Source organism: Saccopteryx bilineata, chromosome 5 (genome assembly GCF_036850765.1).
Source record: "Saccopteryx bilineata isolate mSacBil1 chromosome 5, mSacBil1_pri_phased_curated, whole genome shotgun sequence".
NCBI classification, from domain to species: domain Eukaryota; kingdom Metazoa; phylum Chordata; class Mammalia; order Chiroptera; family Emballonuridae; genus Saccopteryx; species Saccopteryx bilineata.
In genome coordinates, this window is record NC_089494.1 from 8,166,818 (window position 1) to 8,310,996 (window position 144,179).

Here is a 144,179-nt window from a genome sequence, read left to right on the forward strand (position 1 = left end):
AGAACCACTGAGGTTCAGTGACCCAAGGGCGAGAAGTCCCCTCCACCGAGGGACAGGAATTCACGGGTGCGGTGGTGTCCCTGATCACCTACCTGCAACCTCTAATTAATTTTTTCCTCTGCTCAGTGATCCAAGACAAATATTCTCCCCTGGAAAGTCATAAAGAAGAGGTGTACAAACTGCCCAGCACTCAGCCAAGCTGTGAACCAGGTAATTATGACAAGACACAAACTTTGTTTTCTGGTCACTAAGAGGAGAAGTAGACAGAAAATCGGAAGGAGACCATAGCGCCGGGGATGGAATACCAGAGGAATGTGGCGGCGGGGGGAGGGGTAGATGAGTGTTACTCTGAATAGATTCCAAAGTGACTCACTCTGTTCGGAACCCAAAGGTGTTAGCAGGAGGCGGCAGAGAGAGACTCTGTGCCCAGGAACCTGGAGGGTGGACTGAGAGTCTAAGTGTGAACTATGAGTTTCCACAGGAGACTGTCAGAGGGAAGCTGTGAAGGGCTGGGAACTATGGGCACAAGGTCAGCATCATAGAGGAGACCCTTGATGATGGCAGGAGGGACTGATTTAAAGGGGGGAGGTGTTATTTAAGAGTGGAAATGTCCAAGGAGAAAGGCAGTCATATAGCAAGAAGAGAGGAAGTGGTCGAGGTACAGGGAGGGGGATGTGGGCACTTTGAGGGAGAAAGGAAGGCGAAGGGGAGGTGTTAGACGTCAGGAAGGGCTAAAGAACAATAAGACAATATTATTAAGAGCCCACTTGATTGAACATTTATTCTGGCAGTGCTCACAGCTGCCTTGGGGGGGGGGGTAATGTCACTTATGTGCCCATTATGCAGATAAGAAAACTGAAATCTAGAGAGACTGTGTATGTGGTTGGCCTGAGGTCACACAAGCAAGGATGAACCCAGCCATTCTGAACCCAGAGCCTGTGTTTTTTCCCCCTTTTTAAATGGAGGTAAAATTCACATAACATAAAATTAACCATTTAAAAGTATATACAACATTGTGCAACCATAACCTCTATCTAATTCCAAAACAGTTCGATCCCCTCTGACAACTTTCCCTTGAACTTCAGGCGACAGAGGTCACGGAAGTGTGGATGTATGCGCGCTGCTGTCTTTATCTAAACCTCAGTGATGTTCACAACACTAGGGATTAAGTCGATCTCCTTCCTGTCGCCTTCAAGGCCAAGGCCATAGGGCCCCTCCTGTTTCTCGAGCCTCTGTTCTCTCCTTCCAAGTCTGAGCCACGCTGGCTTCACTCACTTACTCAAACTGCCCTTGCCCATGCTCTGCCCTCTAGCTGGGTCTGTTCCCCTTCTCCTCAGCCCTTCCAGGATCCGGCTACCTCCTGCGTACGTGACGCTTCCTCCAGAAAGCTGTTTTCTGTTTCTTGGATAGGACTGGTTCCTCTGTCTGTCTGTCTGTCTGTAGGTCCCCGGTTGTGGGACAGCATTCACCCTTTACTGTGACAATGTGGTCAGATTGGGCCGTCCCTGGTAGACTGTCATTTCCAGGCAGGGACCATGTCTGTCTTGTTCTTGCTGTGTCCTCTGACCTGAGTACGGTGTCTGGCACCTAATGAGAGCTCAGTTAACATGTGTCAGGAAGTGGAAGTACTCAGAATTCTGTGCTCAAGTTCTGGCAAACATCACATTACTGATGTATGTCTATGGAAGGCTGTACAAAATAGCTCTAAAAATGACATCTATGTACACATGAAATAAGCTACCTTTGTGGAAAAGAACCTAAGTTATGAATAAACACAAAATTCAGCCAAGGCTGTTACCAGTTAGTGAGTGAGAAGGGCAGGTAAAGGGAAAGAGAAATCCGAACGGTAGCATTCAAGGTAAGACGGAGCACACCTGAGATGTGAAGAGAGACAGACACAAATCCAGAGCCAGGAGGTAGGCAAGACACGGGGGCTCAGCCCCAGAGAGAGCCTCCCAGGTGACGTGGGGGAGGGGCTGGGGAGGGTGCCGCCCGGCTCTTTGGGGGGGGGGGCAGATGAAGCTTCTTCACGAAGGATCCTTTATTCTAGGGACAGAGCCATTCCGATACGAACACCTAACGCAGTCTTATGCTGTGGGTCTGATGGATACGCAGAAGTCAGTTTCATCTTGTTACTCCAAAATACGTGAAGAAGGCCAGCAAGCCAGGCCAGCATGTGACCAAGAACCCGAAAGAATTGGTAAGGCCTGCTAAGGGAGTCTGTCATGAGAGGACACTGTGTGTGTCACAGTGGAGGTGACAGGAGGTGGCCTGGGGAGCAGAGGGTGGGTGCAGGAGTGGGAGACCCTGGTGCTTGGTGCAGGGAGCTTCTACACCAAGTGGGCGGAAACTGACAAGTACTGTGAGACCTGGCGGGGGGTAGGGGGGGTGGGGGTACTTAAGAGGAGATGCACAGAACGGGCAGCAGCAGGGGTAAGGAGACAAAGACACCTCAGTGCTGGAGAGAGGAAATGCAGAGATCAGGAGAATGAAGAGGTGGGCGCCACAGGAAAGAGAAGCAGGGCAGACAGATGGGGACAAAGAGAGTAACAGTCAGAGATGGAGAGCAGGACCAGCCAAGCTGGCCCTGTGGTTACCTGTCCTTACCCAATCTCTGGGAGGGGGGGCTGATGCACCAGTGACCTGCCGGCCACAGGATTCCGCGGGGAGGCTGGGACCTTCTGGGGCAGGGACGCTCCTGCTTAGAAGTTCTGCAAGCCTCTGGGTGTTTCCTGGAGTCCCTTTATCACGGAGTTTCCTGTGGGCTCTCCGGCCCCACGTTGAGGCCCTCGGGGGTTTTGTTCCTTTGTGCAGTGATCGGCAGAGAATCCAGTGCGGAGGGAGCACCTCGGGAAGCCCAGCGTCCGGCACCTCACCATGGGCGGGGCGAGGAGGGTGGGCGCCGCCAGCCCGGGGCTGCAGAGCGCCAGGCGTTTGAATCCAGAGCTCCTGTTTCTTCATTCGTTTTTCTTTGAATGTGCTCCACAGCCAACGGGCCTGGGAAGAGTGGGAGGCGAGGCCCTCTTCATTGCGCATGTGTGTCCATAGATTGACATTAGAGCGGAAACAAGATAGCACGCTTTTAGTGGTATAACAAAAAAAAAAAATAAGTATTTGGCCTTTGTCTCTAGTTCCTGGCATAGAGCTCCCCAAATCCTTAGAATTTCCCGAGTGATAATAGTGATTTAAAAAAGCCAATCATGTGGGCCCTGGCTGGTTGGCTCAGTGGTGGAGCGTTGGTCTGGTATGTGGAAGTCCCAGGTTCGATTCCTGGTCAGGGCACACAGGAGAAGCACCCATCTGCTTCTCCACCCTTCCCCCTCTTCTTTCTCTTTCTCTCTCTCTCTCTCTCTCTCTCTCTCTCTCTCTCTCTTTTTCTCCCACAGTCAAGGCTGCATTGGAGCAAAGTTGGCCCAGGCACTGAGGACAGCTCCATGGCCTCCACCTCAGGTGCTAGAATGGTTCCTGCTGCAAAGGAGCAATGCCCCAGATGGGCAGAACATCGCCCCCTGGTGGGTATGCCCGGTGGATCTCGGTCTGGCACATGTGGGAGTCTGTCTGCCTGCCTCCCCGCTTCTGGCTTTGAAAAATACAAAAGGAAAAAAGCCCCACAAAACAAACAAACAAACAAAACCCAATCATGTGAATTAAAAAATAAATAAAATGAAAACCAACTACCATGTGATTAGAGGATTAAGACTTTCAACTCCAACCCTTGAGGTCTAGAAAGATAAGAGAGGTGAAAGATTAAGTTCAGTGACCAATGGCTAATGATTTAATCAACCGTGCTTACATACTAAAGCCTCGATAAAAACTCCGAAACCATGGGGCTCGGGAGCTTCTGAGTTGGTGAATACACTGACGTGCTGGGAGGGTGGTAAGCTGGAGGGGGCATAGGAGGTCTGTCCCCCCCCCCCCACAATGCATCTCTTTCCTTTGGTTGTTCCTGAACTGTATGTGTGTGTGTGTGTGTGTGTGTGTGTGTGTGTGTGTGTTCTCTCTCTTTTTAATGGATTTTACAGAGAGAGGAAGGGAGAGAGTTAGAGAGACAGAAACATTGATCTGTTTCTATATGTGCCCTGACTGGGGATTGAACCCACAACCTTTGCATACTGGGTGGATACTCCAACCAACCGAGCTATCTGACCAGGGCCTGAGTTGTATTCTTTATAATAAAACTATAATCATAAGTAGAGCATGTTCCTCAATTCTGTGAGTCTTTCTAGCAAATTACTGAACCTAAGCGAAGGCACCCTGGGAATCCCGAATTTGTAGTTTGCTGGGTAGAGAGGTAGGTAGTTTGGGGAACTCATTTGTGGCTAGTCTCTCAAGTGGGGTCAGTCTTGGGTGGCTAAACCCTTGACCTGTGCGGTCTGTTATTGTGTGATGTCCTTTGGTGCTGGCTCCTTGGGCACCCACTAGGATCTCTAGGGCAGCGGTCGGCAAACCATGGCTCACGAGCCACACGTGGCTCTTTGGCTCCTTGAGTGTGGCTCTTCCACAAAATGCCACATGTGGGCATGCAGGTACGAGTGGGGATGTGGGTTGGTCAGGTGACGGGAGACGCGCAGCAGGGTACACAGCGTGGGGGAGGCACGCGCGATCATGCACGAGTTGAGAGAGCATGTGGCTCGCTAGCCGAGGTTTGCCGACCACTGCCCCAGGGAAAGAAGCAGAAGGTATTCTGTGGTTCCCAACCTCTCTGGACCTTGTTTTCCCCACCTGAAAAATGGAGAATGTGAAAGGTGAGTCTGTGATTACCTTGGAAAGGAGAGGGGAGGGGGGAGGAGGGAAGGGAGGGAGGAAGGTGAAGGGGGAAAGGGAGGAGGGAAGGGGAAAGGAAAGGGGGAAAGAAGAAGGGGGAAGGGGAGGAAGGAAAGGGAAAGAGGAGCCACACACTCACTCAACTCGTGCATGAATTGCGCCCGCCTCCCCCGTGTACCTGCGCGCCCGCACGTGGTATTTTATGGAAGAGCCACACTCAAGGGGCCAAAGAGCCGCGTGGCTCGCCAGCCGTGGTTTGCCCACCACTGCCTTAAGCCAACAAAGCAAACAAAAAGAAGTGAAAAGGGAGAGGGCAACCTTTAAACAGTAAACCTAAATGAAAAATATAACTTTATCAGGAGTCAAAGGATTGAAAGTAGAATACGCTACAAGCCAGAGCTTCGAGGACGAAACATTGTGCTTGGTCTGCGATGGAATTCCTTTGTTTTCCTAGATGACTGCAGTCTCAGAAAGTTCATTTTCTGCCAGGCTCCCTGAACATTTTACCCATTCAGGTGACCATCCTTTTTCAGTCATAACATCAGTGAAGGGAGACAGAGCCTCAGACACATTTGTTTCTGAATCATCCCCAAGTAATTTCATCAATTGTAATAAGAAACTCCTTTTGACTAAATCTACCATGGGAGAGAAATTGCATTTAACCCTTAAAGCTCTTCTGTTCCATAGGTCAGCATGGCATTCCAGGCCTCTAGAATGAGCTGAGGAGTCATGTTCAACAGCCCTTTAAGGCCATGAGACATTTTCCTTCTTGCAGAGCATCATTAACTTGGAGAACAGACATTGGTCTCTTCAGGAAGGGTTAGGAAATGTATCAACCTTGGTTTTTATGGGGTCCATTTGTTTCAGTTTCCATCAACAAGCTGAGTAGTTAATGAGGATTGATGCCTTTTGCTTGAATTAACATTTTGAATGAGGAATCCTTGCTATGTGCAGTCACAATGATGCATTCATGTGTCTCAGACATGATTTTAAGCACTTTGCATTCATAAATTTATTTATTCTTCAAAATGATCTATTGCAATAATGAAATTTCATTATTGAATGGTGACGTGGGGTGTTGAAGACTCAACTTTGGAGCCAGCTAGACCCAATCATTTCTGAGTTTGGGGTACTTCCCTAGATGGTGTGGTGTATTCTCTGAACCAGTTACCACTGTATGGTACTCTTTTTCTTTCTTTCTTTCTTTTTTTTGTATTTTTGTATTTTTCCAAAGTTAGAAGCAGGAAGGCAGAGAGACAGACTCCCCACATGTGCCTAACCGGGATCCACCCGGCATGCCCACCAGGGGGCGATGCTCTGCCCATCTGGGGTGTCGCTCTGTTGCAACCAGAGCCATTCTAGCTCCTGAGGCGGAGGCCATGGAGCCGTCCTCAGCATCTGGGCCACCTTTGCTCCAATGGAACCTCAGCTGCAGGAGGGGAAGAGATAGATAGAGAAAAAGGAGAGGGGGAGGGGTGGAAAAGCAGATGGGCGCCTCTCCTGTGTGCCCTGACTGGGAATCGAACCCAGGATTTCCATATGCCGGGCTGACGCTCTACCACTGAGCCAACCGGCCAGGGCCAGTACTCTTTTTCTTGTAACCAATATATTTTGGGTCTGAGAACAGGTGAAGCAAAGCTAAAAGATCTGGCTGGTAAAGAAATGTTGCACCTCTTCACATTCAGACAGTTTATTACTTACATAGACAACAAAAGCAAGAAGAGCAAAGGCATCAGCTTCCCACGTCCTCTGTCCATTGGACTGTACCCAAGCCAAGGGGATATGAATGACATAGGGGGTGATATGACTAATGGGGCACATCCATGCTGCAACCAAGCAGTTGTATGGCCTACACGTGTGCCCTAAAGAAAGAATCAGAAGGCCTCACACCCCATCAGAACTTGGAGCACAAGGAATGTCATGAGAACATCTGGGAAATAAGGCGATGAGTGGGAAATGGCTTTGTAATGGCTCCTCGAAAGCCTCTCATGCTCTCGTGTCTTGGAAAAATCATGGGGCATTCTGCCAAGACTTAAATCGGATCAGCTGCATGTGAGTCTGGCCTCTGTGGGCCACGTGGAGACATGCAAGGTCACCAGGATGCCAGACAGAGCCATTCCCCAACCAAGATTGCCAGAGGTCTTTGTGCCCAAGTGAGAAACGCCTCCATCTTGTACCAATTATGGTTCTAATGCTATGAATTAAAAATTGGACATGATATGCATCTACTCTGTGCTTCCTGATGCCACGGGCAAGAGGCAAGAATGTATTCAGAACAGTAATCAGTAACCAAATATATATCAATAGATAACAGTAGTTTTCTATAACAAGAAATAATCAATAAAAACTATAGTGGGAAAACGGATTTTTTCACAATAATAAGAAAAAGTATAAAATATCTGACAGTAAATAAAAAAGAAATGAGTAAGTTCTAAATGAGGAAGAGGAAAGAAAGCTTTACTTAAGAACATAATAAATAATTCAAATAAATGGAAGCACATGATGTTATTATTTATTTATTTATTTATTTATTGTATTTTTCTGAAGTTGGAAACGGGGAGGCAGTCAGACAGACTCCCGCATGCGCCCGACCAGGATCCATCGGCACACCCACCAGGGGGCGATGCTCTGCCCATCTGGGGCATCACTCTGTTGCAACCAGGGCCATTCTAGCGCCTGAGGCAGAGGCCACAGAGCCATCCTCAGCACCAGGGCCAACTTTGCTCCAATGGATCCTCGGCTGTGGGAGGGGAAGAGAGAGACAGAGAGGAAGGAGAGGGGGAGGGGTGGAGAAGCAGATGGGCGCTTCTCCTGTGTGCCCTGGCCGCGAATCGAACCCAGGACTCCTGCACGCCAGGCTGATGCTCTACCACTGAGCCAACCGGCCAGGGCCCATAATGTTATCTTTTATAGGACAGCCAATATTTTCTATTGTAAATTTCACTCCAAATTATTCAATAAGAGAACTCAACAAGGCAATTTTAAATTTTATTTAGAAAAATAAATGAGCAGAAATGGTGACATAAATGTTTCACAAAAGAAGTGTGATGTGGGAGAGAGACAAGATGGCGCTGGAGTAGGCGGACGCACCAGCATCTACCTCCCAGAACCAATGTGGATTACAAACTAATTTTATGAACTATCAGCTGGAAAAACCAACTTTGGACTAAACTAAAAGGACTCTTCAACCCAGGAATGCTGAAGAAGCCACCCAGAGACTGGTAGGAAAAGCGGAAACGCGGAGAGGGCTGCCCAGCTTCTCGGAGCGAAGGGCAGCAGGGAGAGACTCGTGTGGCGGGAAGTGAGTTTAGCAGAGGGGGAAGGGTCCTGAGCCCCAGGAACAAAGCCCCAGCCTGCAGCCCCAGACCCCAGAAGAGGCGTAAGGACAGTATTTAGCTGGAAACAAGTCAGGATACTGTTTGTGAGAGAGTCTGATTTCTCAGACCCAGGATCCTTCTTAAAGGGACCACGCAGAACATCTCTCTCACAAACTCTCACCCGGGGCTCCTGGGGACGGAGAGAGGAGAAAACCACAGTAACAGGAAGAGAGTGCAATCTAGGAGGCATAGGGAGAAACATTTTGAGAGATAGCCCTAACCCTAACCCCTGGGATGAGGCACTCCCCAAAGCTGAAGTGAATATTTCCCCCGGAAACAGCAATACCAGCAAAGGGACGCAGGAGAGCAGGCAAACAAGCTCCCCCGCAGCATTCAGAGCAGAGTCGCATAGAAGGAGGGAGCTTTCGGGTCTACAGTAGTGAGTCTTAGGGTCCGAGCTGCAACGCCCCCACCCACGCGGCTGAGGGCGCACCGGAGAGTGGGCGGCAGCGGGAGACAAAAGCACAGTTCTGCTGGCAGGGGCGGAAGCCGGCTGGCCACCAGTGGGCTCAGGTGTGAGCTCAATCTTGCCCGGCTAGGGAGAAGGGGGCGTGCAAAAGCGACCAAGCTCAGCTGCTGGCAGCCTGTAATCCAGCCTCCGGGAGAAGGGCGGGAAACCCAGAAAGGGTAGAAACCAGCCCCGGGGCAAGGGCAGAGGAGCACATCCCTGCCCCGCCCATGCAACCCAGGCTTGCGGTCTGACTTGGTAGCCGGCTCCTCCCGCGAGGGTGGAGCCAAAAGCCCAGAAGAGGCAGAGTTGCGCTACGAAGCTGAGCTTGGGCACACAGCCCTGCCTGGCGGTAGAGCCAAGGCTAGCAGCTGTTCCTTGAGTGGGATCATCCTGCAAAGGCAGGGCGAAAGCTCGGAAACAGGCGGAGACCCGCAGCTGAGCAAAGGTGCTCGCCAGTGCCCTCAGGACCGAGCATAACGTCACACACGGGGGCGGGGCAAAGGCCAAAGCCACCAACCCTTGTGCACCCGAGCACGTGATCACAGCCACTCTCGTGAAGAGAAAATGCGGAGGTAGAGAAATACAACACAAATAAACCAAGAGAAATCCCCAGAAAAGGACCTAAGTGAATCAGATATAACCAAATTACCAGATGCAGAGTTTAAAATAATGATTGTTAGGATGCTCAAAGATATTAGAACCACCATAGATGGCCACTACGAAAACCTAAATAAAGAGATAACAAATATAAAAAAGGACATTGAAATAATAAAAAAGAATCAGACAGAAATGACAAATACAATATCTGAAATAAAGAATACAATGGAAGGAATTAAAAGCAGGATGGATGAAGCAGAGAATCGAATCAGTGAGTTAGAGGACACAATAAATAAAGGTACAGAAGCAGAGCGGAAAAAAGAAAAGAGACTCCAAAAGTCTGAGGAAACTCTAAGAGAGCTCTGTGACAACATGAAGAGAAATAATATCCGCATCATAGGGGTTCCTGAAGAAGAAGAGAAAGAACAAGGGATAGAGACTTTGTTCAAACATATTATAACGGAAAACTTCCCCCAATTAAGGCAGGAAAACATTTCACATGTTCAGGAAGCACAGAGAACTCCATTAAGGAGAAACCCAAAGAAACCAACACCAAGACACATCATAATTAAATTACCAAAGCTAAATGATAAAGAGAAAATATTAAAAGCTGCTAGAGTAAAAAAGACTATCACCTACAAAGGAGCCCCCATAAGGATGACTTCTGACTTCTCAACAGAAACACTTGAGGCCAGAAGGGAATGGCAAGAAATATTCAAAGTAATGCAGAAGAAGAACCTACAACCAAGACTACTTTATCCAGCAAGGCTATCATTTAAAATTGAAGGAGAAATAAAAAGCTTTACAGACAAAAAAAAACTCAAGGATTTCACTGCAACCAAACCAAGGCTGCAAGAAATGCTAAGGGACCTGTGGTAAACAGATCAAAGGAAAAAAAGAATATAGCAAAAGAGAAAAACAGTTTTAAAGAAAAAAAATGGCAATAAACAATTACATATCAGTAATAACCTTAAATGTTAATGGATTAAATGATCCGCTCAAGAGACATAGGGTAGCTGCATGGATAAGAAAACAGGACCCATACATATGCTGTCTACAAGAGACACACCTTAAATCAAAAGATGTACACAGACTGAAGATAAAAGTATGGAAAAAATATTTCACGCAAATGGAAATGAAAAAAAAGCTGGGGTAGCAATACTTATATCAGACAAAATGGACTTTAGAACAAAGACCATAGTTAGAGATAAAAAAGGTCACTACATAATGATAAAGGGAGCAATCCAAAAGGAAGATATAACCATTATAAATATCTACGCACCTAATATAGGAGCACCTAAATATATAAAGCAGACTTTGATAGACTTAAAGGGCGAGATCAACAGCAATACTATAATAGTAGGAGATTTCAATACCCCATTAACATCATTAGATAGATCCTCAAGAAAGAAAATTAACAAAGAAACAGCAGACTTAAAGGACATATTAGATGAACTTGATTTAATAGATATCTTCAGAACCTTTCACCCTAAAACAGCAGAATATACATTCTTTTCAAGCGCTCATGGTACATTCTCTAGAATAGACCACATATTAGGGCACAAAAGCGGGCTCAACAAATTTAAGAAGATTGAAATCATATCGAGCACTTTCTCTGATCACAATGGCATTAAACTAGAAATCAACCACAATAGAAAAATTGAAAAACATTCAAACACTTGGAAACTAAATAGCATGTTATTAAACAATGAATGGGTTAACATTGAGATCAAAGAAGAAATTAAAAAATTCCTAGAAACAAATGATAATGAGCATACATCAACTCAAAATTTATGGGACACAGCAAAAGCAGTCCTGAGAGGGAAGTTTATAGCATTACAGGCATACCTCAAGAAGCTAGAAAAAGCTCAAATAAACAACATAACCCTGCATCTAAAAGAACTAGAAAAAGAACAACAAGTAAAGCCCAGAGCTAGTAGAAGGAAGGAAATAATAAAGATCAGAGCAGAAATAAATGACATAGAGGCTAAAGAAACAATACAGAGGATCAATGAAACCAGGAGCTGGTTCTTTGAAAAGGTAAACAAGATCGATGAACCTTTAACAAGACTCACCAAGAAAAAAAGAGAGAGGACTCAAATAAATAAAATTAAAAACGAGAGTGGAGAAATAACAACTGACACAACAGAAATACAAAATATTGTAAGAAAATACTATGAAGAACTGTACGCCAAAAAACTAGACAACCTAGATGAAATGGACAAATTCCTTGAATCATATAATCTTCCAAAAATCAATCTGGAGGAATCAGAAAACCTAAACAGACCAATTACAACAAATGAGATTGAAACAGCTATAAAAAAACTCCCAAAAAAGAAAAGTCCTGGGCCTGATGGCTTCACAAGTGAATTCTATCAAATATTCAAAGAAGAACTAACTCCTATCCTTCTCAAGCTATTTCAAAAAATTCAAGAGGAAGGAAGACTTCCAAACTCCTTTTTTGAGACAAGCATAATTCTGATTCCAAAACCAGGCAAAGACAACACAAAGAAAGAAAATTATAGGCCAATATCCCTGATGAACTTAGATGCAAAAATCCTCAATAAAATATTAGCAAACCGGATCCAGCAATATATGGAAAAAATCATACACCATGATCAAGTAGGATTTATTCTTGGGAGGCAAGGCTGGTACAATATTCGCAAATCAATCAATGTGATTCATCACATAAACAAAAGAAAGGAGAAAAACCACATGATAATTTCAATAGATGCAGAAAAAGCATTTGATAAAGTCCAGCACCCATTCATGATCAAAACTCTCAGCAAAGTGGGAATACAGGGAACATACCTAAACATGATAAAGGCCATCTATGACAAACCCACAGCCAACATCATACTCAATGGGCAAAAATTAAAAGCAATCCCCTTAAGATCAGGAACAAGGCAGGGGTGCCCCCTTTCACCACTCTTATTCAACATAGTTCTGGAAGTCCTCGCCACAGCAATCAGACAAGAAAAAGAAATAAAAGGCATCCAAATTGGAAAAGAAGAAGTAAAACTATCATTATTTGCAGATGACATGATATTGTATATAGAAAACCCTAAAGTCTCAGTCAAAAAACTACTAGACTTGATAAAAGAATTTGGCAAGGTGGCAGGATATAAAATCAATACTCAGAAATCAGAGGCATTTTTATACACTAATAATGAACTGTCAGAAAGAGAAATCAGGGAATCAATCCCCTTTACCATTGCAACCAAAAAAATAAAGTACCTAGGAATAAATCTAACCAAGGAGATTAAAGACTTGTACTTGGAAAATTATAAAACATTGATAAAAGAAATCAGGGAAGATACGAATAAGTGGAGGCATATACCGTGCTCATGGTTAGGAAGAATAAACATTATTAAAATGTCTATATTACCCAAAGCAATTTATAAATTCAATGCAATACCAATGAAAATACCAATGACTTACTTCAAAGATATAGAACACATATTCCAAAAATTTATATGGAACCAAAAAAGAACACGAATAGCCTCAGCAATCCTGAAAAGGAAGAAAAAAGCGGGAGGTATCACACTTCCAGATATCAAGTTATATTATAAGGCCATTGTACTCAAAACAGCATGGTACTGGCATAAGAACAGGCACATAGATCAATGGAACAGAACAGAGAACTCAGAATTAAACCCACAGCTCTATGGACAACTGATATTTGACAAAGGAGGTAAGACAATACAATGGAGTAAAGACAGCCTCTTCAACAAATGGTGTTGGGAAAACTGGACAGCTACCTGCAAAAAAATGAAACTAGACCACCAACTTACACCACTGACAAAAATAAACTCAAAATGGATAAAAGACTTGAATGTAAGCCGTGAAACCATAAGCATCTTAGAAGAAAACATAGGCAGTAAGCTCTCTGACATCTCTCGCAGCAACATATTTGCTGATTTGTCTCCACAGGCAAGTGAAATAAAAGACAGGATAAACAAATGGGACTTTATCAAACTAAAAAGCTTCTGCACGGCTAAAGAACAACAAGAACAGAATAAAAAGACAAACTACACAATGGGAGAATATATTTGACATAGCATCTGATAAGGGGCTAATAACTAAAATTTATAAAGAACTTGTAAAACTTAATACCAGGAAGACAAACAATCCAATCCAAAAATGGGCAAAAGAAATGAATAGACACTTCTCCAAAGAGGACACACAGATGGCCAATAGGCATATGAAAACATGTTCAACATCACTAATCATTAGAGCAATGCAAATTAAAACCACAATGAGATATCACCTCACACCAGTCAGAATGGCGCTCATCAATAAAACAACACAGAATAAGTGCTGGCGAGGATGTGGAGAAAAGGGAACCCTCCTGCACTGCTGGTGGGAATGCAGACTGGTGCAGCCACTGTGGAAAACAGTATGGAGATTCCTCAAGAAATTAAAAATCGAACTGCCTTTTGACCCAGCTATACCACTGTTAGGAATATACCCCAAGAACACCATAGCACTGTATGAAAAGAAGAAATGCACCCCCATGTTTATGGCAGCATTGTTCACAATAGCAAAGATTTGGAAACAGCCCAAGTGTCCATCAGAGGACGAGTGGCTTAAAAAGCTTTGGTATATATATACTATGGAATACTACTCAGCCATAAGAAATGATGATATAGGATCTTTTACAACAACATGGATGGGCCTTGATAACATTATACTGAGTGAAAGAAGTAAATCAGAGAAAAACTAAGAACTATATGTTTCCATACATAGGTGGGTCATAAAGATGAGACTCAGAGACATGAACAACAGTGTTGGGGTTACAGGGTGGGGGGAGGAGAGGGAGGGTGTTGGGGAGGGGAGGGGCACAAAGATCATGGCTTTTCATCATTTGCCATATTCCCCCCTTAATCTACAGATTGCAAATATTTACTTATGGTGTTTCCACTATAAAGACTGCTGTCTTAGGGACAAATGCTGATAAACTATTTCAGCAGTTCCTCCTTCTTCAAAGACTTATAAGTAAACATAGAGCTCCATGTTTCATAGGACATACTCAAGCTCACTCCATGCTCCCTGGAGCTTTAGCACAAGGGAATGCCCCCCCCCCTTTTTGTGTTTTTTTTTTTTTTTAGTATTTTTTCTTTTATTTATTTATTTTTTGTATATTTCTGAGGATGGGGATGGGGAGGCAGTCGGACGGACTCCTGCATGCGCCTGACTGGGGTCCACCTGGCATGCCTACCGGAGGAAATGCTCTGCCCTGTTGCTCTGTTACAACCGGAGCCATTCTAGCGACTGGGGCGGGGGCCATGGGGCCATCCTTAGTGCCCGGGGTGGATTTGCTCCGGTGGAGCCTTGGCTGCGGGCGGGAGGAGGGGGGCCTGGAGGAAGGAGAGGGGAGGGAGTGGAGAGGTAGATGGGCGCTTCTCCTGTGTGCTCTGGCCGGGAATCGAACCCGGGAATCCTGCACACCAGGCCAATGACTCCAACGGGTCTACCATATCATGCTTTTTACTTAAAAAAAAAAAAAAATTTACATTTCTTTTGAATGCTGATGAACAGGAGACACCAAATCTTTTTCGCCTGCAAACTACTACCTTCTTTATTAGATCTAGCTAATAACACTGTTCTGTCTTTTTTCCAAATAGCTCCAGATATATGGAAAAGATTTATATAGGCGGATGGGGATCCTCAAACCCCTCAGCGAGATCTTCTGAGAATGGCTCTTAAGATACCTAGAGGCAGAAAAAGCCCAATAGAGATCAGGGGGAACTACCAGCTTTTAGGATACACCCTTAAAGGCTCCAACACCCCAAAGGGGTCTCATAGGATGCCATCTGGGTCCTGCTTCAATAGTGGAAAGGAAGGTCATTGAGCTAAAGCCTGCCAGGCTTACACGCCTCTGCTGTGAGGAAACAGGGACACTGGAAGGTGGGCTTCCCCCTCGCTCCTCTAAGGGAGGGTTCAGTCTCTTCCAGCCCTGCTCCAGCCACCTATGACCTAACTTTGCCCAGAAAGCTGGGGTTTGCCACTGAAGGCTGAAGGTGCCCAGGGCCGTCGGCCCCATCTACGACACTGTGGACGAGCCTAGGGTATTTCTTCCAAGAAGCAGGTAAACTGATCTCATTTGCACAAGGGCCACTTAACTATGTCTTGCCTGAATAGTCAGGTTTTTTATTCTTCCCTCAAAGATCTCTGTTGTGGGTGTTGATAGTCCTATTTTCTGCTGCTTTGTTTAATATATAGTGTTTCCTTTATCCCTCCTACCTCAATGCTCCACTCATATTTCAGGCTGGGACCTACTCTTAATTTAGAGCTCTCTTTCCTCCTTTTGCCAACTTGTATTATGAATTTACCTTTGCCACCAAGCTTAGTGTATCCCAAGGTTCTCTTTACCAGGCCACAGCCACAGAACTCCAGGGAAAAGCAACCTGGTCTCAACTCTCCAGGCAGAGGAGAACAGGAGCTCCATATCCACGCATGCTGCAAATGGCTTTTTCCAGTCTACCTGAATCATTACCAGCTAGAAGCAGTGGTCATTGGGACTTGGACATGAGCTGCAAAGTATAAAATGGTGACAACAATTCCAGTGCCATGCGGACTTTTCCTGTGGGGAACTTTCCTGGACTCCTGCTCCCTGTGACAGCTCCTAACAGACTGAACTGTGGTTGGGTTGCATTTTTCAGGGATTTGGTATGGTGATGGGGTCAACTTGGACTTGGGGAACATGTTAAGGACACTACTCATTTATGGATTCTTGCTGTATTCGCCAAGAGTTTGCTTAAAGGCTCTTAATCACTGTAAAAAAAAAAATAGAGGACTGGATGAAGAAGATGGGGCACATATACACCATGGTATATTATTCAGCTAGGAGAAATGGTGACATCGGATCACTTATAGCGGAATGGTGGAGTCTTGGTAGCATTGTGCGGGGTGAAATAATCGAATCAGAAAAAAACAGGAACTGCAGGATTCCATACATTGGTGGGACATAAAAGCGAGACTAAGAGGCATGAACAGGAGTGTGGTGGCTATGGGGGGTGGGGGGAGGGAAGGAGGGAGAGGGGGAGGGGGAGGGGTACAGAGAGAACTGGATGGAGGGTGGCGGAGGACGATCTCTCTTCGGGTGATGGGTATGCAACATAACTAAATGACAAGATAACCTGGAAATGTTTTCTTTGAATGTATGTACCCTGATTTATTGATGTCACCCCATTAAAATAAAAATTTATTTATAAAAAAAAAAAAAAAAAAAAAGAAGTGTGATGTGATGTTGTTTCCACAGCAACAGGAAGAAAGGTTGGGGGGACCACAGGCACTTTCCCCTGTACTGCTTGGGGCTCTGAAGGGGCCGGCAGAAATGGACAACATCACAGAACAAAGGGCGTGGGCCGAGCACGGTGTCTGTTGATTTCCTGGATTGCAAAAATACTTTTGAAATTACTCTCAAACTTGGCCTCTAGTTGAAGTCCCAGCATGATGAATTTATGGGCCTGAAAAAGCCAAGACAAAAACAATAATAGTTTTGCCAATGAGCTTAGACTCCCCAAAGTTTCAGATAACCCAGCTCTTCACTGTAGGCTGCCCCGAATGTCACGTGAGACTTTATCCAGTTAAGAATAGCTTATGTTCCCTGATAGCTCGATCATTTCTCTTAATTTGAAAGACAGAGAAGCAAACCTAGTACTACTATATTGCAGCCTAACTCTTCATCAGAAATCGACTGATTGATTTAATTTGACAAAATTCAATTTATTCGCGCAGAACGTATTACTTATAACAATAGGATAATATGGTAATGTCGACAGCAAATTCGAGGTGCCTTCCTTTCCCTTCATTCTTACCCCTTGAGACAGTCCTTGTTAACTCTCTGATGCAGCATTTAGGGAATTTGGCTGTGAAGAAATCCACTATTTTGAAATCTGAGAAATTTGATTTGGCATCTTCCTTTAGAGAAAGGATACCCTAGTTGCCTTTAAAAAGCACTTATGTTTCCTGTGGAAGGGACTAGGTCTGCAGTCTACTGTTCTCTGTGGGAGAAAATCACCTATCTGGCGGTGAGCAGACCCTGAGGTCCTAAAGCAATGTTGGCAATGACCCCTCTGGTTCGTCGTTTTTCCTCTCAGTAAACCAGGGGGCTTTTAGAATCCTCTCGGGATTTTTCCTTGTGCGGGCTTGCCGGATGATGAGGAATTTCCCTGTTACAAGACCGTGAAAGGCAAAGTGACTTAAAGGAAAGACAAAGGAATGCCGGGGCAGCCACGTACCTTGTACAATATCCTGTGGTTCTGAAAGATGAGGCGCATGTCGCTCACAAACCTCTTCACCTTGGGGTACGACTTCCTACTCAACTTGACCTTGATTCTGTTCAACCACATGCACTTGTTCAGGCCTCGAAGTGCCTCTTTATTCTGTGGACGGAAGTGTCAAAGGGTAGGCTATTAGCATGGCTGCAAGTCTACTTTCTGCAGACTCTCACTGCTATGGGCTGGGTGTTTATGTCCCATCCCCAAAACTCATTTACTGAAATCTGGACTCCCCATATTCAGTGTGATGGTCTTAAAAGGTCATGAGGGTGGAGCGCTTGTCAATGGGATTAGTGCCTAATTTATTTTATTTTATTTTTTCATTTTTCCGAAGCTGGAAACGGGGAGAGACAGTCAGACAGACTCCTGCATGCGCCCGACCGGGATCCACCCGGCATGCCCACCAGGGAACGATGCTCTGCCCATCTGGGGCGTCGCTCTGTTGCATCCAGAGCCATTCTAGCACCTGAGGCAGAGACCACAGAGCCATCCTCAGTGCCCGGGCCATCTTTGCTCCAATGGAGCCTTGGCTCCGGGAGGGGAAGAGAGAGACAGAGAGGAAGGAGAGGGGGAGGGGTAGAGACGCAGATGGGCGCTTCTCCTGTGTGCCCTGGCCGGGAATCGAACCTGGGACTCCTGCACACCAGGCCGACGCCCTACCGCTGAGCCAACCGGCCAGGGCGGGATTAGTGCCTTATTAAAGGGGACCCCATGGAGCTCTCTTCTCGATCCCACCATGTGAGAACACAACATGAAGTTGGCAGTCTGCAGCCTGAAGACGGCTCTTGCCAGAATCTAATTATAGTGACACCCAGACCTGGGAATTCCAGTTTCCAGAAACCGAGTTCTGTTGAAACCACCCAGTCTGTGGTACTTTGTCATCGCAGCCTAAGCTGCTAAGGGCTGACTGAGCTGACTGGGACATCCATCAACAAGGCAATGACAACGGCAGCGCGTCCCCATTGCACACACATCGCAAATTTGACAAATGCCAGTTCTGGGCTTCGTTGCTGTTACTTACATAATGTGGTTTTGAGGCAAAGAAGAGGCTCTTTGAACAGCGGTAGACCTTCAAGAGGAGGAACTCACATTTCTGCAAAAGACAGCGGAGATCTTAAGTGAAAAGCAGCTTGGAGAGACCAGGAACTCTTACGCACGTGGAGGCAGAACGCACAACTGCCGAGCCTGCGGACTCTGAAACAAGCGCGGGAGGAGGACTTCCTCTGGAATACGGATCTCGGTGTGAGGTCCTGGGGTCAGAGCGCCGTGAGGGCCGGCAGCTTGCCTGGGCTCCATTCCTTCAGCCCCTGCACGGCTGGGCTGCTTCTCTCAACGGGACAGGAAGGGGGGGGGGCTGTAGTCTCCCATGGCAACTCACCAGCTGCTCCTCAGGCAGCATCGGCCTCTCCAGGACCTCCGATTCCCGGTGACGTGGTGGAGTTCCTGGGAATCTTTCCTGAACAGCCTTCATCTGGCAGAAGATGCAGTGCCATGGGTTCCTGAGAGGCAGGACATACGTGAGCAGGGCGAGCTCTCTGGGAAGCCGCCCTCCTTCCTACAGCTGTTTTGTTTTGTTTTTTTTAAAGATTTTATTTATTCATTTATAGAGAGGAGAGAGACAGAGAGAAAAGGGGGGGGGGGAGGAGCGGGAAGCATCAATTCCCATATGTGCCTTGACTGGGCAAGCCCAGGGCTTTGAACCAGCAACCTCAGCATTCCAAGACAATGCTTTATTCACTGCACCCCCACAGGTCAGGCTCCTACAGCTGTTGAAGTCCTGTGTGCAAGCAGGACTACGGTTTTCCACATGAGGTCAGCTTCTCTCTTTGAGGCCCCTCCACATGAGAATCTTGTTTAGGCTCAATTGCCAAAGACACCCATCCCTTAAGTCAGGGGTCCCCAAACTACGGCCCGCGGGCCGCATGCAGCCCCCTGAGACCATTTATCTGGCCCCCACCGCACTTCTGGAAGGGGCACCTCTTTCATTGGTGGTCAGTGAGAGGAGCACATTGACCATCTCATTAGCCAAAAGCAGGCCCATATTTCCCATTGAAATACTGGTCAGTTTGTTGATTTAAATTTACTTGTTATTTATTTTAAATATTGTATTTGTTCCCATTTTGGTTTTTTTTACTTTAAAATAAGGTATGTGCAATGTGCATAGGGATTTTTTCATAGTTTTTTTTTATAGTCTGGCCCTCCAATGGTCTGAGGGACAGTGAACTGGCCCCCTGTGTAAAAAGTTTGGGGACCCCTGCTAAGTCGTGGTGGCAGGGCTGACAGTCTGTTGAGTTAGGTGCCACGACGGGTGACGGACTCGCCTTCACCTCAAACCATAGGGTTCCCATCTGAGCCCGTAGGAGTGTGGTGCGGAGCCCTGTCTGCCACGGTCCAGTACTGGCAATCAGTGCCAAGACTCCGCACTGCAGTCTTGGGCCTTGATGAACGCCAGGCTGCAGGAAAAGTCAGATCAGTTCTCAGTCTCTCAACTTAGCTGAATAAGCAGAGGTCACACCACCATAGGGCTCCTCTCCCCTGGCAGTGCCATATCTCTACCTAGAATCTGTGCTTGCAGAGAAGTCTTGCGAAGGAAATCTATCAGCAGAGTGCCAGATGTTCTATTTGCCCCTGGAATCCTCTCTACCGGCTTTCCATAACCAAGTGGCTATGATGATTATCTTAGAGATGTTATTTAGCCTGTCTCCTGGACCACCCAGTGCTTTCTCAAGAGGCCTATTACAAATTAAGATGCACCAACTGTCAGTTATAGAAACAGTTGTGAGGATGTAAAGTACGGCATAGGAAATATAGTAAAAAACATTGTAATAATTGTGTATGGTGTCAGATGGGTACTAGACTTGTTGAGGGCATCATTAGGTAAGTTATATAAATGCCTAATTACTATGTATGCCTGAAACTAATATAATGTCAAATGTCAATGGTAATTGGAAAAAAAAAAGAAGCCCATTACAAAGTGCCCACAATGCAGGGATGGGGACTATTTGTGGGTTCAACAAAAAAGTAGATCTGTTCTCTGCCTCTGTAGACTAGCTGCCTAGAGAGGTTTACACTGAATCTCTGGGGTGGGACCACTCCCCAGGAGCAACCTGAGAGCAGGTGGGTTATGTTAGAACCCTCCCCTTATGGAGGGCAATGCTCTGTCCTCAAGGACACACACCTATTCCTGGTAGACATCCTCTGCCCACACTACCACTTACAGATACCTTATCAATGTCTGTGTTAGCCTATGCACCGCCACCTCTGACCTAGGATACATTTCACAGCAAAGTGGACTCAGCCTCAGAATCCACAAGTCTTATCATGGACCCTGTCCCTCAGGGTCAGCTGATTTGACAGAACTGCAGGAAAGGCCATTTGAAGACTCATCACAGCCCCAGCGTGGCCAGCTTTGTGATGTTCCCAAGGCAGGCGGTATACGCTTTCAACTAGCAGCTGATGTATGATGTCATCACCCTCTCAAAGTGCGTGGGTTGGGAAACCACGCGGGGGAGATGGTGGTGACCCCTCTTTCTATTACACTTCACAACCACTTGAGGAGTTTTGGCTTCCCATGAATCTACCGCTGCCAGCACGGTTAAATAGCTCAGGATCGTATTTCTGGATCCTGATATCTAAGGACCCTGTTCCCTCGGCATCAGGACACACACCAGCAGAGACACACTTCGCAGGCTGAGTGTGCAGGGTGGGAAGAGCTGGACCGCAAGGAGGAAGGGCAAGCACCGGCCGGGTCTCACCAACCTGTCGGGGTCAATGTGCTGGATGTGGCATTTCTCATGGAAGGACCTTGGACAGGAGTCACAGCAGAACAGCTTTCCTCTTTGACGGCACACCTCACACTGGTTTGAGTTCTGTGGCTAGAAGGGGAGATGACGTAGACATCACTGGGACCAGTGAGACTCCGGGACGTAGACGTGTTGGCACTCTAGGACACACGGACTTTGTTTGCTCCAGGGTGACACCTGCAAATTTCTCTCCTCAGAATATGAAGAAACAACACTGAGCAGAGATTTCAGAAGAAGGCATCTGGTCTGCCATGAACTTCAAGAGGAAGTGGCTGTATTGGATCAGGAAAGTTTTCTGTCCCGGTGAAGACAGAGATTCAGCTAGCAACCAAAAAGGATGAGTTAAAGTTAACCTGAGAAATTTATTATTCCACTTGAAAAGTCTGGCTCAGGATTACAGGTGTCTTATCTGGCTGTCTGTATTGCAGCACCTAAATTAACTGATCAAGGAGTGATTTACTGAGGTGATAGAATAAACTTCGGAGATATCACTGCATCCCATTTTTTTCAACCGTAAATTTCTCATAAGCTGAAGGAATTCCTGGACTATGGATTCTGTGCCTGGTGGGCCCCTGGACCTGTGACAGTATCTCGGTTGGGAAGACCATGGCACAGATGACCAGGTGAATGTCAGGGAGGTCAGAGCTCTTCAGCTCTGGGAGCCAGGGGAAGATGCCCCATGACTCAGCACGGCATGTGAGGTGCAGAGACACCACCTCTGAATGACCAGGGTGTGTGATAACAGCGACCCCTGGGTCCCTGGATGACCCTCTGCTTTATTCTACATAGGGGAGATAGAGAAGCCCACAAGATTGATGGATGCTGGGTCTCCCACCAATCTTAATACGTATGTGGGACCGTCAGCCAGATTTAATTTCATTTATGAAGTCAAAAATTTGACAGTGTTTGCATCTAAGTATTGCGAAATGAAAAAAAACCCCACTTGTTAAAAAAAAGAAAAACACACGTTAAAAATGATAGACTTTATAAAGCAAAATAAGAATTGGTCAAGAACTGAGTTCATTGGCGGGTGAGGAAAATCATATGTTTTTCTTTTTTTCTTGTGATGATCTGTGTGGCAAGAGCACGTGAATCTCTACATATTAATATTTCTGTGTCTGAGGGTCAGGTGTCTGTGATGGAGAAATGTCTAGAAGAATTTGGCCCTTCTGGGACCACCTGAGCTGAAAAAGAGAAGTCTGAGGAGAACTGTGCGGTGGGGAAATGCTTTACGCAGTGGGTGGGTAACAGCTCTACACATAGATGAAACTATCCTGTCCACACCGTGGGTTAGAAGGAGGAATCATATCCTCTTGTGACGACCTAGGTATAAAATAACGCACACCCTTGGGGGCTGACCCCCCCAGTGCGGGGTGGCTGAGACGCTGGCAGGTAGTGTGGAAGTGGGGAGGTGACAGGGAGTGCCATTCCACTTCTTCCTTCTAGAAAAACTATGCTTTTGTTTTGCGACACTTCACTTGGGTTTTTCCCCCAAACACCCTGCCTCTTTCTTTGGAGCTTCCTCACTTAGAAGGGTGGAATTTGCTTGGGGCTCGGTCCTACATCCCCTCTTCTTTTAACCACTCCCATGACCACGCCTACCAGATTTGTCCTTAGACTTAAAACCCGTGCTCTGGTCCCCTTCAGAACGCCTAAACATCCAGCCCTCTTTCCATCCTCTCCAGTTAGATGTCTTTCATCAAGTCTCAAATCCGCCTTGTCCCCAACCACATTTCTTGTCTTCCTGTCTTGAATCTGCCCCCCCTCTTTAGCTCCCTATCTCACCAAGCATCCTGTTATTCACCCAGGAACTTGGAAATGAACATAGATTCTGCCCTTTCCCCGCTCAGAACTTCAATTTGTCGCCAGGGTTGCAGATTCCAATTTTTAAATCTCTCATCTCATTCTCCGTGCTTCTGTGAGGTCCTCTGCTACAAGGATGTAGAGGTTCTAACTGTGAAACCATAGAGTTAGCCAAAGAAAAGTAGCCTGCCTCTAGGGTTACAAATCGTAAAAGTCAGACTGTCTTCTCCGGGTTCAGTGAGCTTAGATGAATTGGATTGAACCTCAGTTGGTAAATTCTCTCCATTTATAGATTAAACATAAGAAGAAGAGCCACAGCCTGACCAGCCTGACCAGCCTGACCAGGCACAGCAGATAGAGCATTGGCCTGGGGTGCAGAGGACCCAGGTTTGAAACCCCGAGGTCACCGGCTTGAGCATGGGCTCACTAGCTTGAGCGTGCAGTTGCTAGCTTGAGGATGGGATCATAGACATGACTCCATGGTCGCTGGCTTGAACCCAAAGGTCACTGGCTTGAAGACCAAGGTTGTTGGAGTGAGCCCAAGGTCGCTGGCTTGAGCAAGAGGTTACTCATTCTGCTGTAGCCCCCCAGTCAAGGCACGTGTCAGAAAGCAATCAATGAACAGCTAAGGAGCTACAACAAAGAATTGACGCTTCTCATCTCTCTCCCTTCCTGTCTGTCTGCCCCTATCTGTCCCTCTCTCTGACTCTCTCTCTCTCTCTCTCTCTCTCTGTCAAAAAAAAAAAAGAAAAGAAGAAGAAGAAGAGCCACAAAAGTAGCCCCTATGAGGAAATTCTAAGCTGCCAGATGTCTTTGCACACGTTTTCCCTTTCAACAGGAAGATTTGTGAAATGACTTGCTAGCAACATCCTTGGGCACATCCCCACATGGGCCTGGCTTATCCTGACATGGGGCCATGTAACTGTCCCTTCATTTTGTCATTACAGATGAAACTCCTGGATGCTGACCACTCCTTCCAGGCGGCTAGGTCAAGGTTTCTGAGCCTTGGGTGTCACTGGAATGACTTACCTTCCTTCCAGTCTGGAACAAGGCTGCCTCAGCTTTTACCTCCAGCCTGGGGAAAGGGGCCATAGACCAACCCCCCAATGTGATCCAAGGCATAATGCCCTGAGAGGGTGTGATGTCACTGCCTGCCTCTCTGAGTGACCTACATCCCCCACCCATACCATTACTATTCACTCATGTTAGCCACTGAAGTTGGCATGGGCTACAGGGGCTCCATAAAGGCCCCACATGCCCTGAATACAGTTCTCTGCAGGATTCATGGCAGGACCCACGCCTTGAACTTAACCAGCTTGGCCTGGCTTGTTCCTTCTGTCCAGTGCGTGAAACCATTTTAGCTCTGCCCGCACCATGGAGTAGATGTTTGGATCTTCCTTCCCTTCCCTCTGCCTTCTTTAAAATGCTGCTGTCCTCACCCTTAATCCACAGGCCAGCTGTGCCCATTCCACTTCATGCCCATCTCTAGAGACCCCAGTGATCTAGATCTCTGGTCCTACTCTGCTGGGGAAACGGGAAGGTTTCCACTGAACAATGGAGAGGGTGCTTTCACACTGAGACACCCAGCTCCAGTCTGTCTACCAGACACGGGTGAGGTGTCTGCTGCTCTCTGCTCATCACACACAGTGACGTGTTCCCATTGAGTGCGAGCACGCTTCAGGGAAAGGCAGCAATGACACAGAAAATGTACCCAGGGGAAAGCCTGGATTACTCTGGGGTTGCCGGTGTGAGTTAGTACTTACATATGGGTCAATAAAGTCATCACTGTCAGTCTTTGGTATTGTCTATAGGAAACAGAGAAAGATTGAATGACAGTATTGAATATGTTTTCAATAACCACACATTGGAGCAGACTTTTTACGTAAAGGATGCATGCCACAGCCCTCCCTGTACTTCACATCCGCTGTTATGGGTCTATATATCTGACCGGAGAATAAGAACAACATTAAGTTGTGTGTCAGTGATCGTTTGGCCAATGCAAGTTCCGTCGCCTGGCTCTCAGACCGAAGGCGGCCGTTGTGAAGCCGTGCACGCAGGGCGCCTGGCCTTGGTTTTCATGGTCGGAGTTGGAGCTGCAATGACAGGCTCAGCTGGAGGACTCATCACCCACTGCCCTCAGTTAGCACAGGACCCAGAGTCCTGGGTGCCATGCAGATGTCCCGCAGACCCCATGGCCTTCTGCAGCTTCCCTGGGGCACAGCCCTAAAGATAAAATGGACACAAGGTCTGCACCTCTTCTTCCTGAAGAACACCTCTTCACTTCCTCCTGAACCCCAAGAGCTGTTGTTGACCTTGGGTCTCTGTCAAATGACTTGGCCTCGTCTAGTCTGGAACAATGACTACGTCAGCTTTCACCTTCAGCCCGGGGCAGAGAGCGACTGCCACCAACTGCCACCCAAGGGATCCAAGGTGTAATGACTGGGAGGCAGCCATGAGACTGCCTCCTCTCTGGGTGCCCTGGATCTCCCCGCCCCCACCCATGAGTTAGTCTCCCATGTCAGACAACAAGGTTGAAATAATCCCCTAAGGTCAGCGCTATCTCTCTGTCTATTGTAAAGGATTATTCTCCCCTCGATGTTTAATGTTTTAATGCTTAAAGAAGTCCTGGCCTCACACACTGTCATGTTTGAAAGCAGCAAGTGCAAAAGACACTACATTATACAATCAAATTTTATTAGAATCAGTTAACTTAGACACTATAAAATAAGGCCAGAGGAATGGAAAATCAGCAATAGGACAGATGAGACACCGGCAGAGAGTCATAGGACAATCACCTTTTTTCTTGTTCTTGGTGGGTCTGGTAGATGTCCTTTCTGAAAGAGAAATGAGATTAGTGTTACGATGGGTCTTTGTGTCCACGCTGTACTGTGTACTTTTCCTACTGTTTTAAACTTGGTGTTTCCAACTGCCTCCCAGATATGTCCCATGGTCAACGACGCACACTCAAGTTGTCTTCATGGAAAATAACCACCCTCTCTGGCTCTGTAATGCGCCTCCCTCTGTCATCCAGAATCAGGTTTAAAACCAGCTTGACTAACTCCAGGCTTTCCTTCACTAGCTCTTCTACGCTTGCCGCTTCCTTCCCATTCCCTCCAGTCGCCCTCTAGCGTGTGTCTTTATACCTCACAGGCTTTAGCTGCTCCATTGAGACACGCCTGCTGAGTGAGAGGTGTCAGGTGTGAGGCCCCACCTGTGTCCCTTGGACACACAAAGGTAGCCAGGCCTTTGGGGAGACCAGTGGGAAAAGCTAACACGGAATGGCTAAGGACAATAAAGTATGAAATGATGGGGTACTTAGGGTGGGCTGAAAAATGGTCTCCAAAGACGTTCACGTCCTAACCCCTAGACCTGTGAATGTTAATTTATGTGCTAAAAAGGACTTTGCAGATGTCATTAAATTAAGATTCTTGTAATAGGAAGGTTGTTCTGATTATCTGGGTGGGGCCAATATAATTACAAGGGTCTTTATAAGAGGTGGGCAGGAGGATCAGATGAGTGGTAGGAGATACGAGGACAGAACAAGAGCTTGTAGTGATTTGGGGAAGGTACCAGGAGCCAAGGAATGCAGGTGGCTTCTAGAAGCTGATAGAGGCAAGGGACACATTGTCCCTGGAATGCTCCCTGCTGACATCTGAACTTGAGCCCAGTGAAAGTGATTTCAGACTTCTGGCCTCCAGAACTGTAAAATAACAGGTTTGTGTTGTTTTAAATCCTAACTTTGAGGGAAACTGTTACAGCAGCATGGAAAACAAACACAGTGAATTAAAAGGGTTTCCGAGAATGTGCTACTGGCGGTTGGCCTTTGGGTTGAGTTGGGGGGGGGGGGGAGTATGAGGCAGAATGAGGCAGAATGGCCGTGAAGAGGTTTCCATGACTTCAAGCACTCCACCCTCCAATCCGTGTTGCATTCTCTGGTCAGCTTACTATTTCTAAAGCATTATTTCAACTATGTCAGTCAGTCCCTAACTCAAACCTCCCATGATAACCCTCATGATTAAAAAAAAGGGGTCATTCTCCTTCGTCTGTGCTCAAGACCCCCTCTTCAATCAGCCCAGCCCATGGACCTCATTTCCCACAGCTCCATAAATCATGGGGAGGATTTCCACGCCATCCTTTTTCTGTAAAATGCGTTGTTCCTACGTTTTTGCTTGTCAGAACTATTCTTCTTTTAAGACGCAGCTCAGGCCTGACCAGGCGGTGGCGCAGTGGATAGAGCGTCAGACTGGGATGCGGAAGACCCAGGTTCGAGACCCCAAGGTCGCCAGCTTGAGCGCGGGCTCATCTGGTTTGAACAAAGCTCACTAGCTTGGACCCAAGGTCACTGGCTTGAGCAAGGGGTTACTCAGTCTGCTGAAGGCCCACGGTCAAGGCACATATGAGAAAGCAATCAATGAACAACTAAGGTGTCGCAATGTGCAACTAATGATTGATGCTTCTCATCTCTCCGTTCCTGTCTGTCTGTCCCTGTCTATCCCTCACTCTGACTCTCTGTCTCTGTAAAAAAAAAAAAAAAAAAAAAAAAGACGCAGCTCAGGGCAAACCGTACCATCAAACTGTCCTCAACCTCAAAGTCAGAAGGAAGCTCCCCTCCCCGGGGGCTGTGCTCCTCTTCCTGTGGGGCCTCTCCACCAGAGCCCTGTGGGTGTGAGTGCGCAGCCTTCCTCCTGCTGATGGACGGGGCTCACACCCTACGGTCCCTGTGGCTTTAGGTGTATCTCAATAGATATTGTTGAGCAAGGGCTTTCCATGGCCATTACAGTGGAACAAGAAAGCCGGTGTGGGTGAGTGATAGAAAAAGTCAAAGAGCAAGGTTTCATTGCGACAGACTCAGCCCGCTTTGTCCACATCAGGGGCTGATACGAGGACTGAAGGAGAATCCGCCCCCCCCCCCGCCTTCTTTTCCAAGTGAGAGGAGGGAAGATAGAGAGGCAGACTCCCTCATGTGTCCTGACTGGGATCTACCCGGCAACCCCTGTCTGGGGTCCATGCTCTGCCTATCTGGGGCCATGTTCCCAATCCAGCTATTTTTAGTGCCCGAAGCAGAGGCTCCACGAACCATCCTCAGTACCCAAGGCTGATGCACTCAAATCAATTGAATCATGGCTGCGGGAGGGGAAGTGAGAGAAAGCGAGAGTGAAGGGAGAGGGGGAGGGGTGGAGAAGCAGATGGTTGCTTCTTCTGTGTGCCTTGACAGGAAATCAAACCCAGGACATCCACACTCCAGGCCGATGCTCTACCGCTGAGCCAACTGGCCAGGGCCAAAGGAGAAATTTAAACATGTGATTTATTTATATTTTCTTTCAAGAATTAATTTCAGATGACTAGCAAAAGAAATAATGTTGAAGTAATCTCTAATCCAGGAAACACCCATAGTGGTGTATCATTTTCAGATACATTATTCTACTCAGCTACTGTAAACATTGATCCCAGAAACTTAATTTAAATGACTTTCCTGTGACCAAATTACACAGTGGCAACTCCTAGTGACAAAGCCAAGGCCGCAGTGTACTTTCTACCATCAGAGGGATGAAAGTTCATACAGGATTAAGCTGTAATAAAAGCCAGCCAGGATAACGGCTGAGTGGAATGTTAGCAATAACATGCGTGGTGATCTGTGCAGGGAGGTCATGACGGTTTCCTGGACACTGGCAAAGCCTGGCCTTGGTGACTCCTGACACCACATCCTTAACTTGAGCCCTCTGTCATTAGGATACCTGGATCAGGCACTTCAGGGGCCACCCGCCACAGCGCACGCTCATCCTCCAATTCTTGGATTTTTCGTGGTTTCCTTCAATTTCAAACTCCTTGAGGGTGAGCTCCTTCCCACTCGTCGTCGTTATACACTTCACCGAGATCCCTGTGGGACCGAGCGAGACAAGCTGAGCTCCCTTGGTGGTCAGGGGGTGCCCCGGGCTGTGAAAACCCCAGAATGTGGTCCCCCATCACGTGGTTTTGGGCCACCCATTTTGGGCTTAGAATCAGCAACACAGGAAACCCGAGTTCCCTCAGAGGCCCCACGGCAACCCGAAAGGAGGGGGAAAGGGAATTTCCTGCTGCGGGTGCATGCTGCTTTGGCGGTGAGGGGAGCAGTAATCATTACCCACATTTACTTTTAAAAAGCATATAACTGTATTCAAAAGAGAAAAGAAAAACGAATGGTTCTAAAGAAGAATGACCAGGATTCTCTCTCGTCCTATCTCTGAGACCCAGGATAGAGCTGGGCTCAACTTTGGAGGGGGCAGATGCGGGCGCACAGGTGGCCATGTAGCAGCTGTCACCACACCCATGTCTGCCACGTTGACCATCCAGCTAATGGCAATCAATTATTTCTCATATTTTGGACTCACGGCTATTTTATGTGGAAAGTAGTTACAGAAGTGCTATCTAGTAGGGAAAGTTAAATTGCTCATATGCACTATAGTCACAGAGCACACCCTTCTACGCATTGGTGCCTAAGAAACTTGACTTCGGAAGAGGGGGAATCAATCGTGGCAGATGAACGTTTGCGCTGTACTTTCACAATTAGCATTTGCAAATTATTTTATATCTGTTGTTCCATCCCCCCCCCCCCCGTAATAATACGGCAAGGCAGGTTTTCTTAGTATTCCCACTTTGTAGAGGAGGAAGTTTAGGATGAGTCACAACGGCTTGGTCCAGATGAAACAGGCTCTCTTGGTATAGCTGACACCGGAAGCCAGGTCTCCTGGTTCTACATCCTGTGCCCCTCCGGTTAGCACAAGGCGGTACAGATGCTAAGAGGAACGGTGCTGTGAAGTTGTTGGATTTCCCAAATGTGTACATTTTTCACTCTAATATTGAAGCACTTGCTCTTGTATTGGGTGCTGACTGGGCAGTACAGGGACCTTTCCAATGGGGGACGGGGGAGATGGCCCAGTAGGCTAATGTTTATGAATTTTAAAGGGGTAGACATGCCATCTTTCCTCTAGCTCAGTGGTCCCCAACTTTTTTTGGGCCACTGACTGGTTTAATGTCAGAAAATATTTTCACGGACCGGCCTTTAGGGTGGGATGGATAAATGTATCACGTGACCGAGACAAGTGTCAAGAGTGAGTCTTAGATGGATGTAACAGAGGGAATCTGGTCATTTAAAAAAAAATAGAACATCGTTCCGACTTAAATATAAATAAAACGGAAATGATGTGAGTTACTTATTCTTTCTCTGTGGACTGGTACCGAATGGCCCAGGGACTGGTACTGGTCCGCGGCCCGGGGGTTGGGGACCACTGCTCTAGCTTATCTGGGATGCTGTGCAGAAAAGACCTAACCGAGCCGCCCCGAGCCAGCCATCTTCTGAACGGTCTGCTCCCGGGGCTGGCGGCTGGGAACCTGGCTTAGGGGAGGCAGCCCACCGCTCCCCTTCGGCTAGTGCTGAGCACCTGCCTCCCTTCTGGGAGTCTGCAATTCTAGGGGGTGCGAGGTGAAGCGCACCCACGTCACCAGCTCCTGGTGACAACCCTGGACTCCTCGTCTCAGGGCAGCTTCCCTGACAGACAACATCTCACACCTGTTGTTGTCATTTGTTGCTGGAGAATTAAGTTGCCTCGTGTGACGCCCCTGGGAGAGGACGACGGAAACAAGCCCCTGGTGTCCTTTGGACTTTGTCCCATGTGCCCTTTTCCTTTATGGGCTTTGCTTTGTATCCTTTTAATAAACCATAGCAGTGAGTTTGACTATATGCTGAGTCCTCTTAGCGGATCGCCAAGCCTGAGGATGGTCTTGGAGACCCCGACACAAGGTGTCTAGCCCCGGAACAAAACCATCTCCACCTGGGTAGTTTCCAGCTGAAAAACCTAGAAGAGCAGGAAACTCACCTTGTTTCATTTTCTCCTTATATAGAGTCCCCTCCGCACGACCACAGGTCACGGGCAGTACAGGAGGTCGAAAGTCCATATTTCTATCTCTGGGAATTCTGGGACCTGTAAGGAAGCATAAGTTGTTTTCGTTCACTCCATCTTCTACAACTCCGCCCTCTTCCTCCTCACCCACCTCGAGATCCTTTTTTTATAAATTATAATGCACTGGAGGGAGTTTCCCTGTGAACTAGGTCTTTCTCTGACGGCAGGTTAGACACATAAAGAGCATGTCACCCTCCCCTCCCGCTCTCTGAAACCCTACATGAGCGCCCAAGCTTGTCGGCATGATGCTTTTTCTCCTCTTTTTGAGGGAGATTTCTAGTCATGCTATTCCTTTGAGATTGTGTGGTTGGAGAAAACCCCCTCAGCTTTTTGCTTTGTCCCCCATGTGAGGCACCCGCCGGGGGACGAGAGAGCAGGCTGGCAATGCCCCCCCCTCCGGGCAGGAGCGGCGTCTGTGTGCCCTCCGCGCCCTCGGCCTTCTCTGCCTTCTCGTCCCTGAGGACTCTCCCTGCGGCTTCCACTCTGCGAGCTCAGGCAGCTTGCGCCCGGCTGGGCTGCCCGGGAGGAGGGCCTCGGTGCATCCTTTGGCGGGGCCCTGGGCTCCGATTCTGCTGAGGCAGGTGTTGAAATTCTTTTAAATTTTTTTTTTTTATTTATTCATTTTAGAAAGGAGAGAGAGAGAGAGAGAGGAGAGACAGAAAGAGAGAAGGGGGGGAGGAGCTGGAAGCATCAACTCCCATATGTGCCTTGACCAGGCAAGCCCAGGTTTTGAACCGGCGACCTCAGCATTTCCAGGTCGACGCTTTATCCACTGCACCACCACAGGTCAGGCAAAATTCTTAAAAGGAACTTCAGCAGCAGCAGCAGCACCTGCCCTTGGCCTCCGGCCCCCATTGAGGGGCATCTATGAAGGACACGTGCTGGGGCTTCTGTCCGGGGTGGGGGAGAGGGACCTGTCGCCGAGCCTTTCTGAGTCAGTTCTGTTAGAACTGGGGAGGGCCCGGAGGCCACTCGGTTGGATCCATCCACCACCCATCCATTTACAGAGAAGGAAATTGAGGCAAATAGAAGAAACGACACACAAAAATCACACAAGCGAAAGAACGTTAGGGCTTAGGACCCGAGTCTTGGGTTAGCAGCCAGGCTGTGGCTCTCTCTGTGGTCCAGAGAAAGGTCAGCTGAGCAGCGTGGGAGCCACACCTAGTTTACTCCTCAGAGGTGATCAGTGAAGGGAGCCCCGCCACACGCTCTCTCGCGGGTAAACTGATTGACATCAACAAAGGGGGCGTTGCCAGCGACCTGCCACACTGTTGAAACTGACCAACGCCGATGACTACCTAACTTTTGTTATCGGCCAGTTTATTGGTCACTCAGAAAAAGGAGTATAAAATAAAAATTGAGATGCTTCATTACTGAAACTGTATTGATCACATTTTTTTAAAAAAAATTTTATTTTTATTTTACCTCTTTTCCTGCCTCTTCTCAAAGGCCTAGTGTTGACTGCTTTTTTCCCTGAGGGAAGGAAACATAACATAAATTTCTCTTGCTTATACAATTGCATTGCAAACAATAGTGTTGCAGAAACCACTGTTCAGATGAAAACGCTTCGGGAGCCTGTCTGGTACTTCAAAGGAAATACCCAATGCCACCTGGCCTGTGGTCATGGCTAGAGCATGCCACCGTGGGAAAAAGGCTGAGCTGGGAAACAGCAAGGGACTCAATGAAGAAGCGTGATTTCCATGGCCTGGTGGGGGCCCTGTGGGTGAATCCCGGACTGGGTTGTTCTTGGGAGAAACTCCGCCCAGGAGAACCACGTGGAGTGATGAGGTAACTGCAGCAAGGTGCAGACCTTCCAGAAGAACCTTCAATGACTTAATTTCCGAGCAGGTTGGCCACTACTTAACCACTGAGAGGTGGTAACATATATTGATTTTTCTAGACAAAATTTGGCTACAAATTTTCTTCCCCTTTTCCAGTTTTGGGACAAAAAAAAATTTTGGACTGTAATTTATAATTTGAAAAATCTGTCTGTAGATTTGAGCAAGGGACGAACTCAGTGGGAAGCAGGGTCACAGCGGGTCACCCTAACAGGAGACAGCGTCTGTCTCATCTGCTTTCCTCACTTCTCCTTGACATCAGCTTTCTTCTGGCTGCGAAGGAAGCTCAGAGGAGTTCTAGAGTCATCTGTGAATTGTACCGGGAGGGGAGGAAACTTTTCATCTTAGAACCTCTAGATTGGTGGGGGTGAAGTGGGGTGAAGACCTGAAAAATCTGACTCCATAGAAACAGAAGTAAAGGTCTTAAAGGTCTGAATGATGATGAGCTGCTGTTCCCGTCCTTCCAACCAGCACTACAGATTAGGGGAATCCATTGAAGTTCCCTCTAGGATGCAGGAGAGGGAGCTGTCCATGGTGCTGTAGAGATCCAAAGTATGTGGGCTCTGGAGTGCGGTCAATCTATTTGTTATTATTACTATTTATTATTACTTATTATCTCATTTTATTTTACCTTACAGATGAGTAAGCTGAGGAAGGAGAGGTGAAACAATAGTCCCAGGTTCACCCAATTACCTCTCAGTGTGGGACATGAGGAAAGACAACTACATCACTTGAGAGTGACACAGTGTTTTATGGGTACTACAGTTGACCCTTGAACATCTTAGGGATTAGGTGCACAGACTCCCGCCCGGTTGAAAATCCTGGCATAACTTTTGACCCTACAGTTGGCCCTTCGCTCAGATACAAACAACTGCAAATAAGAAACAGTATTTCCCATTTGCAGTTGGAAATCCACGGTTGGGAATGCAAACATAGTTTTCAGTCTGTATTTGGGTGAGTCTCTGGATGTGAAATCTGGAAAATACTTGTGTACAAATGGACAGGGTCAGTCCAAACCTGAGCTGTTTAAGGATCAGCTGTATCTCCAGTCTGAAAGTTATCAGTTCAACGGAGGTGGCCCTGCAGTGGCCCCTGGGTCCTGCGTGCTGGTTGTAGATTCATCATCAAATTACTTGTTTGCAGTGTTATCATCTTTCAATCTCTGATGCATTTGGAATGAACTAAATCTATTATATTTAGTACAGTTATATAAAACTAGCAGGGAAATTGGTTTGTTATTAAAAGCACAGAATAAAGCATGAGAATTTAGATGTTTAATTATTAAAATATATGCATCTTCTAAAATTTTTACCTTTTGGTTTGCTCCTTTTCCACGGGACTCTGATTTTCAGAGTTTGAATTCTATGTCTGTCTCTGTTTCTCTTTAAAACTATACAAAAATAAAAATAAAAACAGGAGCTATGAAAACTTGCATTGTATGTAATAGTGTTTTTAAAAGATCCAGCTTACTATAACTTTTCAAGAGCTTAACACATAAAGAAAAATATATAATCCATAGCCTCATACATATCAAGCCTTAGATATTTAACCTGGGTTCATCTTAGATTTCATTTTCTTTACCCTCATATTAATCTTAGTTCATTTATAATTAATTAAAAAATAATTTAAGACAGAGTTTCATTTGTATCTCAAGGAACAATGAGAACAATAATAATGAGAATCTTAAATTTCCTCTTTGCTTGAAGAAATCAGTGATTTTGAATGAAAACATGGAAGGCGAGTAGACAGATAGCTATCTATTACCCACAATCATTCTCTCTTTCTTTCATAGCAATAGAGTAGCAGCTGGATCCGTGGCTGTTTGACTAACTATATTTCTCAATCTCATTTACAACTGGCTCTGGCAATGTGATTGAACTTTGCCCAATAGGATATAAGCAGAAGACTCTGGGTCATTCCATGAAAAGAAATAGATGAGCAATTTCCCTCTCTATTTCTTCTATTCCCACTGGTTGGGAGTCAGTGACAACCAGATAAGCTTTCTTGGACCTGGAGAGGGAAACTGTATTTTGAGAAAATCAGTTTCTTCCTACCACTTCTGGACTGTTTGATGAAAGAGAAACAAATCATGTGATTTAAGCCATTGTATTTTGGCGTCTCTCTGTTACAACAATCCAGCTTGTACTGTAAATAATCCATTAGTTACAAAGCCCGTAGGAAATTTTGGGGCTGTGGCAAAGACAGGGTCTGGCAAGAAAACCAGCTCACAGGTGTGAATCCTCACATTTACTCCTACCTTTTGGGCAACTGTTTATTTTACTTATGTGTCTTCTTTTTTCTCCTTTAAACAGAAAATAAAATAATCATTTAGAATTATAAATAAATAAATAGAGAAGTACAAGCTTTATATGTCAGTAACCTTTAAGTATTTTAGTTTTGTTTTCATTCAACCTTTTTGAGGGCTATAGCTCCAGTTACCAATAGACCATCTTGGTTGTCACCACACTAAAAATAGTAATAGCAAAAACCACAAACTACCTTTACATTTATAGTATGTTTTTATGGTACCAGTCATTTATAGTATGCTTCTACATGGTTCCATGAGGTTTTCTCATTCACAACAAGGAAAGTATAAAAAGCAACTGAAATCAGGCAGAAGCTGATAGCACATAATGGGGAGTGTCAATCTGCCAAGGAGATGAAGGAACAATAGATCTCAGACATTAAAGTATGCATCCTGGAAGTTAGAGGCTTGCCTGGAGAGCTAGCAGAGGTAGGTTCATGAGGTTTAGGGAAAGAAGACATCTCTATAACATAAAAGTACAAGGTGAAACAACAAATGTTAACATAGAAACTGCAGCAAGTTATCCAGAAGATCTAGCTAAGATAACTAATGAAGGTGGCTACACTAAACAACAGATTTTCAATGTAGAGAAAGTATCCCTGTATTGAAAGAAGATTCTATGTAGCTAGAGAAGAGAAGTCGGTGCCTGGCTTCAAAGCTTCAAAGGACAGGCTGACTCTCCTGTGAGGAACTAATGCAGCTGTGACTTTAAGCTAAAGCCACCACTCATTTAGCTCTGAAAATACAGTCACCAACTAGAATTACACTCAATCTACTCTACTCTGCTCTATAAATGTAACAATATAGCCTGAATGACAGCACATCTATTTACAACATGGTTTGCTGAATATTTTAAGCCCATGGTTTAGGCTTACTGCTCAGAAAAAAGATTCCTTTAAAAATATTACTGCTCCTTGACAATATACTTGCTTACCCAAGAGCTCTGATGGAGATTTATAATGGCATTAATGTTGTTTTCATGTCTGCTGAGACAATACCTATTTTTCAGCCTACGGATCAAAGAGTAATTTTGATTTTCAAGTCTTATTATTTAAGAAATATATACATTTCATAAGACTATAGCTGCCATAACTAGTTATTTCTTTGATGGATCTGGAAAAATTAAATTGAAACTCTCTTAAAAGGATTCACCATTATAGATGCCATTAAGAACATTCTTAATTCATGATAATAGGTCAAAATATCAACATTAATGGGAATTTGGAAAAAGTCGACTTTAAACATCATGGATGATTTTGAAGGATTCAAGACTTCAGTGGAGGAAGTATGCAGATATGGTGGAAATAGCATTAGAAGTGGGGCCTGAAGATGGGGCTGAATTACTGCAGTCTCATGAGGAGCTGCTTCTTATGGATGAGCAAATATATATTGTATTTTTCTTAAGTTGAAAACGGGGAGGCAGACAGACTCCTGCATGCGCCCGACCGGAATCCACCTGGCATGAACACCAGGGAGCGATGAACTGCCCATCTGGGGTGTTGCTCTGTTGCAACCAGAGCCATTCTAGTGCCTGAGGCAGAGGCCATAAAACCATCCTCAGTGCACGGGCCAATTTTGCTCCAGTGGAGCCTTGGCTGCGGGAGGGGAAGAGAGAGACAGAGAGGAAGGAGAGGGGGAGGGGTGGAGAAGCAGATGGGCACTTCTCCTGTGTGCCCTGGCTAGGAATCGAACCCGGGACTTCTGCACGCCAGGCCAACGCTCTACCACTGAGCCAACCGGCCAGGGCCATCGGATTCAATTTTGAAAGAAGTTCTATTGTGGTCCAAATGGTATCAAACAGCATCACATGCTATAGAGAAATCATTTATAAAAGGAAGACTCAATAAATACAGCAAACTTCAGTGTTGTCTTATGTTTAAAAATTTCTAGTCACCTCAGCCTTCAGCAACCACAACCCTAATTAGTCAGCAGCCACCAACACTGAGGCAGGACCCTCCATCAGCAAGAACATGATGGCTCCCTGAAGGCTCGGATAAGGGTTACCATTTGTAAGCAATAAGAGAATCTTTAATTAGAATGTGTACATTGTTGGGGTTTTTTTTTTTTTTTTTTGATAATGCTGTTGTACCTTTAATAGACTACAATAGAATCTAAACATTTTTTATATGCATTGGGGAACAAAAAATCAGTATGGTTCACTAATTTTGCAATTTAGTGGTCTAGAACCAAACCCACAATATCTCCAAGGTATGCTTATAGCACTTTTATTCTTAACTAATTTCACAGAGTCTGTATTTGTGGCCATGTGGCCACTGAAGTTTCTGCTCAGTTAGTCAGCAAATGATTAGAAAGACATTTCCTTAAAGACCTAGAACTAATAGCTCTCCCAGCCTTTGCCAGCCAGGCTCTGCAAGTATTGATGCATGCCTCCAACACACAGCTAGGCAGTTTACAACTCCTCCTTAACTGCTTGCACAGAGCCTCAAGGCTAGCCAAAGGTGAGATTCAGGGCTTTCTTAGGTCTTTCCTGAGCATGTGCATAGGCCTGGGTATGTGTACTTCCCTGGGTACTTGTGGCCATCTAGATGGTCAGGAATATGTTGGAGTTTTAAATATAAATATATACCTACAATCTATACATCAAGTATATTACATGCAATATGTATTTATTTGTATACAGTTTTACTGTATTTCTATATTTGCACTTTATATATTTATTTATATATATAAATATTTCATACAATATATTTATATTTTATTTATAATTGATATATATAATGTATTTATGTTTATTTAATAAATATTTCTATATCAAGTATTTTTATATAATATATAATTTATAGCATTTTTTGTGTTTGTGATTGCATATGTGTTTTCAGAACCCAACCACTTTTTTAAATTTAATTTTTTTTTTTTTGTGGCAGAGACAGAGAGATTCAGAGAAAGGGACAGATAGAGACAGACAGATAGGAAAGAAGAGAGATAAGACATCAATTCTTCATTGCGGTTCCTTAGTTGTTCATTGATTGATTTCTCATATGTGCCTTGACTGGGAGGCTACAGCAGACCGAGTGACCCCTTGCTCTAGCCAGAGACTTTAGGCTCAAGCTAGTGAGCCTTACTCAAACCCCATGAGCCTGCGCTCAAGCTGGCGACCTCAGGGACTCGAACCTGGCTCCTCTGCGTCCCAGTCCGATGCTTTATCCACTGCGCCACCGCCTGGTCAGGCAGAACCCAACCATTTTTGAACACCTCCACTGCTCCTAGCTGTCTAATTCACCATCTTTTTTAGACCAGCACAATAGCTTCCTTATGGATCACTCATACTACCCTCCTAAAGTTGTTTTCCTTGTGGATTCCAGAGCAATCTTAAGAAAAAAAATTATTATCATATTATTCCCTAGCTTAAAACTCTTGAATGTGTTCTCTTTCTAAGACAAGCATCCAAAGTCTTTACCATGACTTATGAGTTCTAAATGACCTTGACAAATCACTTCCCACTTCATTCCATCTACTTCCCCAGCCAGTGGCCTCCTTGTTATTCTCCAAAAGGCCATGCACGTCCGGTCTTGGCCTTTCCACAGAGGTCTTCTCAGACTCAGCCTTGTGGCTTTGTCCCTCCCCTTATCCAAACATCTACTTCCAGGTAAGTTGTCAGTGAGGTTTTCCCCGGATACTCTATGTAAGGTGGCATGTTTCTGGCACTTTATACCTCCATTACTCTTTTTCTTTACAGTATTGTTCCCATCTAAAATGACATATACTTATTTGTATATTATCTATACCCCCCACCAAAATGTACACCTAATGAGATTTTGTTCATTTCTTTGGCAGTAAATAGCTCTTGAATAAATGAATGGAAAATCTAAAAAATAACCAGATTAAATTAATAGTGAGATATATTATGTCCACAAATTGGAAGACTCAACATTTTTTTTTTTTTTCCTGAAGCTGGAAATGGGGAGAGACAGTCAGACAGACTCCCTCATGTGCCCGACCGGGATCCACCCGGCATGCCCACCAGGGGCAATGCTCTGCCCACCAGGGGGCGATGCTCTGCCCCTCTGGGGGGTTGCTCTGTTGCGACCAGAGCCACTCTAGCGCCTGGGGCAGAGGCCAAGGAGCCATCCCCAGCGCCCGGGCCATCTTTGCTCCAATGGAGCCTCAGCTGCGGGAGAGGAAGAGAGAGACAGAGAGGAAGGAGAGGGGGAGGGGTGGAGAAGCAGATGAGCACCTCTCCTGTGTGCCCTGGCCGGGAATGGAACCTGGGACTTCTGCATGCCAGGCCAATGCTCTACCACTGAGCCAACTGGCCAGGGCCAAGACTCAATATTTTAAAGATGTCGATTCTTTCTAAAGTCAATCTCTGCAATTCAATAAAAACTTAATAGGGTTTTCAAGGGAACTTGACAAGATGATACCAACATTTATATGAAAGAGCAAATGACCTTAATAGGCCAAAGACAATTTTGAAAAAGAAAACAAATAATTGAGAGAAACTTGCTCTACTTTATGTCAAGATATTATAAAATTATAGTACTTATGGAGTATGCTGTGCATTGATGCAGAATAAATAAAATAGAGCAATGGGTCAGATTAGAAAGCCCAGAAACAAATCCATATGTATATGTAGCAGGTTCATGCATACTGTCTGTGACATTACACGTCATCGGAGAAGATATTTAAGAAACAGAGATTGAGCTAGACCTTTCTGAAGAGAAGGCACTTGAGTTAAGGGGAATAGTATTTTTTTTTATTCATTTTAGAGAGAGGAGAGAAAGAAACAGAGAGAGAAGGGGGGGGGAGGAGCAGGAAGCATCAACTCCAATATGTGCCTTGACCGGGTGAGCCCAGGGTTCCAGGTCGACGCTTTATCCACTGTGCCACCACAGGTCAGGCCGGAATAGTATTTTATGTAGTGTCAACAGCAAGTGCAAAGGCCCCAAGGCAGAAACCTACTCAATATGTTCAAGGAGACCAAAGTACTGTGTGAGAGAAAGAATAGTAAGAGAAGAGATTTAAGAGCTAATCAGGGGCAGTTTATGTAATGCTTTGTAGGCATGGTGAGGAGCTTAGACTTTTTCTAGGTTCCACTAGAAGCCATGGGAAGGGTATGAACAGTTGGATGGCAGAGTGCTGAGTGGAGAATGAATAATAGGTAGGAAGAGAGAATTCCGAGTGCCCAGTTAGGAGGACTCTGCAGGTTTCCACTTGAACTGGGGTGGCGGCAAGAGAAATAATGAACAAATCTGACACGTAGTTTTGAAACGTTGTGATATTTAAATGTGAGCAGTTAGAAGAAGGGAGGAACCAAGCACACCTTCTACATGTTTAGTTCGAGCAACAGAGTAGACATAGTGCCATTTTGAGGATGACTGGTGGTAGTTGACAGGTGTGGGTGAAATAAAGCAATCTGTTTGACATGTCAAATTCAAGGACACCAATGGAATGTACATGCAAGTTTGGAGTAAGAAGTTGAGTTTATGACCTGGCAGTTGAAGAGAGGGACAGGGGAGGAGAAATATAATTGGCAGCATTAACATATTGATGGAATTTCCAACTACCAGACTGGATGAAATTCCTAAGGAGAGAGTATAGTTAGAGATGAAGAAAGTACCCAGGTCTGAACCCTGGGACACTCCAACGTGTAGATATCAGGAAGCCCAGAAGGGACCACTAGCGAAACCAGCAGAGGGGACCACCGCTAACCCACCACTATCAATGCTACCACCAGCATCGTGGACAGAGGAACAGGAAGGAGCTGTTAGCGAGTGGGAGGTGGTGGTATTCCAGAAGACAGGAGAAGAGAGTGCATCCAGCAGCATGTCCTGGGGGGACCACGTTCTTCCAGTTTACTCACCTGATCAAGGTGATGCCAAGGCCTGCCAGGTATTAGAAGACAAGAGGTAGACAACAACCTCCTAGTCAGAAAGGTCAAGATCAGCTGATTACCGCAGACCACCTCAGGCAAGCCGCACCAGCTCCATCCTCTTGACTGGAGAAACCAGCTTGCTGGGGACCGATCCCTTCAGGTCTAAGACCCAGGCTCGTGGGAAGAGGTATATCTCCTTCTCCACCACTGCTCTCCACACTGGCTGCCCATCCCTGCCACACCCATCAGGTCAGCAGGGCCACTTATCTATGGTCAATCTGGACAGTGCTCCTGGGAACATGCAACCTAGAGGCATCTCACCCCCATAATGAGATCGATAGAGAACCCCCACTAGCCAACAACATTGACGACTACATCACCATCTATGACAAAGAATCAGCAATGAGCCTGACCAGGTGGTGGCGCAGTAGATAGAGTGTCAGATTGGAACTCAGAGGACCCAGGTTTGAAACCCCGAGGTCGCCAGCTTGAGTGTGGGCTCATCCAGCTTGAGCAGAGGCTCACCAGCTTGAGTGTGGGGTTGCTGGCTTGAGTGTGGGATCATAGACATGACCCCATGGTTGCTTGCTTGAGCCCAAATGTTGCTGGCTTGAGCAAGGGGTCACTCACTCTGCTGTAGCCCCCTGGTCCAAGCACATATGAGAAAACAATCAATGAACAACTAAGGTGCAGAAACAACGAATTGGTGTTTCTTATTTCTCTCCCTTCCTGTCTGTCTGTCCCTATCTGTCCCTCTGTCTCTGTTTCTGTAAAAAAAATAAATAAATAAAGAACCAGCAATGAAAAGTCACCAAGATTCTAACCTGTATTTCCTAACATTCCTTTATCCTTCCCTTTGTTTCAATTTAAATTTTCTTTTGCTCTAAGTATGTATTTTGTACAAACATATATTTGCATTGAACTTTTCACAAAGTGATACAATTTATTTATTTGTTTAAATTACTTATGTAACACATTCTTGGATGCACCAATAGGCAAAGGCTTAATTATTTCTAACGCAGAGTCTCTGGTTATCGGCCACAAAGCAGCAGGAAGGAATTTCTGGGGTGTTAGAACCTTGAAGACCTGGGGTGAGGACAGCAGGAGGAGAAAACCAGCCCAAGTAGTTGGGGTATAATGCTGGTGTAACCTCGTGAAGTTAATCCTTCTCTGTTTCATCACTGTGGGAAAACACAGAGGGCCCTACTTTGTATTTAGCGCCTGAGATTGTTAGATTGTGGGGCTGTGTCGGTAAGTACCTGTGTCACTAGGAACCAATGTTGTGTGTGACCATCCCCTGGGCTATGTGAAAGATGGATCTTTGACTCTTTGTCTCTGGGTGAAACTTAGAGCTTGAAAAAAAAGAAAGCTCTGGGTTCACCACTTATTCTGTGGAAGTGGGGTCACTGTGAATTGTCCTGGCACGTTGTATAAACTGAGCTGTGGGGACTACATTTGCATAAGTCAACACGATTCCACCCAGTCTTTAGTATGAACATAACCTTGGCCAAAGTCTTTCAAAATCTTGACCTTTATGCAGAAGCCTTCCATACCCCCATTGGGGGGAGAACTCCTGTCCCCCCAAATCTTGTTCTTCCTTCTATTCTGCCAAATGTCCCACCCTGCCCCCTTAACGATGGACAGTTTTGAGGTCTGCTTCTATATCTTCTCCCCAACTTGGTACGTGGAAAGGAAAACCGAATTTTAGCAGTCATTAGTATAACTGGGGTTTGATTTATATGGAAAGAGAAGTTGTGGAAGGCTTGGGGGTATGCGATGGGTAAAGGAGAGCAGTGAGAAATGAAGTGTGATGAGGCCCAAAAAGATGAGGTCTGGTAGATGGGACGTAGGGAAAGGAGGGTCACTGGCCTGTACTTCTTACAAGGCTAACAAATGAAATTCCAGAGGCCAGATTTTAAAAACATATCCCTTTATAAATGACAAAGACTTACAGAAAGAGATGGAGGGAAAGTCTGCTCCACCCATAATGGTGGAAGGAGAGAGAACATTCTGTACATAAAACTAATGTAAAGACTCTGATTTAACAGTGTACAATTGAGAAATTTCATAAGGTAAGTCTTGTAGAATATGGAGATGTGTTCATTTGTAACCATGACCAATTTGTTCTGTTCTGTTAATATAAATTTGTCTGTGACAGAGTTATTTGAAGGGGGTCTTATAATATTCCCCTAAATTAGAAATTAATGCTACATCTCGTAAAACCAATTTCCCAAGAAAGTTAATTCTAATTGACTGTCTTGATAATTTTTAGGACTGGTAGTATGCTACTTGAAGTGATGTCTGGATCCCTAAACTATATAAATGCTTGTACATTTATACATTATTCAGAAAAAGATCTTTGATGTTCTGATTTCCTCACATGTACATAGGTGATCGAATGACCACAGATTTCCTATTTAAATAAAGATTTTGAGAGTCTTGTTGCACTTAAATTTACTCCAGCTATTCTGTAATGGGAAAAACACGAGGTTCACAGTAACAAATTTGTACAACATATAAAACAATTTTAAAAAGGATAAGAAAATTCTTAGTGGAAGACCATTTTAAATAACACATGAATAAATGGGTAGAAGTCTCTGTTCTCTCCAAATTGATCTGCAAATTCAATGCATTTCTATGCAGAGATCCCAATGAACTTGGGAAGGAGATGGGGGAAATCTTTTTGAGTTAATTCTAAATTTCACCCACAGTGAGTCATCAGGATAGTGGTGATCTCAGTGGTACCACTGAGATAAATTTTATTTTCTGTAGATCCTTCAATTGCAGAACAGAAACTAGTAGATAGATAAGCAAAGGCACTGTGCTATCAGAGATCACTCAAAGTATGATGTAATAGTGGAGGGGATATTTTAATGATTCCCACCTCATACACACACACAAAAAGAGCAAAACTCAGGGATTATAGATGCAAACATTAAAAATGATCAGGTATGTCAAACACCTTAGAATCAAGCATAGAATATTTAAAAAAACATTCAGTTAGAAGAGGCTGTTGTAAATATAATAGGAAACCCAAGATTTAGATGACAAATTTGACTACCTACAAATTTATAACTTCTCTAGGACAAAAGATTAATAAATTAAGAAAACCCAATAAATGAGACAACATACATAACCAAGATTTAATATATGTCATAAAAAACTTCTATATTCATTTAGTATAGTAAGAAGATAAACAGCATAACAGGAACACTGACAGAGCGTGCTATGACAAATAGTTGTCTGGAGAAGTAAAATGACCAAAACAAATGAAAAATTCTCAGCCATACTAAAAATGAAAATAGTGCATGTGGAAGCACCCTGAAATAAGACATTTTATCTCTTAAAAATGTTAAATGCTTTTATTGTCTAGGTGATGTGTTCATTGTAAAAAAGCAAGAAAAGGAAAAGTATGCATAGATTTTACCTATTTAGATAATTAAAACTATATTCTAAAATGTACTAATATATGCACAGAAAAATTCTGAGAGATCCATCGATGTTTATAAATCACATATACTTTAAAATCAGATTAAAATAAAACATGAAGATATGAGCATTTTGGAAAAAAAGTTACTTTAATGGGCATTTTTTTTGTCTTATGAAAGGTATAGAAAATAATTATAATAAACTTTAGCATTAAAAATAGTTCATTTGTAACATAAAAGTCAAGTAAATTCTTATGCACTCTTACTTCTTTTCCCATTGTGTTTTTCCAAAGTAGAATTGCTTCCAATATCCGAGGTATCTAGAAAGTAACAGGTGATGGTTAGAGAGCTGAAATTTAGAAATTAAAGTTATAAATCTTATGACAATTCACATTGTGGAAGGCTTGAGTTCATAACAATATCTGAGCGCCTAAATGAATCAAACAGGTACAAATTGATCTCTACAGTCTTTATTTCTCTGAGGTTTTGAAAGAACTCTTCATTATTACATGCATCAGTTTCCTCACTTATGAAATGAATGGGTAGCAAAAGTTAACCTGTTCAGGTTTTAGATTTCTTCATGAAGTTTAAATAAGATGTGGTACTTTGCAAAAGTTAATGAGAAATCACCATATAAATTACTAGTATACTGGAGGGCAGCCTTCAAAACTATATAATGAGTTTAAGAATAGTAATCTGAGGTCTTTTTCCTGACAGGTAGCAGGACCATTACTTTGCCTTTTGAGGTCTTTTCTTGCTTGTGACAAAGTGACACTATTACCTCCCAACAGAAGAACACTGGGATTTCTTTGCTCCATGAACAAGGGTAGAAGTCACTATAGAAATCCAACACTTTGGTATTGATATGTTAATATAGTATACAAGATATTATAGTTTTTTTTCCTTTTCATTAGTATATTTCTACTATATCATCCATACAAATCAACAGGACCCATTCTACTAAACATGACTGTAATCATGATCTGCTTCTCAACTGTTCCCAAAGAGTCAGGTCAAGTAAATGTAGAGAACAAGATTCTGACATGGATCAACTCCTTCCTTATTAAAGTGTGCTCAGAGTCAAGTGCAGCAGGAAACAGGAACTCTGATTTCAAGATTCTTGGCTTCCAGCAGCCTGGGTCCTGTGACTCTCACCTACATAACTGACCTACTCCCTGCTGGCGAGCTGCCTTTTGTTGTCCTTGAGCCCTGATCACCTATCACTGACACAGCAAGGGTCTGTGGTAGCTGCTGACTCACCTCCACCCCAAGACCCATGGGTCGCCTTAACCATCATGTCAGATGCTTGGCTACTTTCAGTCCTTGTCTCTTGGCCTCTTGACACACTTTCTGGTAAACACATGACACAGGAACACTTCTTATATCCAAGTCCTATAATTTGCAACAAATTTTAATTTGCAATTTTAATTTGTGCCCCTTGCGGTATAACCACCCTCCTTCCCTACCCCTGTATCAGAGGCTGGCTCTGCCTCTGAGGGCTCTTTGGCCATTGTTGCCCCTTACTGTCTCTGTCCCTGTCTTTCAATCTGTTCTTTCTCTATTTTCTTATTCTCTTTGCCCCAAATATGCATCTTTTCCTATTTTTTTCTTTATGTGCTTCTCTTATCCACTCCTTAATGACATTTTAAACAAATATTTGTATTTTTATCTAATGTTATTTTTCCCCCAGAAATATTGTTTCATTTATATGTCTACACATATGTATATATAATTAAACTATTAAAATAATTGTTGTAAGCATTCCATATAAATACTCTAATAAACTATCTCTTGCCAGACAAATTTCCAAATGGTGGAATACAGAAAGCAAACAATTCTTTCCATTCACTCAGCAAATTTACTAAGCTTCTCTCGTGTACCAGGTGCAGCTCTGGTTGAAGTGAGAAATGTGATAGATACTGATTAGCGTGGGTACATTGGACAGGGAGACGCATGGACAGGCTGGGGACATTTATAAGGAGGAATTCACAGTTAGGTTACAGAGGGCTATATGGATTGAGGAGATGGTGGTGTCACTGATGACTCTGAGAATATGCATTTGAAAGAATAGGGTAAATTAATAGTGGGTTAACGGGAAGCCTAGAAGACAGGGCTGGGCTGGAGATGTACGTTTCAGAACTGTTAGGTTGCAGATGGTGGCTGAAGCCATAAGAGTGGATGAAATGCCCGGTGAGTTACAGGGGCCACTTTGACATCTGGGGACACCTTTCCCTGACAACTCACTGCTGGGGTGAACCACCGTCGCACCAACACTGCTTGTGTCTCATGGTCATCTCAGATCTCAGCATCTCTCCGTCTCTCTCTTCTCTCCCTTTCACACTGCCCCCTCTTCTCTACCATTCTTTCTCTTGTGTTGTAAGTCTTTCTCTATGGCGTTCTTCTAGTGCCTCACCTAATTCCTCGGCATTTACTACCCTGCGTGGCTCTCATTCCCATCTATTTTTCTACGCTCCCATCTCTGCACCTGGTTTTATTATTTTCCCTCTTTCGCTGTCATTTCCCTTCTGTTTTCTCTTTGCTTCTAGTCTGTTCCTGTCCATCTTAACTTGATCTTTTGGCTATTTTTACAACCTCAATCTCTGTCTTTATATTTTCTTCATCTGGTTCATCTCCCAGATTGTTGTTTTTGTCATCACCAAGTGCCTGCTGTTTGACACGGACCTCACCTATTGACTGCTATTTCTTTTTTTTTTTTTTTTTTTTTTTTCATTTTTCTGAAGCTGGAAACAGGGAGAGACAGTCAGACAGACTCCCGCATGCGCCCGACCGGGATCCACCCGGCACGCCTACCAGGGGCGACGCTCTGCCCACCAGGGGGCGATGCTCTGCCCATCCTGGGCGTCGCCATGTTGCGACCAGAGCCACTCTAGCGCCTGAGGCAGAGGCCACAGAGCTATCCCCAGCGCCCGGGCCATCTTTGCTCCAATGGAGCCTCGGCTGCAGGAGGGGAGGAGACAGAGAGGAAAGCGCGGCGGAGGGGTGGAGAAGCAAATGGGCGCTTCTCCTGTGTGCCCTGGCCGGAATCGAACCCGGGTCCTCCGCACGCTAGGCCGACGCTCTACCGCTGAGCCAACCGGCCAGGGCTTGACTGCTATTTCTTTTGCCCCCAGGTCCCTATGAGCTTTTTACACCGCAGGTCTGTCGGTCAGCCATGGGCTTTATCACCATACTTCTGGTAAACTTCTGAGGTGTTTCTTGAAGGCCATCCCTCCTCCCCCACAAAGCTCCATCTGATGATATTTGGATTCCATGTCCACTTAGAAAGACTTGAAACTTACTCAGATACATTTCATTTGATGACCCCAGCCTTCCCTTTCCACTCTCTCTCTCTGTGGCTCCCTCAAGCCAGGCGATGCAGCCCTGATCTGTGCCCAAATCTGTCTCTACAGGAATGTGTGTTCATTTATGTGTGTGTGTGTGCCCGGCAGTGTTTTTGGGGAGAGGTAAGGAGGAGAAGGAGGAGCTTTTCTTCTAGGCAGACAGGGACACACAGATAACTGAGAACTACAATCACAACTGGCTTCTCCACCACGTGCTAACAGGCTGGCATCTCTTCTGATGCTCTTCCTCTAATCATTTGAAGAGCTTGGAATCCACAGGACACTGAAGGGAAGTAAGGAAATGACACACCATGGACAGTGACCAGGGAACACACTCCCCTCTGCTCGTGCTGAATAAGTGTGCACAGCTCGGGTGAGCTATGGGAAAGCACACCTGCTCCGGGGACCACACCTCACAGACAACGGACAGTCTGTGTCCCTTCTTCTATCTCGCCATCCTTGTTCTTTTCTTATTTCTCTGGTTTTTTTTGCTCACTGCTCTGCCTCACATGTTTCTATCCCCATCGTGTTGGTTCTGTGAGCTTCTCTGCCCCTGATTTGTGTTTCTCTCTTAAAATCAATGATACAGTTAATCGCCGTTTATTTTTCTCTGTCCACCCTTTCAGCTTTATCATTGTGGGTGTTTTGTATACTATATAGCTGGCTCTATTCTTGCTATGTTGTTTCTTTATGATTTTCATTTTTCTCTCTTTATCAAGATATAATTGTACATTTCAATATCCACACCAACGTTGTATGGATATATATATACACAATATATACAACTACTTATTTATTTATTGTTGCTAAGTAAATTTGTGTGTGTGTGTCAGACACTGATTCATTCCCTTGTGAATATGTCAGGTCTCTTAGACCTCCTTTTTGGACTTCGATCATGTGACAGAGCTCTTATCTTTCTGCCTGTTCCGTATGACGCTCACCCTTTTTGACCTTTATAAAGTTGTACATCATTTTTTTCATCCCCAAATGAGGAGAGCTAGAGTTAGCCTGCCCAAGGCTTATGGATTTTGTGATGGTGAAGTAAGATCTTATGCCAATGTACTTTAAAATAACTTGATATAAGCCAATGCATTGTGATGGAAATCTGTCAAAGACTATACTAAAGTTTGAGAGCAGTTGATCTGAAACCTTTATTTCTGACTATAATCACATAGCAGAACCAATTCTCTATTGAGGTTTTTACAGTGGCGAATGATATTAGTGTCGGTCAATATATCACTAGAGAAATCTAAGATCTTAGAGTAAGCAGGTATGAGAGGAAGTGTTAAAAGAGACGTCACCATTTCGGCAATTATTTCTTCTACAACAGAGATATACAATTACATACGTTTAGTCAACAGGACTCAGCCCGTTAAACACGCGTCTTTACATTTCCTGCCTCCTCCCATTTTCTAAAAGGTTGAAGGGAGTTCCCAGGGTAACTGGGCATAAGGTCTTCAAGGTTCTCAGAACGCAATGCATCTGGAAACAGAAGCTTTTAATTCAGATTCCTGACATTTCGCAGGCCAAGGCTTGGCATCTTAATCTTCTTTACCTGACCCGTTTCTTAGGGCTGAGCCAGAGGTTTCCTGAGGCTCTTCTCTGTCACTCAAATCTGTAGAGTCAGCACTGTTGGGCCCTGCAGAAAGAAATACAGTTCCGGTAACAGTCTCCATCGGCCTCCTAGGAACCAACCCAGCAGGAACTCTTCAAAAGGACAAGTGCGAAAGGGAGGCTCGTGTAGGAGGGGCAGGGACATTGTCACTGGCCAAGGTTGCTCCAGGAGCCACCCCCAAGGGCGGGGGACAACTTTGCCATGGGAGGGACTCCCTCTTGTCAGTATTTCTTATACTTCTTAGCCTTTCCCCTTGTCTCACACACTTCTTCCGCTCTACTCTGTTTCTGATGCAGGGGACCCGTGGAGGCAACATTATCAAGATGTCGGAGCCTCCAGCAGCTGGTCCTCAGTGACTGTGGGGAGCAGAGCGTCCGCCACCCTGGGACGACTTTGTCCTTTAGGGGAGTGAACAGTGTGAAATCACACTGCGCTTGTGCCACAGACCTTTTATACCAATTAGCCCAGCTCACCTACTGTAAAATGTACAATGTGCATCAGCTAACATTTCAACACATTTTTTTTTAATTTAAAAGATATAACCAAAAAATTGACGGAAAGATAATTTCTTATATCAAGAGTTTTAATTGTTCTTACGTCTTTGCTTACTGCTTGTTTCCCAGATAGATTCATTTCCAATCTCTGCAGAATCTAGGAGATAAAGAAAAATGCAATCAGTAATCTATAATGAAAAGAGTTAAATCTGATGATGCCTCACAATATAGAAGAATTTGGAACATGAAGATGTAATTATGACAATTTCTGTCTCTACTCATCTAAAGGAAAGAGATCATTCCCATATGAAGCCAAGACCCACAGCCTTTTAGTTCACGTGCTGAATCAAAGAAATTTTGAAAACCGACATTTTTTTTTCCGTAGATTTTCAGCTAACTAATCTGGCAGTGAATCTGAACTAGGGCTGCCATGAGTCTATGTGAAAATCTTTATTTATCACACTTGTAAATTCCTGCAATCTGCCAAAGGAATATTAAGATAGCATATGATAGAATGAGATCCTGCCCTAGGCCCTGTTGGGGTGTTTTGTAACCTACAGGATATAAGCTGCGGTGTCTTTCTAAAACAACAACATTATTTTACATCTGGTGTCAGAGCTTTTGAATAAAAAACTATGGCTGTCTCCTGGGAGTCCAGGCTGCTAGTTCTGCCTTATCTCTAACTTATCATGTGTGGTGTGTAAAAGAACGTTATAGGTTTATCTACGGATGTTTCCATGTCTGTGGAATGAGGGCAACAGCAGTTATTGGGCCTACCTTTTTAGGGTGCTATACATGTCAAACAGTATTTTTTTTGTGAAGCTATTTTGAACGATTGCTCTGTAGGCCAATGTCATGGTGGGGTCATCTGTCAAAAGTTACAAATGAAATATGATGGTGATAACCAGAAGCTTTCCCTCCTGTCAATAATTAGACAGTATGACCAGAGGTTTGAACAGGTTTGTGACAAAACTGCCCGTAGCTGCCTGTCCCACTTTCCCTGCTCCCTACGGATAGGTGGCGGGAAGGTGGACATCACCGGGTCATCCGCCACTCCGGGGGAGAATCTGTCCGAGAACGTGCAGAAAGCCGTCCAACAGAGCCATCTTGTTGAGCCTGAACTTGTTATGCTTCCTTTCTTTGCAGTTGTCAAAGTGGTCACCTGAGATCGGGACAGGGATGGTCGCCGGGGTCGTGTGTGCGCTCAGAGGAACAGGCGCCCTGAACTCGGACTCCCGGTGTCCTGGCGCCCGCCCGGGGACCGCAGTCCTTACCCTCCCCAGCAGGGCCAGTCCTCACTGCAGAGCCGCAGGCTCCCGGGGGCTCCTCGTCTGCACTGGACTCAGAAGACTCTTCATGACTTCTCCCTGCAGGAGGAGCAAATGTCTCTTGAAGGTCTCAGTGGATGACACAACCCAGAGGGGAAAACCCTGGAAGCTCTGAAAACCCAGGGCTAGAATGTCCCTCCCCCAGGCCTCCATGATCTGCCTTCTGTATGCAGGTGACTTGTGGGTCAGTATTTTATCCCTCCTGTCCCCTGGGCCTGGGCTAAAATACTCCACACCTGGTGGGCATCTCTGCTTTCTCCCGGCCCTCTGTTTTCTCACACTGGATTCTCCTTCTTTTACGTGTGTCTTTATGGATTTGTTGTTGTTTCTGTATCTGTATTTGCAGATTTTTTTTTTAGCTCTGCCCCTCTCCCAGGGCTGTCTTGCAAGCCTGGTGTTGAAGAAGGCCCACCTCCCATGTGGTTGCCTCCCAGGATGACGTGTGAAAGTAGAGCCCCGCCCCCACCCTCCCATGCTCCTAGGAACGTTTACTTGAGAAAAAAAAATCAAAATTCTACTGTGCGCGAGTCTTTGATTTCTTTGTGCTTGCGTGTTACAGCCTAGCCTGACTAACACAACAGTTAAAATCCAAACCGGCTCAAATTAAAGCAAATTTATACTTTACTTTTAAGGACATAAAAATAGTTAGAATGACTATTTTGCGGAAAATATATACTATTCATTTATAACTACGAAGACTTCTTATTCACTCTTACCAGTTTTCCAAAGTCTTTTCCTGGATGGCAGTGATTTTCTCAAATCCATGGGCTCTGTAAGGTAGGAGGGTAGAAACAGCTGCTCGTAAACAGAAGTCTTCCGCATTCTATGACACCTCACGGAGCAGATAGGGTTTGCAATAATATCTATATTGGATGATCATTTTCTTCTTTCTTTCAACGGAACCCAGTTCTGGTGCCCAGGATCATATGCGGGGCTCCTGCCGGGGTCCCCCTTTTACTCTGCATGTGTATTTGAAAATGACCCTGAAACATCACTCCCTCCCGTTTCCCCATCTATAATGCTGGGATAACCTAGTTAATCCATCTTCCTCTTAAGGTTTTTGTGAAAACAAAATGAATCTCTATAAAAGCTCTGTAAAAAATCACAACGGAAGCCCATGGTTTAACTATCACTTGGGTTTAAGAGTAGTTGGGTTGAAGATATTTCTCCATCAGTAATTCAATAGGAGCACAGATTATTCCTTGAAGACTTCCTGAGTTGGGAACTAATGACAATAACTGTCAACAAATACAAAAAGACTGCGCTCACTAGGCTCTATAGACTACAAAGCATGCTGATGGAAAATAAGTATATTATTTCAACTTTTTAGTATTAGTAGATATGATAGTGCAAAATAAAAAGTGTCATTTTACTAGAATATATATATATTTAGAGAGAGAGAGAGAGAGAGAGAGAGAGAGAAAAGGGATAGGTGGAACAGGAAGTATCAGCTCATAGTAGTTGCTTCTCTTATGTGCCTTGACTGGGCAAACCCAGGTTTCAAACCAGTGACCTCAGCGTTCCAGGTCAATGCTCTATCTACTGCACCATCACAGGTCAGGCTTACTAGAATATTTTTGCTGTATTTTCAGTATATCAATTGACTGGGCTCATCTAGTTCGACAAAAGTTTAAAATGCTATTTCTCAGTAGAGGTAGAGAAGTTAAATGCAGAAAATGGTGCCCTAGAAGTAATAATAAGATCAACGCTTGCGGAGATTGTCAGAATAAGATTCATCAGGAAACTGAGCTCTGGATGTAGAGTCTGGATATCTGTGGTTCAGGACAGCAGTGTTCATGTCCTTACGTGGTGTAATCTTGGGTGCTGAGCAGGTGGCTTCTTGGTTCCCTTCCTCCTCACTTGATCCTGAGGAGTCAAGTTTATCCATCTCTGCAAAAAGAAATAGGATTCTTTAAGTGTCTCAGTGTGTGACCAAGGAACCAATTCAGTAAGAAATTTCCTAATTAAACTTGGAAAGACTTTGAAAACTGATGTAGATCACAGCCTGTCCCCAGACCACCCTGGTCTGCCCTTCTAAGTCATCTGGCTTGTAGGTAAGTAATGCTCCAATAGCTGTCCCCAGAGCAGAGACAATTCACTGCCAAGTGTCACCTCTGCTCTGTTTGACTCTTATCCTCCTACACCTCTCTCGCTTCCTCCTCTTACCCCTTCTGTTGTCCTTAACATATCCTTCATCTGCAGTTTCTTCGTGGGGAGACCTCGGAAATCTTACGTTGATGACAGTGAGCTCCCTCCACAGCCTAATGGCCCCTTGAACTGTTTGCCAGGCTGAGAAATAATTTTCTCTTGTGTTTAGAGCCCCAGACCAGGTTTAGAATCACCTTTTAAAGCAGTTTGCCTATACTGAGACAACTTGGAATATGCACTCTCCAAAAACTGAAGCAAATTTACATTTTACTTTGATGGATCTAGTGTAACAATTAGAATATATATATTATTTAAAATATTATACTTTGTAACAGCAAGACTAAGTAACATTTCTATTTGTTCTTAGGTGTTTTCCTGATGGGTTTTCCCAAATAGGCGTGTCTCCCATATGCTCTGAGCAAGCAGAGGACGGGAGGACCCCTCTGCAGTCGGTGCACTGAGGAGCTGCCCACCGATGACCACCCGGGCTGCACGCAGGATGGAGGAAACAACGTTTTGATACCCGTTTCGAGTTCCAGCTTATAGAGGAAATGACTCAGAATCCTGGACAGTAGTCTTGTCTTTCCCCTTATCTCCATGAGACTTTGTGGAAGACCTTGGAGTATTGATGTGATTGTGTTTTCTCATCTAGATGCAAAGGTAACAAGGTCGTTGCTGCTTACCCCTCAGGGTTGTTTTAATGGAAAAGTAAGGTACTATTTGCCAAGGTCCTTTGAAAAGTCACTCTATATGTCATGACTTGCTGAAGAACTCTGTCAAAAACACACTCTGGTTTTGAGGTCTTTATCTCTGCTAACACCAGAGAGTTGGATAAATTGCCTTCAGACATGATTCAAAGTTTGTGATCAGATGACAATGTGACCTTCCAATAAAGAAATGTTATGTCTCTGTTCTCTAACAAAATAACTGTAGAAATTCAACACTTAAGAGGCATAGCAAGTGGTTAGTTTTAACCGAAACACTCATCACTTTGCTGGCATATTTCTACTGTACTATCAATTTGGTACATATGTTGACTACTAGGACCTATGAATAGATGTCATTCTCCATGTATATGCTTATTTAATAACTATGTGTATCATGATTTTTTTTATCTTCCTGCATTTCTCAAAAAAGTAAAACAAATGCAGAGAGGGGGTTCCAGGACAAATGGGGTCCAGGGAACAGAATGACCTCAGGAAAGACATCTCAGGACACAGTGACTCTGAATTCAGGTCCCCGCAGCCCCAGCCTAGCCCTCCCCCTCCTTACCAAGTCTCCTTTTTAGTTCCCAGATGGGGACTTCGGGGGGCTCGTCTTCATCACTGGCTTCTGTGGAATCGTCACTGCTGATCACTGTGCAGAGGAGAAATCCCCTTAGTGTCGGGTGGGGGGGGGGCAAGGGGCCCGCGGACAGGAATCCCCTCAGGAGACCGCTAGGAAGAGCTGGAGCGCTAGGAAGAGCTGGTCACAGCTCAGGTGACCCCGGCCTGTGCCCCACGGTGTGACCCACAGGGTGCCCCAGGTCCCACAAAGAAGGTGGTGGAACCTGTGCCCAGAGAGCGCCCTGCCCGTCCTGCAGCGCGCGTCTTACCCCGCGCTCACCCCCAACCCCCACCTCCAGCCTCATCTACCTCCGGTCTCCGCCTCCAGCCGCCCATTCTCTCATTCCCTCTCTGCTCCCTCACTTTGCTCCTGGCTCAGCCCATGGCCCCCGGTCACGCCTGTCTTTCTGGCCATGGCATCTCTCTGCACCTCTCTTTGTCTTCTCTTGTTTCTTTCTCCATCTCCTCGCTAATTTTTTAAGCCCCCCTCCCCCTTTTCTTCACTTTCTACCACCACACTTGACTCTCCTGCTTTCGGAACAGTCTCTTGGACATCCATAGTTATACTTGACATTTCTGTCTTTTGGCATTTTCCTGATTCCTGGGGACCCTCTTCTGCTAAAGTCACTGCTGAGGTGCTGCTTCCCTCCCCGGCCTCCATCGGAGGTCAGCCGGGTCTTCTCAGTGGAACCAGGTGACACGTCCCAGACCCAGGCCCGGTACCGGGATTCACGCCACACATTCTACAGCCAGTCTCACCTATTATCTCAGATGCCTGGTGACATTTAGCCCTGGTTTGGGCTTGCTTTTCAACTCCGAAATTAAAAAATGTCTTTTCCTTCTTTATATCCACCAGATAGACAGAGCAGGAATTCAATGGGATTCCATGGTTGGCTACAGCTGCTCCTGGACGAAATTGTAATAAAGGAAGAATTTTGTTTGTCTCCCCAGAGGGAGTGCATACCCTCCCTGCCCTCAGCAAGCCCCCCCCCAGAACCCTCCTGCAGGGAGAGCTCCCCCCTCTCCTGCTGCTCAGCTCCGACATCCCTCTGCGCCTCTCCTGACTCTGGCTTTTTCTTTTCTTTTTGTTTTGTTTTTACTTTCTTTTTACCTACTCTTCTTTTATTTTTATTATTTTGCTTTTTCAAAAACAAATATCACACCTAGCGTGCGGAGGACCCGGGTTCGATTCCCGGCCAGGGCACACAGGAGAAGCGCCCATTTGCTTCTCCACCCCTCCGCCGTGCTTTCCTCTCTGTCTCTCTCTTCCCCTCCTGCAGCCAAGGCTCCATTGGAGCAAAGATGGCCTGGGCGCTGGGCATGGCTCTGTGGCCTCTGCCTCAGGCGCTAGAGTGGCTCTGGTCGCAACATGGCGATGCCCAGGATGGGCAGAGCATCGCCCCCTGGTGGGCAGAGCGTCGCCCATGGTGGGCGTGCCGGGTGGATCCCGGTCGGGCGCATGCGGGAGTCTGTCTGACTGTCTCTCCCTGTTTCCAGCTTCAGAAAAATGAAAAAACAAAAACAACAAAAAAAACCAAAAAAACCAAAAAACCCCCAAATATCACAATTGCAGTAAAACACATGGCTGAAAACCACCTTTGCAATATCACGGAAGAAGCATACCTGAGTAGCCATTGTTTCAGTTAAGCAATAGAAGATTACTAACCCCCAGAAGCCTCTTGCTGATGCCAGACACTAACCGTCCCCACTGATCTTGCTTCTAACAACACAGGCGATTAATTTTGTCAGTTATGGAAATATAAATTTGTACAAATGGAATAATATCTTCTCTCTCTCTGCCTCTCTGCCATTTGGTTGTGGGGATTTGATTTATTCTCCCAAATTTATGTGTGTGTTACAGACCTCAGCATTCATTTGGCACATTCCTTGTTAGTGCTGTGTAAGTATTCCATTGTAGAAATTATCCCTTAATTAAGAAAACCATTGGAAGATTAGACCAAACCGTTTTCCAAAAGCATATGTAAGGGCAGAGATTCAGTTGCGGAAGCTTGGAAAATTCGAGTAACTAAAAGGCAACTGTCCGGCGGGCAGGTGGCACAAAGGGTGGGGGACAACTATACAGCACCCTGTAGTCTCCACAGCACACAGTGTGGACCTCATGCCGAGGGCCACAAGATGGTATTGGGTTTTAAACAGTAGAGCCATGTGACGGACGTGGTTTGAGTTTTTGAAAGATCCAGTGAACTGGAGTGCAGAGAATGGTTCTGAGGACCACCCATAAAGGAGGAGCATGAGTAGGGGAAGGAGCCCAGCAGGAAGCTGTTCCTCTATTGAAGTGAGAAGTGACAACAATGGGATTAGACTGCATGTGTGAGGATGGGGGAAATGGACAGGATGGAGATACTGTAAAGTTGGAATTGGCATAGTGGATGGTTGTTTTAATCCACTATGTTTTGGGACTGTTTGTTACTCAGCAGAAGATAACTGATACAGCCTCTAAGTAGAGACGTCTTTCAGATCTTCCCATAATATCTTCAGGCACTAGGTCAAATGAGCCTAGGTGACAGGTCTGGGCTGGAGCTGTGTGTTCAGAAATCTCTAGCTCATAATTGGTGACTGAAGCCATGGAGACGATGAGATGCCTAGAAAGAGGCCTATTTTCAAAAAAATTCATTATTTTTTTAATTGACTTTATTGGGGGGTAACACTGGTCTACAAAACCATACAGGTTTCCAGTCTACAACCTTAACAAAACACTGTCCTCAAATAGAGAACACATCAGATATTGAACGGATAAGAACGAATACTACACTTGATCTCAGCCAAAAGGCCGAGAAGTGATGGTGAGGTCTATTTTTATCTGTGCAAGATCCAAGGCCAGTTTGATCATTGTGGATACCTTACCTCCTTGATGGAATTACAAACAGCCCCTGGTGGCTTCTCTCCTGTGACAGTCTCTTCAAATGAGATGATGTCTTGATTTGCCCTCTCTGTCTACCTGGTCCACTCTCCACCAGGTCTTTATTCATTGTCCTTTACTCATTCTTGACTTCGATCTTTGTGACTCCCCCCATTTTTCTACTGACTGGTATTCATTTCCCTCTGCACCTTTCTTTTTTCATACTCTTTTCCTCAATGTGGTTTTTTTTTTTTTTTTGCATTTTTCTGAAGCTGGAAACGGGGAGCAGTCAGACAGACTTCCGCATGTGCCCGACCGGGATCCACCTGGCATGCCCACCAGGGGGCGATGCTCTGCCCATCTGGGGCATCGCTCTGTTGCATCCAGAGCCATTCTAGTGCCTGAGGTAGAGGCCACAGAGCCATCCTCAGCGCCCGGGGCCAACTTTGCTCCAATGGAGCCTTGGCTGCGGGAGGGGAAGAGAGAGACAGAGAGGAAGGAGAGGGGGAGGGGTGGAGAAGCAGATGGGCGCTTCTCCTGTGTGCCCTGGCCGGGAATTGAACCCAGGACTTCTGCACGCCAGGCCGACGCTCTTCCACTGAGCCAAACAGCCAGGGCACCTCTATGTGTTTTTTAAAAATCGCTTTCCCTCTGGGTCCAGCAGGGTCTAGGGTGACACAAAGGAGGTGGCCAGGACACAAGAAGGTGCCGAGAAGGATCTCCTTATCTGTGCACTGAGGTCTCCCTGCCTCACCCTCGACCTGGCCCTGCTGTCCCACTTAGCTTTGTAGTTTATCCATTCTCTCTTCCATTCGATTCCTCTTTCTTAATTAGTAATGGGACCCATGTGTGTCTCTTGTACCACTTTCTTCTTGCCATGTATTTTCCTCATCTCAAGCCATCACCAGAGTTCTTCCCTGTGTCTGTTCACGGCACCAAGCCCCTCCCCTGTCTCTTCATTTCTGAGGGGCCTTCACCTGGGCTTCCTTACCAGTGGCATCACCCCGACTTCCCTGTTTCCATGATCACTTCCAAACATGAAGTGTGACTCACTTCCTCCTACCCACTCCACAACCTGGCACTTAGGATGCCATGCCGATCTCTGTGAACTCTGTCTCTCTCCTGTACTTTGTTGTCTGGTGTTTGCCGGTCCTCTTTCTCCATAGCCTCTCTCTGCATTCTCCTCCAGGGACACCCTCCCTCAAAGAGCTGGGCTCTCCTTCTCCCTGACCTCCCCACGCCCTGCTGAGAGCAGCCAGAGGCTGTGCATGAGGCTGGGTGTCTTGGCTGCTGTCAAGGTGGGTGGGGGAAGTGGTTAACATGGAAGAACAAAAGAAAGTTTTTGCTCTCATAGAAAAAACGAGGTATACTCAGCTCATTGGTGAGGTAGGTAATTATTACCTTCTTTATCAGCAGGCAACGGGGTGGGTGTTTCCTTTCTTGCATCCCCATTACTCCCTTGGACGGGTGCTTGTTTGCAGGATTCTGAAATAAAAAGACAACAGCGGAGGCACCACAGAAGCTTGTGTTTGCCCCGTTGCCATTGTGTTGCCCCGTACCAACGTCCCTTTTCCTCTCCAGTGTCTCCGCACAGCCTGCCTGCCCACACCGCTGCCTCTGCTCAGTGAGGGCGTTCGTGCTCCCCTGAGTCCTCGGCTAGTCCCTCCCTCCCTGACTGGTCTGGACTTCTGCTCCTGTCCCTCCTCTCCAGGGAGGTGCCGCAGCTCTTCACCCTGTCTCTTCATTGTTCCTCCGTCTTTCTCCAGGTCTCTCCTCTCCATCCCTCAGGCGCAGGCTCCGCCTCCACCCCGTGTGTCGGTGTGAATTCCCTCTCTGCCTTAACAGGTGTCTCCCAAGGCACGTTTCACTTCATTCTCTGCCACCAGCAAGTACCCGCTGGCCCCTCCACGCTCACCGCGCCCAGGCCCTGGTCTTACCTGCTGGCTCGGACGCCTGGGCACGTTGTTCATTTGCTTGTTGGCTTTCTGGTGCTTTGTTGCTGTCACTGGTTGTGCCTGTGGCCGTTGCATTTCTCCGTCCCGTTTCGCCAAAGCACTCTGAGTGTCCATTTTCAGGTGGGGCCGTACCTAGACCGCGTTTTCATTCATAGATATTTTATTTGCTGCTCACCTCAAGCAGGGTCCGACAGGAAAACACAAAGCTCTCTAAGCCTAAGGAGCAGAGGGAGCTTAAGGCAGCAGATTAGTTACACAGCTGACGGAAGCGCTGAGAAGTCCAAATGGAAGAATGCGGCAACCTGAGGATAGTCAACATGAAGGGGTGGGAGGAACCAAGGGTGAGCTCTTGTGTCAAGGTCACCCGGTAGGTAGGAGCCAGGCCATGGCCGGCCCGCTTGGTGGGAGGTAGAGTCATGGGGGACACGCAGCTATGGCTGAACTGCTACCCAGATGGTGATAGAGAAACACCCGCTTCTCCCTTGCTCCTTCTCTCCATCCCTCGCCAGTGTCTCCCCAGTTAGGAACCCAGCAGTACAGAGTAGCAAGGGCGCGGGCAAGCAAGCCTGCAGGGCTCTGAGGCCAGAGACAGAGGGTGGGAGCTGAACAAGAACCCATTAGAACTGAACCCCTGCGCCAGCCACCTGGGACCAGCACACCCCCTTCCCCGCGGTGAACCTCTCTGCTCATGATTGGTGCCATCAACCCGTCCTTCTCTGTCCCCACCAACCTCAATGGTGGATGAATGAATAAATATTGTTTTCAGTGAGGGTAGGATTTTTTTCATTTAGTAGTAATTTCTAAGCGAAGTAATTTATATAAAGGACGATTTAAAAATAATTTCCCTAGTTTTAGCATAGAAGCTGGGCCCTGGTACATCTTTGTGCCACATCCATGGTTCCTTGGGGCCTCTCTTGGGCAGGGCGTGGGGGATGAGACACAGCCTTTCCCTTGTGTGCACACGTCACAGTCAACTGTCACTGCTGGGTCAGACTCCAGGACAGCTTTATTGGTGGCTTATTGAGCATCATTTGAGCTATAGGTTAAAACCTCTTTCTCTGTATATTTATTGGTCCCCATCACTTAGATGCTCTGGGATCTCATTTCCAGGCAGAGTAGTCTCCAGACCAGATTGTATTGATATCGTTGCCTCCTCCCCCCATGACAGACAGACAGACACACACACACACACACACACGCGCGCGCACACACACACACACACACACACACACACACAATCTCTTCTCTGATGTTACTCGCCACAATTCCTTTCTCTCACCCCTTCTCATTCCTACCAGCTGCACTGGTACCTAAAAAAATTTTTTTCTCATAAAAATGTGTCACTAATTTAGAATACTCTTTCTTAAATAACCCATCCCACTGGAAGCTACACTACAACGCCTTCCGGGGCTCAGGGGGTCCCCTGCGTCTCTTCCCGGTCGCTCACTTCCCGAGGACAGTCATGGACTAAAGACGGGAAGCTTCTCACAGACTGGTCTGCTCTCGGGTGGGCAACCTATGTCTCTCAGTGTGTTTTCCCCGCCCGAGACTGGGGCTGCTTTTATCACTGCTCCACGGCCTGGGGGATACCTCCGTCCACCGTGGACATATGTGGGAGCAGAAATCCCACAGTTCACTGTAGTGGGTAAAGGCTTAGACTCTGGCACCAAACACCAATAATGATGAAGATTAAGAATAGTAATAATAACAAATGCACAAACACTGGTGAAGTACCAGGCGTGACTGAGAACGCTTTACACGGCGTAGCTGTTGAAAATCCATCACCCTCTGAAGTAGGTCCTATTCTCAGCTCCTTTTTAAAGATACTGAAACTGGGGGTCATAGAGGGGAAGTCACTTCCCCAAGGGCACAGGGCAGCATTTGAAGCCAGGCCACAAGGCACCAGACCTCCTGCTCTGACACTCCCTACAGCAGAGCTCAATCCCTAGTCTTAAAGAATATGAATGATATACCATCATTTTAAGTGTTGAGAAGATTAAATATTATCTATATACCACTAGAAGGGCTATTGTGACTGATCATAAAACAAACTCTTTATGATTAATGTCCTAAATTTATAGTATTTTATATAATTTAATAGCATTATTAAGAGTGTTACAGATTGAGTGTTAAGGTTAAGAGTGGTGAACCATGGTTGTTAGTTGGGAAAGGATCAAAGTGTTTTTCTGGCAGCTGGTCAGGTGTCTGGTGGGCAGCTCCAGGCCTGCTGCTCTGGAGGTGAGGGGGGAGGGTTTGCACCAGAGGCACATGCTGTCCATGGTCCTGTGTGAGGGACCCAACAGGAGAGAGAGCCTGGTCCAAGAGGAGCACACTCACCACCTGTCCTCTACCCCTCTCGCTGCGAAGTCCCGAGGCTACAGCAGGATTCAAGCAACGGAAGAAGACAACTGTGAAGCCAGGCGCGTGGGCAAAGGTTCAGGCCCGGCTGTTGGGAGCTAGCAGCGAGGGCCTTTCAGGATGCTGGAGGGAGCGACCCTCCCAGGCCACCAGGAAAATGAAGACTCGGCTGTCTAAATCCTTGGAGAAACTGAGGCTAGGGAGGTTGACTGCTCTGGGCCATCAGCACTAAAAAGCAGCGCCCCCCCCCCACACACACACCAGCACAGCACACACCAGGACGGGACAAGGACAGCAAGGGTCACAGGACGGTTACTAGGAACAGACCGTTGTTAATCGAGGAATGTGGGCAGATCCAGGTCAGCCTTTGATATGAGTTTTCACCAGATCCTGGGGGAAGAGATTAGAAGTTCATTTCAGAAACTGAGGCACGGGCTCTGCTCTTCTCCCCTAGTCCCCTATTAATCATTATAAAGTAGGGCTGGAAGCTGCCCTCCCCCAGGTCTCACTACAGCCCGCGTGGACCTGGAGGGCTCCTCCCAACTCTAGCAGCCAGACCCAAGTCCCCCTGTGGCCCGAGGAGGCCTCGCACGTCCAGTCTCCCGGAGTGTCCCCCATGGACGCCTCGGGTAACCGGGAATGGCCTTTCTTGTCACGCACAGCCACAATAACCCGTTTTTGTCCCCAGAGCTGCCCTTGACTGATGGCCTTGCCGTAGTTCCTGCAAAGTCCTGGTGCCTCATCCCACCCCCTTCACCCCACACCCCCCTCTCCTGTCTGTCCCTCTGCCCTGTGGGCCTTCTCCTGAGGTCAGTGTCTGATTCTCCTGCACGTCCTCCAGCTCCTCATGTTCTTTCTCTATTTTTCTCTCTGCAGATATTCCCCCATTTTTGTTCCATGTTTCTGTCTTTTCCATGAGATGATCTGAGTGTGTACAGGGTTAAGAACACAGGCTCTGGGTTCAGAATGCCTGGTTCATCCTGCTCATTTGACCCCAGGTCAGCCACACACACACACACAGTCTCTCTGGATTTCAGTCTCCTTTTCTGCGAATGGGCGGAGAGTGATACTGCCCCCGAGGCAGCGGTGAGCACTAAGCCCAGAGCTGCCAGAGCAAATGCTCAGTAGGTGAGCTCTTAGTGATGTGGTTGTTTCACTGTGTCCTTCACCCCTTTCCCCGGCTTTCATTGCTCCTCCTCCTTCCTCTCTCTCAAGGTGCCCACATCCCCTCCTCCACATCTCACCACTTCCTCGCCTCTCTCTCTCTGTGACTGCCGATCTCCTTGAATATTCCTGCTCCTGAGCCACATCCCCCAGGTTTAAATCAGTCTCTTCATCTGTCATCATCGAGGGTCTCCTCTGTGATGCTGACTTTGGGCCCATAGTTCCCAGCCCTCCCCAGCATCACACATCTCCTACAGGGGTCCTTCCTGATCACAGTTACTTCTGGGTCAGCATTCTCCTTGCATCTGGTTTCCTGACACTCTGGGTTCCTGTTTCTTTGACTGGGCTATTGGGCCAATGGTCTCCTGTTATAACTACTCTTCCAGGGTCGGCCCCTGTCAGATACTCGCACAAACACCCTCCTGCCTTCTTCACGCTCCTCAACAGTTCTTCCATGATCCCCAGGTCCACTCAGGACTCAGGGCCCACCTCCTCCCTTTCTCCTTTCCCCTTAGCAGATGAGAATCAATGAAAAAAATCTATTTGCAACAACCTTGTTCAAGGCTTAGCTGGCCGTCAATGTTCTCCATATTCTCTTCTCCGTCACTTTCTTGCTGACAAATTTTCTCTTGGATCACTGAGAAGATGGAGAGAGAAGCAGATACTTAGATATTTCCATCAGAGACCAGGGACATCATCTCAAATTTACACATTTAGGGATTTCCAGACCTTAGGTCACTCAAAACTCAGTGGGTTCCCATCTTCATGGCTAAAATCCCCATCCTTCCTGGGACAGAAAAAAAAACCCCTAACAAGCAACTCTTTATATTTTCCATACAGAAAGAAGCCATTCAAATGTTAGATAAAGGAATTGTGAAAACATCACGAGACTGTTACTTACGTAAAAAAATTATATGGAAAAGCATATGGCAAAATAAATACTGGAAGTAAAATGCATTTTTGAACTGTTCAAATTGTAATGAAGAAACAGAGGGACACTTCAGTAGAAGCACTAGGATATTAGAGCAATCATGCATAAAAGAAACAGCTCGGTCCTGGCTGGTGGCTCAGTGGATAGAGTGTCAGCCTGGTGTATGGATGTCCTGGGTTCAATTCCCAGTCAGGGCACAGAGGAGAGGTGACCATCTGCTTCTCTCACCTTCCTTTCCCCCTTCTCTCTCTCTCTTCTCCTCCCTCAGCCAGTAGCTTGATTGTTTCAAGTGTGGCCCTGGGTGCTGAGGATAGCTCTGTTGGAGCACATCAGTCTCAGGTGCTAAAAATAGCTCAGTACTTGAGCATTGGCCCCAGACAGGGTTGCAGGGTAAATCCCAATCAGGGATCAGGAGGGAGTTGGCCTCACTATCTCATCTGAAGAAACCTCACCAATTTTAAAGGTGTGCCTAGAGAAGAGAAGGGCTGAACTTAATTGTGTCAGGGAGGATGTGGGTTTCTCAGAGATAGACCGAAGGACAGTGGTAGAATTAGACAGACTTCCCAGGGAGAGTCCAGGTTCCAGGAATGAAGGAAGGACTCTGCAGCTGCAAGCAGGGCGTGGCTATTTCAACACCGATGGGCATCCTCAGACACCTGGAGCCCGGGCACTGGAGGCTGCCAGCGAGGAGAGACGAGAGCACTATCCACAAACCCCTGCATTTAGGTGACTCAGCAAATGTAAGGAGGAAGAAAATAAACCAAGAAGTCTGGGCGTGGGTGTCCATGAGGAGTCCAGGGAGAACGAGACATTGTGGACGGGGCTGTGGGCGACCGCAGGCTGATGACAGGAGCTCCTCCTGGGACCGTGCCCACTGGCTGGTGGGTGGAAAAGACTGCGGGAACCACGGATGCCTTTTTATTCCAGGATGTGGCTACGAAGCCTGGCAAAAATCAGGAAGAAGATAGGGAAACGCAGGGCCCAAAGCCCCCAGATGGCGAAGGTGACCTGTGCACAGCTGATCCAATGAGGGGTGGAGGGGACCTGTGCCCGGGATGAAGGGGGGATCCGGGCAGCAGGAGAGGGTGTCACATCCTGGGCCACAACCCTTAGCTTCTGTCATTTTAGGTTGTTGACCTGCAGCTCCCGGGGGCACCAGGGGGTGGGAAGTGGGGACTGCAGCCCACTCAGGGCAGTTGGGCGGCCATGGTGCAGGTGTGGGTCACTTCAGCACGGGAGCCCTGGAAACAGGCACGTGATTTGGAGGCTGGGGGCTGCGCAGGGGGCTGCTTGTAGTCTATGGAGAAGATCAGAACCCCTAAAATGTAAGTAGGAAAGGTAACTGCCATTCCCTTCTTACCCACGTCTTCGGACATCCTGGTTACAGATAAGATATGGACTTGAAACCTGCGACCAGGTATTTGGCTTCCCTTTCTTTATTCCTTTTCTGACTGAAGGACTTGCTGTAAAAATGGCTTTGTCCCCATTAGATGAGATCACTATTGACACAAGTCAATAGCCCCATGCTTCGTGCTTGCTTTAACATCTTTCCCTGCTTATACACCTGTTAGTATCTCGTTATTGCCTACTAATCAACTTCAAATTGCTTAGTTCATATACGAACCCTGGCAAGCTCATCTAGGAACTTTCCTCCCTTGAATTAGCTCCCACAGTCAGCTCCTCCCTCCCTGATTGAGCCAAATCAAACTTGTCCTTGTTGTGAAGACACACTTGTCCCTTTCTCACTCTGTGTCTGAGCCCACAGCATCGCCCACTTCAGGGCGTATGACCATTTTTCTTGTGATGGCTCTGTCCTGCTTCTGCAGAACTCCACTGAGACTTCATTGAAATAAAAAGTTTACTTAGGCAGGTAAATCTATCTATCTATCTATCTATCTATCTATCTATCTATCTATCTATCTATCTATCCCAGTGGTCAGCAAACCCATTAGTCAAGAGAGCCAAATATCAACAGTATAACGATTGAAATTTCTTTTGAGAGCCACATTTTTTAAACTTAAACTATATAGGTAGGTACATTTCTTATCGAGGTAGCGCCTGCACATGGTATTTTGTGGAAGAGCCACACTCAAGGGGCCAAAGAGCTACATGGGGCTCACGATCCGCGGTTTACCAACCACTGATCTATATCTATCATCTATCTATCGATATAGATTCAGTAGAGCATTCTCTTAACTGGGTACCCTTAAAAAGTATAAACTATGTCTTTTCAGAAACACAGATCAAGGCTCACACCTGTAGTTTATATAGCATTAAAAGTAGTCCCTGGCAGAGCAATAGGTCCTGTGATTCTATGCTTAATATTTGTTTCACCCCTTGTGGAGAAAGTTAATAAAATCATTTCTACTTCTCCAAGAGTCAATCTGACTTTGGGTTAATTTTATTACTTGTACCTCTGGACACCTAATGAAGGGGACTTCTGTGTTACTAGACTAACAGTGGGTTTAGGGTGAAAATGACCTGTGACCATAGGCAGATAAAGTGCATGTGCACTAGGAGGGACTATATGTGAACTGTAAGCCATTTATGATCTGTCTTCAATGTGGTGACTCTTGTAACTAGGCTCTCTTTGTGGGGTCCCAGAAAGTTATGACTACAGAGTTGTTACATGAGACATTGATTCCCATGTGCATGGTGTGGCTTAATCAGGGTGGATCTCACAGCTAAGCTGTCATTCGAGGTAGGTAGCAGTCAACTTGGTGGACTGCTGTGTAGACCACTGCAAGGCATCCTACAGAAGAGTAGCAACCGATGCTGTCTTATTGGGATGTTGTGTTTCTTGTCATTTGTCCTTCTAAGTAAATCTGATGCCACTATGGCTTTGGTTGTCCCATGACTACATGCCTAGCTAAGCAGACCTCAAGGTGGGTGTTATACTGTTATACCATAGACGCTGAGAATGATCATGATATCATTGTTTTCTTAACTGCTATATCCCCACTACCCAGCACTGTGCACAACATATGGTAAGAGCTAATACAGGTTTGTCACAACAAACAAACAGGCCTTGGTTGGCTGGCTCAGCAGTAGAGCGTCAGCCCAGCATGTGGAAGTACTGGGTTCGATTCCAGCCAGGGCACACAGGAGAAGTGCCCATCTGCTTCTCCACCCTTCCCCCTCTCCTTTCTTTCTATCTCTCTCTTCCCTTCCCGCAGCCAAGGCTCCATTGGAACAAAGTTGACCCAGGCGCTGAAGATGGCTCCAGGGCCTCCACCTCAGGTGCTAGAATGGCTCCGATTGCAGCGGAACAATGCCTCAGATGGGCAGAGCATCGCCCCCTGGTGGGCATGCCAGGTAGATCCCGCCCAGTTGGGTGCATGTGAGAGTCTGTCTGACTCCCCCCCCCAACCCCCCATCCTGCTTCTCTCTTTGGAAAAATACAAACAAACAAAAAAAGATTATCCCTGTACATCAAAAAGTAGGTAATAAACCCAATTACCATTTTCAAAGCTTTTATAAATGTTAATTAGCTCAGGGTATTCCTGTTTGTTGACTTCGCTGAACAATGCTTCCAGAACCGCCAGTTCAAATTTCTTCTCCAGTTCAATGAGGACGTTGTACACCACTCTCCGCACAGGGACACAGTTTCTACAGGATTCTCGACAATCCTTAAAAAAATAACGAATGGGGAAAATATCACTACAGTCCTCCAGGTTAGAGAAGGGCCCTAGAAAGGGACTTTATTGTTAATGTGTTACAATTTCCCTACTCAGGTATTTTCTCATGTAAAGTTTTAGAATTTCTATATATCTTTGTATGGTTACTAAGTGATTGTAACATAATAAACCTCACTTACTTCATACATTTTATCGGTGATAAGTTCACGGTCACGAAGAATCTCAAGGAAGGGAAATTCCTTTCTTATTGCATTTGAAATCTCGACCTTATGCCTTTTGAAGTGCTTGAATATAGTGTTGTAGAGATAGTCCTCCATGCTCTGGTCTTCTGTGGACATCCTAGGGAGAAAGGACAGCATGTGAAAACGCTCATCAGGATTCTGAGACGCTTGTGAAGGCTGTAAGATTTTATATATTGAGGATAGAACCAACATATATAATGTAATTGTTCCCGAGTGGAAAGGAAAATAAATGGAATTAAAGTAATAAACAAAGATTTAAAGGAAGAAATTGTGGAAGTTAAGAAAGAATTAGCCTGACCAGGTGGTGGTGCAGTGGATAGAGCGTCAGACTGGGATGCGGAGGACCCAGATTTAAAACTCCAAGGTCACCAGCTTGAGCGCAGGCTCATCTGGTTTGAGCAAGGCTCACCAGCTTAAGCCCAAGGTCACTGGCTTGATCAAGGGGTCACTCGGTTTGCTGTAGCCCCCTGGTCAAGGTACATATGAGAAAGCAATCAATTAACAACTAAGGTGCCGCAACAAAGAATTGATGCTTCTCATCTTTCTCCCTTCCTATCTGTCTGTCCCTATCTGTCCCTCCCTCTGTCGCTGTCAGAAAAGAAAAGAAAAGAAAAAGAAAAGAAAAGAAAAGAAAAGAAAAGAAAGAATTAAACATAGGACTGAAAAAGTCTGGTCCAATCTGTCTCAATTAAAGCCATTGTAAAGGTATCTTTACATATCTGAAATTTTTTCCATTAAAAATTTTAAATTTGTAAAAAATTGAGATGGAGTTAATAGGTCATCCACAGAGAAATAAATAAAAATGGAATAACAATAGAATCTAACCTTGAACATGCATCTTAATTAACAACTAATAGAAAACAAATCTCAGAAAAATAAAAAGTGGTATATTCCTGCTCTGACCAATAGCAGTTAAGAGAAATACCATCCTGCATTATACAATTGGTTCATAAATGAAAAGATGTGGTTTGATAATGATATGATATTGGGTATTTCACAAGAATATCAATCATTTTTTTCTGGGACTTCTGTTTTGTGTTAATATAAATCTAACTGTGTTTTGTTATATAGGGTGAATGTTTTTATGTATCTAAACATCAGAAATTGCTGTTGTTTCTGGTAAAAAGTAATTACAAACCTGATTCTATAATTCTGTTTCTTAGTTGATCAGTTTATTATTATGATAATAATGTTGTAATCAACATCTTATATTCTTTAATGTTATGAAGACTCATTATATATATATATATATATATATATATATATATATATATATATATATATAGTCAAACCAGAAAAAGGAATTATCAGTACTTTTCAGTGTCTAATATGCATCAGGGAATAATGATGACACATAAATTGTCAAATTCCTGTCAGAAAATACTTCTGGTTAAGGATGGGAAATTGAAGAGAAGCATTTGTCTTCTCTTTTACTGAGAACCCCACTAAAACGATAGTGACAGAACTGGGTTCACAATGACACAGGGGATGGCGGGGACGACGAGTAGATGAGAGACGTCAACCACGATCTCTAGGACAGCATGTGGTCAGAGGAGCAGAAATGGCTATTGTAGGTGCAGGACACTCTCAGTGGTCAGAAGGCAGCCACGTGCCCTGTGGACTCCTTGAGGCAGTGGAGATGGAAAGAGAGACCAAGTGCTGAACACTAACAGTCACCTGAAAAACGAGGAGCATCACCACCCACAGCGGGACCGCCTGGAGTCAGGTAGCCTCTGAGGCAGACATTGCTGTCTTCCTATCCCCACACGTTCCTGACGCCTGTGACTAGATCTTACATGCAGAATAATATATAAATGCGTTTGTGTCTGATTTCTTATGCTCATCATCCCTGTTGCCGGATAATTACAAGGTTGTTCCTTTTCATTGTAGAGGGCATACCAATGTGTGTGTCTACCACAATCTGTTCATTCCCTTTCCTGCGATGAACATTTGGGTTGATTCCAGTTTAGGACTAGTGTAAATAAAGCTGCTGTTCTTTCTGTGGCAAGATGTTTTCACTTCTCTTGGGGAAACAGCAAAGATTGGAATTGCTGAGTCAATGTATAAAAGTGTGTTTAACCATTACAGAATCCACCAAATTGTTTCTCAGTGCATTAAATATAGCCTTTCTAATTTAGCCATTCTAATGTGCGATGTGCTATCTCAAATAGCTTTAATTTGCATTTCTTTAATGACCAAGATATCACATTTTCATATGCTTACTGGCAATTCATATCTGTGTGTGTGTGTGTGTGTGTGTGTGTGTGTGTGTGAAGTGTCTGTTCAAGTCTTTGGCCCATTTAGATTATTGTGTTGTCTTTTACTATTTACTGATGTGTAGGAGTTTGTTATATATAGTGGAAAGAAGTGTTTTGTTTAATTTATGTATGGAAACATTTTCTCCCACTTTGCCTTTTATTTTCTTAACTATAACTTTTGATGAAGAAGATACATTTTTAATTTTGCTAAAACCAAATTTTTTTTGTGATTAATAACTTTAGTGTATTAAAAAAATCTTTGCCTACCCAAAGTTAATGAAAATATTCCAAAAGCCATTTACAAATAAGCAGGGATACATGTCTGGATTTTTGATTCTGTACCATTGATCTATGTGTCTATCCTTATGCCAATAGCATATTGACTTGAATGTTATAGGTTATAGAAAGTTTTAATGTCAACTAGGAAAAAGTTATTTTGGCTTTTCTGAGTTTTTCAGTTTTTCACATATTTTTTATTGTTAAAATTATTTTTTTCCATTTGACAAATGCTTATTCATCACACTTAAAAATTTTTTTTAATATTATTTTGTATTGGTTTCAGGTATACAGTCCAGTGGTCAGACAATCATAAACTTTATGAAGTGTTCCCCCTGATATTTCCAGTACACACTTGGCACCATATCTTTTAAAATAAATTTGCCAATTTTTACAAGAAAAGCCTTTGGGATTTTTATAACCTTTGCATCGAATCTTTAGATAAATTTGGTGAGAACTGACATCTTACCAATATTAAGCTCCCATTTATTTTCACTGTACAAACTCTGTATTTATTTACCTTCCCTTAATTTTGCCTAGAAGTGTTTATAGTTTTCAATACAGAAGTCATGTGCATCTTTCCTTAAACTTATTCCTTGAAGTGTTGAACTGAATGGTAAAAAATGTTGAGTTAAATGATTTTTTTAAATATAAAAAATTTGAACAATATGGTATCAAATTCAACACCAAAACCCCCCCAAAATATTAATTAAAAATGATTTTGAAAAATTGAACGTAATCACTGGTTGAGTGCAATCAGACTCTGTAAAAACCTTTTGAAACACTAAAAAATAAAAAAAAATAGGAAACAGCGCTTGCATTTTTGGAGAGAAAAAAACAAAAAAAATAATAGGATTCTAAAAGTTAGAGCAGAAAACAATAGGAAAAATATATTATTTAACACACTAAATGAAAATGAAAAAATGATAATTTTGGAAGGTATAAAATAAAAAATAGAATTCAAGAAGAGACACAAGAAAGACAAAATGGTAGAAAATTTGTTAAAATCAAAGATAGGCAAGTAAAGGTATTCAAATATAAACAAGACAAACAAAAAACATTCATTTCCATATCAAAACAAACTCAAGAAACAAATATGGGGCAAATGTTTTAGGGATATTGAAAAACAATTCACCTCTAGTTTTTTGACTCTTGACACATTGCAAAAAAATGATCAAAATATACCGGCTAAGGAAAAATTAGCAAGAAAGATTTATTATTTAATTTTGTGATCTAAAAATGAACACACCATTTTTTCAATGCCTTTGAAATGCATATCAACATGAATTATAATCATGGGCACAAAAACGTCTCATAAAGTGATAATCAGTAGATACTAAACAGGTTGTATGTTAAAGAAAAGAAAGCAACCAGAGACTCTGCAGAACAAAACAAAACAAAAAAAGTATTGTGTTGGGTCAAAGCTGAAATAAAACTTATGGTTACAGCCCATTTCAAAAAAGAAAGAAAAGAAAAGAAAAATAATGAAATGAGAAAAAGTAACACTGGTTCAACATTAGGAAACCTCTTTATATAATTCATCACATCAACAAACAAGAGGAAAAAGGATATAAATATATCACTAAATGGTTTTAAAAGGTAATTTGATAAGACCTATTTTTTTTTTTTTTGTATTTTTCTGAAGTGAGAAGCGAGAGGCATAGAGAAAGATTCCCACATGCGCCCGACCAGGATCCACCTGGAATGCCCACCAGGGGGCGATGCTCTGCCCATCTGGGGTGTTGCTCTGTTGCCACAGGAGTCATTAGTGTCTGAGGCGGAGGCCATGGAGCTGTTCTCAGCACCAGGGCCAACTTTGCTCTAATGGAGCCTTGACTGCATGAGGGGAAGAGAGAGATAAAGAGAAGGAAGAGGGGGAAGGGTAGAGAAGCAGATGGGTGCTTCTTCTGTGTGCCCTGGCTGGGAATTGAACCGGACTTCCACACGCTGGGCCAACACTCTACCGCTGAGCCAACTGGCTAGGGACCAATTTTTTTTTCTTTTTTTTTTAGCGAGAGAGAGAAAGAGAGAGAGAGAGAGAGGGACAGACAGGGACAGACAGGCTGGAAGGGAAAGAGATGAGAAGCATCAATTCTTTGTTGCAGCATCTTAGTTGTTCATTGACTGCTTTCTGACATGTGCCTTGACTGGGGGGCTACAGCAGAGTAAGTGACTCCTTGCTCAATCCAGTGACCTTGGGCTCAAGCCAGTGACCGTGGAGTTATGTCTATGATCCCACGCTCAAGCTGGCGACCCCGTGCTCAAGCTGGTGAGCCTGTGCTGAAGCTGGTGACTTTGGGGTTTGAACCTGGATCCTCAGCATCCCAGGTCAACACTCTATGCACTGCACCACTGCCTGGTCAGGCCCCAAGAGCAATTTTTATAAAAACTATGTAAAATAGATGCAAATGCAACATAAAGTCCTTCAAAATAACAAATTATCAGTAAACCTTAAATGAAAAAGTCATTTAAATAGAAGAAAAAAACAGGGATGCTTATCATTACCATCATTGTGTTTTATATAAATATATATGTTTTAGTTATGCAATAGGATAAAAAATAAAGTCATTTGTATAAATACTAAAATAATATACATAGAAACCCAAGAGACTATCTAAAACCTGTAAAAACTAGAGAAAAATTTACTAACATGCACGAATAAAAAAAGTGTATAAAACTTACAGATTTTATTTGGAAAAACATAAATTAAAAATAAATACAATAATAGTTCAGACACAATAAAAATATATGCACACATATTTATAAACATCTGAAAAATATAAACTTATATGAAGAAAATTATTGAAGGAAATTAAATCACATCTAATAAATAGATATATATACAACATGCCCCCAGTTAGAAAAGCAGTAATTTAAAAACATCACTTCTTCTGAAATTATTGTATAAGTATGGAGCATTTGTAAATTGTAATCCCACTGAAAATAGAGAAAATAATATAAAAACTTCTATCAGAGAATACATACAAGTCTAGCCAAGAAAAATATAAAAAGAAAGTAGGTAATGGAAGTGTTAATAGATTCAAATGTGAAAAAGCAATACAATATTAAAAGATAATGTAGAAAAATATTTTCAACACATGACTAAGGGCTAATATGTTTGAGATACAGATTCTCCAATTTATTCATGAAATATAACATATAATCCCAAAGAAAACGAATCTAAACAGTCACTTAGAGAAAAGAAAATTTAAAAGTCCAGTAGATACATGTACATATACAAACTACAACATCAATGAGAAACCATTCCTCACCCTTAGATGGCAAACACAATTTCCTAAGTGACACTGTGGCCAGGGGAAGATTCAGAGAAACAGACTTTCATTGCTGGTGGGAGCAGGAATTGCTGAAGACTTTTCAGGAAAGATCTGGCAATATCTCCTAAATTTTAAGATACACTACATATTTATTAGTCTAGCAACGAGCACCAATATGCATCTTCCATAAATCAGAACTCCAGAACTTCCAGTGGCTCCCGTATTTCCCAGAAGAAAAGTCTTACAGTACTCAAAGGGCCCGAAATAATCCAGCCCCTCTCCGCTCTCCCCTAGCTCACTGTCCCGGGCCAGACCTGCTGCTTTGCTGTTTCTCGACTGCACCGGGCACATTTCAGCCCTAGATGCTTGGTCCTGGCTGTCTCCCCTGCGGAGTGTGTTCCTGGTTTGGATAACCACGTGGTGTACTAACTGCCTCACCTTCTTGTCCCATGTCCCCTTCTCAGTGAGACCTGCTTTGACCAACTTACTTGAAATCAGAATCCCCATCACTCATCACCCTGCCCACAGACTCCCATCCTTCAATCTGGCCTCTATTTGTTCTCTGTCCTTACTACTCCTTAATATTCTAAATTAATTTCTTACATGTTTTATTCAGTGTATACTGTCCTATTCATTGCCTTTCTTCTCTCAGAAATACATATGTCACAAACACAGGGATTGTGGCGGTTTTGTTCCTTGATTTTTTTTGAGTACCTGATACACACAAGATGATAATAGATATTTGTTAGTTTAGATGCCCTTAAGTACCAAAGTTTTTATTGAAGCATTTTTTTTTGTAGCAAAATAGAACAATAACAACCTAACACCAACCCCAAACCTGAAAACCGCCTGGCGCTCATTCAGCTACATGGTTGAGTGAATACATAAATCCAAACTGCTGGATACATAGTTCTTCTAGTATTTGGATGGAAGGGCACAGTTTTATTGGTGAATGAAAACATCAATTTCATATTAATGTATTATGATCTCATTTTATACAAATCAAAGTAATGAAAGTCTTTTATTCAGGCCAGCTCAGGCGCATGCATCCATGCGGTCACACAGGGCCCTACACTTGCTCTAACACTCTGCTTTCACAATTTTGAAATTCTTCATGGTTTATGATCAAGGGTCTCCCCACTTTCATTTGTATGGGGTTCTAAAAATCATGGAGCATCCTGTGTAAGAGTAAAAATGATAAAAGTTTTCAAAGAATATATAGAACAAAATCTTTGTGACTTTCGACAAAAAGGTAGCTACAACATCAAAAGCAGGATACAAAAAAAAAGGACAAATTGATAAATTAGAATGTACCAAAATTTAAATCTTTTGTGCTTCAAAAGACACTGTAAAGAAAATAAAAGACTAGTTTCAGTCTGGAGGAAATGTTAGCCAATTATTTTTCTAATGAATGACTTGTATAAAGATATGTAAAGAATTCTTACAACTCAAAAATTAGACAAATAACCTAATTAAAAGATGGGCCAATGATTTTAATAGTTATTTCTCCAAAGACACCTATGGAAAGTAATAACCACAGCGAAAGATGCTTAACATCATAAAGTGTTAGGGGAAAAGCCAACTAAAAAAAAAAAAAAAGAGATACTAATGTATACCCACTGGATTGGTTACAATCAAAGACATAAAATGACAAATGTTAACAAGGTTGTGAAAAAACTGGAAACTTGACTCATGCTGATGGGAATATAACATGCTTTTGAAAACATTGTACGATAATATCTTAAACATAATGTTAACATATGACTCAGTGATTTCACTTCTAGGTATCTACCTAGAAATGACAACATCTGTCCCCACAAAGACTGATGTAAATATTAATGGCAGCATTTTTCATAATAGCCCAAAATGCAAATGTGCATCAACAGGTGAATGGATAAGTAAAATGTGATAGATTTATTTAATAGAGTATTACTTAACAGTAAAAAGGAATGAAATACTAATATCTGCTATACCATAAATGAACCTCAAAGATATTCTCAGTAAGAGGAGCTAGATACAAAAGACCATATAATGTATGATTCCATTTATATGAACTTTTCAGAAAAATGAAGCTTAAAAAGAAAGTAGACTAATGGTTACATGAGGCAGGGGAGTAACATAGGGGTAGATGACAAATAGCCCTCAGTGACATTCATGGGAAAATAAAAATGTTTTAAACTTGGATTGTGGTGATGGTTGCAGAATTCTATAAATTTGCTAAGAGTCATTGAATTGGACACTTAAAACAGGTAAATTATATAGACTGTAAAGTATACCTCATTAAAATATTAAAGAATAAAGGTAGGCATGTTAACAGCTGAATAGGCTCAGTTGAACAAAAGTTAGCCACATTTCTTTCTGGAATGCAAGAAAAAGAAGATATGAAAAAAAAAACAATAAAAAATTAAGCTATGCTGTATAATCTAATGTTTCAAGGTTCTGCCAATGAAAATTCCAGGAGAGAAATAAATGTTAATGGAATAAACTGATATAAGATAGAGAAATACGTATATTGGATAGGAAACAAAATTTAGCTCTATGCATTCTATGTATAAGGGACATATCAAAAATAAAACAGCTCAGCAAGATTGGAAATAAAGGGATCGAAAGAGGCATACTGAACAAGTGCAATGTGGAGAGTGCTTTCTAACAAAATTAACCTCAGAAACAAATAGAGTTTAGATTGAAAAGTATCACAAAGAACGCAAAAGGTTATTTCATACCGATAAAATGTACATTCTCCCAGTCTGTGTGGCGAAGTCCTGATCTATACAAAACATCTCTGCACTATTGAAGATTAATTTTTCGTAGCTATAAGGCAGCAGAGCTGAAGTTTAGAAGAACCCCAACCCCAACCTTCCAAACCACTCGCTCCCCTCCTCCCCTCCTTCCTGACTGGCGTGAGATAGCACAGTATCCATCACTACATTATATTGCCTTTCAAACATGAAGAAGCCCAAAAATGACACGCATTCAGCCACAAACAAAATAACGAAGACCCTCAAATGAAAGAACTCTAAAGGAAAACACGTTCTGGTTACATGTGATAAGATCCGGATAACCAACAGGACAAAGGAAGAGCTCCTTAATCTGTCCACTGAGAATTCAAAGCTCCTTCCAAACCCCTGTAAGGAGCAAATGAATATAGACACGGCAGAAGATAGGAAATAAACACCAGTAAAAACATCACAGAGAAAGACAACAAACATAACCAAAGTGGCACAGGGTGAGTGTTCATGGCCTAAAATGCATTTATTAGAAAACAAGAAACAGTGAAAATAAAACTAAGTTTTAAATCAAGCTATTAAAAAAAAGAAAAGTACAGTATAAGTATCATTTAAAAAAGCAGGAGATTATTAAATCTCAAACAAAAATAAGAGTAATAAATCAATTCAATTAAAAGGTAACTCTTTGAAGAGAGCAACCAAATGGGAAGTTTGATCAAAAGAACAAAAGAGGCCTGACCTGTGGTGGCACAGTGGATAAAGCATCAACTTGGAATGCTGAAGTCGCCGGTTCAAAACCCTGGGCTTGCCTGGTCAAGGCACATATGGGAGTTGATGCTTCCTGCTCCTCCCCCTGTTCTCTCTCTCTCTCTCTCTCTCTCTCTCTCCCTCCCCCCTCTCTCTAATAAAAATGAATAAATAAAAAAAATCTAAAAAAAAAAAAGAACAAAAGAAACTCTATAAATGAACAATGCTAAAGACTAAGGAAAAGGATATGCTTCCAGTTAGGAAAAGTTTAAAACTTTATAAGAGAAATCCTGGTATAGTTTTCTACCAATAGATATGACAATCTAGGGAAGGTTATCATTTAAAAAAATAATATGAATGATCAATGCTGAGAGTCAACAGAAGAATTAAATAGAACTAAAAGTAATAGGAGAAACGCATGATGTACTCCAAGCCCTGCCCTAATCCTGCCCTCTGCCCACACCCACACACACAGATGTCAGTTTCAACAGAAAATGTCTGTATTAAATGACCTTTTTATTCATTAAAATTTTTCAAGTCATCCCAAATCATCACAAGGCTACTGTATCAAAACCAGGTACATACAAGATAAAAGAAAACTGTACATCAATGTTGCTTATAAACTCATGAGGTTAAATCCTCTAGTGAAATATTAGTGAGTCCAGTCCAAGAGTGGATGAAAAAGTAATGTGATCTGACCAAGTGTTAAAAATTCCAGGAAAGTCACATTAGAAAATTTATCTAATATTTGCCAATAATACATCTGAGAAGAGGTTAACATCCAAAATTTATAAATAACTTATAAGACTCAACACCAAAAAGACAAATAATCTAATTAAAAAAATGGGTAAAAGACCTGAATAGACACTACTCCAAAGAGGACATACAGATGACCAATAGACATGAAAAAGTACTCAATGTTACTAATCACCAGAGAAATGCAAATTAAAACTACAATGAGATGTCACCTCACACCTGTCAGAATGGCTTTCCTCAATAAATCAACAAACAAGTGCTGGCGAGGATGTGGAGAAAAGGCAACCCTCCTGCACTGCTGGTGGGAATGCAGACTGGAGCTGCCACTGTGGAAAACAGTATGGAGTTACCTCAAAAAATTAAAAATGGAACTGCCTTATGACTCAGTGATTCAATTTCCAAGAAACCCAAAACACTAATTTCAGAGAATATATGCATCCCTACTTTCATTGCAGCGTTATTTACAATAGCCAAGATCTGGAAACAAGTCAAGTATCCACTAGTAAATGACTGGATAACAAAAACAACAAAACAAAACTGTGGTACATTACACACTATGAAATAGTACTCAGCTGTAGAAAAGAAGGAAATCTTACCTTTTGTGACACTGTGGATGGACCCGGAAATGAGCCAGTCAGAGAAAGGCAAGTATCATACGTATAATTTCACTTTTACTTGGAATCTAACGAACAAAATAAACAAACAAAATAGAAGCAGGCTCATAGAGAGATCAGACTGACAGTTGCAGAAGGGAGGGGAGCTATAGGCTGGACAAAAGAGATGAAAGGATTAAACAAAAACAAACCAACCAACCTCACAGACACAGACAATATCTGTGATTTCCAGAGGGAAAGGGGGCAGGTGGGGGGAAGCGAGGGGAAAGGGGGTAAACGGTGATGGAAGGAGACTTGAGTCTGGGTGGTGAGCACACATACAGTATACAGTTGATGGAATTATAGAGCTGTGCACCTGAAACCCATGTGATTTTATTAACCAATGTCACCCTGATTAATTCAATAAAAAAATAAAAAAAGAACAAAACAAATCTATCTATGTTTTTGGTTAAATCTGGCAGATTGTTTTGTTTCTTTTTTAATGTTTATTGTATTGATTTGAGATAGAGAGAGAGCAAGGGAGAGAGAAAGAGACAGGAACACTGATCTGCTTCTGTATGTGCCCCGACCGGGGATTGAACCGGCAACCACCAACTGAGCTATCCAGGCAGAGCAAACCTGGAAGAATGAACATAGCTCACTTATCTATCTGTGTTCCCTCCGGAACCTCCCCGAACCACTTGTCCGAGAGTTACACTGCAGAAAGCAGCAAGGGTCAAAGACCAGGAGACAGAAGAACATCAAACTGCAGACAACAAACAAACATTTTGGAAGGCAGGGTATGGATGTATAAGTGGTAGCCAACTTCCCAGAGTGAAGCAGTAAGAAACCTAACTGGACCATTGTCTTATACCATGTACAAAAGTCAACTGAAGATGGATTAAAAACTTAAACATAAGACCTGAAACTGTATTGTAATATTACAGCATGAGAACTATAGCTAATAATGCTGTATTGTATATTTGAAAATTTGCCAAAAGAGTAGATCTTAAAACTTTCATTGCAGGTAATAAAATTTTTATAACTATATATGGTGATGGATGTTAACTAGACTTATTTTGATGACCATTTTGCAATATATATTTATATAAATATTGAATCATTATGTTGTACATCTGAAACTGATATATTATTTATCAATTATATCTAAATTTTAAAAAAATCTATAAATTAAAAAATAAGCAATAGACAATTCAGGGATTGTGCTCCTTGGTATTTACTTAAAAAATTGAAAAAGTATGTCCACACAGACACTTGCACATGTTGTCTATAGTAGCTTTACTCATAACTGCCAACAGGTGGAAGCAACCAAGATATCTTCTATGATAAAGTAACAAATAATCTGTGGTCTATCCAGACAATGGAATACTATTCAGTGCCCAAAAGAAATGGGCTTATGAAGCCATGAAAAGACAGGGAAGAACCTCAAATAATGATACATGTTACTAAGTGAAAAAAGCCCATCTGAAAGGTTGCATGGTGTTTGATTCCAAATATGTGACATTCTAGAAAAGGCAAAACTATGGAGACAGTAAAAAGGCCAGTGGTTGCCAGGGGTTAGGAGGAAGAATAAATAGGCCAAGTCCAGAAAACTTTTCGAGTAGAAAAACTACTCAGCGGAATACTATAATATGATGGTGGAAACGTCACTATACATTTGTCCAAATCCACAGAACGTACAGCACGAGTGAACCCTGGTGAAATCTCTGAACTTTGGGTGATAGTGGTATGTCCGTGTAGGCTTGTAATTGTAACCAATGTACCATTGTGCTGGGGGATGTTGACAATGGAGTTGGCTCTGCATGTTTGTGGAAGAGGATATGGGGGAAGTTTGCTGTGAACTTAAACTTCTCTAAAAAGTAAAATTTATTGGCCCTGGCTGGTTGGCTCAGTGGTAGAGCGTCGGCCTGGCGTGCAGAAGTCCCGGGTTCGATTCCCCACCAGGGCACACAGGAGAGGCGCCCATCTGCTTCTCCACCCCTCCCCCTCTCCTTCCTCTCTGTCTCTCTCTCCCCCTCCGGCAGCCAAGGCTCCACTGGAGCAAAGATGGCCCGGGCGCTGGGGATGGCTCTGTGGCCTCTGCCTCAGGCGCTAGAGTGGCTCTGGTCGCAACATAGCAACGCCCAGGATGGGCAGAGCATCGCCCCCTGGTGGGCAGAGCATCGCCCCATGGTGGGCGTGCCGGGTGGATCCCGGTCGGGCGCATGCGGGAGTCTGTCTGACTGTCTCTCCCCGTTTCCAGCTTCAGAAAAATACAAAAAAAAAAAAAAGTAAAATTTATTTTAAACATTTTTTTTTTAAGCCAACCTGAATCTGGAAAACGTTTTGACATTGTTATTGGCAATAATTTCTTGGTTTGACACCAAAAGCACAGGCAATAAAGCCAAAAAATAAACAAGTGGGACCACATCAAACTGCAAAGCTTCTGCACAGCAAAGACTCCACCCACAGAGCTAAGCGGCCTCTTACAGAGTGGGGGAAAGTATGTGCAGGCCACCTCTCTCTCTGATGAGGGGTTAATAGAGAAATATGTAGGAATATCTCCTACAGCTCAACAACTATAACAACAAAAACACAAAACAAACGCAAAAACCCTCCATTTTAAAAAACGGGCAAAGGACTTGAGTAGCGATTTCTCCAAGAAGCCACATAAATTGCTGGAAGGTATATGAAAAGGTGCTCAATATCACTGATCATGAGGAAAATGCAGGTCAAAGCCATAAGGAGATATTGACTCACACTTGTTAGAATGGCTCCTATTACAAAAAAAAAAAAGAAGAAAAAAAAGAAAGATAACAGACATTGGCAAGGATGTGGAGAAATTGGAACCCTGTACCCTGGTAAAGAAAAAAATGGTGCCACACTATGGAAAACACTACGAAGATTCCTCAAAAAAAAAAAATTAAGAAAACACTTACTATAAGACACAGTAATCCCACTTTGGGATATTCACTTACATGAATGAAAATCAGGATCTGGAAGAGAGAGCTGTACCTCCATGATGGCCTTAGTGTTATTCACAGATTACCAAAATAGGGAAACAACCCAACTGTTCGTTGACAGAGGAATGGGTACAAGAAATGTGGAATTTGCTTACGATGGGATATTAGCCAGCCTTAAAAGAGGGGGCAATCCCTCCCTTTGCAACAACACGGCTGAGCTAAAGAACAACACGCTGAGTGAAAGAAACAGTCACAGACGAATAAACACCGCGTGATTCCACTTACACGAGGCATCAGACACAGTCAAACTCGCGTAGATGAGGATAGAGTGGGGGTTGCCAGCGCTGGGGGAGAGGGGCATGAGAAAGCTGTTTGTCAGTGGGTACAAAGTTGCAGTTGTGAAAGAGGAATTAGCTCTGGAGCTCTACTGTAAAACCCAGTTCCTACAGATAACATGGAGAAGGTTTTGGAGGTGATGGACATGTTTATTACCCTGGCTGTTATGACGACAGCCTGTATGGATACGTCCAAATCCATGAGGACGTACGTATACGTGAAATGCGTACAATTCTTGTATTTCAATTATAGCTCAACAAATCTTTAAAAAAATACAGTGACTTACACAGGAGGAAACTAGCCGGAAGCAAGTCAGTGGTTTCTGAATTGCTAAAGGGTTCAGGAACCAGAGCCCCCTCTACTGCAGAAGACAGGTCGAAAGGTAAAAAGTAAAGCTGGCATAAAGAAGCTCACCTGTGATCTAGAACAGCCCTTCATTACACAGAGCCCCGGCCGGGTGTTCATGTCTCTTTCCTAAACGCGACGGACACCCCGTGGATGCCCGATAGGGTCTTTGAGAACAAGCACATCACTGGGCAGGAAGTGGGAAAAACGAACTCTTAAGAGAACCTTGGAAAAAAACAGATGGAATTAAAACTTTTCCATCCGCAGTAGTAGAGCGAAAACATTAGATTCATTAAAAAAAAAAGAGGATGGTATTTTTTTTTTTAAAAAGGAGAAAGTTACAAAAAAAAAAAAAGAGCTTTTAGAAGTTAAAAATATGATGGCAGAAAAGAAAAATTTATCAAAGATTCCCAAGAAAACACAAGACACAGAAAGCTTGGAAGGGATCAGCCTAGGATTTTGGAAACTACCAGGATTTCCAAAACAGACAGAAGAGAGAGAGAGAAGCAGAAGTGAAGAAACGATTGAAGAAATATTAAAAGCAAAATTATGTGACTTGAAATCAATTAGTTTCTTCCTCTCCCTCCATCCCACTGCCCCATGACATTGTTGTTCACTTCTTCCTCCCGGAAATGCTTTCATCAGCTGGCTTCTAGATGCCATGATTTGTGCCTTTCCTGTCACCATGGCTGCTCCTCTTCTCTTCCTGCCATATCTGGCTGTCTCAGGCCCGACCTCTAACCTCTTCTGTCTGTGCTCCTTCCCTATGTAATGAGTTCCATGGCTTTGAATACCAGCTGCCCCTGAATAATTCTCAGTGGAACATCTCTTCCCTGGATTCCATATTTATATTCAACTATCTCCGTTTTGTTTTTGGGTGTTTTTTTTTTTTTTTTTTTTTTTTTTTTAGTGAAGCCATGCGGTAATGGACTTTCCTTTGTTGGAAGTTGGATTTTTTGTTGTTGTTGTTGTTGTTATTTAGTGACATTTTAATTTTTTTTTCTTTTTTTTTTTTTCTTTTCCACAGAGACAGAGAGTCAGAGAGGGATAGACAGGGACAGACAGACAGGAACGGAGAGAGATGAGAAGCATCAATCATCAGTTTTTCATTGTCGTTGCAACACCTTAGTTGTTCATTGATTGCTTTCTCATATGTGCCTTGACCGCGGGCCCTCAGCAGACTGAGCAACCCCTTGCTCGAGCTAGCGACCTTGGGTTCAAGCTGGTGAGCTTTCACTCAAGCTGGCGACCTCAGGGTCTTGAACCCGGGTCTTCCACATCCCAGTCCGACACTCTATCCACTGCGCCACCGCCCGGTCAGGCTCCGTTTTGATGACCGTGGTAGGCTTTTCACACCTAGCCAGATAAGACCTGGCGCTGATCTTTGAATCGCCTCTTTGAAAACTTCTCATTCTTCACTTTTTCCAACTATAAGCAAGTACGTATAACACTTACTAAATACTGAACACTATTCCAAGCACTTACATATGTTAACTCAATGAATCCTGTCAGCACCTATGAAGTGTATGCTCTTATTATCCGTGCTACAGATGAAGAAACGGAGGCGTGGAGATGTTAAGGAATTTCCCCCAGGTCATATAACTATTAAAGAACAGAATGAGGCTTTGGATCAGAGCCCCAGCCTTATAATCACTACACAATAGTTCTATCTAGGCAAATGATAACTTTATCCTTCAACTTTTTTGGCCAAAATTTTTGGAGTCTTCTATGACTCCTCTCCTTCTCTCACACGTAGCATTTTATCCATATCCAACCATCCTTGGTTCTACCATAAACATATGTGGTAGAACCACTGCCCCAACCTGGTCCCAGTCACCATCATCTCTTACTTGGGCTATTGCAATAGCTACTAACTTGTCTCCCTCTTCTACCCTTGCTACATTGCAACTGTTCTCCAAACACCAAACATAAGCAAAAGAGATCTTTTAAAACCCTTTTTAAGGGCTCCCCATTTCATTTCAATTGCAATCTGAAGTCTTGACCATAACCTACGAGAAACCCCATGACCTACTTCTTGGTACCTCGCTCTCCAGCCTCATTTCCTACCACGCCTATTCTAGGCCACTGCCCCTGGGCACCCTGACCTCCTCGCTTTCTTCAGACTTTCCAAGCAGCCTTCTATACCTGAACTTTCATTGGCTGTTGCCTCCGCTTAGAGCATTCCTTCAAGAATTTGCATGGAGCTTTTCCTCAATGGATTCAGGGCTCTCATCAAATACTAAATGCCTCTTAGAAGAAGCCCTCCCAGGACATCCTGTCCAAAACAGTACTCACTCCCATTGCATTCTATCCATGGACCCCAAAGGGGTTATTTCTTCATAGACTTAACACCCTGCCATTAAGTTATGTATATATTTATTCTTCTGTTTATTGTCTTCCTTGCTGGAATGTCACCTCCATCAGGTCTGGGACTTGGTCTGCTTGATCCACCATTATATTCCAGTACTAATCAAGAACTGAGCACATGGTGTTGGAAACATCTGAGAATGAATGAAGTACTGGGATAATTATGTAGACAGTGGAATGCGGCGAGAACCCTGAGCATGTGAAAGGCATTCTTAAAAAGACACGAGAGGATAACACTGGCAAACTGGGGCCCATCCAATTGTCTTAAACTGTAATTTTTGAGTAAGGTGGAAAAGAAACACCAGGCCAAAGATTACCCGTTTAATATCTATAAAAGGAAGCTATTAAAAAATTCACAAGAGGATAGGATAGAATAGCCTGAGGCGGGCCAGAAGTCCAGTTTAAAACAAGTAGAATTGCTAGATAGACTATAAACAAACAAATAAATAGATGAATAAACAACAAAAACAAACCAAAAAACCCCCCCAACTACCTGAAAAAGGGTTAGAGAGTTACAGAGCCACAAAGACTACTGAAATAAGATTTTTAAGACAGGAGAAGAGCTTTGGGAGCTGAGGGATTCTGGTTGTTTTTCTGGGGTTTCTGTTGATTCTGGGAGCAGCGGCCGAGACCCTGGGCCGAGGCCAAGGAATGCTACTCTGAGCAGAGAAAACGGAAGAGCGTGTGATGGCCATGCAGGGCTGGACACTTGAAGGCTCCGACCCAGGGCCAGTTCTCCCTCCCGAGGTATTCGGTAAAGCTGCGCAGGCCAGGAGGCTGGAGGGGCCGCGCCCAAAGCCTCTGAACAGCAGGGCAGAATTCCCGCAGGCCCGCCAGGCTGCAGGTAGTTATGATGAGTCCAGGAGGCTGGAGGGGCTGCGCCCAAAGCCTCTGAACAGCAGGGCAGAATTCCCGCAGGCCCGCCAGGCCCGCCAGGCCGCAGGGGCAACGGCGGTTCTGAGGAGTCCAGAGAACCCGGAGGAAGAACGATGAAAGCCCCGCAGGACACGGGGATCCAGCTACAGGACCTGCAGTCCCCCTGTTCCTGGAGAGCACTGTCATCCTCGCACTCAGTGGGAGGCTGAGAATCTGGGCGCAGCAGAGGACAGAGCGCTGTGGCCGGAGGACAGAGCACTAACAGAACTTCTGAGGGTCATATGTAGTTGGAGGACAAAATAGAAGACTTGGTTTTGTCCTTAATTACTTTCCTCGGTTTGTAAAGCCGCATGAAGCAAGAGACCAAAGAGTTGACAAAGCTTTTGGAAAGCGGGGACCCTTGAATGTGGTCTCCCAGTGTCCCAAAGCCCTGGCTGCCCACCTCTGGGGTCAGGGCAAAGTAGAGGTACAGCAAATCTTATACAACACGCAAACCTGGCTTGACCTGTGGTGGCGCAGTGGATAAAGCATCAATCTGGACCACTGAGGTCACTGGTTTGAAACCCTGGACTTACCTGGTCAAGGCACATATGGGAGTTGATGCTTCCTGTTCCTCCCCCTTCTATATCTCTCTCCCTCCCTCTAAATGAATGAATAAATAAATAATAATAAAAAATGCCAACCCATTTGGACTCATTCTGCATCCCGATTTGCTTCAGGTAACCCACTTCATTATTTTACCTGCTTAGCAGAGGACTGGGAGACCACCCTCCTGCGGAAGGTAACATCTGGAGGTCTATGTCTTCTGTACACTATGTCTGGCATTCAATAAACTATTAATACATATGTCAAAAGACAGAACTCTGGGACAAACCAGAGAGGGAAAGGATAAATGAAGCAGATGCACAGATGGCCCAGAGATTGAAGTTAATACAACAAACAAACAAAAAGCCCTAGGATTAAAATGCACAAGAAAGTGGATGAAAAGTAGAAAAATAGAGAAAGTTGAACAATTCCACTAGAGAACTGAAGCCCACAATAATAATCAAGTGGGCAGTTTAGACTTAAAAACTACAATTTCTTAAGTTAAACTCAGTGGAAGGAGTTAGTAGAAGATTGGATTAGAAGTTAGTAGAAGTAGAAAAAAAGACAAAATGAATGAATTGGCAAACTAAAAGACCCACATATCATTATGGGCTATCCAACCAAAGTACAGAAACTAAAAAAATAGGAAAATCCAGAAAAGCAGGTGAGGAATGTGTGATAAACAGCTTAACGGGCTCCCTTGGGGGGTGGTGATGGTGGTGGTGGGGGTGACAGGAGAAATATTTGAAGAGATAATGGTTAAGAATTTTCCAAAATGGATAAAAAGACATCAACTCATAAATTCAAGAAAGTCTGAAAACCCCAATGTGATCAATGCAAGACAAAAACTATTAAAAAAAACCCCACACCAATAAAATCTAGACACATTGCAGTGTAATAGCTAAGAGAAAAATATCAGAAGCAGTCAAAGAAAAACTTCCCGAGTTGCAACCAAACCTCAAGCCATAAACTTTGAAAAATGACAGTTAATCACTCAATGACCATAACTTTCTGCTGTGATGGGGCAGGATCAAAAGTAATTCTCAATACCCTTCAATTCGCATGTGCAACATTGCTGCCTGTTGAAGAAGCTGGAAAGTCGGAAAAAGCGTTTACACGTTATTAATCTTTGAGGAGATGAAAACACTCTAAGGGTTTACTATGCAAAAGCCAAGGGGAAGGAGAAAGCAGGGAGTTGTGGGAGCACAGAAGCCCCTTCTGACGTCAGGGCATTTGCTGATCCCAGAGAACCAGATCCTCAGGGTTGAGAACATTAATGTGTAACCGGGACAGACATAAAGTCCAGGGTCCACACTGTGTGGAGAGTGTAACAGGGAGTCCAGACCATGGCCACCAGTCACACCTGCACAGTGAGAATAAAGGAGAGGGGACGGCCCTGGCTTGGAATTGCAATCCTAGGAAACCCCTCTCAGGCCCTAACCTGGTATGAAAGTGGCCCCAGTCGGGTTGTGCCCCCAGGCACAACCTGGATGTAGCAAACAGAAACCCTCTCCAAAGGCCTAGATTTCACTACAGGCTTAAATTTCACCCACAGGAAATTTTTCCAAATACAACTGAGTATGCAGTTGAAAAAACAACAGCAGCAAAATATAAACGAAATAACCGTGTGAACAGAGTGTGGAAAGGGAAGCAGAGTAAGTTTACAGTGAAGAAGCTTGCAAGCACCACTTCAGCCAAATGCTCGAGGACTTAGCCAGGGTGTGGTCAGGTTGACATCTCCCCCGACAGGATGCGATGACAAGGGCATTTCTCCTCAGGGAATTCTCTCCTACCACCCATAATTATGAGAAAAAACATAAAGATAAACCCAAGTTGAAAGACAGTCTACAAAATGCCTGATTAGTGCTTTCCAGTTGTCAGGGTCTTGAAAAACAAGGGAAGGCTGAGAAGCCGTCCCAGACCAGAGAGAAGAGGTGAGTGATGCCTTCGGGCAGTGTGGTGCCGGCAGGGGTCCTGGAGCTGAGCTTCAGTGGGAGAACTATTGAAATTTAACAGCCTGTGCTTTGCAAGGAGGGAGATGTCACCTCACACCTGTCAGAATGGCTCGCATCAATAAGTGAACAAACAACAAGGGTTGGTGAGAATGTGGAGGAAGGGCAACCCTCCTGCGCTGTTGGTGGGAATGCAGACTGGGGTAGCCACTGTGGCAAGCAGTATGAAGTTTCATTAAAAAATTAAAAATAGAACCATTAAAAGTGGACCCAGTGATCCACTTCTGGGAATACATCCAAAGAAACCTGACAGACGAATTTGAAAGAATATCTGCACCCCTATGCTCACTGCAGCGTTCGTTATAATAGCCAACATATGACAGCAACCCAAGTGTACACAATGGAGTCCTATGTGGCCATAAAAAAGAAGAAAATCTTTTTTTTTTTTTTACAGAGAGTCAGAGATACGGACAGAAAGACGGGAATGGAACGGAGAAAGATGAGAAGCATCAATCATCAGTTTTTTGTTGCGACACCTTAGTTGTTCACTGATTGCTTTCTCATATGTGCCTTGACCATGGGGTTACAGCAGACCGAGTAACCCCTTGCTCGAGCCAGCGACCTTGGGTTCAAGCTGGTGAGCTCTGCTCAAACCAGATGAGCCCGCACTCAAGCTGGCGACCTCGGGATCTCGAACCTGGGTCCTCCGCATCCCAGTCCGATGCTCTATCTAAAACTGCGCCACCGCCTGGTTAGGCAAAAAAGAAGGAAATCTCAACTCTGCAATAACATGGATGGACCTAGAGGGTAATACGCTAAGTGAAATAAACCAGACAGAGAAAGACAAACACCGTGTGATTTCACTCATATGTGGAATCTAAAGAGCAAAATTAATAAACACACAAAGCGGAAACGGACTCATAGACACAGACCACGGACTGGTGGTTGTCAGAAGGAAGGGATGTTAGGGAACTGAGTGAAGAAGGTGAAGGGGCTAAGATGTACAGATTGAGGCTCACACAACAGTCAAAGGGGTGTGAAATACAGCACAGGGAACAGAGTCACCATGTTGTAATAACTGTGTACAGTGCCATGTGGGTACTGGGAATATGGGGGGGGACACCTTGTAAAGCATGTGATTGTCTAACCACCATGCTGTCCGCCTGAAACTAACACAAAATAATATTGAATGTAATTTGTATTTGAAAAAGATTTTTTTAAAAAAGAAACAAAAAAGTCCGTAGTTCAGTTAACACTAAGGTAGCAATGTTGGTTTTTTATCTTCAACGAACAGACCCAGGAGTGTCCGAGTAAACATCACAGGAAGTGAAACTGGGTGTGAGTACATAGAAACGCTGAATCTTCACAGCTCTGCTGCAAATGCAAAATTATTCCAAAACAATTGTTTATTTAAAAAAAATCTCTGTGAGATCAGCAAAAACAGGGCCAGGAACAGCTCATCCACTGAAAATATCAGAAGCCAACTACACAACTTCTTTACTCTGTGCAAGTTTCCATATTAAAACAGACCACCTACAGCAAAGACCATCCCTGATGGAACAGGGAGAAAGCACTCCCTGTGGGACAGGGCTCAGGATGAGAGGTCTCTATTGGACTGCGGTCACCACATACTGGAAGTCCTGGCCAACGCAGTAGGGCAAGGAAAAGAGAGAACAAGTCTAAGGACAAGGGATAATGAAGAAAGAAAATTGTCATTATGTATACATCATGTAAACTCATGTATATCAAATCACCCTGTAAGTTATTGAAATCAGAAAGTGGCAAAGTTTAAATTCATTTTTGTAACTTAGTAGAATGCAGCTAGAAAGTTTTTTTAAATTATGCAGATTTAAGAACATTATGGATCCATAGATAAATCTAGCAGAATGAGCCTAAAACTCCTAGGGAGAAAACTATAAATTTATTAGAAAACATTATTAAATTAATAACATACACATGCCATATTCATGAGATAGAAAACACAATATTATAAAGAAGTTAGTTCACTTTCAATCGATGCACAGATTCATTACAATTTTTATAAACATCGCAACTCGATTCTGACAGGCTGATTTGGAGATGCAAAGGGCTGGGACACTTTGATGGAGGAAGGAGGGTGGGACAAGGTACACTAGATGTCAGGGCGCACATGGAGCCGTGCTCACTGTGACGGTCAGTGTGACAGGAGGAGAGGCTCTCTGGGCAGGGACGGTCAGTGTGACAGGAGGAGAGGCTCTCGGGGCAGGGACGGAGCAGAGAGCCCGGGGCAGCACCGCAGAGCGGAGGGAAACGGATGGCAAACCAGACACCGTGTCTCAGAAACACCGACAGGAAGAAGGTGGGGCCTTCAAAGTGAGCCTCAGATGCCCAGAAAATCAGTCTCAGACATCTGAAGAACAAATCCCCCCAGGTGAAGGCGGTGCCCACGGGGCGAGAGAAACGGCCGGTCAGCATGAGTGCGGGGCCAGGAGCCAGGGCAGGAGCGGGAGAGGAGGGAGGCAGCGCAGACAGCAGACTGCGGACGGGTCAGTGTGGGGGACAGCCCGGCGGATGAGGACGACGCCTCAGAACACCTGATCCCACACCGACACCTACATAGTAAAGCAACTGTGTGCGGATGGGCTGATGTAAGAACGAAATGTGGCTCAAGTCAAGTGTGCAGAGCTGTTGAAGGAAATTAAGACCTCTCCTCAGATTAAACACAGTCTATACTTTACAACAATTAAAAAATAACAAGAAAACAAAATGACTACTAAGATATTAGTTGTCATAGAAGAAAGGGTTGAGAGAATCATCATGACCAGAAAGTAAAGAATGAAAGACAGAATTTACTAGGATCAGATAGAACTGTGAGGGCTAAAGTTTCACCAGTGGAAGAAGAGCTTTGCCTCCAAATTTAAAAAGAGTATGTTTGTGAAGATATTAGAGAAGAGACTTGCCCTGCAGTACAGGCAGAATCTAACCCGTCACCTTCAGGACCCAAGAACTCTGGTTAAAGACAGTGTGCATGGAAGTTGCCCGTAACTTCCTGCATCACTCTCCTTTATTTATAATAACTGGGGTTTGCCCATCATAGAAAAATCAATACTGTACTAAGTCTATCCTCCAAATTTCAAGCTTTAGTCAGATAGAAGTCACCATAAACAGAGTTAAAAAAATATTTATAACTTTCAGAATATTTAGCAAACTCTCCCTTGTCCTCAAAGAAAGGACAACCACCTCAACTGATAACATTGGCAATAAATAAACCAGGAACTCATCGAAGAGGCCATTTAAATGGCCCATAAACACAAAATACAGCTCAGCCTCCCACGTAATCAGATAAACATGCAAAGTAACAAAATGAATCTGTTTGTCTAGCACCTTTGTAAAAGTGGGTGTCAGGAGAGGAGTCATCTCCTTCGCTATTGTTAAGAGGGGCTATTGGTCCAGCTAATCAGAAAGGAATCTTGGCAGAATCTATAAACAAGTTAAGTGCTAGTACTCTTTGCATCAACGATGCAGGTTTGTTTGTTTTTTTGTTACTGACATAAGACAAATTCAGTATATATGCAAAAAAAGACAGAAATCTATAATTATTGTTATCACAGCTTGTTGACAATGACCTAAGGCAGTGGTTGTCAAAATGTGCACCAGGGTGCACTACTGTGCCCTAGAAGATTTCCAGGTGTGCCCTATGGCATTCCAGAGAAATATGTGACTGTTGGGGACCAAAAAACTAACAGGGTTTTTGGAGTTTAGATTTTTGGGGGACAGAGGTTTGGGGAATTGGCTGCAAGCTGACAGTCTGCCCAACCCCCCACCTCACTTGCCTGATTAGGTTGCAAAAAGCTGTTAAGCTGTGGTGCTGGATTGTTTACACTACCCCCCATGTTCCCTGGAAAGACTGGAGGCAAGTTTCTTCTATCCTTTGTTTGGTATAAAGTTAAGATGATATGTATGGTAGGGGTTTTCTGCACTTGGTAAAATTCTTGGGTTGCCTTGGAAGCATGATCCTGATCAGAGATCTCATTGATGTGCTAATGGCCTCACTTTGCCCTATAAATAAAGGAAGATGTGGTTTTTGGGCATACTTCGTTTTTGCCAGCAGCAATTACAGGGCCCTCCTAACCCCATATTTTCTTAATTCTGCACTGTTCCCACTCAGGACCTGGAATTACTAGCTGTGCTGATTCGTGGCATGTGCTCAGATATAAAAATAAATATAATTACTCTATTATACCATTTCATTATGGAAATACTGCTCTTTTTGTTAACACATCATTATTATATTTATTATTAACACATCATTATATTATTTTTAGATAAATACAACTAAATAAAATGGATAGATTTCTCAAAAAGAAGCGTGATATTGAAGAATCCGATTCTGGAAGTGAGCAAAAGTTAAGTGTAAATAAAATAGGATTTGAAGGCTGATGGGCAGAATTTAATTTATAGCATTTTCCATCACTTAGCAGTGAACAATATGATTGGATTTGAAACCCATTTATGGAAGCTTCAAGTGATTTTGGTTTTACATTAACAGAAGAAGAACTGGCAGCTATATCCACTGATCGTGGATTGATGATTAAACATAAGGAATTGTCTCTTGAAGCTTTTTGGATTTCTATAAAAGAAGAATATGTGGCAGTATCTAAAAAAGCTTTGAACATATTACTACAGTTTTCAACATCCTATTTATGTGAATTAGGATTTTCTACCCTCAACACAATTAAAAGTAAAAAGAGAGGAATTCTTCAATGTATTGATAAGGAAATGAGAGTTTGCCTTTCAAATATATGCTCAAACATTGAAGAAATCGCTAGGATACATCAGGCTCATGTTTCTCATAAACACAAGAATGAAAAAACTTAACACATTTGTGCTGGGACCTGCTGAATTTACTAAATCTTACTAAGAATGTATATATATATATATATATATATATAAAGAGATGACTTTTTGTCGTTTTTTATTTTTAACCCCTCTTTTTTTATGAATTCTAAAAAGTATAACTCAAAAAATGTAACATAAAAATGTTTTTTAATGTCAGAATAAATTTAATTTTGTCGTATTTATTTTGTTTAAGTACCATAAAAGCACGCTTGGACTTTATTTTTTTTATTTAATATTTGACTTATTATAACATATTTATCAGAAATTTGTATATAGTGCACCTACAATTATTTGTAGGATTTTAAATGCGCCCCGACTTCAAAAAGTTTGAGAACCACTGGCCTAAGGTGTTATCAATGGAAGAGAATGGTTTAAAAAATTATAGTATGTCAAGTCCATGGAGTTGTATGCAGATGTTAAAAAGAATGAGGAAGATATCTAGTATTTTCAGTGCTAAAATAAGCGAAAATGCAAGATGGTGCATATACTATAAAGCAATTTGTTAAAAAAACCAAGACACACATTGTGTGTGTAGGAAGTCATGTATAAATGCATAGAAAAAGATACCGAAAGCTATGCCCGCAACACTCAACAGGACCAGGGCTGGGAGCTCAGGGGCATGGGGGGTGAAGGGGACTTTTTCTCTATATATACTTGCTGGTCATTTGAACTTTATGAAGAAGAATGTGAAATGTAATTCTTTTGTATTAAAAAAATTAAACATATTGAGTAATGTTACTTCTTACCCATTACTAGAGAAGAAGGTAGGATTTCTAGCCTCCTCCTGGTCAGAGGTAGAAGCCATTCCAGAACAGAAAATCGCCGCACACACGTGAAAACAGCCTGCACTAGTCTTGGCGTCTTGGTCCCTCCCCTTCCTCTCACTCTCTTAGGTCAAGATCCCTGGAGGAGGAGCCCGACCCCCAGCCAGAGATGGGAGAGGCCGGAGCTGACCCGTCCCAGGTCAGGCACAGACCAGGGCACCCAGAGTGAAAATCAGTCATGTGTTTACCCTGAATTTTAAAGTATCCTCTTTGAAACGTTCCAGGTGAAGGCAGAGGAGGCCTGAGGGTAACGAGAGAGTTCAGAGGTCATGAGAAAAAAAACAAACCCCTGCCTCAAAGCATCAGAATAAACAGCCGAGTCCAGACAGGCCGGCCTGGGAGTCCTGTGGTTGTGGCAGCTGCACTCACACCAGCAGCTGTCCCTCCGCAGGTTAAAGCTCCGATTTCCTCATTACCTATCCCTGCATTTCAGTACAGTGCACCTGAGTGTTCCTATAAAGCAGGACTGAGGTCAAGGTTGAGACGAGTCTCTAGAGACAGACACAGAAGCAGCAGCCCAGCCAGAGAGAAAGTTAAAGGGAGGGAGAAGGAGACTGACCTGGTGCTGAGGTCGCTGCCTCCACTGGCCATCGTCCTACCCTGGGCCCCACCTGGGCCTGGAGCCTGGCCTTAGGTCTCTCCAGTGTCCCCAGCCTGGGTCCAGTGTGGCTGCCTGGCCCTGAGCAGGAAGTCAGTAAATCGTCTTACTCAGGCTCCACCCAAAAGGGGAAAAGAGAAGTGAAAGTAACTTTCCGCGAGCGCTGTCAGACACTGTTTCCCTCCGCCTGCAGCCCCACGCTGGTGCTCAACCATCTGGCCAAGTAGCAGCGGCAATGGGCCCCACTTCTGTGGATACAGAAATGGAGAGGGAGGGGCCCCGGGATCTCAGTGGGGACACTCAGGCCCCGCACCCAGGTCCCCTTCTAGGAGGTGGCCTCTCAATCCGCAGGACTCCTGGTCCCCGGCCCCCCTTCTTTCTGGGGAGACGCTCAGGCGGGGAGTCTGTGAAGGGGAGTCTGCTCTGGGGGGTCTCCCTGGGCTCCCCCTGCCGCGGAGGCCAGGGCTCTGCGCTCCTCCGAGCTCAGGGGCACAGGGACAGCGGGCGGCTAGCGGTGTGTGTGGTTGGTGGGAGCAGCCTGAGCCTTGTGGCTAAGCCGCATTCTGGGGTTCAGATTTGGGGATCCTTTTTTGGCACGTGTCTACACCATGTTCCCTGATCCAGCTTTTACTAAGAAGAAAGCTGTTTTTTTTTATCCTCATCTATCTGTCTCCCCTTTTCCCCTGTCAGTTAGTTTGTAACTCAGGTGGTGGAAAGACAGGCACCTTAAGGGGGTCAGCACTGGGGTGCGTGTCTTGCTCCTGACTTCTCCTCCACCTGTGCCCTGGATGAGTCAAGAGGTGGGCAGTCAAACCCCTGCAACTGCAGGCAGTGTAGGCTTGATGGCACTAGGTGGCAGTATTTCAGCTTTTAGGGACTGGGGTGAGGTGGAGCCCCCTTCTCCCGCCCAGTAGAACCTTAGTGACGGGCCCAGCGGTGGGACAGCTACGGACTCCTGAGTCTTCCTGCAAAATCTGTAAGAACCCAGAGGAATAGCTACAGGTGATGTGTGGTTACTCCTGTAGAGAAGACAGCGCCTCCTTGGCACAGGGCATGGGAGGAGGCGCCTGGGCGGGAAGAGGTTAAGGAGTGAAGCTGGGGGGGGGGGTGCAGAAGGGAAGGGCACCCCTGAGGAGCGCAGGAAAGTCTCTGGGGACTTTCAGGAGTCTGGGGGCTAGCCATGAGAAACACCTACAGCCCAGGGAGGAAGGAGGCTGGCCCTGGACCACATGGCCAGTCACAACCCACAGTCGCCACCGTCACCGACAGCCCTTCATTTGGAGCCCTGGGCCCCACCTCAGGGGAGGTAAGTGACTGGCATTTACAACGGAACAAGGACTGAGTTCCCTGGTACCCTGGTTACTGCTAGACAGTGCCACACTCTCTGAGACCCCTGAAACCATCCTATGCCTCTCTCCTATGACCTCTCGGCCCCAAACACACCAAGGAAGGAGCTGTAACTGCCCTCACATTTCTCATTTCGGCACCCGAGTGTTCCCATTACCGTGGGCTAGTCAGCCCTTTCCTCCTAGACTTGGCTCCAGGCGCCTATGCACTTCCCCCTAGTGGTGGTTCGCGGTATTACTGTCTCCTCAGAACTGGGCTTGCTGCCTGTGAAATTAGCCATCCTTCTCCTCTCAAGATTGTGTCTATCTAAAACCCTCTAACTTCGTACTATTGCAGAAGCACCATTATTTGCATCTGAATAAAGGTGAAACCATTTACGGATTTTATATTTGGCAGTTGATGAGCACAAAAGCGAGTTTATAACCTGGCCAGGGAAGTCTAGGTATAAAATTGAGATAGGTTCTGAAACCGTGGCCCCATCCAGCCCCCAGAGCCCCTCTTTGCCCAGAGAGCTTCATTCAGGCCTGGAGCCCCAAGGTGACCCTGCCTTCTGCACCTTCCTGGAGGCAGAACTGCTCAAACCTGCCTCTCCGGGCCTGAAGCCACGCGTTCCCCGGGGCGCACACGAGGGAACCATCCTGAGGTGCCTCCCGGGCAGGTTGATTTGCCTCGATAGTGAGCAATTTAAAGAAATTAAATTAATTAAACAATTTCCAAAATGAATGGCATAGAATAAATGTTTAAGAGAAAATGTGAGACTTCAAAGCAGCTGTGGCTTCCGTGCAGACGCCAGGCGGCGCCTGCGCCCTCCACCCCCTCCCTGGGAGACTGTTCGCCCTGCTCCTCCATTCCGGTCTCTGCCTCCTGGAGAGCTGGACCTGAGTGTCCTAGCTCAACCAGCACTGACTTGCCCAAATGCTTGGCTGAAAAGAAAATCGGTTGACCTTTTGCGGGGTCCACCATGTTTAATGTTCCGGGAATCCCGGTGAATTTCCGTGTGTTTCGTAAGTGGGTCCCCACGGCGCTTGCTGCCGTCCCTGGCAGACCCAGGACCCGTGGTTCCATGTCAGACTCAACCCCATAAAGACAAAAGCAAGGCTGCAGGGTCAGCCCTGCCCTCAGGAAGGGGGAGGAATGTCTCTTGGGAGCGACTTGGACCTAGGGTCCCCCAGCGAGTCCCAGAGTGTCAGCTGGCGCGGGCACCACGAGGAGCCGGGGTGTGCCAGGGAAGGAGGTGGAGGAGTGAGCAGTGAAGCCTTTGCAGGGTCCCCACTCCGAACTGCGGTGACCCGGAATGGGTCCTGGACTGGCCTGGACCTCAGGACAGCCAGGGGCTGCTCGTGCAGCAAGAAAAGACGCGCACTTGCTGCTCCCTCCCCACTCCGCACACAGGGGGCGTCCGCGGCGCAGCGCCCCGCCGCTTTGGCTTGTAGGTGGGTATCGCTGTTCAGGGCAGCGTCCGAGGCAGGGACCTCAGCATGGCTGGGCGGAACAGCGACAGTGGAGACGGCAAGTGCAGCTTCATGGAGACTCCGTGGTTGTGCGACAGGAGGTGGGATGTCACACGGAGGCGCCACCCTGGGAAAGGGATGTTACCGTAATCCCCATGTATAAGACACACATTTTTTGGAAAAATTTGGGGTCTAAAAACTGGGTGCCTCTTATACAGTGGTTGTAGATGTTTTTATTATTTCTCCCTTCATAAATGTGAGACAATTGTACCAGGGGGTAGAGCCCTTCCCCTACACCTCATCCAGTTTCTTACAGGTGAGTGTTTGCAACGACACTGTTTTGCACCCAGGGGACTATCAGCATTCTGCCTGCAACCAGCTGGCTAGACAGTGGGCCAGCTCAGAACTCCATGCTTCGCGGTGGCTTGCTAAGTCCCTTATGTGAACTTGGGTTCCCTGAAAGCAAAGTCTGAGTTAAAGTCTCCCGAGTACGTGCTTTACTGTGAGAATGTCTCAGGAGGAAGGGGGCGCTGTGGGGGAAGCTAAGCAGGGACGTGGTCACAGTGGAGACCGCTCTCGCCGGACCCCCGGAGCTCAGGAACATGAATCACCCCACATGGCTGGGTCAACCTTGGGACCCCAAGGCCAAAGGGCTGCAACCTCCAGGTGACTCTGGCCCCGTTTGGCCTAAAGCAACACACTGGGGAGAGGTAGACTCTGAGCGGAACTCGCAGCAGCTGGGGTCAGGGTGGGGGTGGGGGTGGGGGTGGGGGTGGGGTAGAACTCCCGGAAGCAGGGGTTCCAGGGTAGCAGCGGGAGCGGAACTCACAGCAGCTGGGGTCGGGGTCAGGGTCGGGGTGGGGTGGGGTCGGGGTCGGAGTGGGGGTGGGGGTGGGGTGGGGTCGGGGTGGGGGTGGGGTGGGGTCGGGGTCGGAGTGGGAGTGGGGGTGGGGTGGGGTCGGGGTCGGGGTGGGGGTGGGGTGGGGGTGGGGTAAAACTCCCGGAAGCAGGGGTTCCAGGGTGGCAGCCGCATCTGCTACTGCAGTGAGCTGTTCTGACTTGTTTCCTCAACAGCGAAGACTTCTCTGAAGTTCCTGTTGAATTCCTTCTCTATTAGGTTTGCGTCATACTGGAAAAATAAATAAAATTAATGACACCTGTTGTGTCATTAGACACCTTGCAATGAAAAATGATCAAGACTCTTGAATTAAACACCTCAGTTATATTAACTAGGTTTGGTTTAAACACTCATGCAGCTAAGAATAGCATGTTTTTTCCCCCTAAGAGCATGATGATTACCTCTTCTTGACTAGACAGAATGGGAAATCAATCCTAAGCGTGAGGGCTCTTCCTCATTAGATTCGGGTTGTTTCTCTTGGAGTTAGAAAAGCGATGTGAAGTCTTTGTAACAATCATGGATTACGCGTGTCTGACTACGACCAGCGCTCTGCCTGCACGTTGGCACCTACCTCTGTTCCCCTCTCTTGGCCCCTGTTAACTGGATGCCCATTTACATGCAAAGGACTCTGGTTGGGGCCTTGTGAGAGCTGGACTGAGTACATTTGGGGAGAGAAAAGGACAACATTACTTTAGGACGCGGACTTCTCCTAGGTTTGGAGCGGTAGGATACGACAGTTCTCAGTGGCACCTGTCGCCTTTTCCGAGGGGAATGAGCTCCCAGGGGCCCGGGGTTCTGGGCTCAGGGACACCTTCTGGCTGCTACGCTCCCTGGTGAGCGTGACTCCTGAATTCTGAAAGGGTTCACTCACTTCCTGCGCCCTTGCTTGTACAGGCTCCTCACAGATGAGGGAAACTAAACTTTCCCGCAGCAGGAACGAGGGCAGAGCGACTCAGTGGAAAGGAATGAGAGGGAAGCAGGGAGCCGCTTACCCTCTGAGAAGCGCTGGCGTTCTGAAGGATGGGGTTCATGGCCAGCACAAACGCCCCCACCTTGGTATATTCTCCGCCAGTTAGTTTCTTCTTGATTTCGTCCAACCTCCTAAGTTTCTCTAGGCATTTAGAAGCCATTTCATTCTGGTGAGAATCATACCAATGGTGGAATTACTGACAGAGTCCGGTGTCTGCCTTCTGTGGATTCCCATCCAGTCCAGCAGAAGTACCGGGTGAAGATCACATGCCCCTCCCTCCCCTGGGCCTCAGATCACAAATCCCACAGGTGCCCGTGTCAGGGCAGGTAACGCCATGGCGGCCCGTAATCATGGTTTGTTATTGTTACTCACATAGTTTTCATGTGGGATGTTCTCGTGAACATCACTCTCTAAACGGCAGTAGACTGTTAAGAGGAGAAACACACATTTCTGCAAAAGGAGGAGGCTGTGAATGAGAAGCAGCTTGGAGAGAAGGAGGCCCTAATCGCGCCCAGACACGTTCAGGACCACTCCAGTCTTCTGGAAGTTTCCCCAAAGTGGTATTGCTCTTGGACACTAACATGTAGTGGCTGAGTTCTTTCTCCAAACAGGTTTGGTGAGTTGTCAGCGGGTGGAAGTGTGGTCAGGAGAGCTGACACCCTTTGGACCCCCCCCAGACCGCCCACCTCACCCTGTGACAGGTGAATTCTCGCATGTGACCGAGAGGAGAAGGCGTGGGGTTCAGACCCACCTCACCCTGTGACAGGTGAATTCTTGCATGTGACCCGAGAGGAGAAGGTGTGGGGTTCAGACCCACCTCACCCTGTGACAGGTGAATTCTCGCATGTGACTCGAGAGGAGAAGGCGTGGGGTTCAGACCCAACTCACCAGCTGCTCCGCGGGCTGCATCGGCCTCGCCAGGACCTCCGACTCCTTGTGACGCTCCTGACTTCTTAGAGAATTTTTTATCATGCAGAAGGTACAAGTCCAACAAGACCTGGAAAACCCCAGGATCAGCCTCCATTCCTATGGCTGCCACTGTCCTCCTATCAGGAGGGGCCGACGGGCACAGCGGGGATGAAGGGGACACCCCCAGGGTCGGCATGGCTCTCATGGGGTAACCCCTCTTTGTTAGAGGGTGGCTGTAGCAGATTAGTGAGGGGACGTGGTATCGGGGTGCCTGGCGGCTCGCCTTTCCCTGTCTGAGCTGCTGGGAGAACTTGGAGCCCTGCCCACCCAACCCGAGTGTCCGAGACGGGGCTCTAAGCCCTGGGGGCTCGGGCCTCCACTGCTCTGTGGAGAACATGGTAAAAATGAGGGCACCAGGCTGTGTCTCCTGCCTTGTCAGAACACAGAGACCTGGCATCACCACTCCTGTGAACAACAGTCCTTGCTGGGAAAGTTCTAGAAAGTATAGTATCAGGATGTGGGGAAAGTGCTCAGCCACCAGCCTCAGCCTCCCAGAGGAGAGAGGGGAGCATTGTCCCCTCCTGCTGGCAGCATCTTGGCACAGCCTGGATCATACTGCTGGACCCCACCTTCATCCCAGTTATTTCCCATCAGGACACACCCAGCAGCTCTGCGGGGGTGGGGGTGGGGTTGGAGAGGGTGTGTGCATGACCGGAGGAAGGATCCCTGCATCTCACAGACCTGTTAGTTTCCACAGCTGGGATGTGACAGTCCCCATGAAAAAACTCGTGACAGGCATTGCAGAAGTAGAGTATTCCTCCATCCAGGCAGATCTTGCATTTGTGTGAGTTTTCCTGCCAGAAGGTAAAACAACACCCATGTCCCCAGTGAGACCCGAAGACCAGCGCTGTGGAATCTAGACTCCCTGCCTTTGTGCGAACCGGCCCGGACACGCAGGTGCTTCTCCCTGAGCTGTGAGCCCACTGCAGCGAGTGGAGGCGTCAGGAAAAGAATTCTTGGTCTGCAGTGAAGCTCGGGAGGAAGAATCTGTGTGCCCAGAAGAGTTTTCCCTATAAAACCACAGATTGTAACACAGACAGACAGAAGCAGAACAGGATAATAATTTCTATGGAAAGAAACGTGAATCATTTTATTACCTTGCAGATAAAACAAGGTCCTGTAAAAGAGCACTCAATCCAGTTGACTACCGACAATGACCCAAGTGACTCACGAAGAGGTTGTATATTGAGACGTTAATAAGGTGGAATAAACTTAGAAACACTGCAGCCTCTAGTCTTGGCTGTCGGCTCCCCATGAGTTCAAGGACTGGAAGGAAGTCCTGGACTGTGGATTCTGTGCCTGGAGGGTCCCTGGACCTGTGACAGTGACTTTGGGCTGGAACGACCATGGGCTCAGATGACCAGGAGATGGCAAGGAGGATGACGCTCTGTGGCTCTGGGAGCTGGGAAGAGGCCCCGTGACTCAATTCGGCGTGTAAGATACGGAGGCACAGTTTCTAAATGGCCAGGGAGTGTGGCCGTTGCTGCGCTCTATTAACAGAACAGGGAGGGGCCTCCTTAACCATCTGATACTGGATTTTTTACCAGTCTCGATATGTGGCCTTTCACTGGATTTAATTTCATTTGGAGAAGAGTTGATAGTATTTGATAGCATTCAAGTATTGTGGAGTAACTCTTACTCATTAAACTCAAATAAGTTCATAGAGCCGACATGAAGATATACTGTACTGCATCCTATACAGGCACATGTGTATTCATGACACAGAACTAGCCTGTGACTGACCCCTGTGTCAATCAAGAAAATGAGGTGTGAGGGGACAATATTAGCGCTCAGTATTAAGTGCTGCTCTGACATCCAGTAGACCAGAGAGGGCTTCGAACAGCCTATTGCACGTCCCCCTCCCCACGCTGCGCCCCCGAATAAACCATGCTCCTTGTAAGGGATCACGGTAATCCCGCTGACCCCGAACTTCCGGTTTCAGTTCCCTGTCAGCCGTGGAAACACTGACACAAGCCAGCCACAACCTTCCAAAACGCCAGGGGCCACACCACCCTCCACAACCTCTGCTTGTTCACTCTGTCCCTGAAGGCCCTGCCCTCCTCCGTGGTCCAGGAGTGTATGTGGCTTAATAAACACATGTCCATCTGTCTGTCCAGTAACAGATGCTATTACTTGCCATCCCAAAAACTGTCCGACATGTCTCCCTCATGAACAGGGTAAAGAAGAAATGATTAAAACAGAAAACCACTTTGTTCCTTTTTTAAATGAAAATCAGCATTTCTCTATGAATCAGGAACTATCAAGAATTATATTTAGCTTGACCAGGCGGTGGCGCAGTGGATAGTGCGTCGGACTGGGATACGGAGGAACCAGGTTCGAGACCCCGAGGTCGCCAGCTTGAGCACAGGCTCATCTGGTTTGAGCAAAGCTCACCAGCTTGGACCCAAGGTCGCTAGCTTGAGCAAGGAGTTACTTGGTCTGCTGAAGGCCCACGGTCAAGGCACATATGAGAAAGCAATCAATGAACAACTAAAGTGCCACAATGAAAAACTGATGATTGATGCTTCTCATCTCTCTTCATTCCTGTCTGTCTGTCCCTATCTATCCCTCTTTCTGACTTTCTCTCTGTCTCTGTAAAAAAAAAAAAAAAAAAAAAAAAGAACTATATTTACCTTTGGTTGCTTTCCTGGCTCAGCCTTGTGAGAGATTCCGGACAGTTTGAGAACAACTAGGAGGAGTTCTATCCCACATAGAAACATCCTGCCTATTCCATGGTCTACTGGAGAAGTCCCTACACTCCTGTGACCATCTGGGGTGACACAAACGAGATTGGCTTGGGGACTGACCCACCACTGATGAGTGCTGGGATTGAAGGCAATGGGCCATTGAGGCCAGGAGGTGGCAGGGATGACAGCGTCCTCCTTTCTCTGCTGTCCACAAACACGTGTGGTCTGTGCCATAGTTCTCCTGGGTCCACTCCCCTGGCCTCACTGCTGTGTCTTTCCTATCCTATCCTATCCTATCCTATCCTATCCTATCCTATCCTATCCTATCCTATCTTACCCTACCCTACCCTACCCTACCCTTTCCTATCCTACCCTACCCTACCCTACCCTACCCTACCCTACCCTTTCCTATCCTATCCTATCCTACCCTACCCTACCCTACCCTACCCTACCCTACCCTACCCTACCCTATCCTATCCTATCCTATCCTATCCTATCCTATCCTATCTTATCCTACCCTACCCTACCCTTTCCTATCCTATCCTACCCTACCCTACCCTGCCCTACCCTTTCCTATCCTATCCTATCCTATCCTATCCTATCCTATCCTATCCTATCCCATCCCATCCTCCTCCTCCTCCACATCTGCACAGAGCCCCTCCGTTTCCATCTTTGGCCATCTTGTTGGCCCCAGATGACCAGGGCACTCTCAGAGCTGCAGTTACGTAGCTATGTCTCTGGCTCCCAGGTGTCCAGCCCGTCTTCTGCCTTCGTGTCCATCCCTACACTCACCCAGCATCTCCGCCTGGGCCTCTAAAGCTCAGCCCGAACCCATCCCATCAGAACTCCACGCGTTCTCCTGCCCCCCTTCCCACTACATGTTCTTTCTTGGTGCTTGCATTTCATGAAGCATACACCTTCCACCACAAACTAAGATTCCATCCTGGTCTAGAGTCCCACTGTGTCCCCAATCCAATTCATCCCCACTCCTGCTCACAGTCATTTGAAAGCTTCCTTTGTTAAGACCGTTGTCCCTGTAGGGTCCGCTGCATACAGGGACGCTGAAACCCTAATGAATGGTTTCACTGTAATTCATAAAAAAAAGTGGTGGGTTTCTCAAAGTCTGTGTTATATCACTGTTAACAACACCCAAAGATCGGAAATGTTCTTCTTGAAGCAAATGAACAGAGTGATTTGAAACACAGCTATGTTCTTTCTCTTAGGGCAGAAAGGAATAAAGATGAAAAGTCATGTAGAGTTATTTTGAGTATTATTTTTGGTGTTGGGTGAAAATTCTTGTTTTGACAGAATCAGATTTTGATTGTTTCTTTTTCTTTTAAAAATACCCATATATGAGAAAGTGCAAGCCCCCAGGGACATCTTGCCAATAGCTCTCATTCAGTGTTCTGAAGGATCTCAAAGCACATCCCTACTGTGAACTGAGACTGCTCTAGAAAACAGGCCTGGGCCATTTTCCTTCTCCTCACTGTAGGAACACACAGATGATCATCATCGTTCCCCAGAACGTGTGACTCTCTTCCCAGAAGGACAAGAACATAACAAATGTAATCAATGCATAAGAATCTTACACCCCTAAACCTTCAATCAAGACAAAGCCCTTATCTCTTTGTCTGTCTGTTTCTTAGCTTGGCTGCACATTTGAATTGTTTGAGGAGAGCATATAAAATAATAAAGTCCTGGTCTCGATGTCAGAGATTCGGAATCAATTGGTCTGGGTGGGGAATAGGCATTGGCATTCTCCTTCAGTCATAGAGCGAGCAAATTATGTATCAGAATCATCTGGAGACAACTGAACAATTCTGATATCCAAGTCATAACTCAGATTGATTTAATAGATTTTGTGTCTAGGGTGGGATTCAGCCAATGTTATTTTTCAGAGGTCTTCACGTGATTCCAGGGTGCCACCTAGGTTAAGCTTTAGCCTGAGCAAGTGCGGTTATTAAAGCGCATGAGGGTACTAGAAGGCAATGTTGAATTGGCCTGTAATGTCTGTCCCAAGAAAGATTCTGAACATGGGTGAGGGTACTCTTACTAGAACTGCGGTCTTCTCCTGCCTAAGGACTCTTGGCCATTGGTAGTATGGCATGACCACCTGGGTCTCCGTACATCATTCAGGGTTCTGGGAACCATGCAAGTGTCTCAGAGGAGAACTCCACCACCTTCTGCAGCTCTTCTAGGGCGCTGCCATGAAGATAAAATGAATCCAAGGTCTTTCATCCTGCAATTCTCCCTCCAGGAGGTTACCCTCCTCTCCCTTCCATTCAAGTCCGAAGGTGGCACCTGCCTGACTTCACAGGAAACTGACTACTGGGTATACACTTCATTGCTTCTGTACATTTAATAAATGATTTGGCCTCTTGCCTCTCAGGCAGCCTTAGCTTTCATCTCCATGCGGGGTAGAGAAGCCATAGACAAGTGTGATCTACTGGGAAGTGACCTGGGACATGGACACGTCACTGCCTGCCTCTCTGGGTAGCCTGGAATTCCCTGCTCCCCATTAGTTATTATTCCCTGGTAGGCAATGCAGTTGAAACAATCCTTTCAGTCAGAGATATTCTTTCAACCTTCTTTTATGGACACTGGGCCTCTAGCATGCACTCAATAATTACACATAAAATGAGTAAATAAATGAGTATTGTTTCACTTAGGAAAAGAGATTACTTGGGCTCTCCTTAGAAATTATTATCACACAACAAATGACCGTTCTGGCTGAGTATATCAGATTATTTGACAACACAGTAGCTGTCACCAGAAAGAATAAGTGGCCCTCGTCAGGAGACAGGGACCTGTCATATAGAGTTGCCACGTGCAATGCTGAAGTTTTCAGAAGCCAGGAGGCTTTATCAAGAAGACACGATTTGGGAGGTACGGAGGACCTACAAAGGTGGTGATGGGCCCTGAGGTCTGCCCCTGTGGGTCACTTGTTCTTGATCAAGGAGACACAAAATATGGAAGATCTGAACCTTGTTGCAGCAAAGGGGTGTGTCCACTGATAAGGATAGAACCTGTTGGTTGGTAGTTGCTACTCTTTTTAGGTGATTTACACTGAGTAATTTTAGACACACGGAGAATAGTAGAGACACTGCTCTTTAAAGTAGTCACTGAACAGGTGAAACAATCATTTATCTGCAGTAAACCCAGTGGGTGAAATGTCCCAAAGGGCTGCTAGTTCAAAAGACCTAGATCATTTGACAATGTAAAGGCCTGGACCGCACATTTCCAGTGGAAGGTGAACCCGGTGACCAGCTATGTGTCGCCTATTTTGGAAGTTTGTGCAAGTGCTGTATGGCCATTTCTACCTGAAGTGTATGAGGATGGAACTTCTCACCTTCCCCTCCTGCTCAGGGTCTCATTCATACTCAATCTTGAAAAAAATACCACCTGGTCCTGAATCTACACTGCACATTGTGTATATGTTTGTTGCCTTCACAGCCTTCTTCTATTGAAGGAGAAATCACTTTTGTAAATAGAAGAAGCCTGCACAGCCCTGTGGTGGAGCCAAAGGGCTGTCATCGAACTGAACAGTTTTCCAGGTCAGCCCCTCGTGTGAGATGCACCCATCTCCCAAGAGCTCCAACCCCGACAGCATGAAAAGCATGCCACTAATTTCTGATTGAGAAAGAATTCTGTTTGCCGGTATGTATATCTGATTGAAGGCTGAAAGAGATTATAAAAAATTCTGAAAAGAAGTATACTGTTGGCCCTGGCCGGTTGGCTCAGCGGTAGAGCGTCGGCCTGGCGTGAGGAGGACCCTGGTTCGATTCCCGGCCAGGGCACATAGGAGAAGCGCCCATTTGCTTCTCCACCCCCCCCTTCCTCTCTGTCTCTCTCTTCCCCTCCTGCAGCCAAGGCTCCATTGGAGCAAAGATGGCCCAGGTGCTGGGGATGGCTCCTTGGCCTCTGCCCCAGGCGCTAGAGTGGCTCTGGTCGCAGCAGAGCGATGCCCTGGAGGGGCAGAGCATTGCCCCCTGGTGGGCGTGCCGGGTGGATCCCGGTTGGGCGCATGTGGGAGTCTGTCTGACTGTCTCTCCTCGTTTCCAGCTTCAGAAAAATACAAATAAATAAATATAATAAAAAAAATAAATAAAAAAGTATACTGTTTTTTTTTTTGTTGTTTTTTTTTTTTTTTTTTTTTTTTTTTTTTTACCTATCTTATAAAATAGTATTGGTTCCACATATGTCCCAAGATATACTGTCTACAAGACCTGGTTCATTTGGACAATGGTGAGCAAAGTTTGACACCATCAGATTTCATTAAAGTTAGAAAATATCTATAGTAACCTTATAAGAAAAATCTGGGATTGAGTTGAGTATGACCCTGTAACCTTATTAAGAAACATATTTAGCCTGACCTGGGGTGGCACAGTGGATAAAGAGTCTACCTGGAACACTGAGGTCACCAGTTCGAAACCCTGGGCTTGCCTGGTCAAGCCACATATGGGAGTAGTTGCTTCCATCTTCTCTCTTATTCTGTCTCTGTCTCTCTCCTCTCTAAAATGAATAAATAAATAAATAAATAAATAAATAAATAAATAAATAGAAACATATTTATTCTGACCTGTGGTGGCGCAGTGGATAAAGCATTGACCTGGAATGCTGAGGTCGCCGGTTCGAAATCCTGGGCTTGCCCGGTCAAGGCACATAGGGGAGTCGCTGCTTCCTGCTCCTCCCTACTTCTCTCTCTCTCTCTTTCTTTCCCTCCTCTCTCTCTAAAAATGAATAAATAAAATCTAAAAAAATCCCCCATATTTATGTATTGCATAATCATGTTTGTTTTTACAGTCTTGACACTCTTACCACATTCGCATCTATAGCTAAAACTCACCTACGAGATCTATTTTGATGGCTTTTTATTATACTCCTCTGAAATGGTGTACCATTCACAGGTGACCTTGCATACAACCTAATGCTCAGTGTGGCAACTCTGAAGGCACATGCAAAATTAATAAATAAATAAAGTAATTAAATAACATCAGGGGAGAGGAGAAGAGGAAACAATGTTAATTGTACAACGGAGAAAACATAGAAAAGATGTTAAATCCATTATGTAGTAAGAACTTGTTTAAAGTAATGATCACCTTTTTTTCCCGGCCCTTTTGTCCTGGAGGTTCAAGTAGAGTTTTGTCCTGAAAGATAAAAAGATCCAAACATATGGTTACTCTGAGTTTCTGTTTTCTGAGTCTGGCATTCTAACCTCCTCCCAAATATGTCTACTTAGATATCCCACTTTCAGCCCAGACCAAGGTGTCCAAATGAGACTCCATCTCCCTCTCCTCACCCGTTCTTCTAGAAATCAATGGTAGCTGGAAAAGCACGTAAGAACCTTTTCCTTTTTTTTTCCGTGTTCTTATTTCCCTAAGTTTTAAGAGCTTTCCCTTCACCATCTCTTTGAGACCTCTCACCTCCTTTCCATTCTCACCAGTGCCACTCAGACTTGGAGTCCTCACCCCAGGACCATTCAGCCAACACACACGTGTCCCCAGTGGTGGGATTCAAATCATTTAACAACCAGTTCTCTGCCCTAATGACCGTTTTAAGTGTAAAAAAATGATATACTGAAAGGTAGTTTATTATTTCATACATCTAATACTTAAATAAGAACAAAAAAGAGGTACACAAAACTAGATTAGGTTATAAAGAAGAGTTTTAGTCTGACCAGACGGTGGCACAGTGGATAGAGCATCAGACTGGGACATGGAGGACCCAGGTTCAAAACCCCGAGGTCACCAGTTTAAGTGCGGGCTCATCTGGTTTGAGCAGGGCTCACCAGCTTGAACCCAAGGTTGCTGGCTTGAGCAAGGGGTCACTCAGCCTGGTCAAGGCACATATGAGAAAGCAATCACTGAGAAACTAAGGTGCTGCAACAAAGAATTGATGCTTCTCATCTCTTTCCCTTCCAGTCTGTCTGTTCCTCTCTCTGTCTCTCTTTGTCTCTGTTACCAAAAACATGTATAACTATTACAAGCATCATTCTGTCCATTTTTTTTCCACTTATGGATGGAATGAACACTATTACGGACGCTCAGGATACACTGACGCGCAGGTGAACTTTAAAAAAGAGTAAGGAACGTCAATGTGTGATTTCCACACTGGGCGGCTGCCCAGGCACCCACCTGAGAGAACCCTGATGACGAGTGCCATTTTAACCGCCGGTTCGCTGAGCTCAACAAAAAATTAGGTATTGGTTCTGCGAACCGGTTGAATCCCACCACTGCCTATCCACATCTACAGGATGTCAGATACTCTGGACAATGTTGAGCCCACAAACATGGACAAATCCTAGGTGAGTCGAGATACAAGGAGAATGCATGAAAGGATAAGAATAAAACAGTGAGAGAAGGGCCTTCATAGAGGATTCAAGGGGTCCCGGGATGGGTGACGGGGCAGGTCAGTCAGGGAACATTCAGAGAGGGGGACATCTGAACTGAACACTAGATAGGTTGACTGTAGGTTTGTTAGGCTGAAAGACTGTGAAGTCATTTCAAAGGCCCATGGCTATATGAGATACTATCTGTTTCAAACGTCATTTCATACCTTAGGAGACTCCCTGGTTCTTCACTGTCTATGTTATGAGTTTAAACTCCTTACCCTGGCATTAAATCTCTCCACAAACAACCCCACTTGATGGACTATCCTATATTACACACCATCGTTCACCTCACCCCACAGAACTACGCTAACGCTGGTTCTGGTTTTCATGTCTTTCTTCCTCTGGAGTGTCTTCTGCCCACTGGCTGACTGTGGACTGTCTCTCTCAGTGCATAGAGTCCTCTGCAAGCACCGCGTCGGAATGACCTTCCCCTGCAGCTCCTGCGCCTGCGCCCACAGAGCCCCTGGGACAGAGCGGGAGCTGCCTGTGCTGAGCTGTGAGGGTGGGCACCTCTCCCGGGGGAAGGACAACGTCAGGGGCCTCCGGGCTCTGGGGCTCTGGTCATAATGCAGCCTATATTCGGTGAGCTCACAGTGACCTTATCTTTGAGTACAACCGGGAAGTCACCTCTCCTGCCCCCGTCACTCACGTACCTTTATCAGGCATCCTAGGGTTTTCCCACCACAGCGTATACTCTGCTTCCAATTACTTGATTTTCCACGGCCTCCTTTAATTTCAAATTCCCTGGGGGTGAACTGGTTTCCATCATCGCTTCTTATACATGTTGTTCTGGCTCCTGTAAGACCGGGGTAAGGTGATCCTGAAACCTCTTTGTCCTCAGAGCTCTGACATTGGCCTTTCAGCACATTGGACCTGAGCCCGCCCACCTTGGGCTCAGAGTCTGGCCTCCCTTCTCAGATGTCAGAACCCCCCAAACCAGCCTGTAGGGCCCCTCCAGGAGAGTCCCTGCTTGAGATTGAAATCTCAAGCAGGGGCCTTGCTGCTCACAATGGAACGAGGCCACATCTGTTGTGCCTTGTGTCACAACAATTCCCTTCCAGTTTAAGGCATTATTGAGCAGGTATTTTCCCACCCCTGAATCATGGGTAGCTGACATTAAAATAATGTGAAGTACTATTCACTGGAAAATGTAATGTACACATAAAAGATAGTCATATACTTAAAGCATCATTCTTTTTTTTTTTTTTTCTGTATTTTTCTAAAGCCGGAAATGGGGAGAAACAGTCAGACAGACTCCTGCATGCGCCCGACTGGGATCCACCCGGCACGCCCAACAGGGGGCGACGCTCTGCCCACCAGGGGTCGATGCTCTGCCCCTCCAGGGCGTCGCTCTGTTGCGACCAGAGCCACTCTAGCGCCTGGGGCAGAGGCCGAGGAACCATCCCCAGTGCCCGGGCCATCTTTGCTCCAATGGAGCCTCGGCTGCGGGAGGGGAAGAGAGAGACAGAGAGGAAGGAGAGGGGGAGGGGTGGAGAAGCAGATGGGTGCTTCTCCTGTGTGCCCTGGCTGGGAATCAAACCCGGGACTTCTGCACGCCAGGCCGACGCTCTACCACTGAGCCAACCGGCCAGGGCCAAAAAAACATCATTCTTTAGAGAAAAAGAAGTCAAAGCCTTGGCTGTACAGAGCGTCGTCTTGGAGCGCAGAGGTTGCCAGGGTGATTCCCTGGTCAGGATCCACGCAGGAGCAGCTCCGTGTTCCTGTCTCTCTCTCTCCATGCCTCTCGCCACTACCAACCCCCTCCCCCACATCAGATATAATAGGGTACTCATGCACTAGGATGGCCGTTATAAAAAGGACAGACAATAACAGGAGTTGGTGAGAATGCACAGAAATTGGAACCCACAGATTTTGCTGCTGGGAATATGAACTGGTTCAGTACTGTGGAAAATAGTCCGGTTTTTCCTCTGTAGGTTAAACATGGAATTACCATATAATCCTACAATTTCACTCCAGAGTCTAAACCAAAAAGAATTTTAAAAATATGTTCACAAAGAAACTTTACACAATACAAACATTATTCACGATAGCTAAAGAGTAAGAAAACCCAAATTGTAGGTAAATGAAATACTGTATGTCCATGCCATGGACTATTATGTTATTCAACAAAAGAAGAAATGAAGTATATATAGTACATGAGCCTTGAAGGCAGGCTGAGTGACAGACCCAGTCACAGAACAGCACGTGTTATGCGAGTCAATTGGTGTGAAATGCTTAAAATAGGCCTATTTACAGATCAGAAAACAGATCGGTGGTAGCTTCGGGCTGGGCAGTGGGCATTGGCTACTGAGAGACATAATGTTTCCTAGAGTGGAGGACAAGATGCTCTAAAACTAGATTGTGATGACGGTTGTATTATCTTGTGAATAAACAAAACAAAACAAACAAAAAACTCAACAGTAATTTCTACACTTTAAACCAGGGGTCTCAAACTCCCGGCCAAGTTCGTGGATTAGTCTGCGGGCCGCACAAAATTGTTCGGCGGGCCGCATGTGGCCCGCGGGCCGGGAGTTTGAGACCCCTGCTTTAAACGGTAAATTGTATATGTGAGTTTTGTCTCAGTAAAACTATTTTAAAAATAGTTATGATGCAACCATTTATATGATTTGGTGTTCACATAACCATATTAAGAATAACCTCACCTGATCAAGGTGGTATAATAATCTCACCTGGTCAGGGGTGGGCTTCGACCTTGGATGCTGAGGTCCCAGGTTTGAAACCCTGAGGTCACCGGCTTGAGTGCAGGCTCGCCGGCTTGAGCATGGGATCCTAGACAAGACTCCATGGTTGTTGGCTTGAGCCCAAAGTTTGTCGGCTTGAAGCCCACAGTTTCTGGCTTGAGCAAGGGGTCACTGGCTCAGCTGGAGCCCTCCACCTTCCAGTCGAGGCACTTATGAGAAGCAATCAGTGAGCAACTAAAGTGCCGTAACTACAAGTTGATGGTTCTCATTTCTCTCCCTTCCTGTCTTTCTGTCTGTCTCTCTCTCACACACACACACAAATAATCTGATATGATATTCACAATAATAAACAATTATTGCAAAGTTGTATAATTTAAAAATCAAAGCCCTGGCCAGTTGGCTCAGCGGTAGAGCATCGGCCCAACGTGTGGAAGTCCTGGGTTTGATTCCCGATCACGGCACATAGGAGAAACAACCATCTGCTTCTTCACTCCTTACCCCTTCTCTATCTCTCTCTCTTCCCCTCTTGCAGCCACTGCTAGAAAGGTTTGAGCAAGATTGGCCCCGGGCACTGAGGATGGCTCCGTAGCGTTGGCCTCAGGTGCTAGAACAGTTTGGTTGCCAAGCAATGAAGCTCTGGCCCAGCGGGGCAGAGCATTGCCTGGTAGGGGCTAGCCAGGTGGATCCTGGTAGGGGCACATATAGAAATCTGTCTCTGCCTCCCTGACTCTCACTTAATAAAAAAAATTAAAAATAATAAAAATAAAAATCACAAAATATTTTATATTCGTTATATAAATTAACTTTCAAAATCACATCATGAGGTGGGTTTTTAATTATCCATTTCTTAGATGAGAAGTTTCAGGCTCAGAAAGGTCCCATTCTTTACTCAGTTACTCTAGGTCGGGCTGAGGCTGGGACTCGGGCTTTCTGCTTTCAAATTCTGTGATCTTCTCACTACATCAAACCCCCTGTCCTGGTGACGATGACCCAGAAGGGCTATAACATGAGGATGGACCCTGACGGCCTCCTCCCTGTTATATCTGATTCAAAGAGAAATATGCAATATTTTCCACCCCTAGACTGATGTTTCTGCACTTCTCTTTGGTGTTCGGGCATTCTCATGGACCCTTGCACATGGAAGTGAGCACTTAACACGCATTATTTCTTAAAGGATAAAAACATCATCTTAGGGATCCCTGCCTCCTTCACTCAAGCCACACGGGGGCTGCGATTCCTTGAATAATGGGTAATGCGCATGGGTCATTCACTACTTCTTGTGATTCCTTCACATAGGGGTTGCAAATTAAATAGATCTTGAAACCTACCTCGTTCCAATTTTCTCTTAATTAACATCCCCTTCATCTCGCCACAGACCACAGGAAGTATTTCGTTTTCATAATTCACACTCTCATCTGTTTGCTCTCTTGCCTCTGAAACAGAAGATTCTTCATTCAGCCTCATTTTTCAATTGCACACATACAACTTCCTCCCATGTTGAGGTTGTTTATATACAGACACAGGGGTACTTAGGAAATGTTATTTCACAAATCTCCAGCATTTCAAAATCTTTCTTTTAGGAGCATTTTTGATATGTAACCAGAGTGTCCACCTTTACCCTCAAAGCCCACACAATCAGCATGCTTTACCAGGGACACCAGGCACCAATGAAACTGCCTTAGCTCCCAGTCCAGGGAGCCCCCTGACTCTGACATGACAACGGGGCACACGGCTGCTGTCGGGTTCTGTGCTATTTCCCTGCAGGGAGGCAGCTGCAGACAAAGTCAGAGACTGTCTGCTGTCTCCCTTCTGAGCTCTGACTCCGGGAGCAGAGAGGACAATGATGGGATAACCTAATGGAGACGGGGTCTGCCTGCTACTGTGTTCTCTGCTTTGCCTCATTTATCCCCACATCTGAAAGAGGTGCTCAGAAAGCTCTAGAACAATCTGCCTGGCTGACTGGACCATGTGCAGTCCAACAATGGTGTGCCCTTTACCAGAAACTACACCCAATGACTGATTACACTGGGGAACAAACTTTATGTTGCATCCACAAAAACATTTGTTCTAACCTAATTTGAGTGTGCTGATCTCAAATCTGACATTAGTTTTTCTCTGTAAGCTACAGTTTTTTTGAAATTCAAGATTTTAGGTTTTTATCTTATTGTAAAATTTTCAACATTTAGTTTAACATAATGAAGTAGATGTCTTCTTGGGCATCATCTTTGTGAAAATATAATAATTTATATAATGCAGTAAATACACTAATGCACTAAAAGATATGATTGCATCAGAATTCATGTACAATTTTGAAATAGAACATATTAAAGCACTTATTTTAATAATAAAATTTGTGCAAAACTTATTTAAATTCTGTTCAGGCAAAAATTTGCGTTTGTAGCTCTTGCGTTTGTGTACTTGTTGAGGACAATCTCGTTTGATGCTCCAGCAGTAGTCTGCTCATCACTAACAGCTCCAAGATTTTCGGGAAACTTATTAAGGTGACTGTTCAGGAAGTGAATCTTAATGCTCATGTTACATACAATGTCGTGGAAAGCCAACAGCATCCTTTGAACCAGAAGTTCATAGTTTTCTGCTTTTTTGTTGCCAAGGAAGTTCTTTATAACTGCCACTAAAGACTGCCATGCTGCTTTCTCCTCCTTATTCATCTTCCTGGCAAATTCTTCATCACGTCTGAGGGTTCGAATTTGAGGTACATTGAATACACCTGCTTTTATCTTCTCAACAGACAAGGCAGGAAAAGCAGAAATAATATGTTGAAAGCATTCACTTTCTCTATTCAAAGCCTGAACAAACTGCTTCATTAAGCCAAGTTTGATGTGAAGTGGGGGAAAAATGATCCTGTCTCAATTAACTACAGGTTCATTCACAATATTTTGCATCCCTACTTCCAGAGCTTCACATTTTGGCCACTCCTTCTGTGTCCAGTATTTCTCCCGAGCTGGACGGTCCCACAAATACAGAAAGCAAGAATACTTCATGAAACCTCTCTGTTGTCCTAGCAGGAAATTTACCATTTTAAGATCCATACAAATGATCCAGTTATGCTCCTCATACTTCAGAAAGTCGAGGACAATTTTTATGTCATTATAATCTTCTCAAAGATGAGTTGAATAACCACTTGGAACCACTGCGTAAACATTACCATTGTGTAGGAGAACACATTTTAGACTCTGTTTAGAGCTGTCAAGAAATAGTTGCCATTCTGTTGGACTGTAAGTGGTAACACCTAGCTGGCTGAGAAGAATACTGATGTCATGACAGTAAACAAAGTGTTTATCTTTGGAAAAAAAGTTCATAAAAATTTGTTCACGCTTCCTAAAATGGATACTTTAGCTGAGTGGTGAAGTACATTCTTTTCTTGAAGCCTGGAGGCTAATAACTCAGCTGCTTTCTTTGATAGGCCCAAATCTCTTACTAAGTTATTCAATTCGGGTTGGCTAAACTGCTGAGGGGTTAATGACTGCTTGGCATCAGAAGAAGACCCTACAACCATTTCCTCATGCATCTTATCAAAATACACTTGATCACCATGTTCACTTTCTTCATCCTGAGAAGAAATAAAACCATTGAAAACTGGAACCGGGAGTGTCTCAGACTGTGGTTAGGTCATATTGCTGAAAGAATATTAGGATATGCAATCATATGCCATTTTTTCTTGCCAATGCCCTTTGTATGGATCAGACAGAAATAACAGTCACTGCTGTGGTCCTTAGGTTCACGCCAAACCATGGGAATACCAAAAGGCATTCCTTTGTGTTTTCCTTTTGTCCAGTCATGAAGCATTTCCTCACAATTATGACACACAATATGAGGAACCCAATTCTTGTCTTGATCACCAAGGGGAACTTGAAAATAGGCAATATATGCACGTGTCACAAATGATGAAATATTGCGCCTTTGACGTTGAAGTGTGTAACAGCCACATATATAACAGAAGGTGTCAGGACTATTCTTACATTTACGCCTACTTGAAGAAATCATGATTCAATCTTAAAACAAAATAAAAGGGTGTTTTTAACAGATAATAATACATTTTACATTTTTTACACTTAAAAATAACTACAATTATGTAAAAGTGACGTTTGTAAAACATTAATTGCCTTGTGGTTATGTTCAATCCAAGAGTCGTTGCCCTTTAACTCCAATTTAAAAACCAATGCATGCCATTAACTGTAACAAAAAGAAATTAAAATTGCCTAAAAACTAGAGCATGTACCAAAAAAATGGATTTTAGATTTGGAATCAGCGATGCAGAGATATATAGAAACAGTTCTAAAACCTCATGCAACAGAAAATTAAAAAAAAAAATTGTTCCCTAGTGCTATCTAACCCTGTGAACTGGTCTCCTCCTGTCCACGCATGCTACCACCTATGACAGCTCTTCGGTCACTGACAGAAGCTGTCCCCCATGACGGCAGAATGAGATCAGTTCCTTCCTGCACTGTGATCAGGACAAAAGTGGTGACAAATGAAAGGCGCTCTATAAAGCAACTCTGAAAATTCCGGATGCTGTTCTGACCACGGCTGGTAAAGATGCCTCGTTCTCTCCCCCGCCCATGTGGAGGGCACAGCTTTACAGAGTGCCCTAGAGGATTCAGGCTTAAGTTTGGTTCTGTTTCTTGGAAGTGTCTTCACCCTGCTTGTATCTGACCCTTCTGGATGAAAAGTCTGAGTGACAATAGATTATCGGACAGGAGGATGAAGCGACAGTCAGTGGAGTGTCACACGGATTTGTGGCAGTGAAGGAAGAGCAAAGATCTGGGCACCTGAGGAGGGAACACCAGGGAGGTACGGGAGCTGGAAGAGTGTTAACAATATCTGTCTCCCGGAACTGCCCCGAGTCCTTCTTCCGGAAAAAACCTGCCCCGGTCCAGCTCTTCCTCCAGAGAGGCCGAGTCGGCCATTCTGCATCACGTACAAGGACACGGGCTGGTGCCGGCGTCTATGCATCCCATGCAGGGTGTCTCCGGACACTGTCCCTACAACGTTTCTCAGTCATGCAGTGGAGGGTTGTAGGACAGGTGCCATCTGGTGAGTGTCAGGGACACAGAGGACAGATTGGATAGATGGTCCCCAGGCAGGGTCCCTTTCCCCGTCCAGACCTGTCAAGGACTAGACACAATGGACAGAAATGAAAACTCTAAGGTTTACAGGTGGTCAGGAGCCCACCTTACCCGTGGCTGATGTATTCCCCTTAGGGACCTCCACAATTACAATATAAATGCCTCTCTTTCACGGTCTCCGTGTGTAGCTTTGGGCTTGTACCGCTTGTGTGAAAGCCAGGCATTCATTTGTCTCTCACGTGCCCGTGGTGACTTGCACCGTGGGGGTGATCATAGGAGACCTAAACCAATTGCAGTTTAGGAAGTTTCTTAAAGGCTGCAAGAAACAAGTCAAATCAACTGGGTTTTAGCTTCCAGTGGTCAGAGTGATCAGAGTGGCTCGTGGCCTGGTGTCCTCACGGGGAAACTGCCAGTCTGCTGTGTGAGGAGGACTTGTCGGGAGGCAATGTCCTGACATGCCACATGCTCAGGGTGCCTTTTCTTTTCTTTTCTTTTCTTTTCTTTTCTTTTTGTGTGTGAGAGAGAGAGAGATAGAGATAGAGAGAGAGAGAAATAGGGACAGACAGACAGGAAGGGAGAGAGACAAGAAGCATCAATTCTTCATTGCGGCACCTTAGTTGTTCACTGACTGCTTTCTCATATGTACCTTGACCATTGGGCTACAGCAGAGTGAGTGACCCCTTGCTCAAGCCAGTGACCTTGGGCTCAAGCCAGCGACCTTGGGGTCATGTCTATGATCCCATGCTCAAGCCAGCGACCCCGCGCTCAAGCAGGTGAGCCTGTGCTCAAGCCAGCAATCTCGGGGTTTCAAACCTAGGTCCTCTGCCTCCCAGTTCAATGCTCTATCCACTGTGCTACCACCTGGTCAGGCCAGGGTGCCTTTTCAAGGATATGTGGATAGAAACAGTTTTAGAAGCTGAGTTAATGTAGCCCTAAAGGGATAGGACAAATTTGTTTCCTGACCAGTATAAAATAGAGAATACGTCCCTCCTTAGGAATATCCCAGGCTAGTACAGTCTCCCCGCTCTCCTCAGAGGAGATATGCTTACGTCCCGGGGTAATGGTCACGGTCTGTCTCCTGATAAAGCTTTGTATTTTACATGAGAGTAATTTAATCAGAATTCATAGAATGATATACTTAATATTTGTACATTTCATGTCAATTTTATCTCAGAAAAAAGAAGAGAGCCTGACCTGTGGTGGCACAGTGGATAATGTGTTTACCTGGAATGCTGAGGTCGCCTGTTTGCAACCCCGGACTTACCCGGTCAAGACACATATGAGAAACAACTACTATGCATTGATGCTTTCTGCTCCTCCCCTGCTTTTTCTCTCTCTATCTCTCCTCTCTCTAAAATCAATAAGTGAAATATTTTTTTCAAAAGAAAAGCAATACAAACAAACACTGAAGTCTACTTGATGACAGGGCCACTGAAGTGTTTGGCGGGAAGGGCACTGACCTATGCAGCGTTCAGGCTTGAGAGTGGTGAGTTGGCGGACAGGAAAATGGAGAGATGGAGAGGAATGCGATAAAGCAAGAACAGTACATGGTAATTGCGACTCTGTATTTACTAAATTTGCCACGTTTTCTGCATCTTGAGATTTCATAATTTTTTTTTTTTTTCATTTTTCTGAAGCTGGAAACAGGGAGAGACAGTCAGACAGACTCCCGCATGCGCCCGACCGGGATCCACCCGGCACGCCCACCATGGGCGACGCTCTGCCCACCAGGGGGCGATGCTCTGCCCATCCTGGGCGTCGCCATGTTGCGACCAGAGCCACTCTAGCGCCTGAGGCAGAGGCCACAGAGCCATCCCCAGCGCCCGGGGCCATCTTTGCTCCAATGGAGCCTTGGCTGCGGGAGGGGACGAGAGAGACAGAGAGGAAAGCGCGGCGGAGGGGTGGAGAAGCTAATGGGCGCTTCTCCTGTGTGCCCTGGCCGGGAATCGAACCCGGGTCCTCCGCACGCTAGGCAGATGCTCTACCGCTGAGCCAACCGGCCAGGGCCGAGATTTAATAATTTAATGGTGGGTAATAGAGATTTGAGTGAGAAAGAAAACTTTATTAACCCAAAAATGACAGTTCTAATTAAAGAAGAATTTTTATTAGTGATACAAGAGATCTCAGAAGACAATGCAGTAATCAATTTAGTATACTGAGGCCCTGGCCGGTTGGCTCAGTGGTAGAGCGTCGGCCTGGCGTGCAGAAGTCCTGGGTTCGATTCCCAGCCAGGGCACACAGGAGAAGCGCACATCTGCTTCTCCACCCCCTCTCCTTCCTCTCTGTCTCTCTCTTCCCCTCCCGCAGCCAAGGCTCCATTGGAGCAAAGATGGCCTGGGCGCTGGGGATGGCTCCTTGGCCTTTGCCCCAGGCGCTGGAGTGGCTCTGGTCGCAACAGAGTGACGCCCTGGAGGGGCAGAGCGTCACCCCCTGGTGGGCAGAGCATCGCCCCTGGTGGGCGTGCCGGGTGGATCCCGGTCACACGCATGCGGGAGTCTGTCTGACTCTCTCTCCTCGTTTCCAGCTTCAGAAAAATACAAAAAAAAAAAAAAAAAATTAGTATACTGAGGACAAGTAAATGTTCACCTCAGATGTTTAAACCTTGTAAGAAAAAATGACACCAAAATAAAGTCAAGTTTGCACATGCAACACTCGGAAGGTTTGTCACTTAGACACCCTCACTAAAGAAACCAAGGCTGTATTCCAGGAGACCATACGTGAAGCGATGAAAGAAACAATGATGAGTGTATAAAATGACAAAAAATTTAATTAAGTAAGTAAATTTTGGAAATGCCTTTGGACTGTAAGGTAATAGTTTCAAAATTTATAATTAAAAGAAAATTAATAGCAAAATATTAAACAATAGTAGGTTCATTGTGGAGAATGGAGGTTTAATTTGAAGAAATTGGTGCTAAAATCTTGGTCATCTTTTGAGATTAGGGCGTGGTTCAAGAGAAGACAGGAAGTTTATCTCCAATTTCCAAACCAGCAGAGAGAAAAGGTGGGATACAGAATGACACCCAAACAACCAGAGAGGAGAGAGACACAAAACCCATAGGAAGGGGGGTTAACAATCCTACAGAACATATGCTGCTCACAAAGGTTAGGGGATATTTCAAAGTGAATTTGAAGTGATAACATATCTCCTAATTTTTGTGAGCAGTATATAAATCCACGTTTATCAGACATTATAATAAAAGTGACAAATAAAACTTAACTATTAAAAATTAGGAAAGATCGGCCCTGGCCGGTTGGCTCAGTGGTAGAGCGCCGGCCTGGCGTGTAGGAGTCCCAGGTTTGATTCCCAGCCAGGGCACATAGGAGAAGCGCCTATCTCCTTCTCCACCCCTCCCCCTCTCCTTCCTCTCTGTCTCTCTCTTCCCCTCCCGCAGCCAAGGCTCCATTGGAGCAGAGTTGGCCCTGGCGCTGAGGATGGCTCCATGGCCTCTACTTCAGGCGCTAGAATGGCTCTGGTTGCAACAGAGCAATGCCCTGGATGGGCAGAGCATCGCCCCCTGGTGGGCATGCCGGGTAGATCCCGGTTGGGCACATGTGGGAGTCTGTCTGACTGCCTCCCCATTTCCAACTTCAGAAAAATACCAAAAAAAAAAAAAAATTAAGAAAGATCACAAAAAGCTAAGTGTTGTTACAGAGACGTAAAACAAAGCTGCATAGGAGGGCTTAAAGCAAAGGAGTGAAAAACATAAACATAGAAGTTAATGTAACAGATCAGCACCCTGAAAAAGAGATTTGAAGGCAAAAGGCATGAATAAGGATGAGGGGGAACACTCTATACTATACAGGAAGAAACCCACTATGTTATAACAACCATAAATGGTGTCAAAGTTTTTCAAGTAAAAGACAACCTGGAGGAGTTGGCAAATACTCAATCATTTGAAAAATCTAATACATCTCAATATGAACCTGACGGAACACATACAACCTAATTTACCATCAACCCACTAGATTTGAGAGCCCTAAAATAGTTCAAATGTGCAAATTTCAAAGTGACATAGAATATTTACAAATATTGATCACATATTAGACTCCAAAAAGACTTTTAACAAATTTTTAAAGATTTGATGAGGTGTTTCTTACTATCATGTCTTAAATATTTATTTTCCATTCTTAATTTACTAACAGAGTATCTGCATTCTGGGAGATGACCTACTCCAGACAAGATATCATAGTTTATAACTTTCCTCATAGCGGCAGGACCACCAGTTTAAGGTTCGATGAGTAAGAGGAGAGCAGAGGTATGTGGGAGGGAGAACTGTTAGGAAAGCGTCACACAGAAAGGATAGACCTCGGAGAGAAGACACCTTTTGCTCTTTACCATTTCTCTTTGGATGGCCTAGCACATGGTCATATGGCCGGAGCTCAGTGGGCACCTTAGACAGACACATGATCTTAAAAATGGCTAACCTGTAAGAGAGAAGAAGCTTCAAAACACACAAATGCTAACTTAGCCAAAACCATTTTGAAAAGAAAAAAAAAGATTATAGGTCTTATTACCTGATTTCAGAACAATAAAGCTATAGTAATCAAGATAATGCACTTTGACATTAAGATAGACACATAGCTTGACTGGTGGTGGCGCAGTGGGTAGAGAACATCGACCTGGGATGCTGAGGTCCCAGGTTCGAAACCCCGAGGTCACTGGCTTGAGCACAGGTTCATCTGACTTAAGCACAGGCTCAGCAACTTGAGTATGGGACCACTGACACGATCCCAGAGTCACTGGCTTGAGTCCAAGGTCACTGGCTTGAGTACAGGGTCACTGGCTCAGCTGGAGCCCCCCTGGTCAGGGCACATATGAGAAACAATCAGTGAACAACCAAAGTGCTACAACTAGGAGTTCATGCTTTTCAACTCTCTCTCTCGTGCTAAATAAATAAATAAACACATAAACAAACAAACAAATAAATAAAAGATAGACAAGATAGACACATAGATAAATAGAACAGAAAAAGAATTCTAGAAATGCACCCAAACTCATATGGCCAATTGACTTTCAAAACAGATGTAAAAGCAATTAATTCAATGTAGCAAGGATAGACTTTCAACAAATGGTTCTGGGACCATTGGATATCCTTATGCTGAAAAAGAAGTTCTTATCTAACATCATGTGCAAATATTATTTTAAACTGGATCACAGATCTAAATGTAAGTGCTAAACCATAAGACTTCTTGATGAAAACACTGGATCTTGAGTTAGGCAAAAATTTCTTAAATAGAACCCTGAATCACAGATTATAAAAGAAAACTGTTATATAAGACTTCATTAAAGATTAAAAATTTTGTTCTGCAACAGATCCTGCCAAGAAAATGAAAAAGTAAGCCACAGATTGTTAGACAACCGACAAAGGATTTGAATCCAGAATATATAAATAACTCTTTCACTTAAAAGAATAGATAACCCAGTTAAATTAGGGAAGAAATTTAATAAACACTTCACCAAATGAGATCTGTGAATGATGGCAAATACATGAAATTATTCCCAGCATCATTAATTAATAGGAAAACATCTTTCTTTTCTTTTTCTTTTTTTTTTTTTGTATTTTTCTGAAGCTGGAAACGGGGAGGCAGTCAGACAGACTCCCGCATGCGCCCGACCGGGATCCACCCGGCACGCCCACCAAGGGGCGAGGCTCTGCCCACCAGGGGGCGATGCTCTGCCCCTCTGGGGCGTCACTCTGCCGCGACCAGAGCCACTCTAGCGCCTGGGGCAGAGGCCAAGGAGCCATCCCCAGCGCCCGGGCTATCCTTGCTCCAATGGAGCTTTGGCTGTGGGAGGGGAAGAGAGAGGCAGAGAGGAAGGAGAGGGGGAGGGGTGGAGAAGCAGATGGGCGCTTCTCCTGTGTGCCCTGGCCGGGAATCGAACCCGGGACCCCTGCACGCCAGGCCGATGCTCTACCACTGAGCCAACCGGCCAGGGCAGGAAAACACATCTTAAAACTACAAAAACAACCACTACACAAGTGTTACAATAGCTAAAATTAACAACTAAAAAACAATACCGAGCACTGGCACATAAATGGAGCAACTGGAACCTTCACACATTGTTAGTGGGAATGTAAAAGGCTACAACCACTTTGGAAAACCTGGCAGAGTCAGAAAGTGTTGAACGTGCATTTATGTTCATATTACTCAGGAGTACTACACCTAGGTGTTTATCCAAGAAAAATGAAAACATATGTTCACCCACATATTTGTGTGCACATGTTTCTAGTAGTTTTTTCAGAATAGTTGCAAATGGAAAATAGCTCAATGCCGATGAACAGGTGAATAGATAAGCAATCTCTCCTGTATATTCATCCAATGGAGTACTTCTCAGCAAGAGAAATGGAGTGACTACTGATACACACAGCAATATCAGTTTGTCTCAAAGGCATTATGGTAAGTGAAAAGGAACAGACATAAACTATATACTGTCAGAATTCATGTGTATAAAATTATAGGGAAAAAAAAAGTATAGTGAAAAAAACCGATCAGCTGTTTTTAAGAGACAGAGGGTATAAAGTGGGACACAGTGAACCTCTGGGGGCGACAGAAATGCTCCATGTCACGATCATGGTGCTATTTACACGACTATCCACATTTGTTAAAGTGATGAGTTCTATTGTATGTAAATGATATTATAGCAAATCTGACAGGGGAAAATTAAAAAATGCCTAATCGATCAATATATAAAGAAAAGTATAAAATTTAGTGGAAGAACAAAAAAGATGATTTGAATAAATGCATAGGTCATCCTCCTTGAAAAAAGTTTTAATTCTACCCAAATTAATCTTTAAGTTCATTGTACTGCACTTTTAAATTCCCAAAGGCATTGGGGAAGTTTTAGATTCTACCCCAGCAGAGGTACAGCATCGCCGAACCACTGAAATCGCTGTCTTTTCTGTTTCTCCTCAATGTAACTTCTCTTTTTGGCAACAGAAAATGTAGTAAGTGAGAAAAGCAAATTCGACTTTGGGCCTTTATAATTCAGCCCATCTGGTACTGAATGATAAACAGACCAGTTTTTCAGGGTAGAACGTTATTCACAGATCTCTGAATACAGGACAGGGAAAGGTACATGGAAGGGCCTTTCCGTTTATGAAGAAAAGTGTTGGGGTGATTTCTGATAATTATCATCTCACATCGTACACAAAGAGGTGAATGTTGTGGGAATTACAGATTTATTTATTTATTTATTTATTTATTGTATTTTTCTGAAGCTGGAAAAGGGGAGAGACAGTCAGACAGACTCCTGCATGCACCCGACCAGGATCCACCCGGCACGCCCACCAGGGGCGATGCTCTGCCCACCAGGGGGCGAAGCTCTGCCCCTCCCGGGCGTCACTCTGTCGCAACCAGAGCCACTCTAGCGCCTAGGGCAGAGGCCAAGGAGCCATCCCCAGCGCCCCGGCCATCTTTGCTCCAATGGAGCCTTGGCTGCAGGAGGGGAAGAGAGAGACAGATAGGAAGGGGGGGGGGTGGAGAAGCAAATGGGCGCTTCTCCTATGTGCCCTGGCCGGGAATCGAACCCGGGTCCCCCGCACACCAGGCCGATGCTCTACCGCTGAGCCAACCAGCCAGGGCCAGGAATTACAGATTTAGACATTAAAAAGTATCGACTACTTCAAATATTATAAAAACAAATATAAAATATTTTTTTAAATATTTTTTAAATATCTTTGTAACTTGACACAAAACCTAGAAACCATACAGGAAAAGTCTACCAGATTTAACTACATAAATTTTTCAAACTTCTTTAGGACAAAATATACTATTACAAACCCCAAAATAACAGCAAATGAGACAAAATATTAACAACAAACACAAGCAAAATTTAGCATGTGTAATATATCAGTATACCTATTCTTGTTCAACATGGTTAAAAACCCTGACCATCATAATAGCAACATTGATAAGGCACATACTAGCCATTTGTAGCAGATGAAAAACAAATGATCACTAACCAGTAAAAAATTCTCAACTACACTAAAATTACAGTAATGCAAATTAAAATAAGAACAAAATAAAACTTTCTATAGTTAAGTTGGCAAAATGTCTAATGTTTCTAATGTCTAGTGCATAATGTACTGATTTAAAGTAAAAAAGTAACAGTATGAATGGTTTTATTTAGATATATGATATAATTATAATTGTGTTAATACATAGAAAAAAACACAGAAATACATACATCAAAGTTTACAAAGATAAAATATTTTAAAATAAAAACATAAATATGTGAATATTTTGAAAACATATAAATTAATGTTTTAAATAATATAATCTACTCATCTAAAAGTAAAATATTCACTTCCTTTTTGGACTTATGAAAGGTGTCAGTTTTCTATTATAATAATTTACCATAAACTCTGTGGCTTAAAATAATACAAAGTTATGATCTTATAGTTCTAAGGTCAGAAATGTGACACAAGTTGCACTGAGCATAGTTCCTTTCAGGAAGCTTTAAGGGGGAATCCGATTTTTTTCATTTTCTAGCTTCTGCCTTTATTTTTTAGCACATTGTCCCTCCATCTTCATCTTCAAAGACAGTAACATCACATCTGATCGTTAGTGTATTGTCACATTTCCCTCTCTGCACAGCAGAAAAGGTTTTCTGACTTTTAAGGAGCCATGGATTTGACTGGGGCCATCAGGTCATCCAGGATAATCTCCCCATCTCAAGACCATTAACTAAATCACGTTTCAAACTCTCATACTCCATGTACAGGAACAGATTACAGGTTCTAGGGATTCGACACAGTGTCCCTATTTCTGTTGGTATAAGGTTCTCAGGAACCATGTAGGTCTCCCATGTATATCATAGGGATCTGCTCCTTTAGACAGAAGTCACCTCCTATCTTTGTTATATACTTACTTACCTATTCTTGGCTTCTGCTGAGAAGGCTAGCTGATCCATGAGTCACATACTCTCATTAAGGAATTTTTGTGGCTGTGTACTCTGATCTTTCGCTACTTCTGAGGCTCTAGCAAAAAGTTGTACAGCCACACTCTTGGTCACGTCTACAGAGTACACTTATCTGACAGTGACTCTCATAATTTTAGAATCTTTTGCAACTTGGGTGAGCTAAGAATAACCCAAATTATCCAGTCCTGATTCCTTTTTGTTGAGCAGTTCAGTTCTCCCCTCAATATATCTCTTTCTTCTCACACTTTACTGTAAGCAGCAAACAGAAACCATCTGCACCTTCCTCACTTAGAAAGCTCCTTACTGCATATCCAGAAAGTTCTGCTTTCCACTTATCTGCAGGATTGGGTTTTGCTACACGTTGTCAATATATAATAAGGTTCCTCTTCCTCCAGTTTCCAAAAACATGTTCCTTATTTCCTCTTGAGCCCTCACCAGTCACACCTTTACCCTCCATATTCCTACAATCTGTGCTGTTCAGGATGATTTATGTATTCTCTGAGACAATGTAGGTTTTCTCTTCCAGATTCTTTCCTCCTTCTGAGTCCTCACTAGGGCTGGAGCAACTACATTTCTATAAACTGTTTAAGACAATCTAGTCTTTTTTTTTTTTTATCATTCTACTTATAATTCTTCCAGCCTTTGCCCAGGGCTCAAAACCATTGCCAACTTTTAGAACGTGTTATAGCCATAACCCACTTTTAAGAACCAAAGTCGGCATCATTTCTATAATGTTGCCATAATCATTCACTACAAATAGTGGCTTAAAACAACACAAATCTATAATCTAATGGTTAATGTCAGTGGAATTCTGACACAGCCTCATGGGGCTAAAATCAAGGTTTCAGCAGACCTTCATTCCTTTCTGGAGGCTGCAGGGGACAGTCTGTTTGATTGGCTTTCCTGCCTCTTAAGGTCTCCCACACACCCTCGTTCCTTCTCACTTTTTCCAAGCCAGCAATGTCGCTTGTCTGATCATCCCTCCACAGTCACTTCCTCTCTCCACAGCCGAGAAAGCTTCTCTGCTCTTTACGGGCTACAGGAGTGTCCTGGGTCACCAGGTAATCCAGAATCATCGCCCCCATCCCAAGGTCCCCTGTTTAATTCTATCTGCGAAGTCCACCTGCCATGTGAGACACCAGATTCCAGGTTCCTGGGAACAGGACACTGACATCTTTGAAGACATTCATTCTATCCATCACAGAATTGTATATACATAATAATAACAACAAAGAAACACTGGCATTATAAAACTCATTTCTAACATTAAAAACAAGTATATTCTTACTTCTTTTCCTTGTGACTTTTCTTGAAGTAGCATTGTTTGCAGGATCCACAGTACCTGGGAAATAACAGGTGTTGGTGAGAACACAGAAGTTAATAAATAAAAGTAACAGATTTTAGGATAATTCATACCGCAGAAGGCTTAAGTGTATAAGGGTGTTTGATTTCTTGTTTCTGTTTTTCTTCTAAAGAAACTGAAAACCTACTAAATTGAGAAGTAGGACCTCAGAGTTGGCCCTGGGGTCTTCCTTTATTTCTCAGTAGCACTTTGAAAAATTCTCTTTTGTACTCAGAGTTAAGAAGAGGTATCATATCCTGTTTAGATCTCAAGATTTTTATGAGGAAGTTTGTGCAAAAATTTGTACAAAACCACTGTATATGCCTGTGACACACTGGAGGACTGACATCCATCAGAAATGTCTGTTGGGTTAAGAATAGTTGATTCGATGGTTTTCTCTTAACAGTTTAGTGGCAGAATCAGTTGTTTTTTGAGGCCTCAGTAAGATTGTGACAAAATGACACTATTATCTAGAAGCAAAAGTATACTGACTTTCTTGGGTTCCACAAAATAATGGGTGTGATAAAGATGGAAAGTACTGTATAAAATCAAGGCTTTATTAATTTTTATTATTACAGTCATTATTATTAGTTATTAATTCAATGATGTAGTAAGCTAGATACGTCCATTTTTGGAGTATGTTTCTACTACATTGTCCATCTATAATCAACAGGGCCCATGCTGCTAAACATGACTTTATAATGACCTCTTGCCTCCCTGCTGTTCCCAAAAGAGTCAGGCCTAGCAAATAGAATGGGATTCTGCCATGAACTGGACCCATTTTTTTTTCTTCAAAATGTGCTCAGAGTCAAGGGCAGCAGAATACGGGAGCTCTGATTTCAGAATCCTCAAGTCCTGCAGCCCCAATCCTGTGACTCTCACCTTTATAACTGACCCGCGTCCAGCTGGTGAGCCGCCTGATGTTCTTGAGCCCTGATCACTTATCACTGACACAGCAAGGGTCTGTGGTAGCTGCTGACTCACCTCCACCCCAAGACCCATGGGTCGCCTTAACCATCATGTCCGATGCTTGGCTACTTTCAGTCCTTGTCTCTTGGCCCTTTGGCACACCTCAGGAAGAACGGATGATGCAGAAACACTTCTCACTTTCTCTTCCTTCTAACGTGTCACTTACAGACAGCTATTATTGTATTCTGATCATTTTATAAAAATGTTTCCTGTAAAGATGTTTCATCTTCAGAAAGATTCACTTAAAAAGTTTCTTGTAAAAAATATCAAAAAAAATTTAAAAAGTCCAGATACCTAATGGACTGCTTAAACAACAGAACTGAAAGTCAAACTTGCTAAGAAGTGAAGCAGAGGACAACTAACCCGAGATTCGGAGCCTGCCGTATACCCGACAGCCTCATGTTTCCGCTTCTCCTTGCTTTAGTCCTTTCTTACCTCACAAATAGTATAGGATGCTAAGCACTCACTAGAATATTTATTGTTTCCTTTTTACCCTTAATTTCTGACTGGAAAGACAACACTGGGCACCATCTAACAACCTACTTCACAGGTCCAAACATAGAACTGGTTACGTACATATTTCAAGAGTGTTAAATGCCTGGTCATTCAGGCCAATAACGATTTGAAAGAATACTTCTTCCTTGGGTAGGAATTGTAATGACAAGCCAGCAATAGTCAACCAGAAAAATGTTTACATTTCTTTGCATGAGTTATATTAGACAAGAGAACTGCTCTTGACATTTTGTTAGCTGGGCAAGGTGGGGTGTGCTCTGTTGCTAACATCTCTTGTTGTACTTGGATAAAAGACCTCTGATAAAATAGAAATGAAACTAGATAAAATCTAGGAATAAGCCAAATAGTTAAATACAGTACCCGCTGACACCACATGGTTGTTTAATATCTTCAGCTGACTGCAGCTCGTTGTTATAAAGACGCCACTCTAATAATGGTTGCTCAATGTTTTTGAAATCATTACTAAGGCCTATGAGACTTCACCTGAGAAAGCTCAAGAAACTACAGAAGCTTGCCCTTGAAGAGACATGGCAGTACCGCCTTCCTCTGTTCTGGTACTCTGCTTGTTCAAACATGGCCTGAGGCTCCTAAGAAAAAGGATCCCTGTGTCCCCTCCTACGTGGGACATGTCATACTGGGAATGAGCCTCCCTGGCGATGAGGGGCCGGCAATGGCGTAACATTCCCACAATGAGACCCCTGACAACGGAGAACTGATAATGCTTTCAATAACTGACCAGTGCTGCTTTCTGATAATTATCAGTGATGTTTCAAAAAATATCTTTTTCTTTTAAGTGAGAGAAGGGGAGATAGACTCCTGCATGTGCCCCAACCGAGATCCACTTGGCAACCCCCATCCGGGGCTGACGCTTGAGTCACCCGCGCTATCCTCAGCTTCTGAGGCCAGCGCTCGCTCGTACCAATCGAGCCACTGGCTGTGAGAGGGGAGGAGAGAGAGAAGGGGGAGAGGGAGGTGAGAGATGCAGATGGTGGCATTTCATGTGTGTCCTGATTAGGGATTGAACCCGGGACATCCGCATGATGGGTTGATGCTCTATTCACTGAGCCAACTGGCCATGGCCACATGGAAAAATCTTGATCAAAAACGGGAAATTGTAAAATTATATATATAAATGGCGAGCCACTTAAAAATGGAGTCAGAGCTGCCATCTCAGACGAATTTCCTTACACATCTTATGCCTTAAACATTTGCACTGTTAAAACAGGGGACAATAAACTTGGGACTGGATCTAAAACAACATCGTGTTCCAAAGAACTGTTCTTAAGGATAACAAGAAAGCAGATATTATGACTCCTGGACTGATATCTACCAGACTAAAATTAAAAATTAGAATTAGCATCACAGTATTTTTTAATCCTCAGTAGAAATGCCTTCCTTCTTCTAATCTAATTGTTCCCCTTCCTTTTCTTAAAAATACCCCTGGACTTTGTCTCCCAAGCAGAACACTATTCAGGTTTCTGCCTGAATGAGTGCTTTCCTGAATAGCTATTCTTTTGACTTCAAATAACTGCTTGTTGCCTCCAACTTTGTAAGACCTATTTTTGTTAAGCAAACAACATCCTACAAGTTAATAGAATGAAGGCCTATGGAAAATGCTGAGAAAGAAATTCAGGAGGAAACACAAAGCTCTAAATTTCCATGCTGGATACTTGTCATCCAGGACTGCAGCCTTGTACAGGGTTTGTATTCTGTGCAAATCAGCACTGTGAGCAGCTGACTTCTGGTCAAGGGTATTGATCCCTGCAAGAAGGAATAAGGTGCTTTATGTGTCCCACTGAGCAACCAAGGGACCAATCCCAGAGGAAATGCGCTAAGTGAGAAAACTTGGAAAAATCTTGACCAGCCATGCAAACCATGGTTTGCAACTAGTCCACTCTGGTCTGTTCTTCTAAGTCACCTGCCTGGTGGACCAGTGACCTCTATTTCCTGACAACAATTCACTGCTCTGTTCGAACCTTACCCTCCTACACTTCTCTCTCTTCCTCCTCTTCCCCCTTCTGTTGTCATTAACACATTCTTCATCTGCTGGTTTTTTTTGTAGGGAGACCGTGGAAATCCTGTGCTGAAGGGAGGGGCCTCGTCTCCCCACCGAGGCTACCTTCAACTGTTCGCCAGGCTGAGAAATAACCTCGGTGTCTGAGCCCCGGACTTATTTCGGAACCACCTTTCAGAGCAGTGTGCCTGTGTCAAGATCAAGACACAGGTGAGAAAGGACACTTCTTGAAAACTGTACCTTCTACATGGATAGATCTAGTGAGGTATTAGAGCAAACATATTCTTTACAATATTTTAATTTTTGTAATTATGATGTGTCATTATTTATTTGTTCTTAGGTGTTTTCCTGGTGGATTTTCCTAAATAGGCTTGTCTCCCATATGCTCTGAGCAAGCAGGACGGGAGGACCCCTCTGCAGTCGGTGCACTGAGGAGCTGCCCATCCGATGACCACCCGGGCTGCACGCAGGATGGAGGACACAACATTTTGATACCCGTTTTGAGTTCCAGTTTACAAAGGAAATGACTCAGAATCCTGGACAGTAGTCTTGTCTTTCCCCTTATCCCCATGAGACTTTGTGGAAGACCTTGGAGTATTGATGTGATTGTGTTTTCTCATCTAGATGCAAAGGTAACAAGGTCCTTCCCACTTACCCCTCAGGGTTATTGTAAAGGAAAAGTAAGATAGTATTTGCAAAGGTCCTTTGAATAGTCACTATATATATGTGACTTGCTGAAGAACTCAGTCAAACACAACATTTCAGGTTTTAAAATCCTTCACCTACTATTTGTGTTAACACTAGATGGATAAGTTGTCTTTTGACACTATTCAAAGTCTGTAACCAGATGGCAACGTGACCTTCCAATAGATTCTTAGGTTCCTCTTCTCTTTAGAAATGTATAAATCTAACACTTTATAGTCTTATCAATTAGTTAATTTTAAAACAAACTCATTACTTTGCTAGCCTATCTACTATATAATCAATATATGAATGCATATATTAATAGGATCCATCAATCAATAGTCCTCATCTTCAAAAAATATAAATGTAATGATATCTTCTTGCTTTGCACATCCCAAAATGGTCAAGTAAAATGCAGAGAGGGGTTCCAGGACAAACGGGGTCCGGGGCACAGAATGACCTCAGGAGAGACGTCTCAGGACACAGTGGTTCTGAATTCAGGTCCCCTGAGCCCCAGCTTTCCATTCCCCTCCTTACCAGACTGCCTTTTCCCTGCTGAGGTGGAAGGTTGCTCATCTTCACCACAGGAGTCCTCAGTGATCACTGCGCAGAGGAGAAACCCCCCTTAGTGTCTGGGGGTGGGCAAAGAGCCCACGGACAGGAATACCCTCAAGAGAGCGCTAGGAAGACCTGGAGCTACGTTAGCTCAGGTGACCCCGGCCTGTGCCTGACGGTGTGACCCGCAGGTGCCCCAGGTGCCACACAGAAGGCATCGGAACCCGTGCCCAGACAGCAGCCCCGCCCATCCTGCAGCACGCATCTTACCCCGCGCTCACTGTTCCACCCCCCCACCTCCAGCCTCATCCACATCTTCTTTCCTCCTCATCCCACTTCCTCACTTTCCTGTTGGCTTGAACAATTTCCATTCTTTATGCCGGGCAGTGGTGTCTCATTTTATAACGCTCCTTGTCTTTTTTTTTTTTTTTTGTATTATTTTTATTTTATTTTATTTATTCATTTTTAGAGAGGAAAGAGAGAAGGAGAGAGAGAGACAGAGAGGGAGAGAGGAGAGAGAGACAGAGAGAAGGGGGGAGGAGCTGGAAGCATCAACTCCCATATGTGCCTTGACCAGGCAAGCCCAGGGTTTCGAACCGGCGACCTCAGCATTTCCAGGTCGACGCTTTATCCCCTGCGCCACCACAGGTCAGGCCTACGCTTCTTGTCTTCATTGTTTTGTTTTCTTTCTCTCTCTCCTCTAATGAGTATCTTGGCTCCTCCATTTTCTCCCTTCGCTTTAACTCCTGACCCCATCACATCACTTTCCTGTCTTGCACAGAAATAGTCTCTCTGACATCAATACTTAAACCAACCATTTCTGCTTTTGGTTATTTTTTGAATAACGGGGGACCATTTCCTGCTCAACTGACTGCATGAGGTGCTGGTCCCCTCCTCTTCTGACCTCTAACCAAGGCCACCAGGACTGCCTCCATGGGCCCTGGTGACATGTCCCAGACCCTTGCCCAGTACCGGGGTTTATATCACACATTCTTTCTGTCACCCTTGCCTATTGTCTCAGACGCCTGGTTACAGTTGGTCCCGGCTTGGGCTTCCCATTCAACTCCTGAATTTAAAAGTGAGTTTTCCTTCTTTACATCCACCAGACAGACAGAGCAGGAAATCACTGGGATTCCATTGTTGGGTAGCTCTGGTCCTGAACAAAATTGTGGTAAAGGAAGAATTTCGTTTGTCTTCCCTGAGGGAGTGCGCACCCTCCCTGCCCTCAGCAAGCCCCCACCCCCTGGGCCCCCCCTGCAGGGAGAGCTCCTCCCTCTCCTGCTGCTCAGCTCCGCCCTTCCTCTGCGCCTCTCCTGACTCTGGGGTCTTGTTTCTATTTCCGGTTTCACTCTCAGAGGAGAGACCTGTTTCATCTGAGAGGGTCCCAGGGCCATGGTGGTCACTGGGGACACCCCACCTTCTCACTGGTGTTAGGAGCCGCCCTTTGTGCCTTCTTTGTGGTGACCGTGTGCTCTGATCAGACGATGCTCTGTCCTCTCTCTCCACCTGGCCACTCCGGCCAGTCCTTCACTCATTGTCCTTTACTCATTCTGGACATGGCTCTCACTGTGTCTCCCCCATTTTCTCTATTTATTGGCATTCATTGCCCTCTGTACCTTCCTCTATTCATACTGTTTCTCTACATTTTCTATCGGTGCCCCCCCAGGGCGCAGCAGGGTCAGGGGAAGCAAAGTGGGTGCCCGGGACCCACGAGGTGCTGAGAGTGAGCTCCTCCTCCCAGGGGTCCCGAGTCTCCCTGCCTGGTGGAGACCCGGCCCTGCTGCCCCGCCTGATTTTCCAGAGTATCCACGCTCTGTTACGTTTCCTACTCTCTCCTGTTCCATTACCCTTCCTCCATACTTTATGTGATCTGTGTTAGTCTCTTCTATATCAACATTTCTCTATATTTTCCTCATCTCAAACACTGCAGTATCCCCAACAGTCTCCCCTGTACCTTTGCTCCGCATGCCAGCCCCTCCCCCCCGTCAGTTCCCTTCCACACTCACCATACCCAGGCACTGGGTCTTACCTGGTGACTCAAACAGTTGGTCACACTGTTCGTTTTCCTGTAGGCTTTCTCGTGCACCGTTGTCACTACTTGTACCTGTTTCCATTGCGTTTGTCTGTCCTGTTTCGCCAAGGTGCTCTGAGCGTCTATTTTCAGGTAAGGCTGTACCTAGACCATGTTTTCATTCATAAATCTTTTATTTGCCCCTTTAAAGCAGAGCGAATTTAATCCAAGGGATTAGTTTTATAGTTAATGAGAAAGCCAAGAATTCCAAATGGAAGCATGCACGCGGCAACCCAAAGAATAGTCAACAGGAAAATGGGAGAGACTAAGGGTGAGCTCTTGTGCCAAGGTCACCGGGTAGGTAGGAGCCAGACCATGGCCGGCCCGCTTGGTGGGAGGTAGAGTCATGGGGGACACGCAGCTATGGCCGGAACTGCTGCCCAGACGGCGATGGGGAAACACCGTTCTCCCTTGCTCCCACTCTCCATCCCTCACCAGTGTCTCCTGGTTAGGGACCCAGCAGGAAGCCAGCAACCAAGGGAGCAGGCAAGCAGGTCTGCAGGGTCTGTGGCCAGAGACAGAGGGCAGAGCGGGGTAGGAAATGATAAGAAATGACTCCCCAGGCAAACCACCTGGACCAGCACACCCCACTCCCCACGGTGAGCCTCTCTGCTCATTCCTGATCCCAGTCACGCGTCTCACCCTGGTTCTCACCACCTCCATAATGTGCGAATGAATAATGTTTTCCAGTATGCTTAAATCTTTTTCATCTAGTTCTTTTTTCTAAGCAGAGTAATTTTTGTAAAGATGATTTAAAAATTAATCCCCACCATTTTAACACAGAACCTGGGTCGCTCCTGGTGGAAGGAGCGACCCTCCCAGGCAACCAGGAAAATAAAGACTCGGGTGTCTAAATCCTTGGAGAAACTGAGGCTAGGGAGGCTGACTGCTCTGGGCCATCAGCACTAAAAAGCAGTGCCCCCCCCCCAGCACAGCACAGCACACATCACACTAATGCCACATTCTCAGTTCCTGGGAGCCTCCTTCTGGGAGGGATTGGGGGGGAGCATTAAGCACAGCCTTGGCCTCGTCTGTGCTTGTCACAGTCACTGTCCCTGCTGGGTCAGACTCTGGGACACATTCACTGGTGGTTCGCTGTGCATCATTTGGACTAAAATGTCGTCTCCTCCCCCCACAAGCTATACCTACACACAGACACACACGGACACACACACACAATCCCTTCTCTGTTCATTACTCCTCACAGTTCCTGCCCTCACCCCTTCCTGTTCCCGCCAGCCACACTACAGATGAACAGCTAAGTGTATGGATCAATGCATATTGGCTATTTTATACTCTTAAGTGCTAACTTTTTGACCAAATATAATTTGCTAAAAGTATAATGGTGCTTTCTTTTTTTTTTTTTTTTCATTTTTCTGAAGCTGGAAACAGGGAGAGACAGTCAGACTCCCGCATGTGCCCGACCGGGATCCACCCGGCACGCCCACCAGGGGCGACGCTCTGCCCACCAGGGGGCGATGCTCTGCCCATCCTGGGCGTCGCCATGTTGCGACCAGAGCCACTCTAGCACCTGAGGCAGAGGCCACAGAGCCATCCCCAGCGCCCGGGCCATCTTTGCTCCAATGGAGCCTTGGCTGCGGGAGGGGAAGAGAGAGACAGAGAGGAAAGCGCAGAGGAGGGGTGGAGAAGCAAATGGGTGCTTCTCCTGTGTGCCCTGGCCGGAATCGAACCCGGGTCCTCCGCACGCTAGGCCGACGCTCTACCGCTGAGCCAACCGGCCAGGGCTAATGGTGCTTTCAAAAATCACCCTGAAAGGTTTTTTTTCTTTTATAAAAATGTGTCACTAATTTAGAACATCCTTTCTTAAATGACACGTCCTAAGGGAAGCTGCATAATAATGCCTTCCATGGTGCTTTAGAGCAACTCCATGTACTCTGGATGCTGCCCTGGAGGTGATGGGGGAAGTTTGGCAAGGGTGGCGCATGCTGTCCGTGGTCCTGTGTGAGGGACCCAACAGGTGAGAGATGTTGGCCTGGGGAGGAGCACACTCACCCCCGCCCCCCACTCCCGCTGCACTGGGGCCACCGCTGGATGTGAGGTCAGAGTATCAAGGTCACAGCCAGATTCAGATACAGAGGAGAAAACTGTGAAGCCAGGCACATGGGCAAGGGTTCAGGCCCGGGCTGTCGGGAGCTAGCAGCGAGGGCCTTTCAGGATGGTGGAAGGAGCGACCCTCCCAGGCAACCAGGAAAATAAAGACCCGGCTGTCTAAATCCTTGGAGAAACTGAGGCTAGGGAGGCTGACTGCTCTGGGCCATCCATCAGCACTAAAAAGCAACGTCCCCCCCCCCCCCCCCCAGCACAGCACACGCCAGGACGGGACAAGGACAGCAAGGCTCACAGGACGGTTACTAGGAACAGACCGTTGTTAATCGAGGAATGTGGGGCAGGTAATGGCAGGATTCGATTTGCGTTTTCACCAGTTCCTGGGGGAAGAGATTAGAAGTTCACTTCAGAAAGTGAGGTACGGGCTGTGCCCTTCTCCCCTAGTCCTAGTTTAGTCTTTAGAAAGTAGGACTTGAAGATCCCCTGCCCCGAGGCACCAGTACAGAGCCCATCTGGACTTGGGGGACCCACCCCACTCCTACCCTCAGCTCTACCCTTCGCCTAAACCAGGCCGTGTCCCTGAGATTATCCATGTGCCATTCGGGAACTGGAGGTGGCATTTCTTGTCACCTATTGTCATACTGAACCTGTTTATGTCCTCAGAGTTGTCCCTGAGTGGTGGCTTTACTTTACTTCTTACAAAGTGATGTCGCCTTGTCCCCACCCACTTCACACCTCACCCCCCTCTGCACTCCTGTTTACTGTCTTGTGGGCCTTTCCATGAGGGTTGAGTGTGCAGGGTTAACATCACAGTGCCTGGTTCATCCCGCTCATTGGACCTCAGGCCAACCACACTCATGGTCTCTCTAGAGTTCAATCTCCTTTTCTGTGAATGGGCGGAGAGTGATACTGCCCCCCAAGGCAGCGGTGAGCACTAAGCCCACAACTTCCAGAGAAAATGTTCAGTAAGTGAGCTCCTAGTAATGTGCCTGTTTTATTGTGTCTTTTACCCCTTTCCCCTGTCTTTCATTGCCCCTCTGTCTTCCTCTCTCTTTCCTGGTAGTTGCTTCTCGTATGTGACTTCACCAGGCAAGCCCAGGGTGCCAATCCAGTGACCTCAGCGTTCCAGGTCAATGCTTTACCCAGTGAGCCACCACAGGTCAGGTCTGTCTCTCAAAGTGCCCACACCCCCTCCTCCACATCTCACCACTTCCTCTCCTCTCTCCCTGCGTGCCTGCCGATCTCCTTGAATACTCTTGCCTTGAACAGCGTCCCCCATATTTACATTAGTCTCTTATTCTGTCATCATCAAGGGTCTCCTCTGTGACGTTGACCCTGTCCCCACAGTACTTACTTAACCCTTCGCACCTCACACCGATCTCCTACAGGGGTTCTTCTAAATCACAGTTACTTCCAAGTCAGTGCTGCCTTTAACCCTTTGAGTAGTGAGTTGTTTTCATGCTTGCTGAACCCCAAAAGTGAGTTTCTTTTCAAAAAATGAAATTAGTTTCAGTTACAGTTTTATTAACTTAAAATCATGTTTGTTTGATAACCAATTTTTAGAAACAAGAAGAGCATACATTTGCCTTGTTGTTAATGTTGCCTTACACATGTACGATGGTACTCTGGATGGTCAGGAGGCACGAGGACGTACATGAATGTTCATACTACTCAAAGGGTTAAGTCTGCTTTCCTGATTCATTGGGTTCCTGTTTCTTTGACTTGGTTATTGGGATAATGGTCTCTTTTCATAGCTACTCCTCAGGAATTAGCCTTGGTCAGATGCTCATACCAACGTGCTCTCTGCCTTCTTCACGCCCCTCAAAGTTCTTTCCTGATCCCCAGGTCCACTCAGGACTCAGGTTTCACCTCCCTTTCTCCTTTCTATGTAGCAGATGAGAATTGGATATTATGTGTTTGCAATCACCTTGTTCAAGGTATAGTGGGATATTGGGCCACTCTTCCATTTCTTCATAATCACTTTCTAGGAAAAAATTTTTGTCTGGTATCACTGAAGAGAGGAGAAAAGAAGAAGACAATTAGAGATCTTCACTGAGAATAGTGACATCATCTTAAATTACAAGTTCAGGAATGAGCTTGTTACTCATGGGACAACATCAACTCGTTGGGAAAGCGTGTATCAAAATAAATGTGCTAAATGTCTTAGAATGTATTTGCTCTGAGCTGTTCAATCTGTAAATTTGAAGCAAAGGGATCTCCTTGGGAGCACACGTGTGTAAAAGAGAAAATACTCCAATATTTTAGAGATGTGGCTGCACCATAGAGGGTTTTAGCTTAATTGAGTCAGGGAGGATGAGTGCTACCCAAAGAGGCAATCAGAGGACATGGAGCAACTAGACAGATGTCCCAGGACCACGCAGATCCCAGGATGAGGAAGGACACTCTCTGAAGTCACAAGCAGGGACTGAATATAGTGGCACAGGGACCTGGGAGGCTGGCAGAGAGGGAGAACACAGCACCAGCCCAGAGCCTCTGCCTGTAGCTGACCCAGAACACACACGGAGGAGGGAAATCACCCAAACTCCTTGGGTAGGTCTCTGCAGGGAGTCCAGGGAGGAGACAGAGGGAAGCAGTGGGCTCAGATGCCTCAGGGCTGCTGGCAGGGGTACTTGCTGGGGCAAGGCACTTGTGCTTACATCCTTTACCAGCTCTTTACTGTGTAGTAAATAACCTCAGATTCCTTAGCTTTAGACCCACACCTTTCAAAACCCTTTTTCAATTTACTCCCCTTTGCACCATCTCACACAGTCTGCTTCTCACTCTGAGAGTAATGCCCTCTGCCCTTGTTCTGCGGACACACGGGACCTGGAACGCTCTATGCCCGCCCCTGTGGCCTGTGCATCCCCAGTTCATACAGCCATTTTTTTGTGACTTCTCCTGCATTACTTGGAGATCTTGAAACCAAAGTTCTGTTAGAATAAAAAAATTTTCTAGGCAGGTCAAACAAAAATTATCGGAGGACATTTTCTTTACCAAAAACCAATTAAAAAGTATAAAACCATGCCTTCTCAGGAAGTAAGTAGGGAATCGAATGAGTAATTCTGTGTAGTATCAAAAATTATCTCTGGCAGAGCAATAGGTTCTGTGGTCATTTGATTGTTGAACGCATCTATTGTAGAGAATGACTTAATAAAACCATTTCTTCTATAAGAGCACATTGGATCTTGAATTAAATTTCTTGCTCATTACTCCAATCACCTGATGAAGGTGGCCCCTTTTCTATGTAACTAGGCCAACACCGGGCTTACAGTTTAAAATGACCAGTGACAGTTGCTAGATAAAGCCTGGGAGGAACCAGATATAAACTATAAGCCATAATTGTGCCTCCTCCAATGTGGTGACTCTTATATGTTGGCTGTCCCTTGTGCTACCCTGAAAGTTATGACTACAAAGTTGTTACACTGGACATTGACTCCCCTGAGCGTGGCGCTGCTAGGCTAGGGTGGATTTTGGATCCGTAGCTAAGCCGCCATTCGAGGTAAGTGGTAGTCAACTTGTGGACTGCTCTGTGGACAACTGTAAGGAGTCCCACCGAAGAGCAGCAACTGATGCTGCCCTGTGGTCATATAGTGTTTCCTGTCACTTGTCCTAAGTAATCTGATGCCACTGTGGCTCTGGTAGTCCTGTGAGTCTGCCAGCCTCGTTAGGCAGACCTGCAGGTGGGTGTTGCACTGTAGCTATTGTATCCTAAGCACGAAGAGGCTCACGATTTGTGTGTTTTGTTACTGGTTATATCCCCACAGCCCAGCACGGTTTGTGACCCAGAGTAAGAACTCAATATATACATGTGAAAAAGAAGTTGCCCAAAAGTAGATAATAAAACCTTATTACCATTTTTAAACATTCTATAAAAGCGATTTAAACCAGGGTAGTTGTTCCTGATGACATTGTTGAAAATTGTTTGAAGATAAGACAGGTCAGGCTTCTTTTCCAGGTCACAGAGAATAATGTATACGACTTCTTGTAAAGTACACCGTCCATTATAAAATTGTTTAGACTCCTTAAAAATAGCAAATGGGGAAAATATAAATGCAGACACCGAGTGACAGAAGAGCCCTAGAAAGGGGTTTATTGTTAATGTATTACAGTGTTCCCACCTAGGTATTTTTTCAGGTACTGTTTTAGAACTTCTCTATGTGTGTGCTATTAGTGAGACAACTACGGCCTCCCTCCTTAAAAATATCCATTAATGAACTGATCTCCTCACTTGTGTACATCAGATGCAGGAAGGGGCAGATGTGAAGAACAACATGGGTTCAAGTTCAGTGACATGTAGCCCTGTCAGATGCTGCCACATGTTTGAGGAATCGACCTAGCAGGTGACGAGCTGCTGTTCTGTTGTCAGGACAAACCTTGTCCCTTCCCCAGGACTGACTTGGCCTTGAAGAGCTCAAGGGAGCTCAGGGGATAGATTGCACCTTTCTGTGAACTTGGCCATGAAGAAAGCCTCTTCATAAGGAAGGAGAAGTCTGACATGTCTGTTTTTCCACCTCTGGCTCTTTCTAAAGTTAACCTAAATTCCAAGACTCTAGAAATACCAAGAGAAAAGAATGAAACAAGAAAAGGAACTGAAAACATTAAAAAAAAAACCAATTAAGCATTTGTTTTCCAAAATGTCCTAACAAGACAATTCTCTTCGGATTTTAATGTTCTCAGATCTAAATATTTAAGTTGATGTTCATTGCCATGAAATGGTGTGTCAATTATTATTTTATTCAATTAAATCATTAAACTTTGTCATTCATTCTTTAAAATTACATTTAATTCTTAGTTTATGCTATATTTTATATTTAATTTCTCCAAGGCATTATTCACCTAGTTAGACTACCCAATTCAGATAAAGCTTATCTCCAGTACAACTCACCCACCTCTAGGGGGCACTGTGGACTCTTGTTCATTCAGATAAACCAGACTATCTCTAGTTAAGACCTGCTTCTCTTCTCCCTTTGACCTCAGAGGAACCCTCACGGCAGTACTGGAGAAGGCCCTCTCTCATAGCACACTCTTCAGTTACAGACTTGTGCTTTGATTTTTGATTCCAGGATATCTAAGCACAACTTAATTTGGGGCTGGTCTACCAGATTGTGATGTAATAAACCACACTTACTTGATATAGTTCATCGCTGATCAGTTTGTTGTCACGGAGATATTCAAGGAAAGGAAATGTTGTTTTTATTGCTTCTGAAATCTCCACCTTAAGTCTTTTGAATAAGTTGAGTGCAGTGTCATAGAAAAGTCTGTTGTCTACGTTTTGGTCTTCTGCAGCCATCCTAGGGAGAAAAGACACCACGACAAAAGGGTCACCAACGTTATAACACACTTGTGGAGGCTGTAACATTTTATATGACAGATGGCTGTGGAGAACCAATAAATATAAAATAAGTTCTTTTGAGTAGAAATGAGAACAAACAGAATTGAAGCAATAGACAGAGCTATAATAAAATGAAGCATGGGGGTAAGAAAAACATGTGTAGTATTTAAAAATTCCAGTTTGTTATGATAAAAGCTATTGTAAAGTTATTTTGTCCTAAACCTATCTGGATGTTTTTATGAAAACATTTTAAATAGTACCAAAGTGAGATAGAGTAAACGGGTCATCCACAAAGGAATAAGAAACAATAAAATAACTATAGACTCTAACCTTAAAAATGCATCATAATTAACAACTAAAGAAAATAAATATAAGAACAATAAAACAAGGTGCTCACTCTCTGACATAAAGCAGTTTAGAGAAACACCATCCTGAATTATAAAAGTAGTTCATAAATATTAATAAGGGGTGGTTTAATAATTATATGATAAAGCATAAACTGAAATTTCACAAGAATATAAGTCATTTCTCCTGGGATTTCTGCTTTGTGTTAATATGTTGTATATTATTATTATTAAGAATGTCTATGCTATTGTTGTATGCAATGACTCAATTTAGGCATCTGTGTTTCAGAAATGACTGCTATTTCCTGTGAAAGTAAGTGTAACCTGAGTCCATAATTCTGCTTCTTAGTTGATCATTTTATTGCTCTGAAAATACTGTTTTGTTTTTTAAAATTTTTATTTGCTTATTTATTTTAGAGAGGTAAGAGAGAGAGAGAAAGAATCGAAAGGGACGAGCATGAAGCATTAACTCCCATACGTGCCTTGACTTGACAAGTGCAGGGTTTCGAACTGCGACCTTAGCGTTCGAGGTCAACGCTTTATCCAAGCGCCACCACAGGTCAGGCCGAAAATAATGTTTTAATAGTCATTTTGTATTCCTAAAAGTCACGAAGACTGCTAAGCTTCCTTTTTTCAACCAGAAGAGAATTAGTGGCTGTTCCCGGTATCCTTTATGGAGCAGGGAATAATATGTCACATTACTGTGTCAAATTCTATTAAAACAAGGTTTTTGTTATGAATTGCAGATTGGAGAGAAGCATTTGTCTACTCTCTTATTAAAATTGCCACAAAAATGATAATTATAGAATTGGTTTCACAGTGGCAAAGAGATTGGCAGAAAGCAGCGAGCAAATGAAAGATTTCAACAACAAAACAAGGGTCACAGGAGCAGAGAGGTAGGTGCAGGATATTCCCAAGGTCAGAAAAGCAGCCAGGGTCCCTGTCCTGCGGAATCTTGGAGATGGTGGAGATTGAAAGGGAGGCGCGGTGCTGAAAACTAACGTGTTATTTGAAAAACGAAGAACTGGCAATGTTGCCTTAAATTGTACCCTGACCACCTAAGCCAGGCAGCCTCTCAGAGGCAAACATAGCTGTCTTTCTATCACCCTGTGTTAACGTTGTCTGTAACTGGATTTCACGTATGGAATAGTATATCATGTGTGCTTCTGTGTCTGACTTGTTTTGCTTATCACCCATTCAGTTGGGTGATCAGAAGTTTGCTCTGGCCTGACCAGGAGGTGGCGCAGTGGACAGAGCATTGGCCTGGGATGCCGAGGACACAAGGTCAAAACCCCAAGGTTGCTGGCTTGAGCATGGGATCCTAGACATATCCTTATGCTCACTGGCTTGAGCCCAAAGGTTGCAGCTTGAAGCCCAAGGTTGCTGTCTTGAGCTAGGGGTCACTGGCTCAGCTGGAGCCCACCCTGGTTAAGGCACATATGAGAAAGTAATCAAAGAACAATTTTGGTGCCACAAAGAAAAACTGATGCTTCCCATCTCCCTTCCTGTCAGTCTGTCCCCTGTCCAACACCCCACAACAAATCCAGTCAATCAAAATACTTTCCGACTTTGGGCTGAGAAATATTACTTAATAAATATCTATTCTTTTTTTTCTCTCTCTTCCTTTATTAATGTGAGAAGGGGAAGCAGAGAAACAGACTACTGTGCACCCTGATCAGAATCCACCAGGCAAGCCGACTAGGGGGCGATGTTCTGCTCATCTCGAGCCATCGCTCCATTGCTCAGCAACTGAGCCATTCTTTAGCACCTGAGGTGGAGGCCATGGAGACATCCTCAATGCCCGAGGCCACTTGCTCAAACCAATAGAGCTATGGCTACAGGAGGAGAAGAGAAAGAAAGAAGGGGGAGGAGCAGGAGTGGAGAAGTAGATGGCTGTCACTCCTGTTTGCCCTGACCAGGAATCAAATCTAGGACAGCCACATGCCGGCTATACACTCTACCACTGAGCTAACCAGCCTGGGCCAAATATCTATTCTTAGTGTTTCTATAAACATTTTTTATGCCTATATATATTCTATCTATCTAACTGTTTTAATGTGCAACTTCATACATGCTCCTAAATTTTTATGCAATTAGTATGTTACTTTTTAATTTTTGCTTGTTCCAACATCTCTTCTGTTTTCCATCAATATCACTCTATCCACACCTTTCATATAATCCATTTTAATGTCTCTGCACGTATTTTCCCTTAAATTCTTGTAGGAATTTAATTTCATCTACCTATATTTATAACTTAACCATATCTTGCAGATATTTTATCATAATATATTATTTTTATATAATTTTTATATTTTTATCATAATATATAATTTTTTTGTATTATTAATTTTTCTACATTATATGCCTTTTTTCCTGCATCACATGCTTTATATATTAATACTCTGAAAAAATTTTGTAACTCATTTAGTATGGTTAAAGATTATCTATCTATCTATCTCTATATTTTTATCCAGTGAATGACTAATATTCAGCAGTACAGGCACATTATCTTTAAAAAAACATTAGGATCAATTCCAGGAAAATAGAAAAATAAACCAGTAATGATGAAGACACGAAAATCAAAAACCAACATAGCTAACCCAGGAGATAGTAAAAAGAAGTACATGATGGCAGCTAGCAGGGGACCAAACAGGTCAGATTGAAACAGGTGATGGTTATAACACAGAG

General features: G+C 44.7%; 3 protein-coding genes and 1 non-coding gene across 14 annotated transcripts in view; 1 reads left to right on the forward strand and 3 right to left on the reverse strand.

The window, feature by feature from the left end:
* The window catches only part of LOC136338222 (nuclear body protein SP140-like protein), a 9,347-nt gene extending 5,195 nt beyond the window's left edge, over window positions 1–4,152 (forward strand). Inside the window, exons 4-6 of the mRNA XM_066280361.1 lie at window positions 127–210; window positions 2,051–2,200; window positions 2,815–4,152. Of these exons, the coding sequence (XP_066136458.1) occupies window positions 127–210; window positions 2,051–2,200; window positions 2,815–2,975 (395 nt within the window). The 3' untranslated portion in view covers window positions 2,976–4,152. The remainder of the gene's footprint in view (window positions 1–126; window positions 211–2,050; window positions 2,201–2,814) is intronic.
* A 12,214-nt stretch (window positions 4,153–16,366) lies between these two features.
* LOC136337878 (nuclear autoantigen Sp-100-like) lies at window positions 16,367–94,294 on the reverse strand. 9 transcript variants are annotated; one of them, XM_066279785.1, is made up of 29 exons: window positions 94,137–94,276; window positions 82,165–82,320; window positions 67,758–67,917; window positions 67,401–67,569; window positions 63,563–63,646; window positions 62,173–62,235; window positions 59,470–59,619; window positions 58,934–59,017; window positions 55,432–55,578; window positions 54,620–54,703; window positions 53,006–53,089; window positions 51,916–51,969; window positions 51,146–51,238; window positions 49,975–50,028; window positions 49,318–49,401; window positions 45,682–45,813; window positions 44,688–44,741; window positions 35,113–35,157; window positions 34,168–34,245; window positions 32,443–32,490; window positions 30,934–31,038; window positions 28,816–28,958; window positions 25,876–25,914; window positions 24,844–24,885; window positions 21,234–21,349; window positions 18,853–18,973; window positions 18,496–18,567; window positions 17,436–17,579; window positions 16,367–16,661 (listed from the first exon to the last, which is right to left on the reverse strand). In XM_066279785.1, the coding sequence occupies exons 3-29, from the start codon at window positions 67,914–67,916 to the stop codon at window positions 16,539–16,541; spliced, it is 2,571 nt and encodes an 856-aa protein (XP_066135882.1). In that variant the 5' UTR covers window position 67,917; window positions 82,165–82,320; window positions 94,137–94,276; the 3' UTR covers window positions 16,367–16,538. The 9 variants fall into 9 exon arrangements, 8 of the variants coding, with proteins under 8 accessions (XP_066135882.1, XP_066135883.1, XP_066135881.1 ...); XM_066279786.1 differs by lacking the exon at window positions 82,165–82,320 and having other exon boundaries at window positions 45,682–45,771; window positions 94,137–94,294; XM_066279784.1 differs by lacking the exon at window positions 82,165–82,320 and having other exon boundaries at window positions 94,137–94,293.
* Window positions 57,287–57,475, reverse strand: LOC136306988 (U2 spliceosomal RNA). The gene has a single exon (XR_010725739.1). It is a non-coding gene; the product is annotated as a U2 spliceosomal RNA (small nuclear RNA).
* A 3,645-nt stretch (window positions 94,295–97,939) lies between the features above and the next one.
* The window catches only part of LOC136306829 (nuclear body protein SP140-like protein), a 53,726-nt gene continuing 7,486 nt past the window's right edge, over window positions 97,940–144,179 (reverse strand). Inside the window, exons 2-16 of one of the 3 annotated variants that reach the window (XM_066233460.1) lie at window positions 140,944–141,106; window positions 139,668–139,836; window positions 137,743–137,826; window positions 136,133–136,195; window positions 133,707–133,847; window positions 131,660–131,725; window positions 126,889–126,942; window positions 112,919–113,023; window positions 109,542–109,684; window positions 107,597–107,644; window positions 100,492–100,604; window positions 99,730–99,838; window positions 99,214–99,291; window positions 98,864–99,007; window positions 97,940–98,102 (exon numbers count right to left, since the gene is read on the reverse strand). In XM_066233460.1, coding sequence (XP_066089557.1) covers window positions 98,010–98,102; window positions 98,864–99,007; window positions 99,214–99,291; window positions 99,730–99,838; window positions 100,492–100,604; window positions 107,597–107,644; window positions 109,542–109,684; window positions 112,919–113,023; window positions 126,889–126,942; window positions 131,660–131,725; window positions 133,707–133,847; window positions 136,133–136,195; window positions 137,743–137,826; window positions 139,668–139,836; window positions 140,944–141,106 — 1,573 coding nt within the window. In that variant the 3' untranslated portion in view covers window positions 97,940–98,009. Of the gene's footprint in view, window positions 98,103–98,863; window positions 99,008–99,213; window positions 99,292–99,729; window positions 99,839–100,491; window positions 100,605–107,596; window positions 107,645–109,541; window positions 109,685–112,918; window positions 113,024–126,888; window positions 126,943–131,659; window positions 131,726–133,706; window positions 133,854–136,132; window positions 136,196–137,742; window positions 137,827–139,667; window positions 139,837–140,943; window positions 141,107–144,179 lie in introns of all 3 variants that reach the window. The other 2 variants (XM_066233459.1, XM_066233461.1) reach the window with 2 other exon arrangements.

Excerpts from the sequence above, each read along its gene's own strand:
- LOC136337878 (XM_066279784.1), bottom strand. The coding sequence starts at position 94,168 with ATGGCCAGTGGAGGCAGCGACCTCAGCACCAG. Across the intron at positions 50,029-51,145 it reads GACTGGCCCTGCTGGGGAGG|ATTCTGCAGAGATTGGAAAT; the intron begins GTAAGGACTGCG and ends TTTATCTCCTAG. Across the intron at positions 35,158-44,687 it reads AAAACACAATGGGAAAAGAA|GAGAAAAAAGAAGACACATA; the intron begins GTAAGAGTGCAT and ends TTCTGTTTAAAG.